Here is a 144,179-nt window from a genome sequence, read left to right as displayed (position 1 = left end):
ATGGAAATGGTCAGAGAGCTGTATATCCTATACAGATACACAACTGACACACGCGTCTGAAGCACGGGTAACTATCCAGTCCAGAGTGTGTCCACCTCTGTGGCTTGCCTCTGACGCAAGTTGTACACAGTTGTGGACTTCAAGAAGATTAAGTATTTGTTTAGTGTCATGGTTATCCTTGTCAAAATGGAAATTGAAGTCGCCTACAATGATAAGAGCTACTTCGTCAACTTATCCAGTCTGTGCCGAGACGGTGCCGAGCAGTAATTGCTGCCAATGGTGGCCAAACAAAGAACTGACTTTGACGTCATCTTGTGGACTCAAGTAAACAGAAACACAACAGTAAAGGCTTTGTCTATAGACATTTGAATTTTCACCTTTTTACCATTGGGATTACATGAAATAATTGCTCTTAAACTAATGCAAGAAATTCTTCTAAAATGGATTGTGCGTTTCTTTTTGAAGAGTATATTTCTCGGTCGCTGTTTCATGTAAAGACCTCTTCTATAGTTGATAAACAGGGTAAAAAGTATATTCCTTTCTCATATTGTACTAGTTCTATACAAAATATATGCCTTGTGGAGAAATGGGGGTTTTATTCATCATTATAACTGTTAGAGCTAAAAATAACTCGTATTATGTAAATTTATGACTACTATCAGACTAAAAACATCTGGTGACTTACAGCATAAGAGAAATATATTCCGTAACCAAATATGCATGGTATTTGATATTAAAACCATTGATTTGTTCCGAGTTTTTGCAACTTTTTCAGTTCCCGGTTAAATTTTGGCGGCCATCTTGGATTTTGAGCTAAAATTAGCTTTCGCATCAATATTCCAATTGGAACCAAACATTTTTTTAATCTCCTTTAACATATAAACACAAAAGAATATATGATTTGCTTTCATCAAAAAACTTTCACGGAATCCCATAAGCTCCTTGACTATGTATGTTAGTGTGTGTGTGTGTTTGTGTGTGTGTGTGTGTGTGCGTGCGGGCGTGCGGGCGTGCGCGTGCGCGCGAGAGAGAAGGTGTGGCATGGGGTAGGCCTAGGGTGGGGTGGTGGCAGTGGGTCGGTGTTGGAGTACTGATAAGTCTTTCTGACCAGTAGGTAACTTCGTTTATACTTTTTGTAATGGAAATTACATAACAGTTTAAATAACTGACCTTAGGTACACTTCTTATATATGCTATACTAGGAGACACTGCTAATTACAATAAAACACAGACAGACATGAACCGGTAGGTCCCTAATTTTAGTGTTCACTCGTATGAGTTATCCGACTGATCATAACTGAACAAATTTCATTATCTATACTTTCATAAAATAGTATTACAATGTATTAATGATTCCCGGTGTAAATTACTGTTGTAAATCTGTGAACATGCACATACTTGGTATGACCTCTTTTTTATTCGGAATACAGGTATTATCCCATACGGACGTTTTCTCAAATTTCTGTTACCCGACGGAATATACTGTAGACCTATTTTGTTTCCATCTCTTGGGCAGACTATAGAAAATTGTAGTGATTGCAATTAGTTCATAACTCAGCAGTTTTGATAATTATTGAAAGCTTACTACCTGACAGCATTTATGTTGCTCATGCGTTTTTCTTTTTGCTTTTGCTTTTCGCTGTCTAATTTGTTTTACATTATATAATTATGTTAATCATTTTGGTATATCAGTATCATGGAATATAATGTGTACTTACTAATCTATCAAAGTACCGAAACGTATTATATGTATGCTTTACTGTTGTTGGGTGAAACTGTTAAAAGTACCTTCGTACAGAACTTCTGGGAAATAGAAACTGAAAATTACTAGATAAATGGAAAACTAAATTGGATAAAGATCGCAAACAATCATTATTTTTATTCCTCTTTTAAATTATCAGTGTGCATCAAATTATCAAGTACTAACATAAAAACTGAAGGACATATGGTGACAAAACTGGGTTCAATCTTGAATGTATAATAAATGTACCAATGTATATTCTTTAACAGTATGAAGGAATGATGGGGTACGCTCGTGGTTAAAGCGTTCGCCTGTCAGGTCAAAAACCGGTGTTTGATTCCCGACATAGGCAAATAAAGACTGAAAATAAACTATTTTGATAAAAGGCAAAGATCCTAATTTCAATTGAAAAAAAGAGACGAAGTAATTTGGAATATTGACTGACTAACAACATCTATATTGGGGCTACAGGTGCAGGAAACATCTTCAATCACATTCCACAAATATCAGATAAAGGTTTAAATGACAAGCATATGTATTGGTAACTTGCCAAGCTCTGTCCTCTCCAAATGCAGTATAACCAGAGTGCTGTGGTCACTACCTCAGGTGGCCAAATTCAGTTATCCCAGTACTTTACAGTATTTTCTTACAGACATATATATGGACAATTAACTTTTACGGGTATGGAAAGAGTGGGGGGAAACACGTGCAAAGTATTAGTCAGCTGAGATTATCCTTCAAAAACATCATATGTACAACAATCACTTATCATTATGTGCAACCAAAGCATTACAAAAAGGCCATATATCCAGACAGCATAACATCACCTTTGGCCGGAGTTCCAAATAATTTGACACCGAAAGCCTGTTAGTTAACGCAAAGGAAATAACCCTTGTGTTTTAAAATGATGCCTTAATCACAGTCACAATGAAGTGTAGGTTGCCATGCATTTTCTAGTTTGTCTCACAGTCCCTGAACCACATTATTTTCCCTTACTTTGGGGGTCGGTTTACAAAATACACAACTGTCATGGCTGGCCGGACTGAATCTCGTGTCTCCTTTTCATTTAAATGGGTTTGTTTGTTACTATCAAAATCATATATATTCAGACACTAAGCTTTAGTCTATGTATTTTCCAATATGATTGAAATACTAATATTTACCAAATATAATTCTAAAGGAGCCTTTCTTCAAGCAGTGGCTTAACGCCATAAAGGCTAGACTTACTTAGGTGATAGACTTCATATAAAGCATTATATATATTTCACAAACACCACTTGCGAATTAAGCGTTGGCAGATGTAAATTTTACTGGAGATGTTGGTCCCGCCAGCTGTGTGTGTTTGGTATGGCACGCTATAACCCGAACCTTGCAGTGAGTTTTCCTAGAGACAGAAGGGGGAAAAATATCGTTCTGTGACTGTGATACAGACTGAGACAAGATATGGAAAACCAAACATTTGAACAACGAACCATTGTTTGGGTATTCAAATAGCTTAACCTAGATTTCGATATCCTCCGAACATACATTTGGTGGAAAATATACATTTATCCCGAGACAAGGACGAATATTTATATATAATTTAAAAAATGTAACAGCACTAGTATCCATTGTGTCTTTTGTCTTCTACCCGTCAGAACTAGATTAACAACTAGTCTCTGATATGAACATATTTTACAGAAAAAAGTTTATAGTAAACAAAAATTATAATATAATGAAAAGGAGCCGTGAGACATTCTCCTGAAGCTGTGGAAATCTAGACTTGCCTTATTTTGTAGACTTGCTTGGGCTTGGATATATTTGCTTCAGGATCTGTATGACGGACGACGTCCCAACATACGCTCAATCACATGTGTCTCCAGGTCACGGAGTATCAGTGGTTAGAGGCCCGTATTGCAATTCTCGTGCGTTTGCCAGGCGCGTAGCAAGCCAAGTTTTAGTGTAAGCCCTATGGGCTGCAAAGCCTTATATTTAGGTGGTATTGTCAAATCATATCACCTGAATATATATTCCACATCTGATAAGGATGAGTTTTAACGTGTTTTGTTAATTGTATCTGAACATACTATAAGACATATTCTACTTCTAAAAATGCTACTCAAAGAAAGTTTTCCTCATCGTTAAAATTTAGGGGGGATACGAACGGAAGTCTTACCTCCATGGAAATTGAAATGTTATTTCCTCATATACAAATATGTTTGGACATAGTTTACACATGTCTGCTGCATTGATACAATACCATACATCGAGAATTTGGTGTTTTTTTCTAAAATAAATGATAAACAAATAGAAAAGAAACAACTGCATTTCAGTGATGTTTCACATATAATCATGACTGTAACAAAACATCCTCATACATGTCGATGGAAAAACAATAATCACTGAAAGTTATGACATGAAGAATAACCTGTTTACTGTACATGGTAATGCTTTAATCAAAGAATACTGTAGTCAATATGATTCATAGAGGGATTTCCACTTTTTAAATGGAACGTGTTTGTAGGTATCTTTGGCAAGAATTAGAAGAAAAAATATTTTTTAGCAAAGATCATGTGTAAGCTCGAGCTGTATTTTTATAATGGTAGCTACGCCCCTGTTTGCATGTGTTGTTGACGCGGCATGGACGCCTTGTAACATCACTATTTGATTATGATTCACAAACACATGCCCAAGATATGGTCGGAATCGTGCCACGGATTAGCACGTATTTATCATGAAAACAGGTTTTGATGTAGCTGGCTTGAAACTCGCTTTTAGGTTCGATCACAATACATTTCGTTTTACAGCTTCTCTTTTCTTAACATGCTCACGTCAAAACTGATTTAAATTCTAATCGCAGATTACAGAATAACACAATAAACAGTATGCCAAATTATCGTTACCATGGCAACCCGGTGATATTTCACCTTATGTAAGAGAGTAATGCAGATGATACTGTCGGCCGTAAATTTGCTTCATCGCTATCAATAGAAACTGGGTATCTATACAATTATATTTGTGATCAAAGGCCATATGATAAATTATATGGTCTCTGGTGTGATGGAGGAGAACTTGCCTCGCTAGTTTTCTCGATAATCTAAACACATGTATGTAGCGTGAAACCGGCAGATTCCTTTAGAAGAAAGTGTTTGCACTACCTGTAACAACGATGTCCCGTGTCTATAAAAGGGATATAATGTGGGGATGAATGACATGTACTTTTATCTTTGCCCGTTTATGATGATACATACTGCGATCTTTCACAATAATCCCTCTGGCTATCAGATTGAAGTACGTTTTAAACATAACCCGTATTTCTGTTATTGTATTTATAAAGTTCTTCGAACGTTCCCCATATACGTCCGTCAGATACATCGCGCACTACTCTTTTCTCTTTGGATCTTCTCAAAAGACTGTTACAAGTTCGAAGAATCCTGGTCAAAGTAGAAAAGTCTTAAGACTGTTCCCTACAATTCTGTAACTTACACATTGTACCCTAAATGAGTAGAGCTTCCGTTCGGGGGAATATCAGAAGGACAACGATACAGTTATTTCCAATGTTGTAGAAAGCACTCTACTTACTTAGGAAAACACTGAGATATTGTATTCATGTCGGAATGATATTTTCAGCCCCTGTCACATCTGAATTTGAACATGCGAGGTCTGCGTCTGTGTCAGACTAAAGGCCTACAAGATGTTTAGCAACACTGGGGTGTAATAGCCATAGACCTTCTCCAAACAAGGGAATATATATCTTGTGAGAATGACTTCTCCGACAGGGATATTTACAGCAATCACAATTACTTACGTGATATTTACTCGCAATCTGAGTTATGGATCGTCAATTTAAACAAGACAATATAGACGACTAAGGCACGGAGATCCAACATGCCTATGATATACTCAGAGAACGCACCCGCCTGTGCTATCCGGTCATAATCGCTACACGATAAAAAACAATTTTTCCTTTCATGTCTCACAGAATATATAATTTGATATGGCATTGTTTGCTATCGTATGCTTTTGCGTTAGTGAAACAAATGTGGACAAGTTTAAAGTTTATGTATTGAGTTATTACAGCAAAGGCTGAGCGAATAACATTTTTCAGGCACTGTGAAGGTCACATGCTGTGCAATAATATTCCAATTATGTACTGTCAAAAGAACGTTACAGTAGTGATGCGCGAGCTGAACAGACTTAAGAAATTACGAGTTGGTACGTGTGGTGTATTTGGCTGTGATCCAAGAGACACAAAGTGCTTTTCTATTGGGACAGCTAGGGACACTTGCGAGGACAAAGGGGCATCGCCCTTTGTTCACCACTGAACCTTTTAATCCCTCGAAACATGCACCTCACAAGATTTGCCAACACCACAAACAAGGCGTAACTGATACTGGTAGCAAGAACGGCTGCAACTTAATAAGGCGTGTTAGCTTGCGTATAGTCTGTCTCACAGTCCCTGAACCACATTATTTTCCCTACTGCCAAGCCCTCTCTGCAGTGCTAAAGCCCTAAATAAAGCAAGTCTGAATCTCTGGTCTCACTAGGGCTCCTTTTCAATATAAATGGGCTTGATTGTTACTATCAGAATTATATATATTCAGAGACTTAGCCTTAGTCTAGCTTGCGTAATACTGCTTTCTTTGTCAGGCCCTTTTGGTGATAAGAATAATGAGGTCATGAGAACGTTGATTTCAAACGTACCAAAATGTGTGAAAATGAAATTACATGAACCGAGTAATTCACATGATGTAAACATATGATCATCTTGCTTGAGCACAGGTAACATGAAGGTGTATGAACCGTTCATATACATACCCATGAAATCTGGTATGATACATACATATCTAGGGTGTGTAAATATTTGCAAATTTGAAAATTTACATGTGTTTCCCCACCTAAGTAAATTCACATGTTTCCAACCAGAGTAAACTTAGAACGAAATCGGAAATTGCAGCACTCATTGAAATTCAAGGGAATGCATCGGAAATACTGTATGATCATGCATTTACCGGGCTATCTGTTTTGCAATTCATGTTTGGAAATCCCTGACAATCCGGTCAGGGCATACATGAACGAGGTGCTTGTGCATACGAAAATGTACGATGAGCATATGTTTCAAAGGTATAGATTCATATGAAATATATGCCCGAAGTTAAGAAATATCTGAAAACATACGTAAATCCGGTCATGGCATGTATTTCCTACTGTATCTACGTTTATTTCAACGGTTTACTATCCGGCTTTTGGTCCTGTGAAAAGCGGCGTAAAGACTCACTCACTCACTCTGTTCACGGACTCAGCATGCACTTGATGAAGGAGCAAGAATTAGCTCTGAAACGTCATTAAAGAATAAAAAGTTGTTATCCATAAAAACATGTGACGCATTCGTTTTATTGGTAGTTGTGTCCCTTCGGTCGACCAGGATACGGTCACATTGGTTCTAATCCCAGAGTATGATAACGTCGGGGTATATATGATCAGAAATTATTGAGAATTTTAGGAATATGTTTAACTGGTTTTCTAGTATAAACAACCTTGACCAGCTATCAAGTGCTTGGTTTCATTCAAGAGAGACAACTCCGTTAATCCTTTTTCATCCACCCACCCCAGGGCTTTGTGTACATGCATCCACCCACCCTAGGGCTTTGTGTACATGCATCCACCCGACCCAGGGCTTTGTGTACATGCATCCACCCACCCCAGGGCTTTGTGTACATGCATCCACCCACCCTAGGGCTTTGTGTACATGCATCCACCCACCCCAGGGCTCTGTCTACATGCATCCACCCACCCCAGGGCTCTGTGTACATGCATCCACCCACCCTAGGGCTTTCTGTACATGCATCCACCCACCCTCGGGCTTTCTGTACATGCATCCACCCACCCCAGGGCTTTGTGTACAAGCATCCACCCACCTGGGCTCCTGTGTATGCATCCACCCACCCACCACATCCACCCACCCCTAGGGCTCTGTGTACATGCATCCACCCACCCCAGGGCTTTGTGTACATGCATCCACCCACCCCCAGGGCTTTGTGTACATGCATCCACCCACCCTAGGCTTTGTGTACATGCATCCACCCACCCCAGGGCTTTGTGTACATGCATCCACCCACCCTCAGGATTTCTGTACATGCATCCACCCACCCCAGGGGCTTTGTGTACCCCACCCACCCCAGGGCTTTGTGTACATGCATCCGCCCACCCCAGGGCTTTCTGTACATGCATCCACCCACCCCAGGGCTTGTGTGTACATGCATCCACCCACCCCAGGGCTTTGTGTACATGCATCCACCCACCCTAGGGCTTTGTGTACATGCATCCACCCACCCCAGGTCTTTGTGTACATGCATCCACCCACCCTAGGGCTTTGTGTACATGCATCCACCCACCCTAGGGCTTTGTGTACATGCATCCACCCACCCCAGGGCTTTGTGTACATGCATCCACCCACCCTCGGGCTTTGTGTACATGCATCCACCCACCCTGTGTACATGCATCCACCCACCCTAGGGCTTTGTGTACATGCATCCACCCACCCCAGGGCTTTGTGTACATGCATCCACCCACCCCAGGGCTCTGTGTACATGCATCCACCCACCCTAGAGCTTTGTGTACATACATCCACACACCCTAGGGCTTTGTGTACATACATCCACACACCCTAGGGCTCAAAGGATCACACCTCTCTTGCTGCACTGCCGTGTTCATATTGTTTAAGGGTCGGTGGGGTGGCCTAGTGGTTAAGGCGTTCGCTCGTCACGCCGAAGACCCGGGTTCGATTCCCCAAATGGACACAATGTGTGGAAGTCCATTTCTGGTGTCCCCCGCCGTGATGTTGCTGGAATATTGCTAAAAGCGGCGTAAAACTAAACTCACTCACTCACTCATATTGTTTAACATATGGTATATTCACATCGGATCTGGATTCATAAGCCATTGGGAATATTTGTCAGGCAAAGTGGTGCTTCCAATAATAATCCTGTAATACATTCATAAACTGATCAACAAATTCAAGACGACAAATACACAGATGTAGGGAGTATTAATTGTTGTGTTATTTTACAATTTAACAGCCTCATATGCGGTTTTGAGTATATGAACAGGGATTTATTGTTCATTTTCTTTAAATTCTAATGTACATAACTGTACATCCACATTAATGGTTTGGTTTTATAATTCCCAGCCAAAATGAAGTTTTGCAGGAATTTAGAATGGTGGTCCGTCCGTAATGTTTCGTTCCGTATACACATCATGCATATGATACAGGTATACACAATAGTGTTCCGAAATACGTATAGATATTGCCGCAAAATATGTTTCTGTTTTCCGTTACACGTTGTTACAGGAACAGACCTCAGAGGTGGTTGTGTGTTTGTGTGTGTGCATGCGTGTGCGTGTGTATTGTTTCTGCTGCACAGAAGCGTAGTTATCAATAGAGGGAGTGCAGTCAAGCAAAATATATCTGAAGATATATATTACAAGTAGCTTGCCGTACACTACTACACGATTCACAGAGACGGCCGTGCTGTGACAAGGGTGCATTTGGAAAAAGGCATAATTGGTATAATGCAGACAGACAATGATTATTACAGTCTCACTTGTGTACATACAGTTAATTGATACATAGATAAATATAAAAATTACACAACCAATCACTTAGTGATTTATGAGAGACCAAAATCTAGTAAATACATAGATATTTATAAAAATATGAATATATATACATATATAAACGCATATAATGCTGCTAACAGTATCAACATGTTAGTCCCAGTGCATATCCGGAGTTCCAGGTCTCTAAGCACGTCATTTAGAAATTATCAATTAAACTGTTAATTATTATATCATTGTATATTTAATTAAGTAAAGAACACTGCAAACATGTACTTTTTCAAACAAGAAGAAATTGGTGTTATATTTCTGTATACAGCTGGTGAGATAATAGACTAACGCTTAGTCTCTGAACATATAAACTTTTGATTGTAAAGAAAAAAACCATTTACATTGAAAAGGAGCCCCAGTGAGACAGCGCTTTAGAATTGCAGGGAGGGCGAGGCTGTAGGGAAAATAATATAGTTCAGGGACTGTGAGACTGACGAGTGAGGTAAGGGCGGGACGCGTTATCTCTCTATTGACTTTGACGCCCATGGTCTCCAGACCTGAACTCAATAACTTTAGTTTCTGTATGGCAGTTGCGGATCACGTGTTCACTGCTTCTGTCCTCTCAGTCCCATTATAAATTCGGCTAGCCTGGACTAAGCCAATCAAAAACTGTTTTCGCCAGTAAAATTCCCCTGCGACCGAATTTCGCAATTATTCAAACAGGAAGAAGTTTGAACACAAGTTTGAACTTTTGTGTGCTAGTACGTTAGACGTCAATGCAGGTACTTGAATCAATGTCTCTACATGCCAAAACATACATATATTGTTGACAGTGTATTTACATGACGCAATGCTGCATGGTTGAAATAAATATTCCATCGAGCAGAAAATAATAGGTCACACATAGCAATCTACTTAACAAGGAAAGGATCTTTACACGTGAAATGAAAGGCGATGGCAGCCTGATGATTAATGTATGACGGCCTATCAATACTTTGTTGAGATCGAAAATCATACCGTTGTTTTCTTGCAGGAATTGTTACAGCAAAAAAAAAGTACAATTCCCCGTATCTAGGTGTTGACTATACCCACAGTCTTATATAAATGTTGATCTTGCCACAAGATAAATTCTTGCAAAACAACTTGTAACTGTTAATTGTGCGGGTTATCCTTAAAGGTAATCTAAACATTGGTAGCAAAATATTTACGTCGTTTTAATAGTCTTTCTTTTGTCCATCAGTATATTTCGTCAAACATTGCTAGTATTGAATTTGTGGATGGACAGTATTTACAGAATTAAGAACACATGTCGACAAGAGGTGTTGTGATGTATTGATTGTAGAGTCGACTGGAACAGACACATATCGAGGGTTTTGTATTGGCTAACGTGAAAACTATTTCAGAACTATACACTTTGGGGAATATGTGGGAAAACATTTTTTTCAAAGTTCCTTCACTAAACTTTGTACATATGTAGAAAATGTTCGAGAAAATTGGTAGTTCTCGAACGGTTGTTACAAGTCGTCCAAAGAACATCTTGTTTGGGGCACATGCAGCCCCGTAGTAATGAGCATTATGGAGAAAGTTCTTGAAAGGCATGTAGAAGTTGGACGAGCATGAATGCATGACACATTTTATGGATAACAACATCTTTATATTCTTTATACGACGTTTCAGAGGTAATTCTTGTTCCTTGTACATTAATCCCATCTAATTGGCTTCGTAAATAATGTGTTATCTTTGTACATTCTCCCACCTTGCGTTGTGTAAACATGGTTTGTCAATATATAGTCACTCTGTTCACAGGGCGGTGGGTAACCTAGTAGTTAAAGCGTTCGCTCGTCACGCCGAAGTCCCGGGTTCGATTCCAAGCATGCATGGGTACAATGTGTGAAGCCCATTTCTGGTGTCCCCCGCCTTGATATTGCTGGAATGTTGCTAAAAGCGGCGTAAAGACTCATTCACTCACTCTGTTCACGGACTCAGCATGCACTTGATGTGGAGCAAGAATTAGCTCTGAAACGTCATTTAAAGAATAAAAGAAGTTGTTATCCATAAAAACATGTGACGCATTCGTTTTATTGGTAGTTGTGTCCCTTCGGTCAACCAGGATTCGGTCACATTGGTTCGAATCCCAGAGTATGATAACGTCGGGGTATATAGTATGACCAGAAATTATTGAGAATTTTAGGAATATGTTTAATTGGATTTCTAGTATAAACAACCTTGACCAGCTATCAAGTGCTTGGTTTCATTCAAGAGAGACAACTCCGTTAATCCTTTTTCATTAGTTTGTGAAGAGTTATCCCCCTTTGTTTACTTGCTAGCAGACGACATCTCAGTGATCCTCAGTATGGATGATTTAGAGAAGGGGAAGTTGATTTTAGAGTATTATAACAAGGACATCAGATCAGCTAAAGTGATTTCAAGTAGAACAGGCATCCATTTGTCCACTGTTTATCGTGTTTTGAAAAATATTGCAAATGGATATGGCATTGAGCACCAGGGAGGCGCAGGTAGGCCAAGAAAATTGACTGTCGGTGACAGGAGGCGGCTTGGTATTCTTGTTTCTAAAAACAAACGAAGGAGTTTAGGAAACTTAAGGCTGGATATGATTGATAGAGGAACTGTGGCTGTCTGTAATGAGACAATTAGAACTGAGCTGCATGCAATGGGTTGGCAGAAAAGTCGAGGAATTCCATCACCGATCATTAAACCTGAACAAAAGGAGCAAAGGTTGAACTGGTGCTTACAGCATAGAAATTTTAACTGGGACAATGTGATTTTCTCAGATGAAAGTTCTGTTTGGCTGTTTCTAATACACTGAAATTCTGGACCAAACAAATTGAAAAACCTTTGTATCAGCGCCCAAAGTACAGTTCGAAATTTAACGTGTGGGGTGGCATATCTGTGTTAGGGGCAACGCCCCTCTGTGTATTTGAAGGGAATATGAACAGTGAGCGGTACACAGATATTCTCGAGGGGCATTTACGTCCATCTGCTCACGTGTTCTATGGAAATGTTTGGATTTTCCAGCAGGACAACGACCCAAAACATCGTTCAAAGCATTCACAGGCCTGGTTTCGGACCCAAAATATGACATTATTAGATTGGCCAAGCTATAGCCCTGACCTAAATCCAATAGAAAATGTTTGGGGACTTATGAAGGAAAGTGTCAATAAGACAAATCTGACATATATTTCTGAAATGAAAGAAGAGGTGGTCCGATATTGGGACAGCATGGACCACGACTTTCTAACTTCTTTGATGAGTAGTATGCCCCGCCGCATTGAAGCCTGTATTGCTGTCCATGGTGACTTGACAAAATACTAACTGTTCACCTGTCTTTGAATCTGGAGTTATGTTCTGCTAATATTCACATTTAATACGTGAGTATATAATCCCAATTATAACGTGTGTTGCATGTCAAAACTTTAACGTCAAGAATACACTTGTACCCTTTCAAAGTACACTCTTAGAAAAAGTAGGGGATCCTGAAATTTCAATTTGGATAGGAAGTATATGCGTTAACAAACTTTCCAAGGACAGACATCTTATGAACGTACCACCATTTCCCTATATCACCGCCCCTAAACACAACGCATGGGATGCAGGTGCACAACGCAGCAGCCCCATACACGTGCATGGGGTGTATGGGGTCGATAGATCACTGTTGACAATAAATTTTGACAATCATTTTGCATCACACAGTTGTTAGTGTTTGTTCCTATCCGTCTTTTTGGTTTGAAAATGAAAATCGTACACATGCAAATTTCACGTCAGACACCAATCATCATAATAACATTTTTACAATCGTAAATTAAAAATAAAGGTCCCTTACTTTCTTTAAGAGTATGTAACTGGGTTTCGTTGAAAGCTTTTCTCGAATAAATATTGCTTCATGTTTTATGAATATACAATGACTGATTTCCCAGAAATCTTATTCAAATAGAACGGTATTGTTAACGTTTTGTAGATGGTGGCAAACAGAGACTGACTTTCAATAGCGCCAACGGTGCATAACTAACGCCCTAAATAGACACACAGACCACCTATAGAAACACAGCTGGAAAATAACAGCGCCTGCACTCGTTCGACTTGGTTGACGGTATTTACAATACCCTTTGAAATAAGTCCCATTGATCAACACTGTTATAGGTGTGCTCACTCGTAGAGGGTAAATTTCCATACAAAATGACCACTACAACGACGTCCGTTTATTAAACGACTACTTTTCACGAATCGAATAATTAAACCTACTCAAGGATTTAAATACGTGTCCATTAGACCAGATTTTGTTTGTTGTTTAATATATTCCAGCTATATGGCGGCGGTGTGTAAACAGTCGATTCTGGATAATCCAGTGATCAAAGTCATGAGCATCAATCAACGTAAATGGGATACGACATGTGTCACCCGAAGCAGCGAGTCTGACCACCAAGCATGGGTGGTGAAGACCAATTCTAACCGGTCTACCCGGGTCCAACTCTGAAAACCCACATTTGGAACTGATATAAAGAAACAATATATAATATAAGTTTATTCCACAACGATCAAGGCTTTTACAGAGACAGATCTTCACGGATTAATTAAATGAGAATGTTATGTCCAGTTATGATGAACACTCTGTACGTATACGCGTACGGTCAAGGTCACGGTCACGGTCACGGTCATTGTCACGGGAAGTTTTAAGGTATGGTTGGCCAAGTTGTCTGTGGCGCCGCAATTGGTCGAGCAGTATGCTGTCGAAACCTTTAATCCCCCTGATTATGTTTCGAGTGACAGAGAATTGATTTACGTCGCTTTCAGCATACTTCCAGCTGTTTACCCATGGGAATCGAACCGGATCTTCGGCGTGACGAGCGAACACTTTAACCACTAAACTACCCTACCGTCCCGATTATGTGTCGAGGTCGATCCTAACTATGGATTTATGGACCAAATTGATCGGAAGGTTAGGTTCAGTGTCTTAGTTGTTTGTGCGTCATCGCACCCCGGCGGGGAGTGAGTATAGTTTTAGCAATATTCCAGCAATATCACTGCGGGGGACACCAGAAATGGGCTTCACACATTGTGCCCATGTGGGGAATCGAACCCGGGTCTTCGGCGTGACGAGCCAACGCTTTAACCACTAGGCTACCCCACTGCTCCTTACCCCGAAGTCGTGGCCTCGATATCGATCACTAGTTTTCCTAGTTCAGACGCGATATTTTCTGACTGATGTCATATCGCTTGAGTACCGAACTAAAGTGAGTGAGTGAGTTTAGTTTGACGCCGCTTTTAGCAATATTGCAGGAATATCACGGCGGGGGACACCAGAAATGGGCTTCACACAGTGTGCCCCAGTGGGGTATCGAAGCCGGGTCTTCGGCGTGACGAGCGAACGCTTTAACCACTGGGCTACCCCACCGCCCACCGCGTTAAAAAACAACCAAACACTGTTTGCAGTGTGTAGGGTACTTGTTTTTTGTTTGTTGATTTTTAACGCCTCACTCAACAATATTCCAGCCATATGGCGGCGGTCTGAAAATAATCGAGTCCTGAGCAGACAATCCTGTGATCAAAAGCATGAGCATCGAACTACGCAACTGGGATACGATGACATGTGTCATTGTAATGCTTGTGTCTTAGTGAAACCAGGAACATGAGCTAAAATACTTTAACATTTTTGGAGAATCTTACCCCAGGCTTTCTTCTGTGTGTGATTATGTTTACAATTTACTGTCAGACTCGTACAAGAAAGAGCTCTAATTTTCTGTTTCATAATTTTTACATTTACAGAATTTTTACAGAATTTGGTTCAGTTAAGCTTCTGCTATATTTTTTAGCACACCTTTGATGAAACCCATGGTTCTTGTAACCATCATCGTTGGGATTGAGCATAATTTCCACACTTCGCCAAAATAATAGACCAGTTATTTTGTTGTTTAATATGCGATATCCTGGTTTCTCCTGAAAACACAATATAATACATCTGTGACGAAATATCTATTGTCATGCATTTGTAATAATTTCTGAAATGAAATCTCACACAAATTATACTAAACTGGGGGCATGGTGGACGAGCTGTCTAAGGCGCAAGGCTAGTGATCCAGCGAGCTTAAGGTGCTGGGATCGAACCTACCTGTGACCGGGTGTAAAAACCTGGGAGTCAACTTTGTCTTTCAGTGTTGTCACAACCCCTAGTGTACAGTACACAACCCTGTGCACTTAAAAGAACCCACGAATCAGTTGGTATATGACCAGATGGTGGCCACATGATGGCCACAGGAATACGTGCAAACACCTAGTTGCGCGTACAGCAACGTGCAGTAAATGGTGACAAAGTACTGTGACTATGTGTCCCAGTCCACCCAGCTGTAAATGGGTACCTCGTAAGGATGGGAAAGCCGCAATAACTCGGTGCGCCTAGAGGCTGTACTAGTTTTATACTCCCCTGGCAGTTGAGATTGATAATACGATGTGCAGTTGAGACTGACATCCAATGATCGAGGGGAAAAATACCAACACCTTGAGCATGTACTATTTTCCTGTATATGTGCGCTATATAAATATCCTATAATAAACAATTTTCTTGAAATTCTTAATGACGTTGAATGAATACGCCTAATAAAACAAATATTATAACTAATGCTGAGGATTGAATTTCAAGGACATTGTTAAAGACAATCTGCAATGCCATTTACAGAACAGCTTTAGATTGTGATCGCGCACGTGTGCACGTGTGCACGTTGCTGTCTTGCAGGATATCCTTGAACACAAAAACGAGTTGATTTTCCATTTGGACAAAGCAGTGATAGTGCAATAAACATTTATGGGATTTCTATTTGTGCGAACAGTCTTTTGTTGGCTTAACTCAAATGTATAGGTATAATCACCAAGTCATCAATATTGTGTAATGGGACCCGTTAACTATAAGGTTCAATCCTGGTTCAAACTCAAGCAAAATTGCGTAAGAAAATATTTCGGGGAATTTTTACTTGTGCAATCAGGTCTTTGATTGGTTTAGCTCACATCATTTGCCATCGTTGCCGACATCCATTAATCTTTAGCTCACCTTGCCATCCGTCGTCGTCGTAAATTAATCTTTAGCTCACCTAACAAACACATACTATTGACCATAACAGAGACTTATTTAATCCTAATCCTAATGCCAGTATTCTAAGGGATCTACAACCTTTCCGTTTTATGCGATAATTTTATCTTTAGCTTGATTTCATCACGAATTTCCGACTACACTGAAAACAGAAAATACTCTTTCCTCAATTAGGCAATTTATTTCAATATGTTTTAGAATTCGATAATGTCTAATCTGTCACGAGGCTCATCGTTTATCGTGATACTTTATTTTTTGTAATTACCTAAATCTGACTTTTGCATTTTTGGCCTTACTCTCAAATTCTTCAACATGCATTTCCTGGACCTGAAACTTGACAATGTATCCCAAATGACATTTAAACCCTTGCACTCTTGATTTTTGCTCAGAATGTAATAAAATTTGGTATATGTCTAGCTAGTAGTGGAATCGCCCGTATCACGTTTATATTATATCATATATAATTTAGTTTGCTGTTTTATATTTTCTAGGTTTCATTTGTCCTTGCACTGGTCCTGTGCTTCTGCGCATTTGGCTATTCAACTCCCGTAGTGAAGAAAGTAAGTAATCGTTGGCTTTTGTTTTGGTTGATTTTTTTTGTTGTTCTTTTTTTTTTGTAATGGTGTGTTGTAATCTTCGCTGTTGTTGGTTTTGTAATGTGTTTTAGTGAGTGTGTTTTGTTTGTGTTTTGTACAGGTAGTATTGATGTTTGATGAAGGTTCTTAGTTAGCCAAGTGGTAAATCTGTTCGCTTGTCAAACTGAAGGCCTGGGTTAGATCCATGATGACTGTAAGGGGTGTAAAACTCAGTCCAGTCAGTTTGATTCGGTTATTTCTAGGAGATGCTTTTTAACTGGAACATCGTTCGACATTAAACAACTAAATTCAAAAGTCATGTTGCATCGCTAAGTTGAAAGTGACAATCAGGGCCAGATATAAACATTGCGAATACACTGTCAGTGGGACACCATGATTTGCCAATACTGTTTCTCAACACAAAACGTTTGTTATCAACATATGTCCAAAATATAAATGTATACTAATAATTTGGTATTAAAACCAAAACCATTTGGCCAAACTATTCACATATCCACAAAAAATTATTTGCGCAGCTAAGAGGGTTTACAATTAAACTATGAAGCTTCATTTGAGAAGCACCTCTGTTATTGTGTGATGGCAATAACTGATATAGTTTCTCATTGGTAGGGAGTACATGAAATATCTTGCAATGTATAAATGATGTCTTCAATTAATCTGTAACAGTCAGAATTGAAGACATGTTCAATACAATTTTAGATGCCTCTAATTCAATTCAAGATATCTCCAAAGCAATTGAAGATGTCAGTAATGTCGAAATAAATGTGAAAATGACCTGCCGAACGAGTTGACTAAATGGATCAGGTGGTCAGCGGAATACTGTTGTGGCTTTAGTATAACATCTTAAATCAGTTGGTGACTGGCCTGTCTTGCGTCATTCTCATCACTGTTTTCTTGTGAACTATGTGGTCAGTGTGAGAAGATGGACAATGGTGCCCTGGTGGAGGAGGACTGTGAGGATGGGACAGGTGTGTCGTCAGTAGCTGGGGAGGCCGACAACGTCTTCGTCGGTGTTGACGTAAAGGTAACCTGTTTGTTTATCAGCATTTCTAGACCAGGATAGCATGTCTTACACGGTTAAACTCCTCATAACTAAGCTTTACTGATTTTTCACAATATTGTATTACAGTCGGTGTTAGAATGAAAATATATTTCGTTATATATTTTATATCGATATTATGTTAATATAATAAGTTAACACGATGAACAGAATTAGAAATTATATTATTTTAATTTGCTCGAAATAAATATTTAACTAATAAATGCAGTTTCTCAGATTTCTTATATTCAATGAGTTCATATTTACGCCAAATGGTTACAAATGAAGGCTGAATTTGGTGGTATGAATATTATTTGTTGGGCCAATTACCAGTTCCATGGGAAGTTTTTAGCTGTCGGTAGCCTATTTGTATCAATATTAAACATAGCTTTAAACTGATTTCAAGCTGTTTCCAACATTTTCCACAGGGCCGCCGTGTGTTTAAGGTGGCGGGTAACGAAACCTGCTTCATTGTCTCAGATCCAGCCCCGCTGCCAGCCGATGTGAGTACAGTTTAATGTAATAGCAGTTTCAGTGATCCAAAATTCAATTTTCGGCTTGATGTATTTTAAGTGGACTTGAATCTTGTTGGCATTAAATGGACCTTGGCTTTCAGAACATGCTCACCCTATTCGCGAACACCTGTTGTCATCACTGATTTGCAGTGATCAATTCCAATGATCTTCAAAGTTATTTTCCCCTTCACCCCAACCGGAATTGATTCTGATCATTGTAAAGACTGGGTATTCTTTTGCACTGCCGTTCTATATTTAATAGTGATGTAACTGCATTGAGGCTGATTTGACAACCGTACCTTAGTGCTGTTGTTTTACTGCTCAGGTGACAGAGGCCACAATGGACCAAACAAAGACTCCGGTACTGGTGACTGACCAAGCTGTGTTGGACAGTGTGAGAGAATGGTGCACAGGCGACGTCTATGTCCTCGTGGCTGACGACACTGCTGTCACTGGAGGTATTAATACTGAATGAATGAATGATTATGTTTCGGTCTTTGTCAGTGTTTGTATATCTGTGTCTGTGTCTGTGAGTCTCTCTGTGTGTATAGTTTTTTGTAAAGATATTATTATTGTTTAATAAAGTCTAGTGGATAAGTCATGATTAAACCGTTCGCTTGTCGACCTGAAGGCCTAGGTAGATCCACAACAGTGGTGCAATGAGTGAAGCTGCTTCTTGTTGGTTGCTACAAGCCCTAAATCTTCCCTCGCCATACTATTTTATCATACCTTGTGATTCACTCTTACACCACCTTTGGTGGTCCTATGGAGAATAGAAGAATCTGAATCTGTTAACCCTGTGTACGGAGGCACGCTATTCTAGACAAGTGGTTAAACATTCTCTGTTCTTTCTGTTTCAGACAGACACAAGCGAGCCATCTGCTACAGAGTAGTGTGCAGATACTACATCTACTACGGGCGTCTGTATCGTCACTGCAGAATTTATCTGTTCAGATGTTAGAACACACGGACACAACGTGTATCCTGAAAACATCAACATACAAAATGTATTTTCAAAACATTGAGTAACTGAAAAATCCTCACACGAGTTCGCTCGTTCGTTCGCTCTTTCGACGAGTATCGTCACTGCGTATTGTTTCTGTTAGCTGTTAGATCACACAGGCGCAACACGTACCCTGAAAAACAGCAGCATGTAAAATGTATATACTATCACATGTAAAATCCTCACAGGTGTTCGCTCTTATGGTTCCAGGGTGTCTGAATTTGTCCCGTTATGACTATTCTTTATTTTTTGAATTAAGTCTTTAAATTAACACTGACATCTCTGTAAATTTCTTGTCTATTGTGGAATAAAGTTGTTGCTTTTAGAGATCAAAATATTTATTGTTTTTGTTAGCAATTCCAAATGTAGGCTGGAGTTGGACCCGTGAAGTCCGGTTAGAATTGATCTTCAGTAACTCATGCTTGTCGTAAGAGGCGATTAACAGGATTGGGTGGGCAGACTTACTTAGTTGACATGTGTCATCGTATCCCAGCTGCGTAGATCGATGCTCAGGCTACTGTTCAAGAAATGAGCGCCGGGTCTCCAACAAGCGCAGGGTCTTTAATCAGCGCCGGGTGTAAAGCCACTCTTCAAGAAATGAGCGCCGGGTCTCCAACAAGCGCAGGGTCTCTTTTGAGTGCCGGGGGTAAAGCAAAAGTTCACAAAATGAGTGCCGGGTCTCCAACAAGCACAGGGTCTGTTTTAAGGGCCGGGGGTAAAGCAACTGACCAAGAAATGAGCGCCGGGTCTCCAACAAGCGCAAGGTCTCTAATCAGGGCCGGGGGTAAAGCCACTGTTCAAGAAATGAACGCCGGGTCTCCAACAAGCGCAGGGTCTCTAATCAGGGCCAGGGGTAAAGCAACTGTTCAAGAAATGAGCGCCGGGTCTCCAACAAGCGCAGGGTCTCTAATCAGGCCATGGATAAAGCAACTGTTCAAGAAATGAGCGCCGGGTCTCCAACAAGCGCAAGGTCTCTAATCAGGTGCAGGGGTAAAGCAACTGTTCAAGAAATGAGCGCCGGGTCTCCAACAAGCGCAGGATCTCTAATCAGGGCAGGGGGTAAAGCAACTGTTCAAAAAATGAGTGCCGGGTCTCCATCAAGCGCAGGGTCCCTTTAAGGGCAGGTGGTAAAAGCACCTGTTCAAGAAATGAGCGCCGGGTCTCCAACAAGCAGCAGGGTCTCTTTTAAGGGCCGGGGATAAAGCAACTGTTCAAGAAATGAGCGCCGGGTCTCCAACAAGCGCAGGATCTCTAATCAGGGCCGGGGTAAAGCAACTGTTCAAAAATGAGTGCCGGGTCTCCAGCAAGCGCAGGTCCCTTTTCAAGGGCAGGTGGTAAAAGCAACTGTTCAAGAAATGAGCGCCGGGTCTCCAACAAGAGCAGGGTCTCTTTTAAGGGCCGGGGGTAAAGCAACTGTTCAAGAAATGAACGCCGGGTCTCCAACAAGCGTAGGGTCTATAATTAGGGCCAGGGGTAAAGCAACTGTTCAGGAAATGAGCGCAGGGTCTCCAACAAGCGCAGGGTCTCTTTTAAGGGCCGGGGGTAAAGCAACTGTTCAAGAAATGAGCGCCGGGACTCCAACAAGCGCAGGGTCTCTAATCAGGTCCAGGGGTAAAGCAACTGTTCAAGAAATGAGCGCCGGGTCTCCAACAAGCGCAGGGTCTCAAATCAGGGCCAGGGGTAAAGCAACTGACCAAGAAATGAGCGCCGGGTCTCCAACAAGCGCAGGGTCTCTAATCAGGGCCGGGTGTAAAGCAACTGTTCAAGAAATGAGCGCCGGGTCTCCAGCAAGCGCAGGGTCTCTTTTAAGGGCCAGGGGTAAAGCAACTGTTCAAGAAATGAGCGCCGGGTCTCCAACAAGCGCAAGGTCTCTAATCAGGGCCGGGGGTAAAGCAACTGTTCAAGAAATGAGCGCCGGGTCTCCAACAAGCGCAGGATCTCTAATCAGGGCCTGGGGTAAAGCAACTGTTCAAAAAATGAGCGCCGGGTCTCCAACAAGCGCAGGATCTCTAATTAGGGCCGGGAGTAAAGCAACTGTTCAAGAAATGAACGCCGGGTCTCCAACAAGCGCAGGGTCTCTTTTAAAGGTCAGGGGTACAGCAACTGTTCAAGAAATGAGCGCCGGGTCTCCAACAAGCGCAGGGTCTCTTTTAAGGGCCAGGGGTAAAGCAACTGTTCGAGAAATGAGCGTCGGGTCTCCAACAAGCGCAAGGTCTCTAATCAGGGCCAGGGGTAAAGCAACTGTTCAAGAAATGAGCGCAGGGTCTCCAACAAGCGCAAGGTCTCTAATCAGGGCCGGGGGTAAAGCCACTGTTCAAGAAATGAGCGCCGGGTCTCCAACAAGCGCAGGGTCTCTAATCAGGGCCAGGGGTAAAGCAACTGTTCAAGAAATGAGCGCCGGGTCTCCAACAAGCGCAGGGTCTCTAATCAGGGCCAGGGGTAAAGCAACTGTTCAAGAAATGAGCGCCGGGTCTCCAACAAGCGCAGGGTCTCTTTTAAGGGCCGTGTGTAAAGCAACTGTTCAAGAAATGAGCGCCGGGTCTCCAACAAGCGCAAGGTCTCTAATCAGGGCCGGGGTAAAGCAACTGTTCAAGAAATGAGCGCCGGGTCTCCAACAAGCGCAGTATCTCTAATCAGGGCCATGGTTAAAGCAACTGTTCAAGAAATGAGCGCCGGGTCTCCAACAAGCGCAGGGTCTCTAATCAGGGCCGGGGATAAAGCAACTGTTCAAGAAATGAGCGCCGGGTCTCCAACAAGCGCAGGGTCTCTTTTAAGGTACGCGGGTAAAGCAACTGTTCAAGAAATGAGCGCCAGGGTCTCCAACAAGTGCAAGGCCTCTAATAAGGGCCAGGGGTAAAGCAACTGTTCAAGAAATGAGCGCCGGGTCTCCAACAAGCGCAGGATCGCTAATCAGGGCCATGGGTAAAGCAACTGTTCAAGAAATGAACGCCGGGTCTCCAACAAGCGCAGGGTCTCTTTTAAGGGCCGGGGGTAAAGCAACTGTTCAAGAAATGAGCGCCGGGTCTCCAACAAGCGCAGGGTCTCTTTTAGGGCCGGGGTAAAGCAACTGTTCAAGAAATGAGCGCCGGGTCTCCAACAAGCGCAGGGTCTCTATTTAGCGTCGGGTCTCCACTAAGCGCAGGGTCCCTAATCACCACCGAGTGTGCCACTTATTCGCAATGGCGTTTGCAAATGAAATACCAATAGAGAATCTATATTTATTTCCGTTGAAAATTTAAGCGGCGGCCTCCAATACGCTCCGGTACTTATTAGAGGAAAAACGGTAAACCAAATCAGTTATATGTAACATAACTATGTTGTATTTGAGATTACTCTTTCTCAATAAAGAACAGATTCAAGTACGTATCAGGTCGAGTCTCATCCGGGATTCGTACCCTCACTCTAAGTCAGGCATCTAATCGCCACCACAGCCATCCTCAACCCAACAAAAGCTCTAGAATATTTATTTCTGTAACATCTAAAATGTTACGTGTGCCATTTTCAAAATAATTGGGTTTCGTTGAAGAGTATCGCGAATATATACTTCCTTTCAAAAGTTTAGACTCACTTAAAACGCTCACTATATGTTATGTACATATATATTGTTAAATCGAAGATTGATTTCTCCACTAAGTTGGGGGAACCAACTGCAAACCTTATGCTGATGAATTGCTCGAGGATCAGGCATCGAATTGCTGAAAAGCATGTACAAATATCGTGCATGTGAACAACTGCGTTTTAGTGTAAAGTTTTGTTAATAATTCGCAAATTGCCTGAAGTAAGTGGCTCTATTTACACTAGTGACTCTAAACTTTTGAAAGGAAGTATATATTGCTTCAATTTCTTATGAATGTACAATGACTGATTTTTAAGAAATCCTTTTCAAATAGAACTTTATTCTGAACGTGATTCAGTTGGTGACACAAAGAGACTGTCAATAGCACCAACGATGCATAACTAACGCCCTGAGTAGACACACAAACCACCTGTACAAAAACAGCTGGAAAATAACAGTGTCAGCACTCGTTGGACTTGTTTGAAGGATATTTACAATACCCTATGAAATAAGTCCCACTGATCAACACTGTTATAGGTATGCCCACTTGTTTCCATACAAAATGACCACAACGAGGACCTCTGTTTATTAAACGACCACTTTTCAGGAGTCGAATATTGAATCTTACACAAGAAATTTCCTTAAACCGAAAATATATGTCCATTAAATGAGAGTTCGTTTGTTGTTGAACGCCGCACTCAGCAATATTCCAGCTATATGTAAATGATAATGACGTTGGCCACAATCCAGTGATCAACATACTGAACTTCGATCAACGCAGTTGAGCTGCCATGGCATGTGTCAACCAATTCAACGAGCCTGACCATCGAATGCCATAGTCGCCTCTTACGACAAGCATGGGTTGCTGACGAACAGCTTTTAACCCGTTTCTCGACAGGTCATAGAATGAAAATGTCAAGTGACATGTCCAGTAATGATGAGTTCACTGTGTGCAGCGTATGGATTCCCCAGTCACGGGTACGGTCACCATTACGGCCACGGTCAGTGTTGGGTACGGTTGACCCAGTGGTCCGAACCGCTATGAGTCCTGCAGTAGGGCTAGGACGGGTAACCAGAGATACCCGGGAGGGGTGGGTAATGAGTTGGACCCGGAAGCCCGTCTCAATACCCGGACCCGTTATGCTCATGTGAATAATAGTAAATGTAATATGTTATTCTTTCATGATTAATAGGTTGTATTGTCTTTGAAGATTTAGCCATAATTTACAGTCACTTTTTTAATATAATTCATGTACATGGTTAAGATATTGAAAAACTAGAAATTTTAGCCTCCGAGCTGAAGAATATATTGCCATTTGTTGTAAATTTGATGTCAGGAATTAACATAACGGGTATCCGTGTAGGGTAGGGTAATAGGGGGTGGGGTACCCGGGTAGAAAAGGTGGATCCGTCCCAGCCCTACAGTGCAGACTTACATTCCTCAGGCGTGACAGCATGTTATATAATGTATCTCTAAATTACTATTTTATACATATTATAACTTGCCAGACTGCTGATTTATTTCGGCCATTCGTTGAGTAGAATTGCATACTCAATTACTTTTCAAGGATCATCTGACCAAGTCCTCCACAATACTCCACACGCTTATTTCACTTTACTTATAAACCGTGATATACAAGGAATAATGTTTACAGCTACATTAAAACAATTCACTCATAGTACACAATATTCTAATAGTAAAAACCCATACACCTAACATTTGGGACAAAGGAATCCCGTGAGGGTATGTATGTTTTCATTACGGTAGTGTTGTGCGTGTAGATACATGTTTTGTCTATGCTTCTGTGTGGTCCATAATTATAGGCCCTAATGTAACTGGAATAATGTTCACAGTTGCGTTGGAAGCAACTCACTCATGGTACACCATATTCCAATAGTGAAATCTCATACATAAACATTAGAAATGAGTGAGTTAAGTGAAATAATATGTTCAGTCACATCGGCATTATTTCAGCCATATCGTGACTAAATCAAAATATGGATTTATAGTAATTGAAAATAAATTTTAAAAACCTGTCAGCGATACATTAGGAATGAAGGAATGCCGTTATGGTTTGTATGTTTTCATGACGGTGCTGTTGGGCTTATAGATACACGTTTTGTCTGTACCTTTGTGTGTTCCTTAATTACAAACCCTTACATAATTATAAGCCATAATATAACTGAAACCAGCTCACTCATAGTACAACATATTCCAGTATATACATACACGCTAAACATCAGGAATACAAATATTCCGTTAGGGTACATGTGTATGTATGTTCAATGGCTATGTTGTAGTGCTTGTAGATACATGTTTTGTCTATACCTTTGTGTGTTCCTTAATTATAAGCCCTAATATAACTGGAATATTGTTCACAGTTGCAATGAAACCAACTCACTATCCAAACTACACTATATTCTGATCTTACACTAAACATGACGAATAAAGGAATCCCGTTATTGTTTGTATGTTTTCATGACGGTAATGTAATGCTGATAGATACACATGTTTTAACTATATGTGTTTAAACCTTTATATATAAAACGTTAGATACGTTTAACTGCAGTTTAATGCAAAACTGTGAAACACGGCGGAAGATTTCCCAATATGACTCTTTAGCAAAATGTGTTTGACAGGCAGTTAGCCTAGTCCACAAATATAGTCACTATATATAGTGGATTGTTGACAAATATGTATGACAGAGACAAACGCTGAACCCGGAAGCAAAAAAACAGATACCGGTGGGTGCCTTCAGTGTCTTTTTACCCGGGGTAGTTTTCCACTGTACGCTTAACATGAAACAACAATATGTACATACTCTTTGACCTAAATCTTGTATTGCTGGCTTTTCCTAGAACCCATCTCTTTTAAGCAGAAAGCGTATATTTTTAAACCCGTTTTATGTCTTGTTCACCGAGTGGACTCTGGGTGCGTTTATGATGAAAAGATTAAAAAAACAAACCACTCCGCTTAAAGTAGAATGTTGAAATATTGAGTGTGAGATAGTTGTACTTCATTTTGATATAACGTATGAAGCGTTCAGATGAAATGTTTTCTATTTTTTTGTGTGGCATATTTCGTCATATCATCATGAATTGTATTTTTCAATAAACACTTATCAACACCATTTCATACACTTAGCGTTAATTATCCCGTGGTAAGGTTACACTCGACGAAGTTATTTTGCGTGCGTACGTGCATGCTTACGTGCGTGCGTGCATGCGTATAGTTTGTGTATGTGTGTGAGAGAGAGAGCGTGAAAGTGTGTGTGTGTTTGTATGTGTGCGTGTGCTGGTGTACTTGTATGTGTGCTTGTGTACTTGTGTGTGTGCTTGTGTATTTGTTTTCGTGCTTGAGTACGCGTGCGTATGTGTACAAGTACCTGTGTACGCGTGTGTGTGTGCGCGTGCGCGTGCGCGTGTCATTACACTGACGTCATTCAGATCACATATGTCACAGATGTGTTTATTTTGTAGAAACCTGTGAAAGTGCATATAACGAGTATAGTCTGACCATAAAACGAATTCACATTTGTCATAACTACATGTATAACTCACAACCGTTTTGTTCGGTTAGGTGCACATTTAACTTTCGGAATAATAGTTTTAAAATTTTAAATCAGAAAGTTGAGACCGTTGTGCTGTGTTTTTCATCTTACCTATATCAAACACCATATTGTAACCCATCAAAGCTGTAGAGGATTGCAAGTTTTTTTCTATACATTTCAGATTTCATTATGCCGATTTCGCAATTTGAATACATTACTCAAAATCGCGCTTCGATGTGTGTGCACGTCAATGTCTCCTTACTTTGCTTGACATTCTCCTTATTTATGTGTGTATGTGTGTGTGTGTGAGAGAGAGAGTGATAATGACTAACGTCATATTGCAGGGGCGGTGGGGTAGCCTAGTGGTTAAAGCGTCCACTCGTCACGCCGAAGGCCTGGGTTCGATTCCCCACATGGGTACAATGTGTTGAGCCCATTTCTGGTGTCCCTCGCCGTGATATTGCTGGAATATTGCTAAAAGCGGCGCAAAACTATACTCACTCACTCATATTGCAGGAGTACTGTGTAAGACAGTAATTTAACTCAAAAGTATTTTTTCACGAAATATTTAAGTTTAGTCGAAACTTTTTACTTACAACGTCCCCTTACTTTGCTTCATATTCTCCTTATTATTTCCAGTGTATAAATTGTGATGGAGCGTAAGGAGGGTGTATGACTGACTGTTCGTGCACCCGTGTGTGTGAGAGAGTGAGTGAGGGTGAGATATATAATGACGGACGCCATACTGAAGGAGTACTGTGCAAGACAGTACATTTAACTCTGTTCTCAAAAGCATTTTACTCGAGGTATTTAAGGCTAAATCGAAACTTGTAATAAAGGAAGGATCATATTCTTGTCGGGATTCGAACCCGTCAACATCAGATTCCAACACACCGTTGGAGCTTAACGCTGTGTCGTGTCTATACTTTCTCTAGCAGACAAAAGTTCCAATTTTCTGATTTCATAAACTTTTGAATGTTAAGGGTTAAATAAAAAATACCAGAATTCGGTTAAAAAACTTCTGCGACAATGTATTTTGAAGTATCCCTTTAATGAACACTATGCTTTCATTAACTTCACAGTTGGTATTGGACACCATTTCCACGTTTCATCAATGAAATAAACATGCCAAATAAAACAAATATTAAAACTAAATGCTGAGGATTGAGTTTCAAGGACATTGTTAAAAAAATCTGCAATATCATTTAAAATGATCAGCTTTAGATTATAATGGCATTTCACTACCTTGCTTGGAGAACTCCGTGTAGAACAAATATGGTGATTTTCCATTTCAACAAAGAAGTGTTAGTGCAAAATATTTTAGGGGATTTTCTACATGTGCAAATAGTTTTTGATTGGCTTAACTAAGGCTCCCCGAATGTATATGAATATTCAACAAGTTATCAACACTGCGATATGTGACACACATTCGTCAACAAAGCCGTGGCAACCTTCAATCCTGTTTCAAGCTCAAGAAGAATTGCGTAAGAAAAAAGTTCGGGGAATTTTTACTTGTGCAATCAGAGTGTTTGATTGGTTTAGCTCCGACTCACCAAATGTATAAAATGTGGCTTAAATCTTGACTGAGGACAGAATCAACGGAAGCGTGATCCTGAACTGACATAAAGAAACCGAAGTTGTCAACTCAGCATCTGAAATCTGAAGACCATGGGCGTCAAAGTAAGTAACATTTTGAATTGCATTTTTTGTGTTGGGATTAAACTTTCTTTTTACTCGGGTGACTTATGTCGTCGCAGGTCACAAGTCATCTTCAGTAGTTGTCAACGCCCAGTAATCTTTAGCTCACCTTGCCATCGTCGTCGTTAATTATTCTTTATCTCACCTAGGAAACACCTAGTTATAAGTATAACTGATGCATAATGACTATTTAATCCAAATGTAAAGAATTACTTGTTCCAAGGGATCTACAACATTTCCGTTTTATACGATAATTTTATCTTTAGCTTGATTTCATCAGGGATCTCCGACTACACTGAAAACAGAAAATACTCTTTCCTTGATTAGGCAATCTATTTTCAGTCTGTTATAGAATACCATACTGTCTAATCTGCCATGAGGCTCAGCACACATGTTCAGTTTATCGTAATATTGTATTTTTCTAAATTTTTACCTAAATTTGACTTTTGCATTTCTAGCCATAGTCTCAAATTCTTTCAATATGCATTTCCTGGAACTGAAACATCCCAATACAATTTACGACAGATTGCATACTAATTTTTGTTCAGAATGTAATTAAATGTGGTATACGAGGGTCGTTCAAAAGGTAGTCGGCCTTACCTAGAAAATGATACAAATTCAGCTGTTTTTATGTTTTAATTTTCTACGTATTATCTGTCAATCTCAAGCAAATTGGTTTTGCTATGTTCCAGCCGCAAGATCCCAATTTTGTTTTACTTTTTATCTTGGTACCCCCCAAAACGCAAAAATCTGCAATGAATGCATCACAAACTTCAAGAAACAAAATATGCAAGACACATTTTGTGTGTTTGAGATAGGTATAAAACCGCTAGAATCAAATTTAGATATTAAAGTGCATAAACAAGCAATCTGAAACTGCAATCGCTTGTTAAAGTGACTCTCCCCTTCATGTTTACTGAAAGAGCTTGTTTTGGAGACACTACCCAGCCCCGTTCAGAGTAGGTAATCATAAGGACATAACTTATTCTAATGTTTTCACTTATTCATACACGATGTCAAGGATTCAAACTAAATACTGAATGGTCACACACGTGTCAGCTCACAATATATTGTAAACAGTGCCAGCTTGAATATCTGGACACAATGTTTTTGACAGATTAAAAAGGGGACGGCCTTAAAAAAACAGCCCCTGTCTAAATATAAATCAGGCAATCCTAATCTTTGAATGTTGAATATGACGGGAAGTCATCCAATACTATACTGAATATATTTTATAAAATATTATCTGAGGGCATACCATTATCCAACAGGTACCAAATGACAGCTCGTTTTTCATTTTCTGTATTTTCTTTTTGAAATATTATACCCACATGGGTTGTGATAACTAATTTCTCCTTAACCACATTACCCGCATATGTGAAATTTTGGATATGGCTTTGCTAATGATTCCTTCAAAATCTACTGGAAGCTTTTCAAACATTAGACATCGAGAATACAGTTAGGCCGACTACTTTTTGAACGACCCTCGCATGTCTAGCTGGTAGTAGAATCACTTGTGTCCCATTTCGTCTTTGAGCAGCTGAGCTGAGCTGGATATCGGCGCTATACAAATGTTAGTATGTATTTATATTATATTGTTTTTACTTTAATTGGCTGTTTTATATTTTCCAGGTAACATTTGTTCTTGCACTGGTCCTGTGCTTCTGCGCATTTGGCTATTCAACCCCTCTAGTGAAGAAAGTAAGTAACCGTTGGCTTTTGTTTTGGATCCTTTTCGTTATAGTGGGTTGTTTTTGTGTCGTGTTTTAGTGTTTAGTTTTTGTACAGATACTATAGTACTGTCGGAAATAGAAAAACACTGTTTTTAGGCTGTTACTCTGTATCCCTAAAATTTACACAATTGCAAATAGCATATGTCGAAATAACCCACATCGGCCTAACTGGGCGTTCAGTGGGATGCGTAATACGATATCCAGAAAAGGATGTTTACTCGTAAAATCGGGCAAAACTTAGAAAAAAACTGAATAGCTGCTGAATACAATAGGTCAGACTATAGATGGCAATTAGGTCGCTCAGCCAGGTATGACGACGGACCGTCGACCCACCTGGCATGAAATGCACGTGCTGCCTACAGGCACAAGGTGTCATCTCAAAGATATGTTGTGCTTTTGCATGTGTGTTGACTATGCTTCATCTGTTGATTAACATCTAACGTGTCTTTCTTTCATATAGTTTCATATAGTTTATGTTGAGATATATAAAAGAGTATGATACCCGAAAACCATAGAAACGCATCGTAGTATATAGGTGGCATGACCACCCGAAGATCGACAGTACTGGATATTATTTGTAAATTGTTATGACGTGCCGTGTACCTCCCCAGTATAATTGCCCTAAAGGATTATCTTATCTTAGCTGATATCTCTATCCCCAAGCCCGACCCCATGTTTTGCTTTTGAGACGACCCCTCCTATCTGTTTCTTTTCATAGTGACAGTGAGACTGCATGGTAGCTACATCCTTAATAGTTTCGGCATAATATTGTTCGGTGTTAAACAACGAAATGAAAAAAATAAGTCATATTTCATCACTATTTTAGCAATAAGAAACATGTCCAGACGTAAACATTTCGAATGCATTGTCACGATTTGGATCACATGTTAAATCTTTATTTTGTTTTCAAATTTTGTTAAATGCACCCCATTGACATGGGTTTGCCAAATGCTGTGTAAACATATACGAATATACGTTCAGCATTAAACAACTAAATTCAAAACTAAGTCATGTTTCAAGTTAAAAGTGACTCAACATGCTGTTTCTCAACAAAAATGTTTCTCAACAACATGGATAAATATTTGTCCAAAATATAAATATATACTAATAAGTTGGCATTAATTTGAACAAAACTATTTTAGAGAACTGACAAAATGACATGAGTTCAACTTTGTTTCCAATTTTCACGTTGACCAGGAAATAGTATTCTCATATGGGACATCAGGGGTGTGATCACATGCTTCAATATATTTAAGTTTTCTTGGTGAGTAAGTTCTTTCAAATATAGTTTAACACGAACAATTGGCATGAGTTTACCTATGCTGTATATTTTATAAAAGTTTCTAAATATCATGAATAAATATTTGATATTAATATGTAGGTATATACTAAACATCTGATATTAATTGGAAGAAAAGTATGTTTAACTACTGACAAAAAGATGATATTTTTCGTAATGACCCTTTGGTGTAATGAAATCATTCATTCGAGACAAGTTAGGTGTAGTTTGTTTACATGCCCCGAGGCCAAAAGCACTTGCATATACACTAAAAATGATTTGCGCATTTAAGAGGGCTTTACAATTAAATTGGTTAGCTTCTTTTGAGAAGAAACTTTGTTGTTGTTTGACGGCAATAACTGGTATAGTTTCTCTTAAACCGTGGCATTATTATACCATGTTAAACCAGTTGACGTTGGTAACTGGCCTGTCTAGCGTCATTCTCATCAGTGTTTTCTTGTGAATTATGTGGTCAGTGTGAGAAGATGGACAATGGTGCCATGGTGGAGGAGGACTGTGAGGATGGGACAGGTGTGTCGTCAGTAGCTGGGGAGGCCGACAACGTCTTCGTCGGTGTTGACGTAAAGGTAACTTGTTTATTTATCAGCATTTACTCGATCAGGATGTCTTACACGGTTAAGCTCCTCATAATTGAGGTTTACGGATCTTTCAAAATATTGCTTTACGGTTGGTGGTAGAATGGAAATATAGTTCATTTTATATCGATATTTTTTTTAGATAACCGATTAACAGATTTAGCATTTATTGTTATTGTAAAAATAAATATTTAGAATTTTTTTTCGTTCGATACAACAGTTTCTCAGTTTTCTTATATTCAATGATTCTATTTGAACAAGTGCCCAAATATGCACAAAATTAAAGCCCAAAAGCCCAAAATGAAGGCTGAATTGGGTGGTATGAAAATCTTTGTTGGCCTTATCACCAGTCTCATGGGAAGGTTTTGGCGAGTGTTAGCCATATTTGTATCAATGGAACGGATACAAATTTAAATATTTGTTATTTTCGATATAAATGTAAATTTGCTGTAAGGGTAATAAAGTAATAGAACATGGATTAAACACGTCCTTACACTAGTTTCATGTTTTTGTCCAACAATGTCCACAGGGCCGCCGTGTGTTTAAGATTGCGGGTAACGATACCTGCTTCATTGACTCAGATCCAGCCCCGCTGCCAGCCGATGTGAGTACAGTTTAATGTATATTTGGCGAGTTTATTTTTGTCCTCAGAGATCGAAAACACATTTTAGTGTCAATCAATCAATCAATCTTTATTGTCTTTGTAGTGGAGGCCATAGGCCCAGGCCCAAGTTAATTTACAAAATATACAAAAGGAAATATGATATTATTGGCAAAGAAGTGAATCTCTAAGTTTCATTGCATTGTGTATATAAAGAGCTAGGTTATTTACAATATATGGATTGCCAGTTGACATGAGCATATTAAACTTATGAATAGTGGGATTCGAATATAAATTATGTGGTAAATACAAACATCTCAGATTTTGATAACATTCACATACCAAAATAAAAAGAAATTCATTTTCAATAAAGTTATCATTACATACAAAACATAATCTATTTGATCTGGGTTGATTAATATGTCGACCGGTTTCAATTTGGAGGCGGTAACGTATCAGCAGTTTCAGTGGTTTTCGGCTTAATGTATTTCAAGTGGACCTGAACCTTTCAGATCTTGTTTGCGCTAGATGGACCTTAGCTTTCGGGACATGCTTTCCCTTTTTGTGAACACCTGGTGTCATCACTGATTTTTAGTGATCCATGCATATTATTTTCACAGCTATTTTTCACTTTACACTAAAGGGAATATGTTTCTGAGGATAGTCAAGACTGGGTATTCTTTTGCAGTGACGTTCTATATATAATAGTCATGTAGCTACATTGAGGCTGACTTGACAACCCGCCACATAGCTGGAACATTGCTGAGTGCTGCGTTAAACTGAACTCACTCACTGATTTGACAACCGTACCTTAGTGCTGTTGTTTTACTGCTCAGGTGACAGAGGCCACAATGGACCAAACAAAGACTCTGGTACTGGTGACTGACCAAGCTGTGTTGGACAGTGTGAGAGAATGGTGCACAGGCGACGTCCATGTCCTCGTGGCTGACGACACTGCTGTCAGTGGAGGTATATAAGAACAATTCATTATTCTTTATAGCGCCTAGTATCCATCCTTCTGTCTGGTTGCTCGCTGGAAGCTGATTATCATAATCCCGGATAACCCAAGCTGCCGGTGAGGCGCTGGTAGGTTAATAGTCACATGACTTATCCCACCTAGTGAACAGAGGCAATTTTGAACAAAATCACTTGCCTAAGGTGAGACCACATGTATCACATGTGCTTCGTTGTGGGGCAGAACTGATGTCCTAGAAACTCTCAGTATTCAAGCTGCCAAACACAGTCACCCATCCAAGGACTCTCCGCTCCCAACGTTCCTTAATTCACTTGATTTGTGACCTGAGCTCTATGCACAGGACCACACAGCACTCACATTAATGAGTGAGTGAGTTGTGCTTTTAACTGTAAGCAATATTCTAGATATATCAAGGCGGGAGACACGAGAAATGGATTTCCTCATGTTATGTATGCATGCATGCATGCATGCATGTATGCATGTATGCATGTATGTATGTATGTATGTATGTGTGTGTATGTATGTATGTATGTATGTATGTATGTATGTATGTATGTATGTATGTATGTATGTATGTATGTATGTATGTATGTATGTATGTATGTATGTATGTATGTATGTATGTATGTATGTATGTATGTATAATGTATGTATGGATGTATGGATGGATCTATGCATGCGTCTGTGTTTGTCTGTCTGTCTGTTTGCTTCTGTGTCTGTGTGTATGTTTTTTGTAAAGGAAGTATTATTGTTTGATAAAGACTAGTGGGTAAGTCATGTGTTCGCTTGAAGGCCTGTGAAGATCCATCACAGTGGTGCATTGAGTAAAGCTTCGTGACTGTGATGCTTAATATGTGTTTTTTGTATGTGTTGGTATGACTGTGGTTGTGGGTGTATGTATTTGTATGTGTAAGTATGAGTGGTGAATGTGAAAACGTGTATCTCTGTGTGAGCGCTTCTGTGTTTTCCACTGATACTATGTGTGTGCGCGCGTGTGTGTGTGTGTGCGTGTGTGATGTTTTATTTCAAGTGTATAATTCTATGTAATTTATTTTATTCATTTTATCTATCTCACGTATTTTAATGCTCTTTAAGTCTCTTATGGTCTTCTGGCGGCTTGTGCATGCTCTATAAATCTATGTATATATTTGTAACTACAAGATGAGACTAAAAAACAAACAAAACAACAACAACAACTACAACTACAACAAAAACTACAACTACAACTACTACTACTACTACTACTACTACTACTACTACTACTACTACACCCTGTGTACTGAGGCACGCTATTCTAGACAAGCAGTCAAACACTCTGTGTTCTTTCTGTTTCAGACAGACGCAAGCGAGCCACCTGCTACAGAATTCGCTGCATATACTTCATCTACAGGGGACGTCTGTATCGTCACTGCAGATATTATCTGTTCAGATGTTAGAACACACGGACACAACGTGTATCCTGAAAACATCAACATACAAAATGTATTTTCAAAACATTGAGTAACTGAAAAATCCTCACACGAGTTCGCTCGTATTATTCCAATATTTTGGGTGTGTCTGACTTTGTGCCGTTATCGCTATTCTTTGTATGTGTCGATTTGAATCTGCAAATTAACACTGACACCTCTGTAATATTTTTATCTATTGTGGAATAAAGTTGTTGTTTGTATGGATCAAAATATATATTGGTGTTTGGTATCAGTTCCAAATGTGGGCTTTCAGAGTTGGAATAGCACCTTAGCTACCTGAGCTGGTCTTACGCTCACGGTGTCATGGTTCATTGCGCGTACCCACGACACGGGGCGTGCCGAAAATAGCTCGATTGTCATGGCCGAGAGGGGACATCGCTTTATCGCTTTTAAATAGTTCACGATTAAGGTATAATACGAGACGAGGAAGCGATAAAGTGATAATAAGAGAGGAAAATTGCACATCGCTTTCTCGCGTCCGTAACTGAAGGTGATAAAGCGAAATCCTAGATTAGATTAGACACCATATTAGATCAGTCTTAGATTACAGTCTGTTATGGAATCCTAGAAGTGACATTTGGCGATGACGCATTGTCTACCTTTCGTTGAATACAAATATTATTCGAAACGCGACAATGCAACACAACAACTATACAACAAATGGCCCACGTGTGGCGTTGTCGAGCTTTGGTAAATTTTGACACTTTTGGTGATGACGACAACGTCCCTTCTGTGGTTCTATTGTCTGTATATAGTTGAATATTGATATTTGAGACTTTAAACAACACGCAGACAGTAGGTAAGACAAATACACTTGAGATAATGAACTTCGTTGTCCCAGTGTTCCTGAAATATGTTCAAAATGTGAATGAAGGTGTCACGGGACATGGGGTGTTTTTTCTTTAAATTCAGTCAAGTTGCCCTCAAGCAAACACCTACCGGCACAACCGACGATGCTCATTATGGCAGTCACCAGACTATCGGGTCCAGACTCGATTATTTACAAACTAGAACAGCGGCGTTAAACCACAAACAGACCATCATTTCGGAAAATTACTATATACTAGACGTATAAATATAATTTACATAAAGACTTGGTTAATAGTTCCCACACAGGCACTCAGATTAATTATACAACCATTTAAGCCGGTCATGTTTTACGAAACAAGTATACAGAGCAAGCATACACGAATATTGACACATGTAATAGATGTTTTTCTTTAAGAAGACATATTTTCAGTATGGAGGGTACAGTCATGCAAGTCGTGACATCCAAACTGATAAAATTATTAGCAACTATGACATTATTCTAAGCTGTGACAATACGTGTGCGGCAGTACATAATCGGCTTTTAAAGCATATAGATAACAAATCAACAGACCAATCTGGAGAGTTTGGGTTCATTCTGATGTTGTTGGGACCTACGTGTTGGACACAGCCTCAAAATGATGACTTCATTTGAAAGGCAGGGACTTTGCTTTTGATTTGACACAAAATATCAAACCATCGAAACACGTGTGTTGTTAATTTCAGTATTGGTCACCACCAGGCAGGGGTGGTAAGTTTCTTAGGCACAGCAAATCAATGGAGATTGAAGCATATCCAGACACAGACAAAATGATAATAAAACAAATATACAACTTAATAGTCATGATAGATTATTTTTAGAAACCTTTCTTATGAAAGTAAAAGAACGTCCACGCCATCCTGTTCTTATCCTGAGAATAAAAACATTAGTAGAACCGTTGAGCAAGAAACTAAGAAACAAGAAACCGTGAAAACAACGTTAGAAAAGATGTTCAAAATATGTACGAAACTATGTTTGCTGAACTATCGAAATACAAGATTGAACTAGAACAAACTAAAGAAGAATCCTAGGAATGCGTATACTCCTCACAAAAAATTAAGCATCAAGTATTTTCAGTGTAATATCTTTATCAAGGTCGATAGCGATTTTTGCCGACATGTTACTGAAAGGTAAATATTCAAAGAATACATAACCACTAGTGACTGTCAAATTGATTTTTCTGATAACATTGACAACATCACCCGAACACAACCACCCTCAGAAACAACATGCAAAATGTGTGGCATGAAAGTGCTCCACTCTTCACACATGCACCCTGATCGGTGTAAACCTACCTGTAATCATTCCCCTGGTACAACAAGCGGGTCCTAACTTCATTTTTATGGATGATAATGTCCGAGAAAGAGTTGTTAACGATGTTGTTTAGATCAACATCACACATATGGACTGGCCTGCAATGCCACTTGATCTTAATCCCATTGAACATGCTTGGGACATTATTGGAAGTCGTGTTTACGGTCTCCATGTTCACCCCCAGACTCTTGATGATCTTGAGCAGGCGTTACAGACAGAACTGCAGAACATTCCACAACAGCAACTTTAAAGGCTCATTTGGTCAATGCCAAGACGTGTTGAAGCTTGCATCTGTGTTCGTGGTGGTCATACGCGTTACTGAACACTTTTTTACTGTCTAAAACTGACTTGAACCTTAATGTTAACATTTTTCTCCATCAATACAGCACATTTTCACGGGTACATGCTTTTGATGATTTGTAAATCTAATATTGCTCAATACCATTTCTTTTCATTTTGTTAATCGTGTGTACATATGTTTCACCTTTCAATTGCATCATTCCATGATTTGCAATTTCAATAAATAAACATGTAATGAGACTAATAATTTGTGTTGCTTAACCCTTTTTGTGAGGAGTATATTACACATAGAATGCTCTAGTATGAGGAAGGTCATAAACGACTAAATATTTCTATGCCATAGAAAATAGAAAGCAAATAAAGTCCCAAAAATATCACAACTAATAATGAAGGTGGTGATAAAATGCTGAACTATTTTACAAGATCATCCATCAGCGAAGAGGTAATTATATAGATGATGTAGAAACAACCACCATAAATATCCATTTATGGGGAAAATTTGAAAAAAAAGTATATAAGGAAACTGCAGTTACTGTAAAAATATGAAATATAAGACAACCCCTTGTACGGCTGGATATCCAGTTGATTTAACTTCATTATTTTTTTATAAAAAGCTAAAACAAATGTATGTAAAGATTTATGAAAGATGTCTCCAAAAGAATGAAGTATCTCCTTCTCTAAAAAGAGGTGTTATTACTTACATACTCAAATTAAATAGAAACCGAACATCATTAACATGGAAACGAAGTACTTAATTAAATGCCCTATGCAAGATTATCTGTAAATACATAGATTAGAATCAAATAGATTCAAAGGAAAAGGGACCCTAGACACCCTCATAAATAAAAAAATCACAATGGATGTTTCCACAGAAGAACCAATAGTGAAAATACAAGGTTATTCTGTGACATAATGTTTATAACTCCGAAGGATTATTATATTACTTATTCTGATTCTTTCCAAAAGAGTGAGTGTTGGTTTTAAACCGCTTCCAGCAATACTACAGCAATATCACGGCGGGGGACACTAGAAATGGGCTTCACACATTGTACCCATGTAGGGAATCGAACCCGGGCCTTCGGCATGACGAGCGAATGCTTTAACCGCTAGGCTACCCCACCGCCTCCTATCCAAAAGAGTTTTCTGAATCGAGTTCTACTAAAATTTGCCTTTAGTCTTGTGCTATAATGGTAATCTCATTGACTTAATTAAAACATACTATTTGTTTCCTGCTGTATTTACGTATAGTTCTCTGGTGTCAAATACGGCTTTTGTCCTGTGTGAAAGTGAACAATATTTTACCATTAACACCATCAGAGCTCAAATAAGCCATAACTTACTACTGTTTCCTGAATGAAAGGATTTTTAAAATCCACAAATGTCGTATAAAGTGGGCATTTTCACTTGCTGTTAGGACACATTGTATGTAAATGTGTTAATTCGTCAAGTGTCAGGTTCAGTAGTTGAATAACCCTATCTGAAGTCGTCTTGAGTTGGGTGTGTGGTTAGTTCTTGTGTATTTATATTTTGCGTTTAGTGTGGTCATGCATTGTATTCTGTGAGTAAATTAAAGTGAAATATATGCCAGTTGTGACAGTCTCACATGTATTTTTACAGAGAAAGATGGGGTATCTCTAATCTCATATGGAAAATAATAAAAGGGTATGCCGCTTCTCCAATCACCGCCTTCTGAATGGGGGCGACCAACGGGATCGGATGGTCAGGCTCGTTGACACGTCATCGTATCCCAAATGCGTAGATCGAGGCTCATGATGTTGATCACTGGATTGTCTGGTCCAGACTCGATTATTTACAGACCGCCGCCACATACCGTATATAAGCCGACCCCATAGATCAGCCGATCCCCAAACTTGACCCTCAAAATCAGTGTCAAAATTGTATGTTTCATACATAAGACGACCCCCCCGCGATGGGGTCCCAATCGCGACAAACACAGACCACAGACAACTGGCGGTTACCAATAATTATAACTTTGGTCCACAATCAAAGAATTCATAATCATATCAGGCATCGAAATGAAGTGCAGTTGACAGAAAATGGATAATATATTTTGTTTCGCTAAATATCATACATATTGTAGCTAGAAGAAAACATGTCAACAAACTGGCTTGCTTATTACCACCTTGTTTTCCATGGACTGCTAGTTTACAGTAACATCGGTAAAAATGTGTGAATTTAAATGGCTTGCTTATTTTACCCCATTCCATGTGCGTATAACTTCCGCTTACCACGTTCATGAGGGTCCGTATAACCTTAGTGTTGATTATATATATTTTACATAAAAACTGTAATTAAAATTACACAATGCTAGGTTATATTTCTTTGGGTTAAATAATAGTACTCTGTATTATATTTTACTGATGACTGCGTCAGATTTCATCGTTCTATTATTGTACATGTTTGAACTTGCTCGCCGGGAAACGTGTGCACAGCTTATTGCTATTTCCGGCTCAAATACACACGATAAATCTTATTCTTAATTAATGTATAGTGCAAAAACTGTCATTAATTAGCTGGAATATTGCTGAGTGCGGCGTTGAACAACAAACCTAAGAAACAAGATTACCGAATGGCATCTCGACCTTCTCGATCCGTGAAGATCTGGATTAGAACAACCCATGCTTGTCTCACTCCGTGAAATTTCCGCTAGAATTGGTATTCAGCAACCCATGCTTGATGAATGAGGCGACTAACTGAATCGGGTTGCCATGTTCGCTGAATTGGTTGATACAAGTCAATGTGTCCCAATTGCGTGGATCCATGTTCATGATGTCAATCACGTGGTTGTCTGGCCTAGACTCGATTATTTACAGACTGCCGCTATGTAGTTGGAACATTGCTAAACAATAAACAAACAACTATTTTTTCTAAGCGTAGATATATTTGCTTGATAATCGTCCAAAGGAATACAAGTAACTGCCGTATTTTTTGCTTGAAAACTTTATTCACTCAAGAAAAGAAAACATGTGCCTTCTTGTACAAAACACTGTTGTTGAGGAAAGAGTACAACCACAAACGTTGTTATTAATCTTCATGCATATTATGACACTCTCAGTACAAATATTAACAATCTCCATGTGCGTTATGACACCCTCGGTGCAAATATTAAAAATCTCCACGTGCAGTATGACACCCTTGGTGCAAATATTAACAATCTCCACGTGCAGTATGACACCTTTGGTGCAAATATTAACAATCTCCATGTTGCGTTATGACACCTTTGGTGCAAATATTTGCCCAGGTTATATTCCCCACATGCAAATGAAGCCATCCCTACTGTCCCCCGCTGTGATATTGCTGAAATATTGCTGGAAGCGGCGTAAACCTAACTCACTCACTCCTAGATAACCACCCTTTGTAAAGTTATCATTAATGACAATTAATTGAAAGCTGGGATTCTGATGAAGGGATTCAGCGAGCCGATACCTCGCACATCGCGCTCCATGGTCTATTACAGTGGTTATTATGCAGTGTCCAGTGGGTAGGTTTGTAGATTACACCACACTTCTCTGAGTTACTGTTCGGTTCCGTTGGATCCCAGGGAAGGTACTGTGCTTCGGTGCCATCTTCCCATCGCCATGCACCAGATCTATGGATTAAACCAACCCATATCCCGACAGCCGCTGCAAAAACATGGCAACCTATGTAAAACACGACATTTTATACTTTTTCATAACAATATTGCTATCCATAACTCGCATCTCTTTTCTATTTCAATCGGTCCACGTTGGTGTTTTTGATTGTCTTTGCAGGTCACGCAAAATTAATTTTTTATAGGGTTTATTGTTAAGTTTCAATCCTAATCAGCCTTACCAAATCAGACCTTTTCTATGAACACTTCATAAAACGTCACGTCAGACGAATTCTAATTAGACAATCAGCGTCGAGGCTTATAAATTCTCTATACGAATTAGGTAAGCGTTCAGACAAGCTTATCTGGGTTATTTTTTTCAAAAATAATTCATATATACTCTCCCAAAAAAGAAACGCATCATAAAAATAGCAATTTCATGCAGCAATGAATTAAAACGTGATTCATTTTACAAAAGGTTTTGCTCTGTTTATGAGTCCTATGGTGTTTATGTTTTGAAACATCACAACAAAACGCACCATCCGTGAACTACCCGTATTTAACAGCATATGATTTTCAATTTCGGCGTGTAGCGTCACAGAATACACAATTCACATGCAATGCACGTGAAAGTTGGGGATCAGATAGTCTCAATGATGGGTATAAAAGGTTGACCGCTGTCTGTCGATTATTCACTGTATTTGGAATATTGTTGACGAACGCAAAATGCCACGTGTCTAAGTGAAGCCAACCGTCATATCGCCATTGGTTTGCTTGAAGCTGACCAATCTCAACGTGCCCGACGCATGAATGTTCACCAAAGCACCATTTCACGGCTCTGAAAGAGATATCGCCGGCAGAATGCGGTAGCAGATGCCCCTCGTAGTGGGCGACCTCGAGCGACCACTGCGGCGCAGGATCGCTACATCCGGGTACATCACCTGCGTCATCGAACAGCTATGGCGACCAGTACAAATACCCGGATTGAGGAGGCTTTCTGCACAGACCGTCAGGAACAGGTTGAGAGAGGCTGGTTTATGTGCCAGAAGACCTTATTTTGGCCCTGTGCTTCGACAACAACATCGTCGACATCGAGTTCAATGGTGCACCAACGTTCAGGCCTGGAACCTACCGAATTGGTGTAGAATCTGGTTCAGTGATGAATCACGATTTCTATTGGAAAGACGCGATGGAACAATGCGGGTGTACAGATGTCGACGTGAACGTTTCGCCGACGCTTGCGTTCCCCAGGTGGACAGATTCGGCCGGGGAAGTGTTATGATGTGGGGAGCGATCACCTGCCATAGGAGAAGTGAATTGGTGATGATCCAGGGCAACCTGACAGCTCAACGGTACTGTGACGAAATCCTACGCCCACATCTCCTTCCAATCATTGCTCGCCAGAGGGAGTTGGTTCAACAGGACAATGCCAGGCCCCACACAGCACGTCACACTAGAGACTTCCTCAAGAACCACAACATCAATGTGCTGCCCTGGCCCTCAAGATCACCGGACTTAAACCCGATCGAATATCTGTGGGATGCCCTGGATAGACGGGTGCGAGGCCGTAACCCTCAGCCCCAGACACTTCAGCAACTCGCACAGGCACTACAGGCAGAGTGGGCTGCGATTGGGCAACACGAGATTCTGAGACTTATTCGTTCGATGCCGAGGCGATGCCGTGGAGTTCTGGATGCCTACGGTGGTCACACGAGGTATTGACATCAGCGCCACCACACGTCTCCATGTGACACTCAAACTGACATTCCTCGAGTTGGTGCCAAAGACGGATAAGTCTGCATTCCCAGTGTGCAATTTCGCTATATTTCATTGACTTATAAAGCCTACAAGATGTTTCAAAATAAACATAAAAATACAGTTGAAATTCCTATATGCGTTTCTTTTAGGAGAATATATATATATATATATATATTATTTGCATTTGGAACTATATATATATATATATATATATATATATATTCCAAATGCAAATAATTAAATCGCGCCATTAAATTGTGTTTATATCTTGTCCTTTCTGCGAGTCATCTCACTGGGAGTAACTTTGCATACTGTGGCGGTTTGCCATTGCTTAGTTACAAAATATGCCGAATCGAAGTAGTACAAATATGAAAATGATTGTTTAAAGATGATTGCTAATAAGGTCAACAAACACGCAGTCATTATCATCGGACTCGTACAATCGTCTTTAGGGGACATTTTGAATGAATATTGAAGGGCTTTATTTTCATTTGGCTCTTCTTGTTTTAAATACATATATAGTTACATATTAACTTGTTGTAAGAGTCAGTAGTGTAAGGCAACTTACATCTTCATCGCTTTGTGTGATTGGTTTGTGTTTCTTACACCAGCTGTATGCAGCGATTAATGTTTACAGTAGTTGAATATCATGATTTCAGTTGAACAATTGACTAGACTTTGCAAGTGTTTCTGACGGAAGGCACCAGTGAGACAGGATATCCGCGAGAACCTAGTATCACCCCTATTCAATAGTGATTCACGAACACATGGTCATGATATCGTCGGAATCTTACAAAAGCTTTTAGTAGATATTTCTTATGAATACTGAAAGGGTTTTGCCGCATTTATTTCAACATAAATTGGTTGTGATAGGCACTGGCATATTGCACTGTGTAGTGACTGATCAGGAAATTTTAATCCTTAATAAACACAAATCCTTTCGGGCAAGTGCAAGTACATGTAACATGTATTTTTATGTCACAATCTAAAAAGAAGACACAAAAGTTATATCAGAGCTGATTTGGTCAATGCATACCGGAGACATTTCCTTTAAAGTTGGATCGGAGCGAGAATCATACCTGACATTATACCAACACTGCTATTGACACGGTTGTGTCGAGTTATCGGTTGTTCAGATATATATTCGAAAGGCCAAAAGTGCATACAGATGCAAGCACATAATTGCCCAGATACGATTGTTTGAAAATATGTTGACCTAACATGCAGGATGCATCACTGTATATAGCAACATACATATTGAAATGTTTAGCAGAGCCGTATGATAGAGATGTGATAGGTAGATGAAATACTGAGGCACAGAAAGAGTGAGCGAGTGAGTTTAGTTTTACGCCAATTTTAGCAATATTCCAGCAATATCACGGCGGGGGACACCAGAAATGGACTTCGCACATAGTATCCATATAAGAAATCGAACCCGGGTCTTCAGTGTGACGAGCGAACGCTTTAACCACTAGGCTACCCCACCGCCCCTTACAGAAAGAGAAAATGGTAGAATGCAATAAACAACCGGTTATATCGAACTTGGATGGACAACTAAATGTACTTGCAATTGGTTATAACCGTACTTCGTTACAAGAATGTCAACTAAAACATACAAAAGTGGGAGGGACCGAAATAGTTCGTTAACTTATATTCGTTATAACCGTCAGTTCGTTACAATCATTTCAACTGAACCATACAAAAAGTATTCGTTATAACCGACGGCTCGTTATTAACGTAGTTTAAAGAAGATAGAATACTGAAGGTGAATTTGGTGTATCAGCCAAAATTATACCATAAACTAGAAACATGCGTTATACTTACACGTGTTTTTCTGGGTAAGATATGCGATTATTTCATCATACTTTTCTTTAGTTTTGAATGTAATCATTCTGAATGTGTTGCTGTTGAAAGATTCGCCTCTGCAAACTGTCTTTGTGGGTTGCCAATGTCGTGTAAGAGTAAACACCTTCACACACACTGACTCCGATGTAAGATGAGAAGCACCAGGGGGACATGGTTCTAAAACAGACAAACGTTTTATATAATGCTAAATACATTTCACCATTAACACTGAAACCAATGGACCAAACAAAGACTCCAGTACTGATGACTGACAAAGCAGTGTTGGACAGTGTGAAACAATGGTGCACAGGCGACGTCTATGTCCTCGTGGTTGACGACAATGCTGTCAGTGGGAGGTATATATGTTACAGAGAATGCGTGAAACCAGGGATTTCACGATATGTCTGAAAGAATCAGTGATTTCGTGAAATCACTGTGACCCCCCAGGGATTTCATGTATTCCCTAAACTTTCAAGGCATTTCATGAAACTCCTGTCAGCCTACATTGAAATAGAGAACACCAAATTTATTATGCGAGTACAGAGTTTATGCTGATAAAATTCATTGTTGGGGCAAGATGTTATCACACTGGCTATTACACTTCAGTCCCGCTTTAAAACAGTTACGTACGCAGGAATGTGAAAGGCAGAAATAGCTGTGGTGTAGCCTCTGATAGTAGAAGCGGCGAGACCGGCTTCTTATCGAGATTTTAAAAAATCCAAAACAGTGACTAGATCTGTAGAAAGGGATCAAAATAAGTTGGTTTCCGGAACACTGAAACTGAGAAGAAACGACATGGAAACCACCATTTCCAGTTTCCTATAGTTTGATTGTGGTTTCGCTGAAAACTGAAACTGAATTTTGCACCATTTCCGGTTGGTTTCCAGTGCGATTCATTACCCACTCCTCCAAGCAGGATCCAGCTGGTTTCCATGTTTTCGTTTATTGTAGGTTTTAACCTGGTTTCCATGTCTTAGGTTATTGTAGGTTTCAACCTGGTTTTCATGTTTTAGTTTGTTGTAGGTTTCAACCTAGTTTCCAATTTATAACCTAGTTTCCATTAAAACTGAAACTACATTTTATCCATGTCGGGACTTTACCCACTGCATTCAGTTTAGACTGCATTCAGTTCCACGCCCAGATAGATACATGTATTTAAACTATTGTCTTTGGACCATCTACCTTACATTTTGTAATTATGATAACGATTGCCCATATTGTCTCTAAATCCCAGCAATCATTTGTTATTTCCTATGTGTTGAGTCCTATTGTGGAATGTACACTCAATATAAATATATATATCATTACCGGTATAACTGTGTATTCTTGTGTATTTATTATCGTCACATACATGTTGTGACAGTTCACCCATAAATGTGATGTGGGGTATGTAACATACCTAATGAATTACACACAGGTGCGTCTAGATTTATGACCTGAGATTCACTTTGTTTGTAATTGCTCTTTATGACCTGTAGGGTTATGTGCGGCATGAATACACACAGGTGTGTCACATTCTGTTATTTGCCAATCAGTCAGATAACAGCTCCACTTTGAGTTCTTTGTGTGTGTATTGGTCTGGTCAGATATCGTGAGCTGGTTACAACAATTGGTTGCACTTCAATTAAAGATTAAGAAATAAATCAACAACTTTCATAATATTAATATTTCATTAAGAATCAATTCATAAAACACACGACAATAAATATATATACAAACTAAGTTTCAGGAATGGAAACCAACAAGAGACACATGACCATAGCTTCGTGTTGGTTTCCATTACCGGAATTATAAGTTTACAGTATCCATTATGGATTCTATTAGGAAACTAGGTTACCCAGTTTCAATGAATGGATACTAACTGGATGCCAGGATGGTCAACTACATGCCAAATGCATGCAAATTTGAAGTTACTTAGTTCAAAACAGTGCACAGGAAACCAACATGAAACTACATATTCTGGTTTTATGTTGGTTTCCTTTTTAATGAAACTTCAATTGCAAATTCCAGGAATGGAAACCAACAAGAAACCTATAACCTTAGTTTCTTGTTGGTTTCCATTTACAGAAATGCAAAAATCAAAGAATCTAAAATGGAATCTAGTTGGAAACTCAGTTACTCAGTTTCAGTGAATGGAAACCATCTGGATTCCCCAATTACCCACTATACGGATGGTTTTCAGGTTTCAGAAAACCAAGTCATTAGTACAAGTATCCCTTTCCCACTCACCAGCGCGCATAAAAGGCCCATCTATCCTGGAGCACAAGTTGCGGAGCTGGTTTGGTGGCAAGCTGCGACGGTTTATACCCGGACTGTCGACAACAACAAATAATCCTTCCAAATTACTTGTCGACAGTCCGGGGAAAGGGGAGATGATGTTTTACATGAGTGACTTCACGCCCAGTGTTCTCGAAATTAACAAACCAATTAAAACTGAGACCGATATATATAGAAGACAATATATTTAGTTAGTTAGTATAACAACATGTATGTATCATATGTCACACAATATAACATATTTGTATATATATTTCATAGATCTCACACAATATAGTTTGTGTCTGTGTATTATAGAAATAAGTGATTTCTACATGTGTATAAGCAATAAATATATAAAAGATGAGTCCAGATATTTCTTCTAATCTGTAATGTTCAGCCAGGATGAAGCAACTCTGACACATGGTCTGTGTGTGTTTCGTCGCTGTGTGTATATTTCATAAGGCAGTGCAAGAAGAAGGTTGGCAAGAAGGTCGGCCTTCAAGGACCGAATCCTAGCGGGATCTCTGCTTTCCTTGGATCTACTGAATTTTAACTTCAGTCTTTTTGCAGCATTCGCACAACCTCAAACACATTCGGATGTGTCTTTATGGCATACTTGTTGATTTTGTTGTGCCAACCTTCCAAATTATTGTTAGTTCTGTGTCCATTACGCATAACGTAATATAATAGTTTGTTTGCAAACTTAATTCTCTTTCAAATTGTTAAAAAGACATTCTCTATAATTAACGTAATTCATTTAAATGTACTCATGAAACGACAGGACTTTAGGAATCAGGGGTATCGATGGGAACGCCCACAGAACCCTGTCGGTACCGATCCGGTATCCGGGAGCAAAACACCAGTGTCTGGTTCGTCACCCCAGAAGCAAACAGATCCACATGGAACTACCCGTATAACCAGAAGATAATCCCGATTATCTCCCGATTGAGTAACCACTCGTGTGGGGCTAGTATGATATACGGCGTGAGAGCGCGTCCATCTGTTGTCCATCTCTAGAGGTACCACACGGTAATGGAATTAGCAAGCAATTCTTCACACATTATGAATAGGTAAGGCGATAAAGGGTCTCCCTGTCGACATCCCCGACCCAGACTGAAAACATTGGAAATATGTCCCGAGTTTATTATAGCACTATGACTATTTTGAGTAAAATGTCGAACCCATTCTCTAACGGACGGTTTCGATAAATTCCCATTCTAAAGAGTCAAATGCCTTTTCAAAATCAACCGTTACTATAAGTCCGGAGAGTCTATGAACTTCACAGTGAGAAAAACGTTGATTCATGTGAATAAGAGGAAGAATACCGCTATTTGTTCACTAGATAAGAGTAGAAAGGAGCGCATGAAGCATGACCTTGACATCCCGACTCAAGATAGTAATTAGCCTAGAGTGTCATTAGTAAATTGTCAAAGTTTTCAACTCCTAAGAACTGAGGGATGAAATGACACTCAACAGTACATTGTCAAAGTTTCTAGCTACAAACATTAATTTCATACATTCACTGATATAATAACAGGGAATGTGTGTAATGGAACACCATGAAAATCAGTAATTTCATGAAATCCCTTGAAATTTTAGGGAATACATGAAATTCCTGGGAAGAATGAAAGAGAGAGAGAGAGAGAGAGAGAGAGAGAGAGAGAGAGAGTGTGTGAGAGTGTCGAGAGAGAGATATTTCATAAGGCAACGTGTCGACGACGTTGAATTGCATCTCACCGTGTCTGTTAAAAAGTTCATATCATTGTGTTTTCAAAATAGTTAGTTTGTTAGGAAATGTATTACCCTCAGGTGTAAGTAGTTGTCGCTTTTTCTAGATGCTTATGTACTCGGATATGGTCTGGAATCGTCCAAGACAGCACAGTTACGCATCGTATAAAATATTTTACTACTATATAAAAATCAGTTATCGCGAGAGTATAAATCCAGGGCGGGTAATCTAATATTGCGCGAGCGTAGATCCAGAACGGGAAATCAGTTATCGCGAGAGTATAAATCCAGGGCGGGTAATCTAATATTGCGTGAGCGTAAATGCAGGACGGGTAATCAGTTATCGCGAGAGTATAAATCCAGGGCAGGTAATCTAATATTGCGCGAGCTTAAATCCAGGACGGGAAATCAGTTATCGCGAGAGTATAAATCCAGGGCAGGTAATCTAATATTGCGCGAGCGTAAATCCAGGACGAGAAATCAGTTATCGCGAGAACGATGAGAAGGGATGCAGGGATTAGTGTAGGATTACTGAAATACTAGGAATGATGATGAATGGGCGAGTGCTGCTTGTCCTCTGTAATATGACTAACGTTTTTGCTATTACCACTGCCATTATATTTTTAACTCCTATTTAACTTTGAACGTCCATCCTATTGTGTCCTGTCATTGTAAACACACACAATTTATATTGGTTTGAAAATCTTGTTAATTTTACAATAAAACGTCCCAAATTAATTCAGGAAACCCATTGTCCAAAAACGTTCCAAGCTGTGGACAGTTGACGACAAAAGATTTTACAACAATCATTTTTCATGGATATATATTCAGTTTGAAACAATGGAGAATGTTTTAAATTTTAACTATATCGCTCATAGACAAGCAGTGGTCCATGGGCGAGAATACTCTACATTTCTCAAAACCCATTTTTGTAATACACAAGCTGCCTTTCACAAAAGTAGTCAATATGTAATATGTCATATTTTGGATAGCACATTCTCGGTAAAGTAAAGATTCAAGTTATGTTGGTCGGAGTTGGAAAAGGTGTTTTATCCAAGTTTGACCTTTCTGGGTGATATTTTTCTCATAGAGTGATAATCAATGAATTCTATGGTTAACGGGTGATATGTTTTCTCAAACATCAAACATCAAAGATTTATAGTTGGCCAGGCCTATCTATTGCTGCGAGTTAAAACTGGAGTGAGGCAGGTTCTATATAGCCATTTCAGCAATGTTGCTCCAGAGACACACGAAGTAGCGTTCAGGGACATACTGACTGGGTATTTTCAAACTCTCTGAAGTCGGGTCAGATCATTCACTCCGATACGAGAACCCTCAGCGGATTTAAGATTGAATGGCACCTCTACATTTAGTCGGTTAAAATCTGAGCAAACTTTGGATTCCCCCAATCTTGAGCCACTCAGTTGTCAGTTATCTTGTACTCTCTCCGGTTTGTCTTGCCAGATTGGATTGGATTTAGTGCCGTGATAGTGTTGGAATACTATTTATTGCGGCGTAAAAATACATGCTTAATATTTCAAATGACACCGTACCTGGTGTTGTTGTAGGCATAGCTGAAGTAGAGGTGTCAGTTGTAGGTAATGGTGTTGAAGTTGTTCCGGTTGTTGACGACGCTGTCGGGGATTCTGAAATAACCGCCTCGAGTCTTGTAGATATGGATATTGGAACTGCAGTAGTTGCTGTCGACGTTGGTGGGGTTTCTGGTGTAACTGCCTCAAGTCTTGTAGATATGGATGTTGGAACTGCAGTAGTTGCTGTCGATGTTGGTGGGGTTTCTGGTGTAACTGCCTCAAGTCTTGTAGATATGGATTTTGGAACTCTGGAAGTTAATGTCGATGGTGGTGAGGTTTCTGATGTGATCGCCTTTGGCGCCAAAGGCGTTGATGTAGTACCTGCAGTAGATGAGGATGTCGTTGGCGTTGCTGATGAAGCAGCCGTTGTTCCGGGTGTGGACGAAGAGGGACGTAAAGTCGTAATATCCAGTGTAGCTACTGATGAAGCAGGGGATGTTGTCGTTGGATTTGACATTGAAACAGTCACTGTTGTGGATGGCACTGTTCCTTGTAAGGAATCTGGATTGGTGAAGAAGGTACAGAGATTAAAAAAGTAGGTCTTTAATTTATTTCTGCTGTAATCACCCAATAATACACACCAAGTGAAACACACTCAAATATACCCAAACGAATGTCACTGTGATATTTTCTTTGTATATTCTTTACATAAAAAATATTACTTTTATAACTGTGATTTGAAAAAAAAGAACTATACTCATTGTCGTATCCTCTGATAGAATGCTTATTTTGGAAATAAGACCCCATTCACTTTGTATAAATTTAAACACAAAACAAAATGTAAATTTCTACAAAATTCAACAATGAATTCTCTCGAATATTTTTGGTTGTTTTGTTATGTTATAATTAAAGTTGATATGCCAAATATTTGCTGGCCGCATCAAAGAGATACAGAAAATATTCTTTTGTTGTATCTTTGAAACATTTTGATAAAAAGGTATCTGGATAAGTGATTTTTTAAGGAAATTTCTGATGTGGTTCAGAACAAGACACTCAATAATTGGATTCGGATTGAAGTTACCCTGATCTGTCATTGCAAAATGTTCATAGGTATAGTCTCACAGTTTATATGATCAATAACGTTTGTTTTCAGGTAATGAGACATTAAAATGAACACATTTTGATCTTTTGTGCAAGGTGCGCACTAACCAGAATAAATATACTCTCCCAAAAAAGAAACGCATCATGAAAATAGCAATTTCATGTAGCAATGAATGAAAACGTGATTCATTTTACAAAAGGTTTTGCTCTGCTTATGACTCTTATGGTGTTTATGTTTATAAACATCACAACAAAACGCACCATCCGTAAAATACCCGTATTTAAAAGCATGATTTTCAATTTCGGCGTGTAGTGTCACAAAATACACAATTCACATGCAATGCACGTGAAAGTTGGGGATCAGATAGTCTCAATGATGGGTATAAAAGGTTGATCGCTGTCTGTCGATTATTCACTGTATTTGGAATATTGTTGACGAACGCAAAATGCCACGTCTAAGTGAAGCCAACCGTCATATCGCCATTGGTTTGCTTGAATCTGGCCAGTCTCAACGTGCAATTGCCCGACGCATGAATGTTCACCAAAGCACAATTTCACGGCTCTGGGAGAAATATCGCCGGCAGAATGCGGTAGCAGATTCCCCTCGTAGTGGGCGACCTCAAGCGACCACTGCGGCGCAGGATCGCTACATCCGGGTACATCACCTGCGTCATCGAACAGCTACGGCGACCAGTACCGCTCGACAAATACCTGGATTGAGGAGGCTTTCTGCACAGACCGTCAGGAACAGGTTGAGAGAGGCTGGTTTACGTGCCAGAAGACCTTATTTTGGCCATGTGCTTCGAGTGCAACATCGTCGACATCGAGTTCAATGGTGCACCAATGTTCAGGCCCGGAACCTACCGAATTGGCGTAGAATCTGGTTCAGTGATGAATCACGATTTCTATTGGAACGACGCGATTGAAGAATGCGGGTGTACAGACGTCGACGTGAACGTTTCGTCGACGCTTGCGTTACCCAGGTGGACAGATTCGGCCGGGACAGTGTTATGATGTGGGGAGCGATCACCTGCCGTAGGGGAAGTGATTTGGTGATGGTACAGGGCAACCTGACAGCTCAACGGTACTGTGATGAAATCCTACGCCCACACCTCCTTCCAATCATTGATCGCCAGAGGTAGTTGGTTCAACAGGACAATGCCAGGCCCCACACAGCACGTCACACTAGAGACTTCCTCCAGAACCACAACATTAATGTGCTCCCCTGGCCCTCAAGATACCGGACTTAAACCCGATCGAACATCTGTGGGATGCCCTGGACAGACGGGTGCGACGCCGTAACCCTCAGCCCCAGACGCTTCAGCAACTCGCACAGGCACTACAGGCAGAGTGGGCTGCGATTGGGCAACACGAGATTCTGAGACTTATTCGTTCGATGCCGAGGCGATGCCGTGCAGTTTTGGATGCCCACGGTGGTCACACGAGGTATTGACTTCAGCGCCACCACAAGTCTCCATGTGACACTCAAACTGACTTTCCTCGAGTTGGATAAGTCTGCATTCCCAGTGTGCCATTTCGCTATATTTCATTGACTCACAAAGCCTACAAGATGTTTCAAAATAAACATAAAAATACAGTTGAAATTCCCATATGCGTTTCTTTTTTGGGAGAGTATATAATTATAGTGAATCTTTAAATCGAATTACAGGTTCATCGGATTCTGACATGAACAAGGGGCACAACTCTGACAGCGACTACTTAGCTCACGGGTAACGCGTGTCCTTAGTGGAATTGGCCCCCACTCACCCTGACCTAAACAATGACATTTAGAAATGTAAGTGACGAAAACCTTTCCACTAATCATAAAATCTCTGTTGAGTTCGTTGTTAGAATCCGATGTGAATTAATCATTACTAAATATTCATGGTGCCAGGTTTTCGTGGCTGAATCGAACAATCCAATCGATGATCAAGATCGATATTCACACTGATCTTAGGTCCAGTGTCTTCTGGTACTGTGGCGTATATCAACCCACTCACCCTCGTGTGTCATGGACAAATACGTTTCAGATGTGATTTGACTGCATGAAAACGTTTAACGTGATTAACACAGTTGGTGAAATACCAACTAAAGACAACGGGGCAAATTCTAAGTCGTTTCACGGCTGGTGACAAATATTGGCCATAATGCGTGTAGTTATAAACATGGTGTTCTGTTCGTGCAGGAACGAGCAATGAGTGAGTTAGTGAGCATTGTTTTACGTCGCTTATAGCAATATTCCAGCAATATCACACCCGGTCTTCGGCGTGAAGAGCGAACGCTTTATCAACTTGGCCCCAACGAGCAAGGGCATTTGTGTGAAGAGACAAAATGTGACGCAAATCATGATAAGTTCTTCAAAGCACCATGCCTTCAGGGTCTCTTTATCAACGAAAGTCTGCATTTATTAATAATATTGACTAAAGAATTAATCAATTAATAAATAAAAAACATGTAAACATAAACACATTCTTCATTTAGAAAATGGTAGTTTACAATGGTGGCCGTACCGTCGAAGAAAGTTTGGTCGACATGGTGAGGTTTTATAGAACCTCAACTACGTAGGTTTTTTTACTCTCCCTCAGAATTCACCGCGGTAGATCCATATATTTGAGCATTTAGCAAACATTAAAAACGACGCCGACGGCTAAAAAAATGGGTCCAGCTCCTATTGGGAGTATCGGGAGAGTACCAGTGTGGGTATCGGGAGCACTATGTGTTTGCATGGTGTAGAGCTGGTGATCTTAAGCCTGATTTGTACAGTAAGGTCTCCATTAGACTGTAAAGGCAAGGGGGCGGTGGGATAGCCTAGTGGTTAAAGCTTTCGCTTGTCGCGCTGAAGGTCCGGGTTCGATCGGTTCTATTCCCAACATGGGTACAAAGTGAGAAGCACATTTTTGGGGTCCCTGTCGTGATATTGCTGGAATATTGCTAAAAGGAAAAAAATCAAACCCAAATCACTTACTCAATGTAAAGGCAAGGTTGGCCCCAGCGTCTGCAGACTGACGGTGCAAGTCGCTTTAAGCGATATGTGATTGTATAATGGAAACAAAATAATTGGGAGAACAATATACAGGGATAGTGAAGAGTGACAGTAGATGCCATGACCGCCAACGATCTTGTAGTTCGACGGGGATAAAATGTCCAACAGACATTGACTCGACGAGACATACTGCTTATAAGTCTCATGATGCCCTACTCCTCTTGCAGCGTCTGGCCAAGTTCTTCCAACATGTCTATGACATTTACTTTGACGCCAAACGATTTTGACGGACGATTATAGTAAAGTGGGAATTTCAAAGCTGACGGTTCTTTTAGTGTGCGTAATATCGCCACGATTTGTCAAAGATCGTTTCACTGGACGAGGCATAAGCTTATAAGTCTCAAAATGGTGGTTTGAAGGCGTCTCTGACACACCTTGCTCTGCCTAACCTAGTTCAATGTGGTCGGCGGCGTGTGACGTTCACGCACACGTCTCCCCTCATGTCACATGTTCTGTGTTAGACAGTCCTTGGCTCACTGTTGGCAAAACGTTCTCTGGATGCTTTCATGTTGGAGGTGAATATTGACGATTCTTGCATGATGAGCAAGAGCGTTGTCCTTCTGAAAGACCCATACCTGCCAATAAAGAGTGCCAGTATGTTGTCTCAATACTCCTGGCCAGTGGCCCCTCCTTGCACAGTGAGGAGTGACAGTCACAATGATATCACCCCAAACTATAACTGAGTTATTTTCGGGTAACTCAGGTCACACAGTGTGACACGCACCCATCTCTTCATCACGAAATGGATTTTGTAAAATGTAAAGTAACAAAATTTGAAATTCAAATGGAACTCTAAATTATTCATTGTAAACCAAAAGGGGATACTAAATCTAAAGACGTATATTTCAAGATCACCAAGAAAAAACCCCGAAGAATAAATTTTACATTTGCAGTTGTGGGTTGAATAAGTGTACATTGTGCCTTGACGTAAGAGCTATCCAAATTGAAGACACATCGATTATCTTTGTATCGGAAGTGACGTCTTTATCTATGTTAAGGGTAGCTCAGCAGGGATTTCCCTTGGCCAAGACTGTCATATACTGATATTTTTCATGCATCGTGTCCTTCCAATTGGGTTAATGATTAAGAGGTTAAGATGACGGCCTGGGTTTTTACCATAATTTAATGGGGGCTTAGTGGTTAAAGCGTTTGCTCGTCACGGCAAAGGCCTGGACCAATTTCTGGTTTTCGGGAATTTCTTCAAGTGCTGGAATATTGCTAAATGCGACATAAACCATATTCACTCATAACTGAATGGAGATATAATGCCCATGTGAACCGAGGATGATTTACCTGTGGAAATACAAAGGGATGTCCTGGCCTCAGTTACCGGGATACAGGTTTCATCATCGGCACATTCCCGGCAGATGCTTCGTGCTGCAGCAGCCTGAAAAGGGGAAGAGAAAGATTTATGCATATCATTCAGGACTTTTGCTTTGTAAGACTAGTCTGAGAAAAAGCCATCTTGGGTATACAATCCAATTTGGGGACAATGTGCACTTGGGGTTAAAGTCCACTTTGGGAATAAAGTCTACTTAACAAATACTGCATTTCTTTTCTAAGATGCCAAATTTAATGCTTTCTAAGGATAATTACGATTAATTTAAGGCACTAAACAAACGACGGTGTCGGTGACCTAAATTAAGAATCCTCGCACAGGGCTAACTGGCGTGCTGTTTTTTTATGTGTCTGCCCCCCTATGTTAAAGGTCACATGCAACGTAAAACACAACTTTGCAGATTCTGATACCTTTCGGTATGGACTTACCAAAACAAATCATCAAAAATGCAAATTCAACTTATAAAGTTGAAAAATAACGCGATGAAAAAAACCGCGCGAAATCGGAGTTCAAACGATTCACTAATTTCCCCGACTTTTCGGGGGGAAAACTGGTTTCAGCAGCTGGGCTGCGCTCATAGCACGTGCTCAGTGAAATAGGTTCGCGCAACTTGGAAGCGGGCTGTCCGGTGAATACTCGGTGAGGTCTACTCCCATTTGTGAGAACTCCCATTTGTGAGACTCCCAGTTGTGAGACAGTGGAGTAGGTATTTTAGCAAAGAAAACACACCTTACTCCCCTATCTGATAGAATGGATTAACCCCAGCTAATTATGGATTAGCTATTTAACTGAATCTTGTGGAGGTAACTTACTGAAACTCTAAAAGATAAAGTAATTAACCTACTCAGAAAAATGGCTTTAAAAAATAAACACTTGGTGTAGGTAACTTCGTGATCATTTGAAAGAGAAATAAATTTACCTACTCAGATTTACGTGTTTGAAAAATCTAGCAATAACTGTTGTAACAATAATTAATCCAAATGTATTCATTTACCTTTGACTGCTCTTTCCGATCACCATTATAGCAGGCCTTCAACAAGTAGAATATATCACCAGTTCACGATAATCTTTTTCGGTATTTCAGTATCTATTGAAAACAATAAATGCTCTTCAACGAACAATGTCTTCAGTGTTTATTAACTCATTAATGAACTATGCCTCCTGCGGGTACTCATCAGCAACAGGGCTGTTCCCACTTTCATCGTAGGGATGGGGAAGCACCACCTGTGTGCACTGAACCATTAATTAATGTGTCTCACAACTGGGAGTTCTCACAAATGGGAGGACACCCTCGGTGAAGGCTTTGGTGTGAGCTATTTTCCTAATGTTTTGTTGATATCTCACAGGCGCGAGCTTTTTATATGTTATGACAGTAAATAAACTGTTTATATAATTTCATTTGTCTATTTCACCACACGTTCTTCTTACCGAGTCACTTTCTCAGTGCGATACTTAAAAGCAATCTCATTATTTAGCGCTGACAGAATTTCTAACTGTGATATAGATATGTCGTTGTCACAGACAAAACTCAATGTCTTGTTTTATTGACACCTGTGTGTATGCCTGCCTGTCTGCTAATGACAATATTCAATACACAACTGCGATCACTGACCACATGCAATTTGAACTTAACACCAATCAGGCTATACACCATAAACAAAACGCATTGATTTATGGCCCGAGTTCGGTCTCTGTCACATTATGTAATTACACAGACAGGCAGGTGTGATACTTGAATACATGACATGTTATGATGTCTGTTGATTGCAAAATGTTATACACAAAAAATGAGCATGTATTTACAAAACCCAACATATCTATATATACACACACTATGAGCCGTGAGGGCATCGGCAAATGAACAAGCCGTTACACTTGAGTGCACACCCACCCGCTCTGACTGGGTTCGGTATCCCGGCTGCTTCGTTTCTTGGGAAGTAAACCCAAGTACACAATATTGCACTTTTGATTTGCGATTGTACGCTTATAATTTTGTTTATATGTTTTTTCATAACCAGCAATGTATATTATATGTCATGAATAAGTGATAATTGTGTTTTAATTATGTTTGATTTTTTGGTTGCATGTGACCTTTAAGACGAACGTTACCAGAAAAAACCCAAATGATAACAGTTTGATGACGGTTTACGTTCGGATTAAATATCTTCCCTGAATTATTTTAATTACATCTGTCATTAACGTAAACCATATGGGGCAATATGAACGTCGCATTTCTACTACAAACGTAAGTTTAGATCAGTACATCCAGATGAAGCTGAGTAGTCAAGCGACATTCTACGATTGCATTGTGGGAATGTAAACATTGCGAACGTTACCGCGTCGCTGAAAACTTGTGAGTTCAATTGACACATTTTAACCGTCGTAAAACATAAACGTAATGTTTCCACCAGTGTTAGCTGCGTGAAGCAACTGCAACGTTGTTGATGCAACGGAGTAGTTTACTGTAGGAGGCCGTACGAGGCGATGACAACTGACATGCATCGTGACGTCGCTTACATTGTGACGTAATGTAAAATGGTTCGATTACGAGGGGGCACACTAGAATGGCGCAGTGACGGGATAACGTCATTCAATTGTTACGTTTTTTCGATTGTTCTAACCGCTAGGCATCTTAGAATTGGGGATAAAGTCCACTTGGCATAACGTGCACTCGGAGGTAAAGTCCACTCAGGTATAAAGTCATCTGAGATATGAAGTCCATTTGGGGATAAGGTCCACATGGAAGCAAATTCCACTTAGAGATAAGATCCACTGGGAGATAAAGTCAAACTGTAGATGAAGTCCACCTATAGATTATTCGGTGGTCTCTTGTTGGTTTGGCGGAGATCTTTATAAACTTGTGATCACTATGTGATTTATAGTACGTGAGTAAAGTACTAGCACAACTAGCACAACTAGCACAACAAGCACAGCTCGGTTCGGCACGAACATCGGATGTAAAACAACATACAGCGGATCCTGCCTTTCATCCGCCCATGAGTTGACTAGTTTAGTTTTACGCCGTATGGGCAATGCAACCAATGACATATTTGGGATTACACATGAGTTAAAGTACAAGTTCTAGTAGTATTTTGGGGAACCAGTGACGATCCAGGTTAAAATGGGTCTTAAGCAATCCATGCTTGTCGTAGGAGGCAACTAACGGGATTGGGTGGTCAGGCTCGCTGACTTGGTTGACAAATGTCATTGTATCCAAACTGCGTAGATCGATGCTTATGCTGTTGATCACTGGATTGTCTGATCCAGGCTCCATTGTTTACAACCATATAACCAGAACAATGCTAAGCACGCGTTAAACAACAAACAAAATAAACAAAACTTTTCGGCTGAGTCCCATCTGGGATTTTACCCCACTGTCGGAATGAGGCATCATATCACAAGGGCGGTGGGGTAGCCTTCAAGTTGAAAAGCGTTGGCTCGTCAAATCCATGGGCACAATGTGTGAACCATTTCGGATGGCTGGAATATTGCTAAAAGCGGCGTAAATCCAAACTCAGTCAGTCAGTCAGTTTCACAAGCACAAAACCATTCTATAGACCTTTTTATACCCCTCTGACAAGTTTAAGTTGTCAATGTCTACATGGACGAAAGCAATGAAATAAGGATGACGTTTGGAAAGGGGATAGGAAAGTAGTAAGAGTTGGAACTTTACCAAGAATATTTATCCGTAATATATTATTTGTAACATTTGACCACTTTCTATAAGGCATTGCGTTTGCGGCTTGGGGTACATTCCATCAGCTGCAAATTTTATGTGGCATGGTGCATGTTGGACTGTAACAGTCACAACCTATTTGTAGGTTTTATCCAAAAAAACATTTATTTAAAAATTGCCAGTGTCAACCGGTAAAATGCCTTAAATATATAACACCAGCGCCATAGCCATCGACTTGCGCTTTCGACTATCTTCAGAAGCAGATTCAGTAGTGCGTGACTGTGGAAACATCAGTGGGTTGTTACTTAAGCAAATTTTTCAAGAATGTTAATAATTCATGTTGTTCAGAATCATTTGGACTAGAAAGTATCAACTTTTATGCATGAAGTAGTTGTGGGAATCTTTGACATTATATAGATTACACTTAATGGGGTGACGGTTATTGCCTTGAGTGATCTCCCATCTATTTAGCTTTCACAGCCCATGGTCAAGGCATCATTACATCGCACCAGAAGCGTCCGGATTTAAATTTAAGACTGACGGACTGACTGAGTTTAGTTTTACGCCGCTTTTAGCAATATTCCAGCAATATCACGGCGGGGGACACCAGAAATGGGCTTAACACATTGTGCCCATTTGGGGAATCGAACCCGGGTCTTCGGCGTGACGAGCCAACGCTTTAACCACTAGGCTACCCCACCGCCCCTTTAATTTAAGAAGTACAATTGGCATTGTTCAAGGAAAAAACATTTCAGCGTTTTCATTTATTTATGTCAGGTTTCTTAAAATGTCAATGAAAGGGTTGTCACTTTAGTGCATTTAACAACACTTTGGTGCATTTAACAACACTTTGGTATATTTGATCGTACGATTACATACGTCTCAGGACGTACAAGGTAGCACCATTCGGTGTACATTACATCCACCCATACCCGCATCAACAACCTACATCAAGTGTTGTAAAACCTTAAATGTTTGTTTTTCAACAACCGCAAAATGATGGTTAATAAGAATGTGTATGTTTAAAGCTGTTCATAAACCCTCAATTTTGTAAAAATTATATGCAGAGTCAAACACCGTTATGTCGATGATGAACATATCTACGTACATACTTCGAGTCATTCGAAGTTTGACACAACAGCAAAATGATGATTAATAAGAATTACGCAGGGACTAGATATTTACTTCCAGACAACTGTGCGTTCGACACATCGAAGTTGTTTGACTGATGAAAAGGATGAATTACCATCTGCGAAAAGAATGCTTTTCAAACACAAATCACGTCAGTTGTATCCAACTAACAAGATTCATATTGATGAGAGTGAACCTGTCTGGGGATTTGTCATTCCATGTATGTAAATACCTCGCACGCGTATTTCACCTACATAGTTAGTTCACAATGAATAATTTATAGTTGTTTAGTGATTAACTTGCCAACGTATCCTTACACTCACGAAAATCAATTCGTGTGTTTGGGTTTGTAATAAATTAACTGACAAAAACACTCAGTTAGTCAGTGAATAAAAGGCTGTACAGTAACTTATAGATAAGTAAAAAATAAATACCTGTATATTCTTCGAAAAGAGGATGAACTAATGAAATATAAATGTAAATTGTAACTTTTAAAAGCAAAGATAAGCGTTGACGAGAAACACCCAGTGCAAGAATGTTTAAGTGGTCTATGACGTCAGTGATTGACACTGGGGAAATTGTCTCGTGTCATGTTTTCAGAAGAGATAGCGCCACTGAAATCCAGTAACAACTTTATCGTCATGAATACATGACATGTTTTTTTTATAAATAACAACTTCATTTTATTCTTTATACGACGTTTCAGAGCTAATTCTTGCTCCTTCATCCTCCTCCTATCGTCAGTTTAATCAGTAAATGAGATTATCTGTAGGTATAAATGCCGACGTTTTTTTTAAAGATTTGGGTGTATTCAGTCTGCTTTAGTAAACAAATTTGACAAATCAGCTGTCCAAGTAATCAAACAGCGATTTATCGGTTAATCCTTTAAACGATGTTTTACAACCTCAGCTCTTCATTTCTCCGCGCATTCGCGTGTATATTACATAATACATCAATTTTATTGTATTTTATTATGTTTTATGGTCGCAAATGTTATAAGCATATTTCAACTAGTTCAAACAAGTCATTATTTTATTTAATATATTTATCATTTTATGTATCTATATTACAGAACCGTTATCGTACCTCTCTGAAATTATGTATATTTTACAGTTTTACAACGTGTCTCTTTGGCCTATTGAGGCCCTGCATTATTATAGGCTACATAATAAATTTTACCTTGTATTTTTTTTTTTTTTTGAATCGATTCTGTGTTTATTACAGGAATAACTGATGTTGAATTGCTCGTGATAACTTTTGTTTAAAAACCAAACGTTAACTGACATTCAAGCTGTTAGTGAAGTGTTGGTGTCAGTTGTGTACCTCACGCACTCACTGGCCAAATATACTATTTTCTATACAACTGATCTTGATATTTCGGGCAGCATGCTGGTAGTGATCTTCCTCAGTCCCCCGCGAAGGTGTAGATCCTCGTTTGGGTGAGTTCCCGCCCCGGGGTCTTAGAACTAAGGCCGAGTTCAAACTCCCAGACGGCATTCGATACTCCAGGAGTTCCGGCAGTGAGAACGCTGTTAAAAATGTCAACCATGTCCCAGAGTTGCTGCCCTTCTCTAAAAACGCTGAGGGTGTTCCGCAACTCTCCATTAATAACATACGGAACAGTCTGGAAAAGCCAACCAGACAACCGGACACTGTGGTCAAGCAGAATAAGCTCCCGAATCTGGACGGGCTGACCATGGAGAAGATCAAACAAAAGTACGGACCCCCCGGGAACAAGCCCCAGGCCAAAGCGAGGAATCCACCCCAGGGAACTGACGAACACCATGTCTCCCCGGATCTTCAGAGGCCCCCGGTCGGGAAGAGGATGGCAAAGGATGACCATTAAGTGACTATTCAAAAGGGTAAACAAACATACCCGCAACAAATCCTAACGTCGAAGTGGCAACATGGGTTGTACATACACCAGAGGGTGCTGCAAACAATGCATTTCGACTTTAACAAGACTTTTAAACAAGGGAATGGATACAGTGTAATTTAGTTAGTCAACAACAACAATAACAACAGCAACAACAACAATAACAAAGACAACAATGCGCCTAGCACTATGTGAACATTTTACGGATCCAAACCAGACGTAGGCGTGATAAGCGAACGATTTAACAACAAGGCCATCCTACCATTACGATAATATATTGTTGTTATATTGGTCAGATTGACTCTGTATACTTTTCGTTATTTGCTTTCAGGTGATAGAACACCACCACCGCCACCAACAACGACCCCGACAACAACCAACTACAGCGTAGGATGTGGCAATTACAACAGAGAAGATATCAACGTGTTTCCTTTATAAGTGTTTCTTATTCCTTGGTGACGATGTATTTTCAACCAACTAACCAAAATACTTCAGTGACTTGAACGAAAACTGTGTTTCTTGACAGTTTGAACCTGTTTTATACGGACTTTCCTTGAAGATGTTGTTCCATAACCCCAAGGCATCTACAACTAAGTCCCATCCCCTGCTTATTTCATATATGTCGACCTCCCCTGTATCTTTTGAAAAAATATCTCATTAAAAGTGCCAGTGGTTCCAACGATGCTTGATGACAAGCTACAAGATACCTGCACGTTTCGCCAAAAAGTTGCAAGTACTAAGTCACAGCATTGTTTAAATGAAGCCAAAGAAAAAATCTGAAGGAATGGGAAGAACAGTTACCAAATATCTTCCGATGATCAGTTCTGGAATATCTCAAACCGTATCCAAGATATAAGAAATACTGCTTAGTTAGGATAATTAATTCAGTTTCACTTTGCCATGTTTTTGAGCATCTTAGGTATAGGTAGTCAATATGTCTATTTTTTGCATTATTATAATTATTTCAAAAAGTACATGTCACATCTTTTCAATCATAAAATCTTTCATACTTTGAATAGCATTCTAGACATTCATTTTCAAATCCAAATTCCACCTCAAAATATATTGGACCACAAATACAGATATATCACAAGGTAGCACTGACTGGGTATAACTACATTAAACAAAATATACCAAAGACATTGCACTGTGAAGAAACGTACAGCGACCAAAGAGGCTATAAACCCTTCTTATGCATGAATTGGTGCCAACAGAAGATGAGATGGGGTTATGTTTGTTTTTCACCAGTTACACATTCAGTTTACATATATGGTTACTTCTTAGAAAATATCCTAGAGAAAAGATTCTGTTGGCACATATATTTTTAACACTGGTTGTACAGCTCTACGTACAGCCATCGAAGCCCCATGGAGAGCTGGAATACAGTCCCTTAGATTTAGAAAGATATACTGTCATGGTTGTAATTTTAGGGTGACACGTAATTCATTCATTCATTCATTCATTCATTCAATCGTTCATTCAAACTTGAATGTATAAGTAATTAACCCCAGAAACGCCAAGTGGGAACCATTGTCAACTTTATGGTTTACAACTTCTCTATATTATGAGAAGGGCGTTTCGATACAGATTCTTGTACTGTTGTAAAGCAGGAATGATCTGTATCGAAACGTCGCTCTCACGAAATAAAGAAGTTGTAATCCATAAAGTCTGTTTATATTGTACTTCCCAACTTCTAAAATGCCAAAGAAGTTATCACTATTTATGCCTGTAAGAAAACGGGCAAGTGGATGACGACAAATAAACCTGTAAAGGTCTGTACCATCCAACATAAAAAAAGAGTTGTAATTTTTGCATTGTACGCAATTAAGTTAACTGAATGGTCGCTGCTGTTTTCAGAATATGCATGGAACATCAATGTTATGTGCACGTATTTGCTGCATTATAAAGGAGAGTGAGTGAGTTTAGTTTTACGCCGCACTCAGCAATATTCCAGCTATATGGCGGTGGTATGTAACTAGTATACTAAAGTAACAGATGGTATATACACATTTACCTAAATGGTTTGTTATCATTAAGACAATTTATCAAAAAGGGATTTATTTACGGCTTACAATAATGCGTATTTTAACACGACAGGTCAACAGACCTATTTATCAAAGAAATAGGATCCAAAACAATCTCAGTCATCGTATAACTCACGGATCAGAAATAGAAACATTATATAATCAGACTATAACACAGCGATATTTCTTAATAACGGTATTTGATGGGATTCCACCTCACGTTTTACCTGGTTGTTTCGGATAAGAAGTCAATTAACAAGCACCTTTTGGTACACCTATCAGTGTTCAGAAAGGCGTGTAAAAATGTATATTATGTTGTCATTATAGACGGTAAAACAGACTGTTGTCAACTCCGTTGCATCAGCCAGTCTTACGGCAGGTAACAAGCACTAGGTGACAGTGTTAGACTGTCGGGTAATCTGTCTCACAGTCCCTGAACCACATTATTGTCCCTACTGCCAAGCCCTCCCTGCAATTTTAAAGCCCTAAATGATGCAGATCTAGATTTCCTCAGGTTCTGAATCTCCCATCTCACTGGGGCTGCTTTCCAATTGTTACAATCAAAATTATATATATTCAGAGCCTATAGGCGTTAGTCTAGACTGTCGGGAAGTCAAAAATCGGTGCCCCTTTAATCCTCTCAATGCTGCATAATGACATCCCCAAATAAAACTTGCAATAATTATTCAACAAGTCGGATTCACGTGTCATTTGAATTATGTATGGAATGCATTAATTCTCAGCTTTCTAAATATATAATCTTCAATTAGTTTATATACTTTAAAACGAAACGCCCGCGAATTAAAAATTTGTTCGCCAAATTCTACGCACACAGCCACAAATAACGGCCATTGTTAACTTCGTGCACATCACGTCGAGTGGTGCCCAGTCTAATATTTTCTTCATAATGAAATATTTTTTTCCTAATTTGATCAATACTTTTGTTCTTTGGTGAAGAGAAAACACTGAAGTTTCATATTTTCGAAAAAATAGTAACTTTCGGTTTAATTAGTTATAAACAAAAACAATCTCAATGTTACATCACCGATTGTATGAAATAGGAACGATCATGGCAACGGCGGTAAACAAACAACTCCACATGCATCGTGATACCGAAAAAATTGTGCCATCCTTTTGATAGATCCAAATTATTTTCGCTGGAATTAATTACATGGTCTGATTCGGTGTCTGTTATTGTCTTTGTAAAACAATTATCATATTTATCGAGTTTATAATGATTTTTGTTTGACAAGCCTTCCGACACCCATTGTTGACAGCCGTGGGTGACGCGTAAGGGCGTGGCCAAACTCGCGGGTTTTTTAGGTGACAAGACACGAAGGATGTTAGAAAATACCCGTTCATAATCAGAATCTGAACTCATATAGATTCTAAGAAAACGATTCAATACCTAAATAATACAGATTATGAAAAATAATCACAATATTTGTAATTGTACCCACCCTTGATGAAACCGGAACCACTGACGGCATGGCACCCATGGAGGTAAAATATACACACGCGTTGGAAAACGACCATTGATACATTTTCTAAATTGATTCAAATTTCAGTAAAATCCAAAATTTATAGTAGAATTAACTTATTAAACACCTTCAATGGGTTATTGTTAGCTATTATCAACTGTAGTTGTCATTTCTTTCTTTTGTTGTATATTTTTCGCCTCAATATTGCCGTCGGTGCGTAGATCTTTATTTTTACAAATTCAAAGTCTTGCTGTCGATAATTTTCAAATAATGACTTGTTCTTACACTGGGAGATATTATGAAATGTCAGTATGTCATCATAATATATACATAATATTGATATGTGTCTATCGTCACATGAAGGACAATTCTGATGATCGAAGATGTAATTCTTTTACCTTTCACAGTTACGGATGAAACCAGATCTAGTGTAAAACTGTGATATACTGTAAATGGATTTCTTAAAAATTGGAATGACGGGATAAAAAATAGTCGTCGTCTACAGGTGTGAATGCATTTCACTCAAAATCGGTATTTATTTTAGACATTAAAACAGCTAAACAGCACACCTTTTGTTCTCCAAGTAGGAGCGAAATTGAAATAATTCTGTTGCTTCAAAAAGCAGAGCTTTAAGTTTTAATTCTACCCACTAGTTTTTCACACTGTTTGACGTGTGTCCATTTAAAAAAGAAGAAGACAAAACTGGTCAAGTGACCCAGTGCATGGCTCGATTTAGCATTTAGAATTTGCACTGGTGCAATCTAAAACTGCAAAATGTAACCTCATATTTATACCTACTTGCACACTGTGAATGTTCATATTTTGCTGTTGAAAACCAGACTTCATCTGGGAAACAGACTGATGACCCAAACTGGCTTGGAGCACTGATTACACCGACAGTGATTGAAAGAATTACCCTTGTTTTCATGTCATGAAATTTTATGAAGTAATATAAAATTGTCATATCAGATCCAGAATAATTTTGTTGTAATGAAGCTGTGAATCAGCAATATCAAAGCCAAAAGTAATAGATAATTATATATTGAGCTGGAGGTGCAACCTGTTTTTGTCTGAGGCTTCAAGGTAATCGTGTAGGGTGGCACCAGGGGCATATAGGTTTCCTTTCCTAAAATCGAGCCCTGCAATAATGATTTTGTTGTTGTCCAGTTTGGAGCTAATTCATTGAGAATTTAATTTGGATTTGTTATTGCCATATATAGATATAGATATAGATATAGATATAGATATAGATAGATATAGATATATATAGATAGATAGATAGATAGATAGATATATGTGGCAACGAAAATATCAAATACATACAGACCCTAAATGAAAGAGTGCTCAGGTTTTGGCATTTTTTAATTCAAAGAAGACTGTTCTTGACATTTTTTTGTTTTATGATGGCAGAGGCAATTTTACATAGTATAGTAATAGGAGTATATCACTATGAGACACTTCAGCAAACAGCAACAATCCTTGAAAGTTCAGTAGACTAATTTCATATCATGTCATTGCTCCAAAACTCAGAAAAAGATACTAAGGTAAGATCATTTCTATTTACGTTAATTATAGCAGAATATGAGGCCTGTTGACTTTTTAATCAGGGACTATATAATTTAATACATGTATGTGGTCTCTGTTTTCATCAAATGATAACATTTTCTGATAAATATACTGTTACCGCAACAGCATAAATGACACCAGTTAGTTGTGATTGAAAATATTTCACAAAACAAAGACGTACTGTTGAAAACAAAAATAGTTCATCACCCATCTGTATTTCAGGTATATTTTAGCAAGATATTGTATAGAAACAAAATACACAAAATAATATGAAATATCTATCCATATATTTTATGGTATAGTTGTATTAAAAGATTATGTAAAATTGTTAGTTTTCCACATCACTGAAAGACAGTAATTGAAAATTGATTACTTACACTTTGCTAATGCATTGATAGATCCTTAGTGTCTTTACCCATGACCATTTGGGAGAGAAAAATACTAATCATAATATTAATATTTAACATATAAAAATATATGAAAATGTTTAAAGTTGTAACCAGCTGTGAAACATTAAGCATTACAAACATATCATCAGTATTCACCAAGCATTTTACTTCATGGCATATATTCATATATGTAATTCAAATAGTTCTGAAGTTAGACTATAACCTTGGCATACACGTAATATGAACACACAATTTATTAAATCATCCCTAATTTCACGTTAAATATAATGGATACTATAGTTTAGTATATAATATAATACATATGCATCATGCATCATATTTTGTCACAATAAGAAGAGCATGAATGTTATTTTGAACACAAATTGTGTCTCACGCCCATTTCCGCGCACCTGTTGTTGAGGCCGATGTTTGTAAACGTTGTTGCGTAGAACAAAGTGAAAAAACAAACAAACTAGCATCAACATGCCTCACAATTATATGTTTCTTATGTGCATATTCAGTGTAGAATAAAGTGGTGGTCCTAATATCAACAAATGTTCAAATAAAAGATACTGAGAAACTTGCATGTGGAGTGTTGATCGACTACTGTTTCCGGGTCACGGGAGTATACACGGTCAAACTGGTTTCGTGATATGCCAATTATATAGTCAAAAACACAATGTTTTTTTTCCTATGATCTATGATTAATCATTCTAAATAGTGATTTGTGTTAAATTTGGGTTTGCCAGACGAAATATCTCCAAATTTACTGTTTGTATTCAATAACGAAAGATTTTTACCAGACAACCCTTGTCTGTGACATCACATCCGGTGACCTTTGCACTTACCAGAAAACAAGTTAGATTTCGCGATCTAAATTTTCGTTTCCCTCTGGTCCTATTAAACTGAAAATGATACTTGAAACACTTGTAGAATGGGAAATGCTTCAACTTTCGCCAGGGCTTATACATGTAAGTCCTGAAAGCTTTGTTCTTATCAAAATAGAAATATTTTATGTACGGGTTGGACGAAGCGCGCCATGTTTGTTTTTCTTACGTGTAACACGGTATAACGCTGGTTTTCTGTGGGCTTGTGTCGAAAATAATGGACCATTACACTTGAAATCAGGATTCGTGAATATTCATAAATCACGTATCTTATTCTGCAATTTTCATGACATAACACATTGTATAAACGTAATAATGCCATTTGAATAAAATATGTGATGACATTGAAAATACGATTTGTTTACGGCGAACGTTTTCGATTATTTTTTTTAGAAATGTTTTTTTAATGTGTCGTCGCGCTGATAATTGCCTATAAAAATATACGCATTTGAAGTCAAATAATTATTAGATATCGGAAATACGAATATTGAAATCGGTTTGCACTAATTTAACGATTTATTCAGGTTCCTTATATGAAACGCATTCCACTGTCAGTCAAGTAATTCAGGTAAATTCGGGATAATTAAGATTATTTATGTTTGCCTTGTCATTAACTTCTTTCTGTATGTTTGAAGTTATCAGGATATTTTTGGATAATAATGTTCATTTTTCTATCTAGTATTAATGTGCGAAATATCTTTTTAGTTGTCCCCTATTTAATGACACACCGACTGTTTGAAATCACCCACCCTCTTTACAACGTCTTATGCTGAAATTAATTCAGCAAGCTAAGGGTTAAGTAACTGCACCTACTGACCTGACTGTCTTTGATTGTGGAAATCGCGTTCTAGGTACACGCTTTGTCTTTTGAAGCATAGCTTAACAATCATGGGAAAACGTCTATTTGCAAGTTCATATAGAGGTGCATTTCAAAAAGACAGGAACAATGCAATTTCTTTAAAAAATAAATATTTACGGACAACATGTTTATATATTTGTATTTATTTATCTACAATGTATTTTGACCTAACTGCATTCCATTTTGAGTTTCATTAGAATCATTCACATAAAGAGTAATGACATAGCTAGCCGGTAACCCTCCATTACCCCTACATGCCACTACCCCTACAGCTTATAACAACATAGTTTACGGTCTGTTGCACTGTTAATCAACTGCCTGTTACCTATTCCACACAATGGACTAATCCGTGTTTTGACGAGTCCTGTTAAACTCCGATATATGTCCATAAAACAAATATTTACATTAATATGGATAATTATTGGCAACTTCTTGATTCCAAGCCTGTTGATTATTGGCGAAATATTCGTAGTTTTTCTGTGCAGTTCGCAAAAAAAACAACCGCGATAGCAAACCTTTTGGGAGGATTATTAACGAAGTATTCGCAACTTCCCCGAGGTCCAGTCGCATGTTCAATGCAGAATTTTATTAAAAAAGCCTTTAATGCAGCATATTTTTACATTACTCCGACAAATGCCATATTTGTGTACTTCCCTGCTGCCCCGTTAAGATCCGGGTTAGATTTGGTCTTCCAGAACCCATTTTTGTCGTATAAGACGACTGACGGGATCGGGCGGTCAGGCTCGCTGACTTGGTTGACACACGTCATCGTATCCCAATTGCGTAGATCGATGCTCATGATTTTGATAACGGGATTGTCTGGTCCTGACTCGATTATTTACAGACCGCAGCCATATAGTTTGAATATTACTGAGTGCGGCGTTAAACAACAAACAAAGAAAACTTCCCTGCTCAACACTAAAAAATCTAAAAATCTAATCTAGAAATATCCTTACCACCGAGTATAAGTCCTGGGCACCTGGAGTCACACGTTCCGTTGAATGTTTGACCAAACATGTACGTTCTTGGTAACTGTACACCGCCAGTCTACAGCTTTTTAACTGCCTACACAAATTGTCACATTGGAATCTGTTTGAAACCCTTGTTGCAACTTGGTTCCATCCCTCCAGAAGCCTGCCGCCTTGATTCGCAGTGCTGAAAGTCCATAACAAAACCGAAAGAAAGCCAGAGCTCTGAAACCTAACCATTCTGGTTCAGTCGCGTCGGAACTCACGCCTGGCAATCTCGTAGAGGAGACTGCTGTATTGATCTGAAGCAAGTATTTAATCAATGCTAAAATATTTATAGCAGATTGTATTGGTACTTTAGAGCTTATGTCATCTTCATCAACCAATAGGGGCGGTGGGGTAGCCTAGTGGTTAAAGCGTTCGCTCGTCACGCGGAAGACCTGGGTTCGATTCCGAACATGGGTACAATGTGTGAAGCCCATTTCTGGTGTCCCCCGCCGTTATATTGCTGGAATATTGCTAAAATGTGGCGAAAAACCACTCACTCACTCACTCACTCACTCACTCACTCATCAAACAATAGTCGACTTTGAATATATAATCGATCTTTTAAACGTACAACTACAACTTATAACGTTCCCGGTGGCTATAATCGCAATAACAATAACAGTGGATTGGATGCATAATACATCTGGAGTGAGTGAGTTTAGTTTTACGCCGCTTTTAGCAACATTCCAGCAATATCACGGCGGGGGACACCAGAAATGTCATAGAACCCCACGCCCCAAGGTCATGCTGTTAGCACAAACAACTTAATGTACATTATAACCCCGGATAACCCAGGCTGTCTGTGAGGCGATAGAAGGTTAATAGTCAGGCATATGACTTATCCCATCGAGTACCCATTCACTGCTGGGTGAACAGAGGCAGTTTTGAACAAATTCGTTTACCTAAGGTGACCACATGTGTCATGTGTGCCTGACAGAAGTCCTAGTAACTTTCAGGGCCCGGTTGTTCAATACTCGGTTATCTTAACCGCCGGTTAACCGCCGGTTATCTTAACGCATATTTAACGTTCGGATACCTAACGGCCGTTAAGGATTAACCGGCCGTTAGGTATCCGAACGTTAAATGCGTTGTTCAAAACATGGTTAGCCATGCCGTTAGCTAACGTCACTGTCAAAGTTAACAGCGTGGTTAACGTCACTTAGCTTCCATATATCCCATAATTCCGTTTTCTGTTTTCTTCCGGTTTACCAAAAATGGAAACGGAAAATGTCGCCTGCACCCCAAGGACAAAGAGAAGTCGAAATATCTCTGCTGACGAAGAGAATTTAATCCATTCAATGGTTGAGGCCAACTCTATAGTTTATCATGGGCATGCGAAAGTAGCGCTACGAACGTTTTGTATTGGAACACAAGGTTCCAGCCGTTTGCATAATATATATTTTAGACATATGATCCCAGCTCTGTGTGGGACTTACTTCAATTCCGACAACAGAAAAGACATTTTAATTGAAAAACTATAGCACAGCCATAGATAAAATATGATGAATCCATGAAAATAATATTAATATTAGAAGCATGTTGTCCGTGGATAAACAAATGTATAAATATTACAAACAGGAGTTACGCTTAGACGGCTACAGTCTTAATGAATCTTTGCATTCCCACAACACCTATCGCTCACTTTTCACGCCTTAACTTGTCATGACTGTATGGCCAAGTCATTGAGATGCTATCAATATCATTTATTAATTATTTGCCAAGTCTGTCAAAAATTGTAATGCATGAACAAACATTGCCAAATCTTTTAACATCAAACAATATAGATGTTTTGAAAATAATACCATTAGCTTTTATCTGAAATATGCATTCAATGCCAATAGAAACTTAATATGTTACTAGCACCACGTGCAAGTAGATCACACTGTAATTGTACTTGAGGCCTTTGTGCCAACACTGCTGAATAAAACCGATCTATTATCCGACCTTACTGTATAATGAATAATACAGTATACTGTTACATGAATAATACTGTACAATATCGTCATTATCTGAACGCCTTCATAGACGCATATTCCGGAAAGATGTCTTGAAAAACATGAAGCTGCGTCTAATTTATAGATGAACATAATTTCCTCGATACTCATCAATCAGGTGAACCTCCATTTAGTTCAGTTCACAAGTGACTACAGAAAATGCATAGATAGTTCTTTTCAATGTCTTCAAGGACGGAAAACATGTATTATATTTCATAAGTGTATTATAGAACGCTGCAACGATTCGGCAGCGAAATACTGTTGTGCCATTGTATTCCTTATATGAACCTATCAGTGTATAACATTAGCATTCAGATATTGTTATAACATAAGTTAAAAATTCCAAATATTATCGTGTAATATGACAAGAGATAGTGTTGTGTTCGCTGTGACAAAAAGGTTTCCATATTCAAATATAACATTTCATCAAAGTGACTACGAAGTAGGCCTGCATATCATTCACAACAGAAATAGATACATAATAATGTTTTGTTTATTTTCCTACACATCAGTTGCGAGAGCAATGTTTATGCTAATAAAGTTTTCGTCAATTTATATAGCATTTTAAAAAGATGATTTGCTTCAATTAAAACATTCGAAGAATGAAAAAGAATTAGGCCTATTGCTGAAATGATTAGTAAAAATATATTTAAAATCCATCTGTGGGAAGGGATGCCAGACGGACATATCAAAACAAAATCGGATAATTTCTTGGAGTATAGACTTTCAAACTTTGAATAGGGAAGACAATAGCTTGTCTTTTTCATTTTTGACGTAACACACATTTACATCATTGAGTGAGTGAGTGAGTTTAGTTTTACGCCGCACTCAGCCATATTCCAGCTTTATGGTGGCGGTCTGTAAATAATCGAGTCTGGACCAGACAATCCAGTGATCAACAACATGAGTATCGGTGTGCGCAATTGGGAACCGATGACATGTGTCAACCAAGTCAGCGAGTCTGACCACCCGATCCCGTTAGTCGCCTCTTACGACAAGCATGGGTTACTGAAGATCAATATTCTAACCGGAAATTCACTGGGTTTTACATCATTGGTATTGTCAGATTAATGGAGCATAGTTTTAATGAGTGTAATTTATCTGTGCATGAGCAGTGAGTAGTTAAGTTACAGTAGCAGCAGGAACAAAACGTTCGTTGTTATAACGAGGAATGTAAATAATGGTGTTACTCTCTATATTGGTTAAACAGACGTAACTTAAATAGCTTGAAGTCAGTTTTAATGTCTTATTACCACCTTTTGAAGTTTACTATAATAATCTCTGTCAAATCGTAATTGAATATTCATAAAGTTGACCCGAATGTATTTCTTACATTTCCGGGTACTCGATTCCGATTCGGGTAAGTACATGCGGGTACTCGATTCCATTTTTTCCTACTCGTCCCAGCCCTAGTGAATTCCTCATACATTTTAGAATCTAATTACAACTGGTCTTTGTCACCAATACCAAGTGTCCAGATAAACTTAAACGAAAGATATTGGGGGTGGAAACAAATGCTGTGCTCGAAAAACAACACCTGTTTGAAATGTAAACAAAGAAAATTTCAGACTTTACACTGTGTAGCATTTTCTCAAATTTTCAGACACCCATTTGCATGGAAAGAACATAGTAGCAAGAAATAGGAAATTAAAAATAGATACAATACAGGAATGTGATGTGTTTAGACGAAACTGTCAAGTTTCTGTGCTGCGTGACGCCATGACTGACGCAAAATCACGCAGACTGACGTAAAATCACGCAGAACGACAACGGAATTAATCGGCATATCTGGCTTCTTCTCTTTCTTAAAGTAGGAGTGTATTTGGCAATTTCTCTGAGGTGAAGGTCGGTAGAATAAGAGTATACACAATCACCATATCCCGCCCATTACACTTTCAGTATCATAATGTAATCGTTCGGATATTTTTTCATGAAACTAATTTGATTATCTACATTTAGCCTTGTTCAATATCATATACGTGGGTATAGGGTGTACGTGTTTTATTCTTTAACAGTGTTTGTTTGAATAATATTTACAGAAGAAATTCACACATTTAGTGTAGTAAAGCAAATATAAACCTTTACACAAGTGTTAAAAGATGAACGTAGGCATCATGTACTTGTACAACATGTATTTTAGTTCCTATGATGTGCATAGTTACAGTTTCGTATGTAACTCTTCGTCAGAATAATTTCCAATATCGAAGTCCAGTCCACGATACACCCTATCCTTTCTTTGCTGAACTGGCATCATGAAAGCAGTGTTAGCCATGAACGCATTTGCGAGTTAACCACACTGTTAAAACGTTAGCGGCGGTCCTTGGGTGTGTTAACTTAACGTCACGTTAACAACCTGTTAAAAGTTAACAGAGTTTTGAACAACAAGATAACCCTCTGTAATTAGGTAACAGTCGGTTAGATGTACTTAATGGCTGGTTAAAAGATAACCGAGTTTTGAACAACCGGGCCCAGCCGTCAAGCTGCCAAACATGTTCACCCATCCAAGAACTGTCCGCGGCCAAAGTGATTAACTTCAGCTGATTTACGACCTGGGCTCTATGCACAAGACCACACAATATCATAATAATGCATTGTCACAATGTCACATACTTGTGTTCCTGAGATCAAGGTGTCATTGAATAGTAATAAGGTAATGCCAGGAAACGTGGTAAATTGTACTGTTTACGCAACTAATAATGATACATATATAACTCGCTTAAAGAAAACCTGGAGCTCAAAGCTAAATACTCGAAACAAGGTCAACGCCACCAATACTTTTGCTGTGCCAGTCCTTTCCTATTCCTTTGGAGTAGTTGATTGGATCTTCACCGCCTGACCAGAAGTATCATGTCTGATAACAGAGCCCACCACCCTCGTTCCTCTCTTATATCGTTTATATATGCCAATCAATTCTGGAGGTCAGGGTTTGATTAATGTGGAGGCACTTCATGATAGAATTTTATTGTGTACTTTTGCACATATTTATTTATCGGATGACCCCCTGGTGATGCATGTCAAGACTCATGATGAAAGCAAGGAATTCAACAGCTATTTTAAGCATGCCAAGGTTGTTGGACACAATCTGAAATTTGAGGCTGATTTTGTTGATGGCGATGTACTGCTGGACGGTACAGCGATGGGAGTAAACCAGATTCAGTCCTTCACCAAGACTGCCCAGAGTCGGTCATTTGTGGAGAGGATTTCTGAGAGACCATTGCATCGTGTATACATGCAGTGTATGGAGCAGAATAGCAATCCAATCGACTCCTTTGCCTGGATGAAGTCGGCTGCTCTTAAATGTGAAACTGAGGGGACAGGACCAGTCACTTCCCATTCGCAATCGCCTAAATGTGATTCTTAAAGAAAATGTTTGCATGAAATGTCGATTATGCAATGAATTTACAGAAACTGTCCAACACCTTGTCAGCAGATGCCCTTCCTTGGCACAAACAGCATATCTTAAACGACATGATGGCATGGCACGCTGCTTCTACTATCGTCTTCGCCATGCCTGTGGCTTTGACTCCGAGGTCCATCTATGGTACGACCCTGAACAAGGGCGAGAATGTTTAATTTCGCTCAGAATTCACGTTTTGTGGGGTTGTAAATGAATGTTTATAAGTATCATGACACAACATTTAACTCATTGTGGCTTAATTCGGCTAATGTAGAGCGATATTAAGATATCTCTCCCATGGTTGAAGAAACATTTGGCCCATGGACGAGAATTTCTACTTTTGCTGAAAATTCATGTTTTTTTCAGGTGTGGAGGTTGTAAATGAATGAAAGCGTGTTTCTAAACATTTGAGTCCACAATGGGCGAAACCGTCTGACGCACTTGCGAGCAAAACTTGTTTCACAAATTTGTGGCTTGCGAAAAACATCTATCTATGTGAGTCTATAACTATCATAACACTTGACAAAATTCTTTCTTGGTTTTATGGTAACCGATTCGAATTGCCTCATATTATACTTACGATCAAATTTCATGGAAAAATATAAATCATTGAGGATGAACGTGATTTATTAATGAAACAAGTGTCAGGAACATATACACATATATTGGAGATCACTTTATGTCTGAGGGCATTTGACATGTTGCCAAACGTCTAAATAAAATGGTGTGTATGTGGAAGCCAGTCTGAGTCAACTTAGGCTCAGTATTATACGTTACACTGCTATACTGAGTCTAACAAATCCCAGTAGAAGGTCGCGTCAGCTAACCTTTTGAGTTTTCGTTTGTTGAGAGATCAGTGTCAGCGACAGGGGATGAGAAAATCCCAAAACCATTTTGTAAGTCCGGCCGAACCCTAAAATAGTAGCCTTTGTCTGATTGGTTAAATCCGATCGGTCGTCTCGCGTTTGATTGGACGGTCATAGGTCGCTCAAAGGTTAGCTGACGCGACCTTCTACTAAGGTTCGTTAGACTCAGTGTATAGCAGTGTAACGAATAATACTGAGCCTTAGTTTACTCAGACTGGCTTCCATATACACACCATTTTATTTAGACGTTTTGGAACATGTTGATGGTATATTTTCATTTGGCCTTTTTTGTATTTTCACAACTGAAATCCTTTAATTTCAATCTTCAAATTTCAAACAGAAAACAATATCACCGTCTGAGTCACGGGCGATTATAATATCATATATGAAGAAAAAACGTATTTTCTACGCAGATGAAATTATCTTCTGCGTACATGAGGGTATCATATATGAAGATGAAAGTATCATCTGCGAAGATGTTGGAACTATTTAGGCTATGGCACTAATACCCTTCCATACATACCTTAGTAAATCTATTTACACACTAATTATAAATACCTTTGAGCAGAATCAATATTACAAATAAAATGATATGCAGACTCAATCGTCTTGAAATATATCATTTACATAAATATATTATTTACATAAATAACTTGGAAACAACGAGTTCAAAGGCACCTACAAAATCTATATACACAGTATTTTCACAAATGGCGCGGAAGCATGTACAAACAAAATTACGCAACAGACCTTTAGCACAAAGCGACCCATATGAAGCTTTGAGCGAGTGAGTGAGTTGAGTTTTACGCCGCACTTAGCAATATTCCAGCTATATGGCGGCATGAAGGTTTGAGGGCTTTTTTTGTGGGGATATTTTAGAAAACATCTATTGTGTCCTCCTCTTCCTTTGGACAGACACCTGAAATATTCAAAATCAAAATCACTTTTGACATCTGTCAGGAAGAAATTGAACAAGAAACACAGAACATCATGAATATAAGTCGGAAGCAATATGTCGAATTTGTCTTTAGGATCCGAAATTGGAGCAAGGGCTGTTTCACTTAAACATTAGACCCTGGTGGAACTGTTCAGAATTCTAAGAGTGAGTTTAGTTTTACGCCGCAGTCAGCAATATTCCAGCTATATGGCGGCGGCTAGAATTCTAAGAAGAAACATGTCTGTTTTGTTGAGGCTGGGAATATGCCGAATATGCATCTATTCCCTGTATCTCAACTGAACAAATGAATCGAATCATTTTCACATCATGCTTGTTCACATAAAGCTCATTTGTTCAGTAGGGTTTCAGTGAATGGAGGAAGGATGAAAGCCCATCACATGAACTTAATCTCAACATGAGTCACAAAAAATGCATGTTAATACAGGAATTAAGTTATGAGTCTAGATTATGTTAAAAGTGAAAAGATACAGTGCATATATTATACATAAAAGTATGTATTCACGAACCTGGAACTTCCAGGATATGTTTCGTTGACTTTCCTGAAGTGTTGCACACAAATATTCAGGTAATCTCTTTTCTTCTGTTGCAGCAGCATTGTAGTCCTCAAAGTCCTTGAATTCTACTTCAGGATGAACTGTTGTGGACAGTGACTGTAAGTATCGTTCCCAGTCATCTATTTCAGAAGGCTTAAAGCGAGCTGATTGTTTCCATTTTGGAAGATCTCTGTTCATGCCTCTTCTAAAAACATCGATGGTAGTACAGAGTGGCCTTACAACAGACAGATGTACGGGTTCATACCTGTCAGGTTCATTGGTATATCCCTGTATATTTCATTAGGTAGAGGCCAGTCTTTGTAGGCCAATGTAAGCTGGCTGCCTTTTATGTAGATCTAGAAAACATGGGGGATGGAATGTCCTTGTAATGCATCGCATCATGAAAACATGGCTCTGAAATCCAAGACCGGAGTAATTTTGAATGGGAGTTCTCAGGCCGATAGGCAGATTTCAAAACCTCGAACAATTTGCCAACAGTTGGAGCGGACTTGTGGTGGAGGGCCTGGGAAAACTTTGAAAACATCTGGTCTATATCTTCATGCGTATGACCCACCATGAGGAAGTTCAGTTTACCTAAAAGGAATAATGATTCATCTTAACGATGACAGAATTTCTGAAATGCATTATCCGTCAGCTGAGCTTCATTGAAGACTGTCTGACTGACTGACTGAGTTTGGTTTTACGCCGCTTTTAGCAATATTCCAGCAACATCACGGCGGGGGACACCAGAAATGGGCTTCACACATTGTACCCATGTGGGGATTCGAACCCGGGTCTTCGGCGTGAGGAGCCAACGCTTTAACCATTAGGCTACCCCACCGCCCCTTCATTGAAGACATTACATGTTACTTTACTGCAATTAATATAACGCCTTACCTTCTTGATCATTTTAGCTTTACGAGATATTCGAGGAAATAGAGCATTGTGGCGTTCTTGTTATCCTTAGGGCTGTTGTCCCCTTGTAGGTACAACACTTCTGGAAGCCCTCCTTTACTCTATGAAAAAAACGTGTCATTGAATTTTACATCGGTTGAGTGATAACAGAACGTACTACAATGAGGCCATGCTATCAAATATGGATGCCGTGGCTTGCTTAATCATGAATGAGTATTTAAGAATTATTAACTATGAGTTGGACACAAGGTCTGCATTGAATTCGAAATGAGTGTAGGTATTCAATTCATCACCCTTCGTTGATTGCTCGATTTGTTCGTTTCAATTATGGACAGATAGGGGTGTAATGTCTCGAATGATGTAAAGAATGATCAGAATGGTTTACTTTTGATTGATGACAGATTTATTTTCATTGATGAATACAAGTGTACATCTGTATCTTTCTTGGCTAATATATACCAAACATGATATATTTGATATATTTTCCTCACCTGTGCTGTCCTTTGGAGAACTGTAAGAAGGACTGTGCAGGTAACGTTACAGTCTCCAGGCAGTGCAGAGTTCCACACATAGGCATAGGACTTGTCATTACCATGATCCAGAACGCCTGTCACATGATGCTTGATTCGGGTTAGAACAACATCAGTAAGAGGGTGAAACATGGATTTGTAGATAGTATTAATTTTTTCTTTCATACTTTATTCATATTTTGGAATAACTTTACAGAGAGATATAATTATGTAGTATTAATTTCAGAAGTAAAATGAACCGAAGTTACCGTTTAAAGCATCAACAGAATAGCTTCTTCATATAAATATGAATAATGAATACGTGTTGATTTGCTAAATTGAATATAGTAAACAGAACGCTCATAAACGTTTTGTATATGCTTCAACCTAATAACATCCATTCTGAATTGGAAAGTACATAGAATTTAAAAAACGTAATTCACATCAAGTATCAATCTTCCTTCTATGAACAATCGAAATCTCGGTAAACATAAATAATATGCCTATGTATTTTACTAATCTGAAGCGTCATAAAACTTGTTGATTCTTACATACGTTGACATCTACTGTTAGGATCGTTTGATAGTGCCTATGTGCCTACATAAACTGACGTCCAAAAAACCCTTTACAACAGATTGAAATCGACCTGGAGGAAAAACTACAGAAGATAGACGCATGAAAGAAATTTATTGAAAAGATCACAATGTCAACGTAAAGAACACTGGAAATGACAATCATACACCGTCTAATAATGTTGTCACAGCAACTCATATTGAGGTGGGGGGTCAAAATCGAATGTTCAAAAACTGCACAGGAACGAGAGCACACGGAAAATCCCCCAAGTTCTAAAACACGGACCATAACTAACGTGTGTGGCCTCCCCGTGCCTCAATACACGCAAGAACCCTCCGACGCACAGAAAAAGTTAGTCGTCTGATGACGTCACGTGGTATACGTTGCCATTCTTCTTGAAGGGCCTGGATGAGCTCTTGTCTGTTGGCTGATGGTTGTGGTCGCTGTCGAACACGCCGATCCATGGCATCCCAGAGGTGTTCAATCGGTGACATGTCTGGGGAACGTGCCGCCCACGGCAAAACGTTGACGTTGTTTGCTGCCAAGAAGTTCTGGACGATTCGGTCTACATGGGGCCTGGCGTTATCATGCTGGTAAAGGACACCACGTGGCTGCTGTTGGAGAAATGGAAGGGCAGTTGGGCGAAGAATCTGGTCAATGTACCGCTGAGCTGTCAAGTTTCCGTTTACGATGACCAATGTCGTCCTCTCTTGTCCCCAAATCCCGCCGCAAACCATAACACCACCTCCAGCATACGGAACGACCTCTTGAACACAACAAGCTGCCGTTCGTTCACCCCTTGCACAATACACACGTTGTCGACCATCAGCCCTGTATAAGAAGAATCGACTCTCGTCAGTGAAGACGACTCTCTGCCAGTTAGGTCGCTGCCATAGTCGTACATTTCGGGCCCATCTCAATCTTCGACGACGTGTTTTTCAATTTTCGGTGACCATATTCTGCATACAACATTGTTGCGTTTGGGCTATGTATTTCACATTAAATTTGTTTCACCTGGTGTTTTTTCAGTTTTCCATTTTTTTAGGTTTGACAGTTGTAAAGTTTTTTTGGGACGTCAGTTTAGTGTGTTTTGACAAACAACACATTAACATTAACAACAGCATGCAATCGAATAACAACTGGTACATAATCGGGAGAGGCCAGTTGGGGACTGTTTACAACAAATGGGACTGGTGGTGAAGCCAATAAACAAGGGGGAATAAGTTGTAACAACAAGCAGATAGGGTGCTTTGATAGGGTATATGGCTTGAATAGTTCTTCATATGCCGGTGGTATGTAGTATCCTGGGTCTTTATTGATCAAAGATTTATGACGGCGGATTTCGATGGCTTCATAAAGTTTCTTTTTGTGAAGTCCTGGTTCTTGGTGGAGAGGATTTCGCATTTGTCAAATTTGATTTGATGGGTAGGGACTTTCTGTTGGTGATCTAAAACGGCTTATTTGCTGTCTGCTTTGTCAGTTGAGATTTTATGCTATTTTAAACGGGGATAGGATCATAATTAAAACTCGCGAAAACACCCCGTTAAGACAAACTACAAAAAATAGCATTTCCTTGAAGACCCATGTTACGTTTGGGGGTATTGTGGGGGTACATACGGCATTACGACGGCATCATTTATATGAAGAACTCCATGTTGTATTCTTCAAGGAACTTTGGTATGAAAACATATATTGAGCTTCCCAAACCAATGCATGAAGGACATGGCAGGTTCGCGAGGTTACTTTCTCTTGCTTTTAAACATATCGATTCATGAAATGATTTACAGCGAATTGCCGAATGGGCAGAAAATGGCAAGTATCTTTTAATCCCAATAAGACAGAGTCAATATGCTTTACTCGTAAATTGCAACCAACTCCAATGCCGAACCTAACCATGAATTGTAATGTCATGAATTCCGTACAAGGCCATAAACATTTAGGTCTTATACTTCAGCATGATTGCTCATGGAATGAACACATTAACGACTGTGCTGAAAAAAGTTGCACCAATGGTGAATTGTCTAAGAAGTCTCAAATATCGTTTAAACCGAAAAAGATTAGAAACCATGTACAAACAGTTCATATTACCAGTTTTTTATTATAGCAGTCATATATGGGATAATTGTACTATCCAAGCAGATATACTTGAAAAGCTCAATCTTGATGCTCTAAGAACCGTGTGTGGTGCTGTTCGTGGTACCAGCCATCATAAAATATACAAAGAAACTAACTGTCACCCGTTGTGTCGTAGAAGGTACCTTCATAAAATGACAATGTTTTACAAAATGGTTTATAACACTACGCCAAGTTACCTTAGTAACCTTGTTCCGCCTAGAGTATCAGATATCGTTGGTTATAATCTGCGCGGTGTTTCAAATCTTCAGACTATAAACTGTAAATCTGTAAATTATGCGAGGTCCTTTCTTCCAGATACTGTTAAATTATGGATTTCATTACCAGCTGAACATCGAGATTCAAAAATGTACTTTTAAATGATTCTAATATCTACAGTCATTGTTACTTAAATTTCTGTAGCAGACTTTATCAAATCATACATTCTCGTCTCCGACTTGAATGTAGTGACCTTAATGCGCACAAATATGAAAGATTTATATCTCCAACATTATCTTCCTCTTGTGGCCACAACTATGAAGATTCTGATCATTATTTCTTTACAACGATATACGTCAAATTATGTATTTTTATACTAAAGATTTGACCTAAAATCAATTTTGTTTGGAAACCAAAGCTGTTCCTTGATAGTAAACAAAGAACTTTTAATTTCAGTGCACTTGTTTATAAATTTAACAGGCAGATTTGATCCAAAACAATTTCTTCATATGACATATACTGTTTAACAATGATTGGCGTTATTTCTCGTTTTTGCAACATTTATATATCATTCACATTGTACATTCATCATGACATGTGTACTCTTCCTTCCATTGTATCCCGGAGCGGTATTCATATAAGCTTATGCTTGTTTACCAATCCGGTTCCTTTCTTTAGAAATAAATATGTTTAAATCAAATGAAATCGGATTGGTGAACAAGCATTATAATATATAAATATATACACACTTGACATCAAATACAAATACAACTATTCCCTAAGTAGTCATAATTAGAGAGTTAGTTCTGTGTTTCTAACAAGCCATTGTACAAATATATATCAATGGAGGAGGTGCTGGAAGCCACTAGACTGAATATGAGGATTAGTCTAAGTTCAGTTTGTGTGACTAGGGTGATTTGTTACCTACATACCAATAGCTATTATTTACAGATCATCAATTAACATACTGTTCAGTTGTTGTTGGATCATCATGGATCCATCACTACCAACAACACCAGGACAGTTATAGGAAATGTGAACAACGACATCAAAACTTTACTCACCTATTCAAGAAAGTCGTATTTGAAGTGATAAAGTTGGTATATAATATTGTTCTAGAAACTGTATAAGAGCATGTGATAAGCATATAAAATCGTGTTCTTCTATTAAAATTGACAATTTTTATCTGTGGGGTAAGCCATCCTGCTATGTTCACAGCCATGAAACACCATCCACTTTTCTAATGTTATGATATTAAGAAACTTTGTCAACCGTAAAGAGGTGACATTTCATCCTGGATTAATTAATTATGGTTATATATAAACATTATCTCCTTCACAAGTAACCAATTTATCAAAAACAGGCAAATGATCATAAAGAGTCGTTCATCTCTCAGCCTCACTTATGTAATAAATTGAAGGCATTTATATTATATCATTGGAGAACTCCAAAATGATTAAATGTACATATTGGATCAAATGACACCCAATACCATTCTCATAATTATAAAGATTGAGTAACCCAATTGGTCATCATGAGGCGCCTCCCAATTACAGCCCAACAATCTTTATTAACATTGAGCATTGACACTCTTAGACCATAGTTTATCACAAATGCCATTTGCCTTAGAGATCTGATCAATATGGTAAAAAAGGAGAATTTGTGTTGTGGTTTTTATAATAATCTATGACAAGATTGTTTTGTCTATATATCACGAAAATGCTGTCTGATGTTCCCTTCTCCATCATCCCCCACACAAGAAGTGCGTTTTTGTTGTTTTGTCCTCACTAACTCGAAACGCTTACTTTGAGGTTATGGTATCATAAACACGCTACTTATAAAGAGATCTCTACTTGTGTACTTTACTGTTATGGATCATGCATATTTCTCCACTGATTTACCCTACTGTAGTAGTACATATGATCACCGTGACATGAGAATGTGAATATAATCTAATGTACTTCTACCTTGAAAATAGAAAATGATAAGACTAAAACAAATCTCACAATACCCATTTCCCACATTCAACTCAAATACATGTATAATTTACTAAATCTTAGTGGTAGGATTCAATAATAAATATCGTCACCTCTAGTCCAACATTAACCTCTACTTTATGACAAATATTTTTGTCAATTACCGAAATTAACGTAATGCATACTTACGTTTGAAAAGGTTAGTTCTCACTATTTCAAACTTCAATTAACTATTTTCATAACTCAGCGAGCAGCCCCAACCCTCCTGTCTTGTTAGCAGTTGGTTGTCTATTTCAGCACGGGCTATATTAATATATCACAAATGTTGTCCAGATCTATCCTCTACGAGTTTGTTACCTTTCAAACCCATGTTGTGTGTTACCTTTACCTTTCTTTTTGTCCTTGTACATATCGATTTGAGTAATTTGTCAAACGTGAATCAAATTTCAAGATGTAAAACATGTTACCATTTTAGTTTGTGTTGCATTCAAGTATAATAATGCATGTATATCTGTTCTGCCCACCACTACATTGTCTTTTCGAAGAACGCATAAAGATGACGGTTGACATAGTACAGTACAGGCAGGCAGTGGGACAGTTTGCAGACAAAGCGCACATAAAAGATTTGATAAATTTTACGGCTCTGACATACCTCTCGAGATTTCTTTGTCTATATAATCCTGCAGTGAGTATCTTTATTTCAATCCCTTTATTGTGCCGTGGGGACGCATCCCCACCGGGACCTTTATTCATGCGGATCTGAAAATAATCCATCTGAATGTTTGAAAGAAAAAGTAGACACATAGAAATTGAGTTGGGCACCAATGATGTAATATGTCTGACCGAAACATGGATACATTCGGAGATAGATAACAAAGAAATCAATATTCCTGGTTTTCAAGCGCCATTTCGTTAAGATAGAGAAAGCCGAGGCGGTGGGGTTGTAGTGTTTGTTAAAGATAATATGTGTGCAATGCAAATGGATGATTTGTATATAACTAGGCTCGAGGCAATATGGATAAAACTTATAAATTTAAAAACAAACATATCCAATAGATAAATTCTATAGAGCAGACAGAAGTGAACTATAATGGGATCTTATTGACAACAGCTTTGCAAATGCCGTGGATTTAAATATGTATATTATCATTGTAGGAGATTTTAATTTAGATCTATTGAGCGAAAATTAACAAAAACCTAATTACTTAGAAGCTGCATACTGACTCAAGCAACTAGTGTCTGAACCCAGGCGGATCACTTCTCATTATCGTACATTGATTGATTTCATATTTGTCACATGTTTTAATAAAGTACGGAATTCGGGAGTGCTGGGTTCGATATGTAGTGACCACTGTCCGGTGCATGTTAACATTGAATCAGATATACAGAAAGAAACTTGCTACAAGCGGAAAATTTATGCTATTCTCGAGCGAATATAGAAAGCATGAAACAAAACATAACTGCCATTGGTAATAAGCTAACGGAAACTGAAAGAAAAATCGACCTGATAGCATCCCAACTAACCGAAGATTTTCTCCATGTTTGTGACGCGAACATACCAAACAAAACCGTGATGATTAGGCCAAGAAACCCGTTATGGATGAATAATGAAATACGCTCACTTATTAGAAAGCGTAATAGGCAACAGTGAACTAACCGTCCGCTAGAATGACAAAAATTCAGATTCGTTAGAAATAAAGTAATATCGTCTGTACGTAAAGCTAAAAAGCAGCACACAAGCAAAATCGATATCACAATAAGTGAATCAACAAAAACTTTGTGGGAACTAGTTAAGAATTATTGCATAATAGATCGGCAAAAAAATGTGTCATACAATTAATGATGATGATGTTCTATACGATGATTTGAACGATAATACAGAATTTATGAATAGCTATTTCATCAATCAATCTAAAGTTATAGAACCTGATGACGACACACACCCCTCACCCCACTCCACCCCAACCCCCCTCTTCTTCTTGCGCGTTGTAATAGTCGTTTGTCTGATATAATATTGGAGATTGGGGGAGTTAAGGATATATTGTTATCTGCAGATACTTGTAAAGGAACAGGGCCGGATAAGATCGGAATTATAAATGTGTGCCAATCCACTAGCTTCGATCCTAACTATATTATTTAATTTGTCATTAGTATTGTCCAAGTTCCCCACCTTCTGGAAGGAAGCGTAGGCAATTCCTATCCATAACACAGGCAATATATACGATTGTTCTAATTATAGACCGGTAGCACTAACAAGTTGTATTGCTAAAGTATTTGATAAATGTATCTTTAGATATGTATATAATTTTCTGAGAGATAATAACCTACTATCAAATCTCCAATCTGGTTTTACAACTAATCAGCTAACCTGTGTATATGATTTCATAGCTAAAGCACTAGATGATGGAAAAGAAGTAAGAGCGGTATTTTGCGATGTTAGCAAAGCGTTTGATAAAGTTTGGCATAAAGGAATCCTGCATAAATTAAAATCCTATGGAATTCAAGGTAACCTACTAACGTGGTTTGAAAGTTATTTGAATGGTAGAACCCAGCGAGTTGTACCTACACATCAAATCCTAGACCAGTATTAGCAGGCGTCCCCCAAGGATCAGTCTTAGGACCTCTTATGTTCATAATATATTTTAATGGTGTTGTAGATGATATTGATAGTAATATTAGACTATAATATGCCATAATTGATGACACTGACATAGCTGCAGACTGTTTAAATAGAGACCTATTAAGAATTTCAAATTGGGCCAAAGAATGGAAGGTTTCATTCAATCCTAACAAAACGAATCAATACAGTTTAGTAGAAAACTAAACAGAAGCATCAAACTAGATCTTACAATGAACGGTGTGATAAATCAAGCACAAGCATACGCATAAGATAAGCACAAGCATTTACGCTTGACCCTTCAAAATAACTGTTACTGGGATATTCACATAAACTCTATGATAAAGAAAGTTAGTCCATTGATTCACTGCTTAAGAAGTTTGAAATATCGTCTACCGTGTAAATGTTTAGAAAGTATCTATAAATCTTTCACCTTACCTATTTTTTATTATTGCGGCCACATTTAGGACAACTGTACTCAGGGACAGTTCATTTTACTACAAAAATTGAATCTAGACGCATTGCGATCAATAAGTGGTGCAGTTCGAGGAACAAGCCACAACATGATCCATGAAGAAACTAACCAAAAGCCGTTGAAGGAACGTAGACATATTTCTAAGCTGACAACATTTTATAAAATGAAGAAAATCTCTCGCCTCAATATCTCTGTAACCTCTTTCCTACAATTCCTAATACTAATGATAACCTCAGGGGAAATTTATCAGCGCGATCAGTTAAATGTAGAACGACGACATATGCCAGATCATTTCTACCTGATACAATAAAACTATGGAATTCCCTAAGTTCTGAAATCCAAAATATTGATACCTTAATATCCCGATTCAAAAACTCGATATGCAGACCTAATTACAAAACTATTATCTTTTACCTAAACTATGGATCAAGAAAATGCCAAATTATCCATTCTCGCCTCCGTTGTAGTGATTTGAATGCCGACAGGTTTGACAGATACATCATCGACATCCCCTCGTGCTCATGTGGACATCTAGTCGAAAATGCTGTGCATTATTTTTTCACATGCAATTAATACAAGGAATTAAGACAAAAATCATATGTCTATGTAAACGGGTCTAGTATCAACACAGTACTATGGGGATGCGCATCCCTCACTAGCAATGATCTACACAAATGATTAAAATCTATTCATGATTACATAATAAGATCTGATCGATTTGATGTTTCATAAATACTTTGATATTGACTGCCAAACAAACGAATCGATATTCATGCATTAACCTTATCTTGATTGCTGATAAATAAGAATTGTAGCATTGTGTCATCTGTTTCTGTATTTACTTGTACATGTATTTGTTTATGGGAGCGGCCTTCAAATAAGCTCCTCGGAGCTTGTTGGCCAATCCACTCATATCTTCATGAATAAATATGTTTAAACCAAATATAAATCAATCATGAAAAGGTTGTTGAGTTAATTCAATTATTTTCCTGAGAAAATTTGAAACACAAGGAGTAAGTTGTTTATTTCCCTTCAAAATGATATCTATGTAATAGCCGGTTGTGTAAAAATACATGTTAAGTCTTATCTTTGTATAGTTACTGCAAGTAAGAAAATAGTGTAGGGCGTTTTCACTCTGATATCGACAAGAGCAACATGGACTGTCTGGTAAATGGCTGTTATACTTCGTTTAGGTGAACAATTTGACAAAAACGAGTACCATAATTAAGTTCCAAATAAATCTTCATTTCGGTTTTTGTAATTAAGTTTTTAAATTCTGTGAGACTACATGATTCTTTGGGATTTGGTAGGGCATTCCATAAATTTATTGTGTCCGGTAAGAAGGATTTGGCATAAGAGGCAGTTCGACTGTATATTCCTTGTATTTCATAAATATCAGGTCACAAAGATATTTTGGGAATTGGTTATTGTACGTCTTACTTTCTATTAAAGTGGGTCTCTTTAATGCAACTATCGCCATCATATGGTGGCGGAAATAAAAGATATCACGCCTAATTTACCTTGGATTGTCTGGGGAATGCTGGAAGGCTTGACTTTTGCTAATCCATGTTGTCAATTATGATTGAGGAATATTTTTCAGCTGATTCAGGACACAAGTAATATGTTAAGGCAAGGCGGATTCAATCTGACTAAATGGACGAGTGACAGTGCTGAAGTTGTGAAGTCAGTTCCGGAAGCTGATCGCTCAAAGGAAATGAAACTGTTGTGATGTGAAGCATGAGATGACGTCAGAATGGGCCCTTAGGGTATATTGGATGACAGAGAATGATACCTTAGGCTTCACTACCTTGAAAAAGAGTGTACCGTTTACCAGAGGAGGCATTCTCTCACTGTGCAGCTCTGTCTATGATCCCCTTGGTATCACATCACCATTCACCCTTATTCCGAAGAGCATTCTACAAGAGCTCTGTAGACTTGGCATAGCTTCGGATGACAAATTCGATAAAAGTCACAGTGAAAAATGGAAGAATTGGATAGCAGAGTTTGACATTTTACCACTGCTTCAGATTCCGAGGTGCTACAAGCCAAAAGGGATGAGACAAGTTGCATCATGTCAGCTCCACAACTTTTCTGATGCTAGTGAGATGGGTTGCAGCCGCTACAATGGTGAGAGTTAGCGCTATGTTGGAGAGAGAACTTGACTGCAACATAGATGAAGTGTATTTCTGGACAGATAGTTCATCCGTGCTGAAATACATACAGAATGAGACATGTCGGTTCTACACGTAGGTGGCAAATAGGATCAGAGAAGCATCTACTGTCAAGCAATAGAGATATGTTGCAACCACCAAGAACCCAGTGGACAATGCTTTTGAGAGGTTTAGCCACGAAAACATTGCTGCGGACACCGCAGTGGATACAAGATCCTGACTATACATGGAAATCTGAGAAAGACTGGCCAGAGCAACCAATTTATTTAAAATGATTAAATATATGTAATAAATGCATAGTTTTCGTCAACTTCGATATTGTATTCTTCATATAATATCATATAGTAATATTTCTGAGCAAAAGTAATATTCCCGTATAGACAACACTGTAATACCAATTATTTGCATGTTATTAATGCGTTTATAAAGAATTATAAAACATATAATAAAATGTTAGTATAATATGTTTATTGGCTGTAAATGCATAGATTTCGTCAACTGGGATATTATAATCCTCTTATAGAAGTTATTAGGAAATCACATGTCTTTCTTTCAGTTATAACTTTTAACTTTCTTCTGTATGGCGGGATGGTCCATGAATACGGTTCACCTTCCCCACTACCTCTGTCATCATGCTGACACCTCTGTCGTTTTTGTCTATTGTGGAAACAGTTGTTGTTTGTTTGTCAAAATATACATTGGTGTTTGGTATCAGTTCCAAATGTGGGCTTTCAGAGTTGGAATAGCACTTTAGCTACCTGTGCTGGTCTTACGTTTACGGTGTCATGGTTCATTACGCGTACCCACGACACGGGGCGTGCCGAAAATAGCTCGATTGTGATGGCCGAGAGGGGACATCGCTTTATCGCTTTTAAATAGTCCACGATTCAGCTATAATACGAAACGAGGAAGCGATTATAAGTTACAATGTGTCCGCGAGTTTGATATGGATATTTATCATGTGTTTCGTTCTCGTTTGACATTTAACACATTATACATCTCCATATCAAACTCGCGGACACATGGTAACGAATTTTTTCTCGACGAGCACCCTCACTAGATGCTTTAGAAACGGTTCTAGACTGAAATGAAGGATTTATACAAATTAAGAAAAACGGGAGATGAAACGGCGATTTCTTATATGCGTTTGTACGGTCACGTGACTTCGTGCAGACATTCTACCTGAGAAACTCTACCGTCAAACGTTCGAAATCCACATTGTCATTTCATTGTCAAACATTTTAATAACACAGAACAGCGTAAGCAATTGCAGCTCTGTTAACATGAAACTTTTATCAACTTGGGTATCCAGGTTAGACCTGTCAGCATAACTAGCCTCGTAGAGTGAGTGAGTGAGTTTAGTTTTACGCCGAACTCAATACGCAATATTCCAGCTATGGCGGTCTGTAAATAATCGAGTCTGGATCAGACAATCCAGTGATCAACAGCATGAGCATCGATCTGCGCAATTGGGAACCGATGACATGTGTCAACCAAGTCATCCTCGTAGATGACACTCGCATTAGACAAAGCGAGAGGTTACTGTAGACGTGTAGATGTTCTACGTCAAGTCAACACCTGGACAATGTCTACTTGTTCTGGTGAATGTGGAGATTGTTTACGGTACACAGGTACAGAAGTGACATTTGTGGCCGTGAAGCTACAGCATTTGTGTCGCTGAATTCCATGCTGACCCGAAGTGACACCTCGACAACAGTGTGCCCAAATGGCACCGATAGAGTACACTGTGGGTAGATTGTAATTCTTGCTTAGTGATGGCATGAATTTCTCGATAGTATTGGCTCCAATGGGAACGCTGCAATACCGCGTCGTCGTCTCGATCTAGCGTTTGTTTACAAACAAGGGAGATAACTCTTGACGGTATGTTGTTGCCAGGGACGCGCCTGGTCCAGTTTAACATAGAAAAATGTACCTACGGCACGTGATCGGTTTTGACCAATGGGTAGCCGACATTGGAGTGCAAGTCGAGATAAAAAGTGCTAATACAAGACGAAAATTGTAGATTGCTTTCTCGCGTCCGTAATTGAAGGTGATAAATGAAATCCTACTTCGGACACCACATTAGATCAGTCTTAGAAAGCAGTCTGTTATGGAAACCGAGAAGGGACATTTTCGCGAGGTCGCATTGTCTTCCTTTCGTTGAATACTAAATATTATTCAAAACGCGACAATGCAACTTGGCTACAATACAACAAATGGTCCATGTGTCGCGTTGTCGACACTTTCTGCTTGTTTCTATAAGGACGACAACGTTCCATAGTCTGTCTATAGTTGAATATTGATGTGTGCGACTTTAAACAAGAAACAGACAATAGGCAAGAAAGATACACTATAAATACTAAACTTCGCTGTACCAGTGTTCCGTCAATATTAACCTGATAAAGAAGTAATTAGGACCTACTCCGAAACGTCGTGTTCCTCAAAATAAAGTGGTTCACATCCATAAAAACTCTCTTCCTTAAATATGTTCATTTTTAATCTGAATAAAAGTGTAACGGGACATGGGGTGTTTTTTATTTAAATTCAGGCAAGTTGCCCTCACACAAACACCTACGGGCACAACCAACGATGCTCATTATGGCAGTCACCAGACTATCGGGTCCAGACTCGATTATTTACAAACTAGAACAGCAACGTTATACCACAAACAGACCATCATTTTGGAAACTTACTATTTTTACAGATATATACGTATAAATATAATTTACATAAAGACTTGGTTAATAGATCCCACACAGGCACTCAGATTAATTATACAACTGGTCATGTTTTACAAAACAAATATACAGAGCAAGAATACACGAATATTGACACATGTAATAATTGTTATTACTCTTTAAGAAGAAATATTGTCAGTATAGAGGGTACAGTCACGCAAGTGGTGACATCAAAAATGATAACATTATTTACTATGACGTTATTGTACGCTGTGACAAAAAGTGTGTGACAGTACATTACACGGCATGTGTATCGACTTTAAAACCATCTAGATAACAAATCAACATATCACTCTAGACCATGAGAGCTTGGGTTCATTCTGATGTTGTTGGGACCTACGTGATGGACACAACCACAAAATGATAACTTCATTTGAAAGGCAGGGGTTTGCATTTGATTTGAGACAAAATACCAAACCACTGAAAAAAACGACTGTGTTGTTAATTTCAGTATTGGTCATCACCAGGCAGGCGTGTATTGTTTCTTATGCACGGCCATTTAATGGAGACTGTTGAAGTATATGCAGACACAGACAAAAGTGACAATGAAAAAAATACACAAATATAAAACTTAAAATTCATGATACTTTATTTTTAGAAACATTTCTTATAAAGGTACAAGAAAGTCCACACCATCCTGTTTTAATCCTAAAAATAAAAACATTAGTAGAACCATTGAACAAACTGTGAAAACACCATAAGAAAAGATGTTCAAAATACGTACGAAACTATGTTTGCTGAGCTACCAAAATACAAGATTGAACTAGAGCAAACTAAAGAAGAATCCTCGGAATACATATTAGACACAGCATGCTCTTGTTTGAAAAAGATCATAAACAACTAACTATTTCTATCCCATAGACAATAGAAAGCAAATAGAATGCTAAAAATATGACAAATAATAATGAGTGTGGTGATAAAATACTGAACTATTTTACAACATCTTGATTCATCAGCAGCACAGTACAAAGAGGAAATTATTTAGACGATGTAGAAACACCTACCATAAATATCCATTTCAGGGAAAAACTCACAGTTTCTGTGAAATATGAAAAATACGACGATCCCTTTTACAGTTCGATATCCAGTTGATTTATTTTAATTTGGGGGTGAATGAACTAAAACCTTGTATGTACAGATTCATGAAAGATGTTTCCAAAAGAATGAAGTATCTCTAACTCTGAAAAGAGGTGTTATTATTTGCATATCAAGATATAAAGACTTAACAGCATCAAAATGGAGACATACATTTCAAATAGATTCAAAGGAAGGGGACCCAAGACACCCTCATAAATACAAATCACTATGGGTGTTTCAACAGAAGAACCATTAGTGGAAATACAAGGTTATTCTGTGACATACTGTTTATAACTCCGAAGGATTAATATATTACTTATTCTGATTTTTTTCCAAAAGAGTTTTTGAACCGAGGTTTGCTAAAATTTGCCTTTGGTCTTAATCTAATTGACTTATATAAATATGAATGAGAATGTAGAGAGTGTCATACTGTATTGCTATAATGAATAAGTTTATTGTTCTTGTAGCTGAAACCCTAGGGTATACGAATAAGAAAAAATAATGATATTAAAGAAATTGCTATAGACAATAAAGATGGTACTGATGACAGTGTATATTGATTCAGTTATTACTTTTTATGAACTATCGGGATAAAAGGTAAGACAAAAGCAATTTGGATTGGCTCAGGAAAAACACTAGAGGTTTCATATGTCAATTAAAAAAAATTAAAAACTTATTGAGAAAGAGATAAATTTGGGGTTCTTGGAATCAAATGAAAGATTCTGTTCATGTACGTACTTGCCCAAAGTAATAACTGATAGTAGGGATACAGGGAACATGAACTTCAGATAGTGTTGTACTCTGATATAGTATTGACCATAAATTATACAAATTAAGCCCATACAGCAGTATGTAATATTTCCGCCACATTTTGACTGCACTTGCAGTGACAAGGACAGGCGTTTTTGAAACTCATTATGTGACACATAATGAATATGGGATATATCTCGCTACGTCCATATTTATAATGTTTGCACTGTCACAGGTTTCATATGTCAAGATTTGAAAACCTATTGAGAAAGAGATAAATTTGAGGTTCTTGGAATCAAATGAAAGATTCTGTTCATGTACGTACTTGCCCAACGTAATAACTGATAGTAGGGATACAGGGAACATGTACCTTTCCCTCATATCATCAGCTAAACATATACACTCACTTGGAAAGGTAGTATGTAAAATACAATCATTTCCATTTAGAGCGAGGAAAGCAAAGACTAAAACTATAATTTTTGTCATAATAATAAAGAATTAAATCATATACAAGTATAAGTTAACAACATGAACTTCAGATAGAATTGTACTCTGATACAGTGTTGACAATAAATTATACAAATTAAGTTCATACAGCAGTATATAATATTTCTTTCATATTTTGTCTGCACTTGCAGTGACAATAACAGGCGTTTTTGAAACTCATTATGTAACACATAATGAATATGGGATATATTTCGCTATGTCCATATTTATAATGTTTGCACTGTCAACTGATCAACATGTATCTATTATCAGAGACCATACAATTTCTATTATATAGTCTCTGCTATTATATTAAATAACTGCTTTATTGTATGGAATGTTGAAAAGCTAATATAATGCTTTACTATAACACGTGTGTAAGCATTTTCGTCCTTTACCATTGTATTTGTCATGTGCTTGTGTGATCCCTTATTCATAATCATATTGTTCAATTATCCAGGGGGTTGTGGAAACAGAGAAAGGAATCTGTAAAATGTGTTAATGCTTTCGTAACTTCCTCCAGATAAGCTGCGGATTTGCTTAAAATCCGCAAACTACGCGTTTTAAAACAAACATAAAGCCGGGTTTCCGCGAGCGCATAGTGCGTGATGCGTAGAGCGTAGTGCGTAATGCGTAACAAAACTTTATACTAAAATAGCAATAGCCGTGACTTTGCTTACGCTCAAAAAGTGTCCGAATACGCATCACGCAACTATACGGACGGCGGAAGTAGGGTTTCCCAAGGGGTTGACCCAATGTCACGTGGCTTTCATTGCACACACAGTTTGCAAAATGCCAAGGAATTCGGTACCCGAGATACTTCCCGGACTTCCGTTTTGAATCTGCGTTAATTGGAGGGTTGGCATTGTAGACAGGAATTGTGATCAGTACGTTCTCCGGGAAAAGAAACACTTGATTTAACGCATCACATAGCTTTTATACACGTACATATGGAATTGGACACTACACACACTTACGCACTGCGCATCACGCAATTACGCAGATAATACGTACACATGAAACCCTAGCTTAAGTCATTTAACGTTTTAGTTACTTGCGCACAAAAAACTGATTATATGTGATTATATTGTTTCAAAATGACCAGATAAAAGCTTTCAAAATTCCCAAATGATTTACAAATGTTTTTTCCACCAGAGGATTTACTCAAATTTCCAACCCTAGTAAACTTTGAACAACTTATTACCTTTGAATGGAATGTATTGGAAATACTCAATGATCAAGTGTCTTCTGAGGTATCAACGTTAAATTCATGCTTGGAAATGTCTACAATCCGGTCATAGCATACATGAAAAAGCTGCTTGTGCATACGTCAACATATGATCAGCATATGTTTCAAAGGAGCAGCTTCATATGAAATAAGAGCCAAAAGTTAAGAACTATGTGGAAACGCACGCAAATCCGGTCATAGCATGTATTTCCTACTGTATTCACGTTCATTTCTCTGGAGTTTTTGGTCCAGTGTATGTTTCCGCTCACCAAAATTTAACTTTGTAAATACTTCTGAATGAAACCAAGCAATATTTTACCATTAAGACCATCAGAGCTAAAATGAGCCATTACTTAAGGCTATTAACTAAATTAAAAGATTTCTTAATACCCACAAAAACATAAAGTGGGCATTTCCACTTGCTTTCAGGACACATTGTATGTAAATGTGTTCATTCATTAAGTTTTAGGTTCAGTAGTTGTATAACCCTATCTGAAGTCGTCTTGTGTTGGGTGTGTGGATATTTTTTGTGCATTTATATTTCAGTATGCTAATGTATTGTATTCTGTGTGTAAAACAGAACGAATTATATGCCAGTTGTGACAAGTATTGTTACAGAGAAAGATGCGGTAGCTCTAATCTCGTATGAAAAACAATAGAAGGGTTATCCGCTTCGCCAATCACCGCTTACCGAATGGAGGCGACATATGGGATCGGGTGGTCAGACACGCTGACTTATAATTAGTTGACACATGTCATCGTACCCCAACTGATTGATGCTCATGATGTTGACCACTGGATTGTCTGGTCCAGATTCGATTATTTACAGACCGCCGCCATATAGTTGGAATACTGCCTTAAACAACAAACCAACCAAACAAGGTTACCGAATGGCCATCTGTCGCCACACAATTAGAATATTGCTAAGCGTTAAACAACAAACAACTATTGTTTTTCTAAGCGTAGATATATTTGCCTGATAATCGTCCAAAGGAATAGGAGTACTTGCCGTAATTTTGTTTGAAAACTTTATTCACAAACGAAATTACAAAGGAAACATGTGCCTTCTTGTACAAAACACTGTTCTTGAGGTAAGAGGAAGTCCCCAATAGTTGTTACCTTCCAGTTCAAATTTAGAAGAATTGGTTTACGAATCTGCGCCCGTTTTAATACGAATTCACCGTAAACTATGTCTACGAACTCACGCCTCCCTCAGTGCAAATATTTTATTGTCCACATGCATTATGACACCCCCGGTGCAAATATTAACAATCTCTATGTGCATTATGACACCCTCGGTGCAAATATTAACAATCTCAATGTGCATTATGACACCCTCGGTGCAAATATTAACAATCTCCACATGCATTATGACACTCTCAGTACAAACATTAACAATCTCCATGTGCCTTATGACACCCTCAGAGCAAATATTAACAATCTCCATATGCATTATGACACTCTCAGTGCAAATGTTAAAGCTTAGATGCAACCAACAAAATAAACATAATTAAAACACAATTATCACTTATTCGTGACATATGATATACAATTGCTTATTATGAAAAAACAAATAAACAAAATTATAATCGCAAATCAAAAGTGCAATATTTTGTACTTGGGTTTACTACCCTCGAAACGAAGCACCCGGGATACCGAACCCAGTCAGAGAGGGTTGGCGTGCACTTAAGTGTAACGAAGCCTTTCATTGGCTGGTTGATTTGCCGATACGCTCAGGGTCTTTGTGTGTGTATGAGAATTTGGGTTTTCTAAGTACATGCTAATTTTTGTGTATAACATTTTGCAATCAACAGACATCATAACATGTTATATGTACAAGTATCACACCTGCCTGTCTGTGTAATTACATAATGTGACGGAGAGCGAACTGAGGTGTTCGAGCCATAAATCAGTGCGTTTTGTTTATGGTCTATAGCCTGCTAGGTGTTGAGTTCAAATTGCATGTGGTCAGTGATTAAAATTGTGTATTGCATATTGCCATTAGCAGACAGGCAGACAGACGCATAGGTGTCAATAAAACAGACATAGAGTTTTGTCTGTGACAGAGGCATATCCCATAATATCACAGTTAGAAATTCTAACAATGCTAAATAATGACGTTGCTGTTAAGTATTAAGTACTGAGAAATTGACTCGGTAAAAAGAACGTGTGGTGAAATAGTCAAATGTAATTATATAAACAGTTAAATCGGTAATCTACTGGCATAACATATAAAAAGCTCGGCCCTGTGAAATATCAACAAAACATTAGGAAAATAGCTCACATCAAAGCTTACTCCAAGTACTCACCGCCAGCGAACGATTTCCGTCTTGAAATGTCGAGCGCTTCACTGGTTGACACGTAGCTGAGTAGATCTAAATCCTTAACAAGGTTCTTCTATGTAACGAGTAGATTATTTACTATTTGTTGTTTGTGTACACAACCAAGATTAGACTCCTGCTCCCGACCTTATAATCCGGGCATCCCGGTTCAAGCAGCGCGAACCTATTCACTGCGCATGCGCTATGTGAAAAGCTGTGGAAACGACTTTTCACCCAAGGTGGGTTTTTTTAGTGAATCGTTTGAACTCGGATTTCTGGGGATTTTGCGTTATTTTTCAGCTTTATAAGTTGACTTTTCATTTTTGATAATTTGTTACTGTAAGTCCATACTGAAAGGTATCAGAATCTCAGTGCAAACATTAACGCTCTCCATGTGCAGTATGACACTCTCAGTACAAATATTAACAATCTCCGCGTCCATTATGACACTCTCAGTGCAAATATTAACAATCTCCATGTGCAGTATGTCACTCTCAGTGCAAATATTAACAATCTCTATCTGCTTTATGACACCCTCGGTGCAATTACTTACAATCTCCATGTTCAGTATGACACTCTCAGTGCAAATGTTAACAATCTCCGCGTCCATTATGACACTGTCAGTGCAAATTTTAACAATCTCTATCTGCATTATGACACTCTCAGTGCAAATATTAAACAATCTCCATGTGCATTATGACACTGTCAGTGCAAATATTAACAATCTCCATGTGCATTATGACACTGTCAGTGAAATATTAACAATCTCCATGTGCATTATGACACTGTCAGTGTAAATATTAACAATCTCCATGTGCAGTATGTCATTCTCAGTGCAAATATTAACAATCCCTATCTGCATTATGACACCCTCGGTGAAAATACTAACAATCTTCATGTTCAGTATGACGCTCTCAGTGCAAGTGTTAACAATCTCCGCGTCCATTATGACACTGTCAGTGCAAATATTAACAATCTCTATCTGCATTATGACACTCTCAGTGCAAATAATAACAATCTCCATGTGCATTGTGACACTGTCAGTGCAAATATTCACAATCTCTATCTGCATTATGACACTCTCAGTGCAAATATTAACAATCTCCATGTGCATTGTGACACTGTCAGTGCAAATATTAACAATCCCTATCTGCATTATGACACCCTCGGTGCAAATACTAACAATCTCCATGTTCAGTATGACGCTCTCAGTGCAAGTGTTAACAAACTCCGCGTCCATTATGACACTGTCAGTGCAAATATTAACAATCTCTATCTGCATTATGATACTCTCAGTGCAAATATTAAACAATCTCCATGTGCATTATGACACTGTCAGTGCAAATATTAACAATCTCCATGTGCATTATGACACTGTCAGTGAAATATTAACAATCTCCATGTGCATTATGACACTGTCAGTGCAAATATTAACAATCTCCATGTGCAGTATGTCATTCTCAGTGCAAATATTAACAATCCCTATCTGCATTTAGACACCCTCGGTGCAAATACTAACAATCTTCATGTTCAGTATGACGGTCTCAGTGCAAGTGTTAACAATCTCCGCGTCCATTATGACACTGTCAGTGCAAATAATAACAATCTCTATCTGCATTATGACACTCTCAGTGCAAATATTAACAATCTCCATGTGCGTTATATTATGACACTGTCAGTGCAAATACTAACAGTCTCAGTGTGCATTATGACACTGTCAGTGCAAATACTAACATTCTTCATGTGGATTATGACACCCTCAGTACAAATATTAACAATCCCTATCTGCATTTAGACACCCTCGGTGCAAATACTAACAATCTTCATGTTCAGTATGACGCTCTCAGTGCAAGTGTTAACAATCTCCGCGTCCATTATGACACTGTCAGTGCAAATATTAACAATCTCTATCTGCATTATGACACTGTCAGTGCAAATATTAACAATCTCCATGTGCATTATATTATGACACTGTCAGTGCAAATACTAACAGTCTCAGTGTGCATTATGACACTGTCAGTGCAAATACTAACATTCTTCATGTGGATTATGACACCCTCAGTACAAATATTAACAATCTTCTTGTGCATTATGAGTGACTCTTTCAGTGCAAATATTAAGTAAAAGTAAGTGAGTAAACTTTTTGTTCCATTTATTAGTAAATAAACTTTTCTTCCAGTTATTTATCGCAAACGAATGATGATATGTGCAATGTCGATCTATAAAACACAGAACTATGAAACACATTATGGTTCTGACTATGTTTGTTCCTCCCAGGAACTGACAAACTACTGATGATATCACGAGCAGTCATTCATGACGTTTGCGTTTATCAACCCGGCACAGTTACAAATGCAAAATGTTTTCATATGTGGTAAATATTCCCTTACTGATGCGTTTTACTGACAGTTGATATCATCAAGACATTAGTGTCTTGAAGTCTTTGGTCGACATTTAGAAGTTGGAAGAATATGAACACAAGGCATGTTTTAGTGTAAAGTGTCTTGTATTCATAAAGTGTCAGGTGAATTAAAATAATACTTTCATGCAAACCATCGTTGACAGAACCAAGGAAGAATTTTTCGATACGAAACAAAACAAACAAAACATATACAAGCTGGAAAAATATAATAACGTTACAAATAATATATTACAATGCATGTGTATTGTGTCAAACATCATTCTCTGGATACAGAATACCAGGGATCAGGGAAAATGGGGATACGCCAGGTGTAGATATTTGAATACGTGATGGTTGATTCAGTAAGAGAATATTTCGGACATTTCAGAAGGAAATTCATGAAAGTATGATAAGTCGTCTCAGGTCATGGGACTTATACTGGTCTTGTGTGTGCACTATATGTTCCCCTGACACCTGTGTCCAAGGAGGTTTAACAATAAACGAAAATTCCATATCTACACTACTGTATATAAATACAAACAGATAACCTTCATCAAATAGTCCAGGGGCGATGGGTTAGCCTAGTGGTAAAGCGTTCGCACGTCACCACTCCGAAGAAGCAGGTTCGATTCCCCACATGGGTACACTGAGTAAAGCCATTCCTGGTGTCCCCCGCTGTGATATTTCTGAAATATTGTTGGAAGCGGCGTAAACCTAACCCACTCACCCCTAGATAACCACCCTTTGTAAAGTTATCATCAATGACAATTAATTGAAAGCTGGGATTCTGATGAAGGGATTCAGCGAGCCGATACCTCGCACATCGCGCTCCATAGTGTATTACAGTGGTTATTATGCAGTGTCCAGTGGGTAGGTTTGTAGATTACACCACACTTCTCTGAGTTACTGTTCGGTTCCGTTGGATCCCAGGGGAAGGTACTGTGCGTCGGTGCCATTTTCCCATCGCCATGCACCAGATCTATGGGTTAAACCAACCCATATCCCGACAGCCGCTGCAAAAACACAAATATGGTGACCAACATCAGTCATGGAAAACACGACATTTTATACGTTTTATAACACTATTGCTATCCATAATTCCCATCTAATTTCTATTTTAGTCGTTCCACGTTGTGTTTTTTATTGTCACTTTAGGTTACGCAAAACGAATTTGTTTTATAGGATTTATTGTTAAGTTTCAATCCTAATCAGCCTTACCAAATCAGACCTTTTCTCTTAACACTTTATGAAACGTCACGTCAGACGAATTATAATTGAGCGTCGAGGCTCATAAGTTCTCTATACGAATTAGGTAAGCGTTCAGACAAGCTTATCTGGGTTATTATTCGCGCAAACGATTCACATAGCTCCAAATGCAAATAATTAAAGCCGCGACATTAAATTGTTTTTTATATTTTGTCCTTTCTGCGAGTCATCTTACTGGGAGTAATTTGGCATTCTGTGGCGGTGTACCTTTGTTTACATCAAAAATGCCGAATTGAAGTAGTACAAATATGAAACCGATTGTTTAAAGATAATTGCTAATAGGGTCAACAAGCACGCAGTCATGATATAATCGGACTCGTACAATCATCTTTAGGATACATTTTGAATAAATATTGAAATGTTTTGGGGTTTTTTCCATTCGGCTCTTCTTGTTTTTAATGGCTACATATGAACTTGTAAGAGTCATTAGTGAAAGGCAACTTACATCTTCATCGCTTTGTGTGATTGGTTTGTGTTTAGTACACCAGCAGTATGCAGCGATTAATGTTTACAGTAGTTGAATATGATGACTTCAGATGAACATTTGACTTGCGTTTGCAAGTGTTTATGATGCACGAGTGAGACAAGTTATCCGCGAGCACCTTGTATCACCCCTATTTAATAGTGATTCACGAACACATGGTCATGATATCGTCGGAAGCTATTTCTTATGAATACTGAAAGGGTTTTGTCGCATTTATTTCAACATGAACTGGTTGTGATAGGCACAGGAAAGTTTAATCCCTAATAATACCCAGTTCTTCATTTATTTAAACACAAATCATTTCGGTCAAGTGCAAGAACATGTAACATCTATTTTTATCATCTAATCGAAAACAGAAGACACAAAAGTTACATCAGAGCTGATTTGGTCAATGCATACAGGAGACATTTCCTTAAAAATTGGATCGAACTTAGAATCATTACTGACATCAGTGTTTACAATACTTTGATTTGCCAGTTGGCCATCAGGGCTTGCTGCCGCCTACAGGCTTTAAAATCTACAGGCCTTGAATGAAATCTGCAGGCCCAATCTGCAAGTCAAACCAATAAAAACAAAATAGACTACACTGCACACAGTTTCACACTGTTTCTACAAAATCAATTAGCGAAGCCTATGGTGCAGAGAGATGTTTTGATTTGTTAAAGACTGGTGTTGACTTTCCTATGCGCAAAGCGCTGAAATACCAGGAAGCGAAACTGTAGGTTATCGTAACATGATGGATCGTGGATGATTTCCCGAACGTTAATAACGAAAAGAAATATGGGAAAGATTAAAGTTGAAAGAAAACCCAGATAATTTACTGAAGGCCACAAGGGCCTGCAAATATTTGAAACTGCAGGCCCGATACAATAAGAACCGGCGTTGGGCCTCCAGGCCGGCGATTATTTCGAACGCTGACTGACATTATACCTACACAGTTTTTGACAGTGGCTGCAGGAGTTGTATACTCCCCAGGCAGTTGAGATGTGCCGTTGGGACTGACATCCAATGATCGAGGGGGAAAATACTAGCGCCTTGAGCAAGCACTAGTTGCCTGGATACGTGCGCTATATAAATACCGTATAATGATAATAAAAATATGTTTACCTAACATGCAGATGCATCACTGTATCGACACCATACGCTTTCAGTTTTTGAGCAGAGCCGTATGATAGACGTGTGATAGATAGATAAAATCACTCTGTACTGAGACACAGAAACACAAAATGGTAGAATACAGTAAACAATGGTTCTAACACACTCGCGTGGACAACTAATTTTACTTCGATATAACCGTACTTCGATATAAGCATTTCAACTAAACATACAAACAGTGGGAGGGACCGAATAGTTTGTTATAATCGTTATAACCGTACTTCGATATAAGCATTTCAACTAAAACATACAAACAGTGGGAGGGACCGAAATAGTTCGTTATAATCGTTATAGCCGTACATCGGTATATGTATTTTAACTAAAACATACAAACAGTGGGAGGGACCGAAATAGTTCGTTATAGTCGTTATAGCCGTACATCGGTATAAGCATTTCAACTAAAACATACAAACAGTGGGAGGGACCGGAATAGTTTGTTATAATCGTTATAGCCGTACATCGGTATAAGCATTTCAACTAAAACATGCAAAAAGTGTTCGAGACCGAAATAGTTCGTTATAATCGTTATAGCCGTACATCGGTATAAGCATTTCAACTAAAACATGCAAAAAGTATTAGAGACCGAAATAGTTCGGTAATATTCGTATAACCGTCAGTTCGTTGGTTTAAACATATTTTTATTCCTAGAGAATCTGGTGTGGTAAACAAGCAGAACTCTGCTTATATCAATACTTCACCAGTACATATATCATTTAAACAAAATACACAAGAACTGGATACACAAGAACTCGGTTCGTTATTAACGTAGTTTAAAGAAGCTAGAATACTGAAGGTGAATTTGGTGTATCAGCCAAAATTATACCATAAACTAGAAATATGCGTTATACTTACACGTGTTTTTCTGGGTAAGATACGCGACTATTTTATCATACTTTTCTTTAGTTTTGAATGTAATCATTCTGAATGTGTTGCTATTGAAAGATTCGCTTCTGCAAACTGCTTCTGTTGAAGTCCATTGACGAGTACCATTAAACATCCTCACACACACTGACTCCGGTGTAAGATGAGCAGCACCAGGAGGACATGGTTCTAAAACAGACAAACGTTTTATATAATGCGAAATACATTTCACGATTAAACACTGAAAAAATGGACCAAACAAAGACTCTGGTACTGGTAGCTGACCAAGGAGTGTTGGACAGTGTGAAACAATGGTGCACAGGCGAGGTCTATGTCTTGGGTTGGGTTGAGTTGGGTTTCACTCACTTTTAGCAATATTCCTGGAATATGACGGCGGGGGACACCAGAAATGGAATTCCACATTGTACCCATGTAGGGAGTCGAACCCGTGCCTTTGGCGTGACGAGCGAAGCTTTAACGGGTACTTCCCTGAATGCCGGCAGGTATTGTCTAAAGTAAGCAAAGCAATGAAGCGTGCTAATCCTTAGACAATGGGGGATTATGGGGGACATCTCCTAATCTTACTGAGCGAAATTCAGAAATTCCTGAAGTGAGCGAGAGTTCAAATCGGACAATTGTAGTCTTGTCTTGAGTGAACGAAAGTTTACTATTTGATTGCAGGGTGATATAATGGATTAAACTTTAAACAACTCACTTAAAACAACTCCTGTTGGGTATACATGTATATAAGATCATCATACATTAGATCACCATGTCACAATGGCTAATGTTCAAGCTAATGTGCTGTTTATTGCGAACAGACGAGGTGGTCGAAATTTAGTCAAATGTAGACGACAAAATAGCATCCATTGGATATGCTCAACACCAGACTGTATAGTATGACCAGAAATTATTGAGAATTTTAGGAGTATGTATAATTGGATTTCTAGCATAAACAACCTTGACCAGCTATCAAGTGCTTGGTTTCATTCAAGAGAGACAACTCCGTTAATCCTTTTCATTAGTTTGTGAAGAGCTACCCCCTTTGTTTACTTGCTAGCAGACGAATTTTCAGTGATCCTCAGTAGGGATGATTTAGAGAAGAGGAAGTTGATTTTATAACACGGACATCAGATCAGCTTAAGTGATTTCAAGTAGAACAGGCATCCCTTTCTCCACTGTTTATCGTGTTTTGAAAAATATTGCAAATGGATATGGCATTGAGCACTAGGGAGGCGCGGGTAGGCCCAGAAAATTGACTGTCGGTGACAGGAGGCAGCTTGGTATTCTTGTTTCTAAAAACGAACAAAGGAGTTTAGAAAACGTAAGGCTGGATATGATTGATAGAGGAACTGTGTCTGTCTGTAAGGAGACCATTAGAACTGAGCTGCTTGCAATGGGTTGGCAGAAATGTCGAGGAATTCCATCACCGATCATGAAACCTGAACAAAAGGAGCGAAGGTTGAACTGGTGCTTACAGCATAGAAATTTTAACTGGGACAATGTGATTTTTCAGATGAAAGTTCTGTGTGGCTGTTTCCTAATACACTGAAATTCTGGACCAAACAAACTGTGTATGTGAAGGGAATATGAACAGTGAGCGGTACACAGATATTCTCGAGGGACATTTACTTCCATCTGCTCACGTGTTCCATGGAAGTTTTTTGGATTTTCCAGCAGGACAACGACCCAAAACATCGCTCAAAGCATTCACAGGCCTGGTTTCGGACCCAAAATATGACATTATTAGATTGGCCAAGCTACAGCCCTGACCTAAATCCAATAGAAAATGTTTTGGGGACTTATGAAGGAAAGTGTCAATAAGAAAAATCTGACAAATATTGCTGAAATGAAAGAAGGGGTGGTCCAATATTGGGACAGCATGGACCACGACTTTCTAACTTCTTTGATCAGTAGTATGCCCCGCCGCATTGAAGCCTGCATTGCTGCCCATGGTGACTTGACAAAATACTAACTGTTCACCTGTCTTTGAATCTGGAGTTATGTTCTGCTAATATTAACATTTAATAATGTTTTTCAGGAAGATGGAAAATGGCACAAACATATTGATTATCTTGTCCGTAAAGTGAGCCCACTAATTAATTGCTTGCGTAGTCTAAAATACAGGTTAAATCGTAGAACGCTTGAAATTATGTACAAATCTTTTATCTTACCCATATTTGACTACTGCGATAACATTTGGGATAATTGTAACAAAGAACAAGTAAAAATGCTAGAAAACCTACACTTGGATGCTCTTCGAACAATATGTGGAGCAGTACGAGGAACTAGTCAGGGAAACGGGTTATTGCTCATTGTCTGACAGACGACATTATCATAAATTATATATTACAAAATGGTCAATGCTCTGACTCCTAAATACCTATCTTTATGGGTCCCACCTAGTATCTCCAGCATAACAGGATACAACCTTCGTAACTCCAACGATTTTCAGACAAATGCAGGGCGCTTATCCCAGTATAACCGATCTTTCCTGCCTTCTGTTGTTAAAGCATGGAATGCACTTGATATTAATATCAGAAATGTAGATTCCCTATCTAGGTTTAAACAATTGATTTCCACAGACATTCAGATTTCTTCAATTTTATATACATTGCTAGTTATGGCCAGCGACAATACCAAGTGATCCTATCCAGAATTAGGCTAGGTTGTAGTGATTTAAAAGCAGATGGTTAGAGAAGACTCTCCATGTACCACCCCTTGTAAATTGTACATGGATATTTGATACGACCCCCATAGTTAAAACAACAACGGATTAGTTCAGCAACCGTAACATGCCGGCATTCCGGGAGTAAACAGCTTTAACCACGTATGTGTGTGAGAGTGAGCGTTAAAGCGTGTGTTTGTGTCCGAGTGTGTGTATGTTATAAGGCAGTGCATTTCATTGTAAGAAGGCTTTGAAATTACATTGTTTCTATTGAAATTCTGTAGTAGAGGTTAATGTCGTTGTGCTTTAACAATAGTTATTTGTTAGAAAATGTATTACCTTCAGCTAGGTGTCAGTAGTTGTCGCTTTTACTGGATGCTTTTGGACTCGGGCATGACCTAGAATCTTCCAAGACAGTAGAGCCACGCATCGTATGAAATATGTTACGACTTTATAAAAAAGCTATCATTTATATCTCTAGAACCAGCATTCAGTAAAGCCACATTAATCCCTTTGTCCATTCTAGTTGTTCCTGCTGTCATAACATAACCGTCCTTGATTACTATTAACATTTTACCGACCAATCAAACATCGCCTGAACGGAACGGGTAAGGGAGGTAACTTTTATCAAGAAACCAAAACCAATGCTCCTTTAAGTGGACGTGCGGAAATCGTTTTATCAAACATGGTTTTAGAGCTTTCTTTTGCGCGCTAGTCAGTTTTGAATATTTCATTTCTTGCATCGAGGATTGGTAATTTGATATCGCGATAACGTAAATCCAGAACGTGTAATCTGATATCACGAGAGCCTAAATCAAGGGCGGGTAATCTGTTATGGGAAGGGATGCAGGATTGGTGTAGGATTACTGAAATACTAGCCCCGGGGACACAGAGAATGATGCTGAATGGACAAATGTATCCCTCTAGCATCCGTCACCTAACATCAAACCCAGCGCTCGTATGAAAATCGATGTTTCCACCCTCGATATCCACCCCAGGCCTATTTTGGAAGCTTGTCTTCTGTAATATGACTAACTTTTTTACTACTACCATTCCCATTGTATTTCATACTCCTGTTGAACTTTGAACGTCCACCCTATTGTGTCCTGTCGCCATAAAAACTTCGCAGTAATTGATATAGGTTTAAAATAAAACGTCACAAATTAATTTTGAAAACCATTGTCCAAAAAAACGTTCCAAGCTGTGGACAGTTGACGACAAAAGATTTTACGCAATCATTTTTCATGGATATATATTTAGTATGAAACAATGGAGAAAGTTTTGAATTTAAACTATGTCGCACATAGGCGAGCGGTCGTCCAAGGTCGAGAATACTATTCATTTCTCAAAACCCATGTTTTGTTAACACAAGCTGCCTTTCAGAAAGTAGTCAATATGTAATATATGTGCTCGGCAAAGTAAAGATTCAAGTAATGGTGGTAGAAGTTGACAAAGGGTCTTTTATCCAAGTTTGACCTTTCTGAGTGAGTTTTGTTCTCTTAGAGTGATACATCAATGAATTTGAAGGTAAAGGATGATTGGTGATACATGTGGTCTCACCTTAGGGAGAAAATTGGGTGAGCAAAGTTATGTGCCTCATGTGACTACTAACCTTCTACCGCTTCTAGGTTATCCGGGATAATAATAATCAGATTCTGATTACAGCGTCCAGTGAACAACTAGTCAGATGGATACTAGGCGCTATATAAATGAATTATTATTACTATTATTATGTTTTACAGATTACAAATTGTATGCAGCAAAGAGGGTTCGGGTGATCCTGGAACAGTCAGGCTGGCTCATCATCAGCTCAGGGCCCTTGCCCCCTCTACACGCAGCCCAGTGGGACTTCTCCCAGGAAACGCTGCCTAGTCGAACCCACCAAGAACTTTCCGGATTATATTTACTAGACTCCCGAACACTGCAGCCTTCTGCATTGCCCAGAGTGTCAAAAGGGCTGTGCTCCCTGTGGAGAACCCGGGCATTCTCCTGATCTGCGCCAAGACGTCAGGAGGTACCAAACCAAGGGCACCGAGAATAATGGGGAGTCTGACGACAGTGTACTTGGGATGCAAGCGAGACATATCAAAGGCGAGGTCCGCATATTTAGCATGCTTTTCCTGAATCTTGCCAATCACATTGCTGTCAAAAGGGACAGAAAATTCAATAACATAAATATATTCATTGCCTTTATCAAAAAGGACAAGATTAGGTTTGTTGGGAGGAATTCTTCTGAGTCGGTGTATAGGCCTGTTCCAAAGAAGTTTAAAGCTGTCATTTTCCATGACGCCCTGGACATATTCAGGGTCATACCATGGATGGACCTCGGAGTCAAAACCACAGGCATGGCGAAGACCGTAGTAGAAACAACGAGCCATGCCATCACGTCGTTAAAGATCTAGATATGCTGTTTGTGCCAAGGAAGGGCATCCACTGACAAGGTATTGGACAGTCTCTGTAAATTCATTGCATAATCGACATTTCATGCTAACATTTTCTTTTAGAATTACATTTAGGCGATTGCGAGTGGGAAGTGACTGGTCCTGAGCAGCAAAAAGAAAGCCCTCTGGTTCACATTTAAGACCAGTCGAGTTCATCCAGGCGAAGGAGTCAGTGTGATTGCTATTTTGTTCCATACACTGCATATATACACGATGCAGTGGTTTCTCAGAAAGCTTCTCCACAAAAGACCGACTCTGGGCATACTTGGTGAAGGACTTCACCTGGTTTACTCCCATCGCTGAACCGTCCAGCAGTACATCGCCATCAACAAAATCAACCTGAAATTTCAGATTCTGTCCAACAACCTTGGCACGCTTAAAATAGCTGTGGAATTCCTTGCTTTCATTGCGAGTCTTGACATGTATCACCATAGGAGCATCCGATAAATAAATATGTGCAAAAGTACACAATAAATTTCTATCATGAAGAGCCTCCACATTAATCAAACCCCGACCTCCAGAATTGAATGGCATATATAAATGATTAGGAGAGGAAAGAGGGTGGTGGGCTCTGTTATCAGACATAATCCTTCTGGTCAGGCGATCAAGACTCTGGATGGCTTGTTTGGTCCAATCAACAACTCCAAAGGAATAGGAAAGGACTGCCACAACAAAAGTATTGGTGGCTTTGACCTTGTTTCGAGCATTTAGTCCTGAGCTCCAGATTTTGTTTAAGCGAGATTTGTACTCGGCCCGAAGTTTTTCTTGAATCTGTGCATTCTGGATTATTATTATTAATATAAATGGGCTTGTTTGTTACTATCAGAATTATATATATTCAGAGACTTAGCCTTAGTCTAGCTTGCGTAATACTGCTTTCTTTGTCAGGCCCTTTTGGTGATAAGAATAATGAGGTCATGAGAACGTTGATTTCAAACGTACCAAAATGTGTGAAAATGAAATTACATGAACCGAGTAATTCACATGATGTAAACATATGATCATCTTGCTTGAGCACAGGTAACATGAAGGTGTATGAACCATTCATATACATACCCATGAAATCTGGTATGATACATACATATCTAAGGTGTGTAAGTATTTGCAAATTTGAAAATTTACATGTGTTTCCCCACCAAAGTAAATTCACATGTTTCCAACCAGAGTAAACTTAGAACGAAATCGGAAATTGCAGCACTCATTGAAATTCAAGGGAATGCATCGGAAATACTGTATGATCATGCATTTACCGGGCTATCTGTTTTGCAATTCATGTTTGGAAATCCCTGACAATCCGGTCAGGGCATACATGAACGAGGTGCTTGTGCATACGAAAATGTACGATGAGCATATGTTTCAAAGGTATAGATTCATATGAAATATATGCCCGAAGTTAAGAAATATCTGAAAACATACGTAAATCCGGTCATGGCATGTATTTCCTACTGTATCTACGTTTATTTCAACGGTTTACTATCCGGCTTTTGGTCCTGTGAGAAGCGGCGTAAAGACTCACTCACTCACTCACTCTGTTCACGGACTCAGCATGCACTTGATGAAGGAGCAAGAATTAGCTCTAAAACGTCATTAAAGAATAAAAAGTTGTTATCCATAAAAACGTGTGACGCATTCGTTTTATTGGTAGTTGTGTCCCTTCGGTCGACCAGGATACGGTCACATTGGTTCTAATCCCAGCGTATGATAACGTCGGGGTATATATGATCAGAAATTATTGAGAATTTTAGGAATATGTTTAACTGGTTTTCTAGTATAAACAACCTTGACCAGCTATCAAGTGCTTGGTTTCATTCAAGAGAGACAACTCCGTTAATCCTTTTTCATCCACCCACCCTAGGGCTTTATGTACATGCATCCACCCATCCCAGGGCTTTGTTTACATGCATCCACCCACCCTAGGGCTTTGTGTACATGCATCCACCCACCCTAGGGCTTTGTGTACATGCATCCACCCACCCCAGGGCTTTGTGTACATGCATCCACCCACCCCAGGGCTTTGTGTACATGCATCCACCCACCCTAGGGCTTTGTATACATGCATCCACCCACACCAGGGCTTTGTGTACATGCATCCACCCACCCTAGGGCTTTATGTACATGCATCTACCCACCCCAGGGCCTTGTGTACATGCATCCACCCACCCCAGGGCTTTGTGTACATGCATCCACCCACCCCGGGCTTTGTGTACATGCATCCATCCACCCTAGGGCTTTGTGTACATGCATCAACCCATCCTCGGGCTCTCTGTACATGCATCCACCCACCCTAGGGCTTTGTGTACATTCATCCACCCACCCTCGGGCTTTGTGTACATGCATCCACCCACCCCAGGGCTTTGTGTACATGCATTCACCCACCCTAGAGCTTTGTGTACATACATCCACACACCCTAGGGCTCAAAGGATCACACCTCTCTTCCTGCACTGCCGTGTTCATATTGTTTAAGGGTCGGTGGGGTGGCCTTGTGGTTAAGGCGTTCGCTCGTCACGCCGAAGACCCGGGTTCGATTCCCCAAATGGGCACAATGTGTGGAAGTCCATTTCTGGTGTCCCCCGCCGTGATGTTGCTGGAATATTGCTAAAAGCGGCGTAAAACTAAACTCACTCACTCACTCATATTGTTTAACATATGGTATTTTCACATCGGATCTGGATTCATAAGCCATTGGGAATATTTGTCAGGCAAAGTGGTGCTTCCAATAATAATCCTGTAATACATTCATAAACTGACCAACAAATTCAAGACGACAAATACACAGATGTAGGGAGTATTAATTGTTGTGTTATTTTACAATTTAACAGCCTCATATGCGGTTTTGAGTATATGAACAGGGATCTATTGTTCATTTTCTTTAAATTCTAATGTACATAACTGTACATCCACATTAATGGTTTGGTTTTATAATTCCCAGCCAAAATGAAGTTTTGCAGGAATTTAGAACGGTGATCCGTCCGTAATGTTTCGTTCCGTATACACATCATGCATATGATACAGGTATACACAATAGTGTTCCGAAATACGTATAGATATTGCCGCAAAATATGTTTCTGTTTTCCGTTACACGTTGTTACAGGAACAGACCTCAGAGGTGGTTGTGTGTTTGTGTGTGTGCATGCGTGTGCGTGTGTATTGTTTCTGCTGCACAGAAGCGTAGTTATCAATAGAGGGAGTGCAGTCATGCAAAATATATCTGAAGATATATATTACAAGTAGCTTGCCGTACACTACTACACGATTCACAGAAACGGCCGTGCTGTGACAAGGGTGCATTTGGAAAAAGGCATAATTGGTATAATGCAGACAGACAATGATTATTACAGTCTCACTTGTGTACATACAGTTAATTGATACATAGATAAATATAAAAATTACACAACCAATCACTTAGTGATTTATGAGAGACCAAAATCTAGTAAATACATAGATATTTATAAAAATATGAATATATATACATATATAAACGCATATAATGCTGCTAACAGTATCAACATGTTAGTCCCAGTGCATATCCGGAGTTACAGGTCTCTAAGCACGTCATTTAGAAATTATCAATTAAACTGTTAATTATTATATTATTGTATATTTAATTAAGTAAAGAACACTGCAAACATGTTCTTTTTCAAACAAGAAGAAATTGGTGTGATATTTCTGTATACAGCTGGTGAGATAATAGACTAACGCTTAGTCTCTGAACATATAAACTTTTGATTGTAAAGAAAGAAACCCATTTAAATTGAAAAGGAGCCCCAGTGAGACAGCGCTTTAGAATTGCAGGGAGGGCGAGGCTGTAGGGAAAATAATATAGTTCAGGGACTGTGAGACTGACGAGTGAGGTAAGGGCGGGACGCGTTATCTCTCTATTGACTTTGACGCCCATGGTCTCCAGACCTGAACTCAATAACTTTAGTTTCTGTATGGCAGTTGCGGATCACGTGTTCACTGCTTCTGTCCTCTCAGTCCCATTATAAATTCTGGTAGCCTGGACTAAGCCAATCAAAAACTGTTTTCGCCAGTAAAATTCCCCTGCGACCGAATTTCGCAATTATTCAAACAGGAAGAAGTTTGAACACAAGGCCTTTGTGTGTTAGTACGTTAGACGTCTATGCAGGAACTGGAATCAATGTCTCTACATGCCAAAACATACATACATAGCTGACTGTGTATTTACATGACGGAATGCTGCATGGTTTAAATAAATATTCCATCGAGCAGAAAATAATAGGTCACACATAGCAATCTACTTAACAAGGAAAGGATCTTTACACGTGAAATGAAAGGCGATGGCAGCCTGATGATTAATGTATGACGGCCTATCAATACTTTGTTGAGATCGAAAATCATACCGTTGTTTTCCTGCAGGAATTGTTACAGCCAAAAAAAGTACAATTCCACGTATCTAGGTGTTGACTATACCCACAGTCTTATATAAATGTTGACCTTGCCACAAGATAAATTCTTGCAAAACAACTTGTAACTGTTAATTGTGCGGGTTATCCTTAAAGGTAATCTAAACATTGGTAGCAAAATATTTACGTTGTTTTAATAGTCTTAAAACACTAGGTGTGTACTTTCTTTTGTACATCAGTATATTTCGTCAAGCATTGGATAACGACATCTTTATATCTTTATACGACGTTTCAGAGGTAATTCTTGTTCCTTGTACATTAATCCCATCTAATTGGCTTCGTAAATAATGTGTTATCTTTGTACATTCTCCCACCTTGCGTTGTGTAAACATGGTTTGTCAATATATAGTCACTCTGTTCACAGGGCGGTGGGTAACCTAGTAGTTAAAGCGTTCGCTCGTCACGCCGAAGTACCGGGTTCGATTCCAAGCATGCATGGGTACAATGTGTGAAGCCCATTTCTGGTGTCCCCCGCCTTGATATTGCTGGAATGTTGCTAAAAGCGGCGTAAAGACTCACTCACTCACTCTGTTCACGGACTCAGCATGCACTTGATGAAGGAGCAAGAATTAGCTCTGAAACGTCATTTAAAGAATGAAAAGAAGTTGTTATCCATAAAAAACATGTGACGCATTCGTTTTATTGGTAGTTGTGTCCCTTCGGTCAACCAGGATTCGGTCACATTGGTTCGAATCCCAGAGTATGATAACGTCGGGGTATATAGTATGACCAGAAACTATTGAGAATTTTAGGAATATGTTTAATTGGATTTCTAGTATAAACAACCTTGACCAGCTATCAAGTGCTTGGTTTCATTCAAGAGAGACAACTCCGTTAATCCTTTTTCATTAGTTTGTGAAGAGTTATCCCCCTTTGTTTACTTGCTAGCAGACGACATTTTCAGTGATCCTCAGTATGGATGATTTAGAGAAGGGGAAGTTGATTTTAGAGTATTATAACAAGGACATCAGATCAGCCAAAGTGATTTCAAGTAGAACAGGCATCCCTTTTTCCACTGTTTATCGTGTTTTGAAAAATATTGCAAATGGATATGGCATTGAGCACCAGGGAGGCGCAGGTAGGCCCAGAAAATTGACTGTCGGTGACAGGAGGCGGCTTGGTATTCTTGTTTCTAAAAAGCAAACGAAGGAGTTAAGGAAACTTAAGGCTGGATATGATTGATAGAGGAACTGTGGCTGTCTGTAATGAGACAATTAGAACTGAGCTGCATGCAATGGGTTGGCAGCAAAGTCGAGGAATTCCATCACCGATCATTAAACCTGAACAAAAGGAGCAAAGGTTGAACTGGTGCTTACATCATAGAAATTTTAACTGGGACAATGTGATTTTCTCAGATGAAAGTTCTGTTTGACTGTTTCCTAATACACTGAAATTCTGGACCAAACAAATTGAAAAACCTTTGTATCAGCGCCCAAAGTACAGTTCGAAATTTAACGTGTGGGGTGGCATATCTGTGTTAGGGGCAACGCCCCTCTGTGTATTTGAAGGGAATATGAACAGTGAGCGGTACACAGATATTCTCGAGGGGCATTTACGTCCATCTGCTCACGTGTTCAGGACAACGACCCAAAACATCGTTCAAAGCATTCACAGGCCTGGTTTCGGACCCAAAATATGACATTATTAGATTGGCCAAGCTATAGCCCTGACCTAAATCCAATAGAAAATGTTTGGGGACTTATGAAGGAAAGTGTCAATAAGAAAAATCTGACATATATTGCTGAAATGAAAGAAGAGGTGGTCCGATATTGGGACAGCATGGACCACGACTTTCTAACTTCTTTGATCAGTAGTATGCCCCGCCGCATTGAAGCCTGTTTTGCTGTCCATGGTGACTTGACAAAATACTAACTGTTCACCTGTCTTTGAATCTGGAGTTATGTTCTGCTAATATTCACATTTAATACGTGAGTAATGAGTGAATATATTTTTTTTATAATCCCAATTATAACGTGTGTTGCATGTCAAAACTTTAACGTCAAGAATACACTTGTACCCTTTCAAAGTACACTCTTAGAAAAAGTAGGGGATCCTGAAATTTCAATTTGGATAGGAAGTATAGGCGTTAACAAACTTTCCAAGGACAGACATCTTATGAACGTACCACCATTTCCCTATATCACCGCCCCTAAACACAACGCATGGGATGCAGGTGCACAACGCAGCAGCCCCATACATGGGGTGTATGGGGTCGATAGATCACTGTTGACAATAAATTTTGACAATCATTTTGCATCACACAGTTGTTAGTGTTTGTTCCTATCCGTCTTTTTGGTTTGAAAATGAAAATCGTACACATGCAAATTTCACGTCAGACACCAATCATCATAATAACATTTTTACAATCGTAAATTAAAAATAAAGGTCCCTTACTTTCTTTAAGAGTATGTAACTGGGTTTCGTTGAAAGCTATTCTCGAATAAATATTGCTTCATGTTTTATGAATATACAATGACTGATTTCCAAGAAATCTTATTCAAATAGAACGGTATTGTTAACGTTTTGTAGATGGTGGCAAACAGAGACTGACTTTCAATAGCGCTAACGGTGCATAACTAACGCCCTAAATAGACACACAGACCACCTATAGAAACACAGCTGGAAAATAACAGCGCCTGCACTCGTTCGACTTGGTTGACGGTATTTACAATACCCTTTGAAATAAGTCCCATTGATCAACACTGTTATAGGTGTGCTCACTCGTAGAGGGTAAATTTCCATACAAAATAACCACTACAACGACGTCCGTTTATTAAACGACTACTTTTCACGAATCGAATAATTAAACCTACTCAAGGATTTAAATACGTGTCCATTAGACCAGATTTTGTTTGTTGTTTAATATATTCCAGCTATATGGCGGCGGTGTGTAAATAGTCGATTCTGGATAATCCAGTGATCAAAGTCATGAGCATCAATCAACGTAAATGGGATACGACATGTGTCACCCGAAGCAGCGAGTCTGACCACCAAGCATGGGTGGTGAAGACCAATTCTAACCGGTCTACCCTGGTCCAACTCTGAAAACCCACATTTGGAACTGATATAAAGAAACAATATATAATATAAGTTTATTCCACAACGATCAAGGCTTTTACAGAGACAGATCTTCACGGATTAATTAAATGAGAATGTTATGTCCAGTTATGATGAACACTCTGTACGTATACGCTTACGGTCAAGGTCACGGTCACGGTCACGGTCATTGTCACGCGAAGTTTTAAGGTATGGTTGGCCAAGTTGTCTGCGGCGCCGCAATTGGTGGAGCAGTATGCTGTCGAACCCTCTAATCCCCCTGATTATGTTTCGAGTGACAGAGAATTGATTTACGTCGCTTTCAGCATACTTCCAGCTGTTTACCCATGGGAATCGAACCGGATCATCGGCGTGACGAGCGAACACTTTAACCACTAAACTACCCTACCGTCCCGATTATGTGTCGAAGTAGATCCTGTGGATTTATGGACCAAATTGATCGGGAGGTTAGGTTCAGTGTCTTAGTTGTTTCTGCGTCATCGCACCCTGGCGGGGAGTGAGTATAGTTTTAGCAATATTCCAGCAATATCACTGCGAGGGACACCAGGAATGGGCTTCACACATTGTGCCCATGTGGGGAATCGAACCCGGGTCTTTGGCGTGACGAGCCAACGCTTTAACCACTAGGCTACCCCACCGCTCCTTATCCCGAAGTCGTGGCCTCGATATCGATCACTAGTTTTACCTAGTACAGACGCGATATTTTCTGACTGATGTCATATCGCTGGAGTAACGCGCTAAAGTGAGTGAGTGAGTTTAGTTTTACGCCGCTTTTAGCAATATTGCAGGAATATCACGGCGGGGGACACCAGAAATAGGCTTCACACATTGTGCCCATGTGGGGTATCGAACCCGAGTCTTCGGCGTGACGAACGAACGCTTTAACCACTAGGCTACCCCACCGCCCACCGCATTAAAAACAATCCAACACTGTTTGCAGTGTGTAGGGTACTTGTTTTTTGTTTGTTGATTTTTAACGCCTCACTCAACAATATTCCAGCCATATGGCGGCGGTCTGAAAATAATCGAGTCCTGAGCAGACAATCCTGTGATCAAAAGCATGAGCATCGAACTACGCAACTGGGATACGATGACATGTGTCATTGTAATGCTTGTGTCTTAGTGAAACCAGGAACATGAGCTAAAATACTTTAACATTTCTGGAGAGTCTTACCCCAGGCTTTCTTCTGTGTGTGATTATGTTTACAATGTACTGTCAGACTCTTACAAGAAAGAGCTCCAATTTTCTGTTTCATAATTTTTAAATGTTAAGGGTTAGATAAAATTACCAGAATTTTGGTTCAGTTATGCTTCTGCTATATTTATTAGCGCACCTTTGATGAACCCCATGGTTCTGATAACCATCATCGTTGGGATTGAGCATAATTTCCACACTTCGCCAAAATAATAGACCAGTTATTTTGTTGTTTACTATGCGATATCCTGGTTTCTCCTGAAAACACAACATAATACATCTGTGACGAAATATCTAGTGTCCGTCATGCATTTGTAATAATTTCTGAAATGAAATCTCACACGAATTATACTAAACTGGGGGCGTGGTGGACGAGCTGTCTAAGGCGCCAGGCTAGTTATCAAGCGAGCTTAAGGTGCTGGGATCGAGCCCACCTGTGACCGGGTGTAAAAATCCTGGGAGTCAACTTTGTATGCAGACTCTTTTAGTTTTGTCACAACCCCTAGTGTACAGTACACAACCCTGTGCACGTAAAAGAACCCACGAATCAGTTGGTATATGACCAGATGGTGGCCACATGATGGCCACAGGAATACGTACAAACACCTATTTGCGGGTACAGGAACGTGCAGTAAATGTGGACAAAGTACTGTGACTATGTGTCCCAGTCCACCCAGCTGTAAATGGGTACTTCGTAAGGATGGGAAAGCCGCAATAACTCTGTGCGCCTAGAGGCTGTACTAGTTTTATACTCCCCCTGGGAGTTGAGATTGATAATACGATGTGCAGTTGAGACTGACATCCAATGATCGAGGGGAAAAATACCAGCACCTTGAGCATGTACTATTTTCCTGTATATGTGCGCTATATAAATATCCTATAATAAACAATTTTCTTGAAATTCTTAATGACGTTGAATGAATACGCCTAATAAAACAAATATTATAACTAATGCTGAGGATTGAATTTCAAGGACATTGTTAAAGACAATCTGCAATGCCATTTACAGAACAGCTTTAGATTGTGATCGCGCACGTGTGCACGTGTGCACGTTGCTGTCTTGCAGGATATCCTTGAACACAAAAACGAGTTGATTTTCCATTTGGACAAAGCAGTGATAGTGCAATAAACATTTATGGGATTTCTATTTGTGCGAACAGTCTTTTGTTGGCTTAACTCAAATGTATAGGTATAATCACCAAGTCATCAATATTGTGTAATGGGACCCGTTAACTATAAGGTTCAATCCTGGTTCAAACTCAAGCAAAATTGCGTAAGAAAATATTTCGGGGAATTTTTACTTGTGCAATCAGGTCTTTGATTGGTTTAGCTCACATCATTTGCCATCGTTGCCGACATCCATTAATCTTTAGCTCACCTTGCCATCCGTCGTCGTCGTAAATTAATCTTTAGCTCACCTAACAAACACATACTATTGACCATAACAGAGACTTATTTAATCCTAATGTCAAGAAATACTATTCTAAGGGATCTACAACCTTTCCGTTTTATGCGATAATTTTATCTTTAGCTTGATTTCATCACGAATTTCCGACTACACTGAAAACAGAAAATACTCTTTCCTCAATTAGGCAATTTATTTCAATATGTTTTAGAATTCGATAATGTCTAATCTGTCACGAGGCTCATCGTTTATCGTGATACTTTATTTTTTGTAATTACCTAAATCTGACTTTTGCATTTTTGGCCTTACTCTCAAATTCTTCAACATGCATTTCCTGGACCTGAAACTTGACAATGTATCCCAAATGACATTTAAACCCTTGCACCCTTGATTTTTGCTCAGAATGTAATAAAATTTGGTATATGTCTAGCTAGTAGTGGAATCGCCCGTATCACGTTTATATTATATCATATATAATTTAGTTTGCTGTTTTATATTTTCTAGGTTTCATTTGTCCTTGCACTGGTCCTGTGCTTCTGCGCATTTGGCTATTCAACTCCCGTAGTGAAGAAAGTAAGTAATCGTTGGCTTTTGTTTTGGTTGATTTTTTTTTTTGTTGTTCTTTTTTTTTTGTAATGGTGTGTTGTAATCTTCGCTGTTGTTGGTTTTGTAATGTGTTTTAGTGAGTGTGTTTTGTTTGTGTTTTGTACAGGTAGTATTGATGTTTGATGAAGGTTCTTAGTTAGCCAAGTGGTAAATCTGTTCGCTTGTCAAACTGAAGGCCTGGGTTAGATCCATGATGACTGTAAGGGGTGTAAAACTCAGTCCAGTCAGTTTGATTCGGTTATTTCTAGGAGATGCTTTTTAACTGGAACATCGTTCGGCATTAAACAACTAAATTCAAAAGTCATGTTGCATCGCTAAGTTGAAAGTGACAATCAGGGCCAGATATAAACATTGCGAATACACTGTCAGTGGGACACCATGATTTGCCAATACTGTTTCTCAACACAAAACGTTTGTTATCAACATATGTCCAAAATATAAATGTATACTAATAATTTGGTATTAAAACCAAAACCATTTGGCCAAACTATTCACATATCCACAAAAAAATTATTTGCGCAGCTAAGAGGGTTTTACAATTAAACTATGAAGCTTCATTTGAGAAGAACCTCTGTTATTGTGTGATGGCAATAACTGATATAGTTTCTCATTGGTAGGGAGTACATGAAATATCTTGCAATGTATAAATGATGTCTTCAATTAATCTGTAACAGTCAGAATTGAAGACATGTTCAATACAATTTTAGATGCCTCTAATTCAATTCAAGATATCTCCAAAGCAATTGAAGATGTCAGTAATGTCGAAATAAATGTGAAAATGACCTGCCGAACGAGTTGACTAAATGGATCAGGTGGTCAGCGGAATACTGTTGTGGCTTTAGTATAACATCTTAAATCAGTTGGTGACTGGCCTGTCTTGCGTCATTCTCATCACTGTTTTCTTGTGAACTATGTGGTCAGTGTGAGAAGATGGACAATGGTGCCCTGGTGGAGGAGGACTGTGAGGATGGGACAGGTGTGTCGTCAGTAGCTGGGGAGGCCGACAACGTCTTCGTCGGTGTTGACGTAAAGGTAACCTGTTTGTTTATCAGCATTTCTATACCAGGATAGCATGTCTTACACGGTTAAACTCCTCATAACTAAGCTTTACTGATTTTTCACAATATTGTATTACAGTCGGTGTTAGAATGAAAATATATTTCGTTATATATTTTATATCGATATTATGTTAATATAATAAGTTAACACGATGAACAGAATTAGAAATTATATCATTTTAATTTGCTCGAAATAAATATTTAACTAATAAATGCAGTTTCTCAGATTTCTTATATTCAATGAGTTCATATTTACGCCAAATGGTTACAAATGAAGGCTGAATTTGGTGGTATGAATATTATTTGTTGGGCCAATTACCAGTTCCATGGGAAGTTTTTAGCTGTCGGTAGCCTATTTGTATCAATATTAAACATAGCTTTAAACTGATTTCAAGCTGTTTCCAACATTTTCCACAGGGCCGCCGTGTGTTTAAGGTGGCGGGTAACGAAACCTGCTTCATTGTCTCAGATCCAGCCCCGCTGCCAGCCGATGTGAGTACAGTTTAGTGTAATAGCAGTTTCAGTGATCCAAAATTCAATTTTCGGCTTGATGTGGACTTGAATCTTGTTGGCGCTAAATGGACCTTGGCTTTCAGAACATGCTCACCCTATTCGCGAACACCTGTTGTCATCACTGATTTGCAGTGATCAATTCCAATGATCTTCAAAGTTATTTTCCCCTTCACCCCAACCGGAATTGATTCTGATCATTGTAAAGACTGGGTATTCTTTTGCACTGCCGTTCTATATTTAATAGTGATGTAACTGCATTGAGGCTGATTTGACAACCGTACCTTAGTGCTGTTGTTTTACTGCTCAGGTGACAGAGGCCACAATGGACCAAACAAAGACTCCGGTACTGGTGACTGACCAAGCTGTGTTGGACAGTGTGAGAGAATGGTGCACAGGCGACGTCTATGTCCTCGTGGCTGACGACACTGCTGTCACTGGAGGTATTAATACTGAATGAATGAATGATTATGTTTCGGTCTTTGTCAGTGTTTGTATATCTGTGTCTGTGTCTGTGAGTCTCTCTGTGTGTATAGTTTTTTGTAAAGATATTATTATTGTTTAATAAAGTCTAGTTGATAAGTCATGATTAAACCGTTCGCTTGTCGACCTGAAGGCCTAGGTAGATCCACAACAGTGGTGCAATGAGTGAAGCTGCTTCTTGTTGGTTGCTACAAGCCCTAAATCTTCCCTCGCCATACTATTTTATCATACCTTGTGATTCACTCTTACACCACCTTTGGTGGTCCTATGGAGAATAGAAGAATCTGAATCTGTTAACCCTGTGTACGGAGGCACGCTATTCTAGACAAGTGGTTAAACATTCTCTGTTCTTTCTGTTTCAGACAGACACAAGCGAGCCATCTGCTACAGAGTAGTGTGCAGATACTACATCTACTACGGGCGTCTGTATCGTCACTGCAGAATTTATCTGTTCAGATGTTAGAACACACGGACACAACGTGTATCCTGAAAACATCAACATACAAAATGTATTTTCAAAACATTGAGTAACTGAAAAATCCTCACACGAGTTCGCTCGTTCGTTCGCTCTTTCGACGAGTATCGTCACTGCGTATTGTTTCTGTTAGCTGTTAGATCACACAGGCGCAACACGTACCCTGAAAAACAGCAGCATGTAAAATGTATATACTATCACATGTAAAATCCTCACAGGTGTTCGCTCTTATGGTTCCAGGGTGTCTGAATTTGTCCCGTTATGACTATTCTTTATTTTTTTTTTAATTAAGTCTTTAAATTAACACTGACATCTCTGTAAATTTCTTGTCTATTGTGGAATAAAGTTGTTGCTTTTAGAGATCAAAATATTTATTGTTTTTTGTTAGCAATTCCAAATGTAGGCTGGAGTTGGACCCGTGAAGTCCGGTTAGAATTGATCTTCAGTAACTCATGCTTGTCGTAAGAGGCGATTAACAGGATTGGGTGGGCAGACTTACTTAGTTGACATGTGTCATCGTATCCCAGCTGCGTAGATCGATGCTCAGGCTACTGTTCAAGAAATGAGCGCCGGGTCTCCAACAAGCGCAGGGTCTTTAATCAGCGCCGGGTGTAAAGCCACTCTTCCAGAAATGAGCGCCGGGTCTCCAACAAGCGCAGGGTCTCTTTTGAGTGCCGGGGGTAAAGCAAAAGTTCACAAAATGAGTGCCGGGTCTCCAACAAGCGCAGGGTCTCTTTTAAAGGGCCGGGGTAAAGCAACTGACCAAGAAATGAGCGCCGGGTCTCCAACAAGCGCAGGGTCTCTAATCAGGGTCAGGGGTAAAGCAACTGTTCAAGAAATGAGCGCCGGGTCTGCAACAAGCGCAAGGTCTCTAATCTGGGCCGGGGGTAAAGCCACTGTTCAAGAAATGAACGCCGGGTCTCCAACAAGCGCAGGGTCTCTAATCAGGGCCAGGGTAAAGCAACTGTTCAAGAAATGAGCGTCGGGCCTCCAACAAGCGCAGGGTCTCTAATCAGGCCATGGATAAAGCAACTGTTCAAGAAATGAGCGCCGGGTCTCCAACAAGCGCAGGTCTCTAATCAGGGCCAGGGGTAAAGCAACTGTTCAAGAAATGAGCGCCGGGTCTCCAACAAGCGCAGGATCTCTAATCAGGGCCGGGGTAAAGCAACTGTTCAAGAAATGAGCGCCGGGTCTCCATCAAGCGCAGGGTCCCTTTAAGGGCAGGTGGTAAAGCCCCTGTTCAAGAAATGAGCGCAGGGTCTCCAACAAGAGCAGGGTCTCTTTTAGGGCCGGGGATAAAGCAACTGTTCAAGAAATGAGCGCCGGGTCTCCAACAAGCGCAGGATCTCTAATCAGGGCCGGGGGTAAAGCAACTGTTCAAAAAATGAGTGCCGGGTCTCCAGCAAGCGCAGGGTCCCTTTTAAGGGCAGGTGGTAAAGCACCTGTTCAAGAAATGAGCGCCGGGTCTCCAACAAGAGCAGGGTCTCTTTTAAGGGCCGGGGGTAAAGCAACTGTTCAAGAAATGAGCGCCTTGTCTCCAACAAGCGTAGGGTCTATAATTAGGGCCAGGGGTAAAGCAACTGTTCAAGAAATGAGCGCCGGGTCTCCAACAAGCGCAGGGTCTCTTTTAAGGGCCGGGGTAAAGCAACTGTTCACAAAATGAGCGCCGGGACTCCAACAAGCGCAGGGTCTCAAATCAGGGTCAGGGGTAAAGCAACTGACCAAGAAATGAGCGCCGGGTCTCCAACAAGCGCAGGGTCTCTAATCAGGGCCGGGTGTAAAGCCACTCTTCAAGAAATGAGCGCCGGGTCTCCAACAAGCGCAGGGTCTCTTTTAAGGGCCGGGGGTAAAGCAACTGACTAAGAAATGAGCGCCGGGTCTCCAACAAGCGCAGGGTCTGTTTTAAGGGCCAGGGGTTAAGCAACTGTTCAAGAAATGAGCGCCGGGTCTCCAACAAGCGCAGGGTCTCTTTTAAGGGCCGGGGGTAAAGCAACTGTTCAAGAAATGAGCGCCGGGTCTCCAACAAGCGCAGGGTCTCTTTGAGTGCCGGGGTAAAGCAAAAGTTCACAAAATGAGCGCCGGGTCTCCAACAAGCGCAGGGTCTCTAATCAGGGCCGGGGGTAAAGCAACTGTTCAAGAAATGAGCGCCGGGTCTCCAGCAAGCGCAGGGTCTCTTTTAAGGGCCAGGGGTAAAGCAACTGTTCAAGAAATGAGCGCCGGGTCTCCAACAAGCGCAAGGTCTCTAATCAGGGCCGGGGGTAAAGCAACTGTTCAAGAAATGAGCGCCGGGTCTCCAACAAGCGCAGGATCTCTAATCAGGGCCTGGGGTAAAGCAACTGTTCAAAAATGAGCGCCGGGTCTCCAACAAGCGCAGGGTCTCTTTAAAGGTCAGGGGTACAGCAACTGTTCAAGAAATGAGCGCCGGGTCTCCAACAAGCGCAGGGTCTCTTTTAAGGGCCAGGGGTAAAGCAACTGTTCAAGAAATGAGCGCCGGGTCTCCAACAAGCGCAAGGTCTCTAATCAGGTCCAGGGGTAAAGCAACTGTCCAAGAAATGAGCGCCGGGTCTCCAACAAGCGCAAGATCTCTAATCAGGGCCGGGGATAAAGAAACTGTTAAAAAAATGAGTGCCGGGTCTCCAGCAAGCGCAGGGTCTCTTTTAAGGGCCGGGGGTAAAGCAACTGTTCAAGAAATGAGCGCCGGGTCTCCAACAAGAGCAGGGTCTCTTTTAAGGGCCGGGGTAAAGCAACTGTTCAAGAAATGAGCGCCGGGTCTCCAACAAGCGCAGGGTCTCTTTTAAGGGCCGTGTGTAAAGCAACTGTTCAAGAAATGAGCGCCGGGTCTCCAACAAGCGCAAGGTCTCTAATCAGGGCCGGGGGTAAAGCAACTGTTCAAGAAATGAGCGCCGGGTCTCCAACAAGCGCAGTATCTCTAATCAGGGCCATGGGTAAAGCAACTGTTCAAGAAATGAACGCCGGGTCTCCAACAAGCGCAGGGTCTCTAATCAGGGCCGGGGATAAAGCAACTGTTCAAGAAATGAGCGCCGGGTCTCCAACAAGCGCAGTGTCTCTTTTAAGGTACGCGGGTAAAGCAACTGTTCAAGAAATGAGCGCAGGGTCTCCAACAAGTGCAAGGCCTCTAATAAGGGCCAGGGGTAAAGCAACTGTTCAAGAAATGAGCGCCGGGTCTCCAACAAGCGCAGGATCGCTAATCAGGGCCATGGGTAAAGCAACTGTTCAAGAAATGAACGCCGGGTCTCCAACAAGCGCAGGGTCTCTTTTAAGGGCCGGGGGTAAAGCAACTGTTCAAGAAATGAGCGCCGGGTCTCCAACAAGCGCAGGGTCTCTTTCAAGGGCCGGGGGTAAAGCAACTGTTCAAGAAATGAGCGCCGGGTCTCCAACAAGCGCAGGGTCTCTATTTAGCGTCGGGTCTCCACTAAGCGCAGGGTCTCTAATCACCACCGAGTGTGCCACTTATTCGCAATGGCGTTTGCAAATGAAATACCAATAGAGAATCTATATTTATTTCCGTTGAAAATTTAAGCGGCGGCCTCCAATACGCTCCGGTACTTATTAGAGGAAAAACGGTAAACCAAATCAGTTATATGTAACATAACTATGTTGTATTTGAGATTACTCTTTCTCAATAAAGACAAGATTCAAGTACGTATCAGGTCGAGTCTCATCCGGGATTCGTACCCTCACTCTAAGTCAGGCATCTAATCGCCACCACAGCCATCCTCAACCCAACAAAAGCTCTAGAATATTTATTTCTGTAACATCTAAAATGTTACGTGTGCCATTTTCAAAATAATTGGGTTTCGTTGAAGAGTATCGCGAATATATACTTCCTTTCAAAAGTTTAGACTCACTTAAAACGCTCACTATATGTTATGTACATATATATTGTTAAATCGAAGATTGATTTCTCCACTAACTTGGGGGAACCAACTGCAAACCTTATGCTGATGAATTGCTCGAGGATCAGGCATCGAATTGCTGAAAAGCATGTACAAATATCGTGCATGTGAACAACTGCGTTTAAGTGTAAAGTTTTGTTAATAATTCGCAAATTGCCTGAAGTAAGTGGCTCTATTTACACTAGTGACTCTAAACTTTTGAAAGGAAGTATATATTGCTTCAAGTCTTATGAATGTACAATGACTGATTTTTAAGAAATCCTTTTCAAATAGAACTTTATTCTGAACGTGATTCAGTTGGTGACACAAAGAGACTGTCAATAGCACCAACGATGCATAACTAACGCCCTGAGTAGACACACAAACCACCTGTACAAAAACAGCTGGAAAATAACAGTGTCAGCACTCGTTGGACTTGTTTGAAAGATATTTACAATACCCTATGAAATAAGTCCCACTGATCAACACTGTTATATGTATGCCCACTTGTTTCCATACAAAATGACCACAACGAGGACCTCTGTTTATTGAACGACCACTTTTCAGGAGTCGAATATTGAATCTTACACAAGAAATTTCCTTAATCCGAAAATATATGTCCATTAAATGAGAGTTCGTTTGTTGTTGAACGCCGCACTCAGCAATATTCCAGCTATATGTAAATGATAATGACGTTGGCCACAATCCAGTGATCAACATACTGAACATCGATCAACACAGTTGAGCTGCCATGGCATGTGTCAACCAATTCAACGAGCCTGACCATCGAATGCCATAGTCGCCTCTTACGACAAGCATGGGTTGCTGAAGAACAGCTTTTAACCCGTTTCTCGACAGGTCATAGAATGAAAATGTCAAGTGACATGTCCAGTAATGATGGGTTCACTGTGTGCAGCGTATGGATTCCCCAGTCACGGGTACGGTCACCATGACGGCCACGGTCAGTGTTGGGTACGGTTGACCCAGTGGTCCGAACCGCTATGAGTCGTGCAGTAGGGCTGGGACGGGTAACCCGAGATACCCGGGAGGGGTGGGTAATGAGTTGGACCCGGAAACCCGTCTCAATACCCGGACCCGTTATGCTCATGTGAATAATAGTAAATGTAATATGTTATTCTTTCATGATTAATAGGTTGTATTGTCTTTGAAGATTTAGCCATAATTTACAGTCACTTTTTAATATAATTCATGTACATGGTTAAGATATTGAAAAACTAGAAATTTTAGCCTCCGAGCTGAAGAATATATTGCCATTTGTTGTAAATTTGATGTCAGGAATTAACATAACGGGTATCCGTGTAGGGTAGGGTAATAGCGGGTGGGGTACCCGGGTAGAAAATGTGGATCCGTCCCAGCCCTACAGTGAAGACTTACATTCCTCAGGCGTGACAGCATGTTATATAATGTATCTCTAAATTACTATTTTATACATATTATAACTTGCCAGACTGCTGATTTATTTCAGCCATTCGTTGAGTAGAATTGCATACTCAATTACTTTTCAAGGATCATCTGACCAAGTCCTCCACAATACTCCACACGCTTATTTCACTTTAGTTATAAGTCGTGATATACAAGGAATAATGTTTACAGCTACATTAAAACAATTCACTCATAGTACACAATATTCTAATAGTAAAAACCCATACACTAACATTTGGGACAAAGGAATCCCGTGAGGGTAGGTATGTTTTCATTACGGTAGTGTTGTGCGTGTAGATACATGTTTTGTCTATGCTTCTGTGTGGTCCATAATTATAGGCCCTAATGTAACTGGAATAATGTTCACACTTCGTTGCGTTGGAAGCAACTCACTCATGGTACACCATATTCCAATAGTGAAATCTCATACAGAAACATTAGAAATGAGTGAGTTAAGTGAAATAATATGTTAAGTCACATCGGCATTATTTCAGCCATATCGTGACTAAATCAAATTATGGATTTATAGTTATTGAAAGTAAATTTTAAAAACCTGTCAGCGATACATTAGGAATGAAGGAATGCCGTTATGGTTTGTATGTTTTCATGACGGTGCTGTTGGGCTTATAGATACACGTTTTGTCTGTACCTTTGTGTGTTCCTTAATTACAAACCCTTACATAATTATAAGCCATAATATAACTGAAACCAGCTCACTCATAGTACAACATATTCCAGTATATACATACACGCTAAACATCAGGAATACAAATATTCCGTTAGGGTACATGTGTATGTATGTTTAATGGCTATGTTGTAGTGCTTGTAGATACATGTTTTGTCTGTACCTTTGTGTGTTCCTTAATTACAAATCCTAACATAATTCTAAGCCCTAATATAACTGTTCACAGTTGCGTTGAAACCAGCTCACTCATAGTACAACATATTCCAGTATATACATACACGCTAAACATCAGGAATACAAATATTCCGTTAGGGTACATGTGTATGTATGTTCAATGGCTATGTTGTAGTGCTTGCAGATACATGTTTTGTCTATACCTTTGTGTGTTCCTTAATTATAAGCCCTAATATAACTGGAATATTGTTCACAGTTGCAATGAAACCAACTCACTATCCAAACTACACCATACTCTGATCTTACACTAAACATGACGAATAAAGGAATCCCGTTATTGTTTGTATGTTTTCATGACGGTAATGTTATGCTGATAGATACACATGTTTTAACTATATGTGTTTAAACCTTTATATATAAAACGTTAGATACGTTTAACTGCAGTTTAATGCAAAACTGTGAAACACGGCGGAAGATTTCCCAATATGACTCTTTAGCAAAATGTGTTTGACAGGCAGTTAGCCTAGTCCACACATATAGTCACTATATATAGTGGGTTGTTGACAAATATGTATGACAGAGACAAACGCTGAACCCGGATGCAAAAAAACAGATACCGGAGTGCATTCAGTGTCTTTTTACCCGGGGTAGTTTTCCACTGTACGCTTAACATGAAACAACAATATGTACATACTCTTTGACCTCAATCTTGTATTGCTGGCTTTTCCTAGAACCCATCTCTTTTAAGCAGAAAGCGTATATTTTTAAACCCGTTTTATGTCTTGCTCACCGAGTGGACTCTGGGGGCGTTTATGATGAAAAGATTTAAAAAACAAACCACTCCGCTTAAAGTAGAATGTTGAAATATTGAGTGTGAGATAGTTGTACTTCATTTTGATATAACGTATGAAGCGTTCAGATGAAATGTTTTCTATTTTTTTGTGTGGCATATTTCGTCATATCATCATGAATTGTATTTTTCAATAAACACTTATCAACACCATTTCATACACTTAGCGTTAATTATCCCGTGGCAAGTTACACTCGACGAAGTTATTTTGCGTGCGTACGTGCATGCTTACGTGCGTGCGTGCGTGCGTGCATGCGTATAGTTTGTGTATGTGTGTGAGAGAGAGAGCGTGAAAGTGTGTGTGTTTGTATGTGTGCGTGTGCTTGTGTACTTGTGTGTGTGCTTGTGTACTTGTGTGTGTGCTTGTGTACTTGTGTGTGTGTGCTTGAGTACGCGTTCGTATGTGTACAAGTACCTGTGTACGCGTGTGTGTGCGCGCGTGCGCGTGCGCGTGTCATTACACTGACGTCATTCAGATCACATATGTCACAGATGTGTGTATTTTGTAGAAGCCTGTGAAGGTTCATATAACGAGTATAGTCTGACCATAAAACGAATTCATATTTGTCATAACTACATGTATAACTCACAACCGGTTTGTTCGGTTAGGTGCACATTAAACTTTCGGAATAATAGTTTTAAAATTTTAAATCAGAAAGTGGAGACCGTTGTGCTGTGTCTTTCATCTTACCTATATCAAACACCATATTGTAACCCATCAAAGCTGTAGAGGATTGCAAGTTTTTTTCTATACATTTCAGATTTCATGTATTTGCAATTTGAATACATAACTCAAAATCGCGCTTCGATGTGTGTGCACATCAATGTCTCCTTACTTTGCTTGACATTCTCCTTATTTATGTGTGTATGTGTGTGTGTGTGTGAGAGAGAGAGAGAGAGTGATAATGACTAACGTCATATTGCAGGGGCGGTGGGGTAGCTTAGTGGTTAAAGCGTCCACTCGTCACGCCGAAGGCCTGGGTTCGATTCCCCACATGGGTACAATGTGTTAATCCCATTTCTGGTGTCCCTCGCCGTGATATTGCTGGAATATTGCTAAAAGCGGCGCAAAACTATACTCACTCACTCATATTTGAGGAGTACTGTGTAAGACAGTAATTTAACTCCGTTCTCAAAAGTATTTTACACGAAATATTTAAGTTTAGTCGAAACTTTTTACTTACAACGTCTCCTTACTTTGCTTCATATTCTCCTTATTATTTCCAGTAGGGACTCAGTGTATAAATTGTGATGGAGCGTAAGGAGCGTGTATTACTGACTGTACGTGCACCCGTGTGTGTGAGAGAGTGAGTGAGGGTGAGATATATAATGACGGACGCCATACTGAAGGAGTACTGTGCAAGACAGTACATTTAACTCTGTTCTCAAAAGCATTTTACTCGAAGTATTTAAGGCTAAATCGAAACTTGTAATAAAGGAAGGATCATATTCATGTCGGGATTCGAACCCATCAACATCAGATTCTAACACACCATTGGAGCTCAACGCTGTGTCGTGTCTATACTTTCTCTAGCAGACAAAAGTTCCAATTTTCTGATTTCATAAACTTTTGAATGTTAAGGGTTAAATAAAAAATACCCGAATTCGGTTAAAAAAAACTTCTGCGACAATGTATTTTGAAGTATCCCTTTAATGAACACTATGCTTTCATTAACTTCACAGTTGGTATTGGACACCATTTCCACGTTTCATCAATGAAATAAACATGCCAAATAAAACAAATATTAAAACTAAATGCTGAGGATTGAGTTTCAAGGACATTGTTAAAAAAATCTGCAATATCATTTAAAATGATCAGCTTTAGATTATAATGGCATTTCACTACCTTGCTTGGAGAACTCCGTGTAGAACAAATATGGTGATTTTCCATTTCAACAAAGAAGTGTTAGTGCAAAATATTTTTAGGGGATTTTCTACTTGTGCAAATAGTTTTTGATTGGCTTAACTAAGGCTCCCCGAATGTATATGAATATTCAACAAGTTATCAACAATGCGTTATGTGACACACATTCGTCAACAAAGCCGTGGCAACGTTCAATCCTGTTTCAAGCTCAAGAACAATTGCGCAAGAAAACAGTTCGGGGAATTTTTACTTGTGCAATCAGAGTTTTTGATTGGTTTAGCTCCGACTCACCGAATGTATAAAATGTGGCTTAAATCTTGACTGAGGACAGAATCAACGGAAGCGTGATCCTGAACTGACATAAAGAAACCGAAGTTGTCAACTCAGCATCTGAAATCTGAAGACCATGGGCGTCAAAGTAAGTAACATTTTGAATTGCATTTTTTGTGTTGGGATTAAACTTTCTTTTTACTCGGGTGACTTATGTCGTCGCAGGTCACAAGTCATCTTCAGTAGTTGTCAACGCCCAGTAATCTTTAGCTCACCTTGCCATCGTCGTCGTTAATTATTCTTTATCTCACTTAGGAAACACCTAGTTATAAGTATAACTGATGCATAATGACTATTTAATCCAAATGTAAAGAATTACTTGTTCCAAGGGATCTACAACATTTCCGTTTTATACGATAATTTTATCTTTTGCTTGATTTCATCACGGATCTCCGACTACACTGAAAACAGAAACTACTCTTTCCTTGATTAGGCAATTTATTTCAGTCTGTTATAGAATTCCATACTGTCTAATCTGCCATGAGGCTCAGCACACATGTTCAGTTTATCGTAATATTGTATTTTTCGTAAGTACCTAAATTTGACTTTTGCATTTCGAGCCATAGTCTCAAATTCTTTCAATATGCATTTCCTGGAACTGAAACATCCCAATACAATTTACGACAGATTGCGTACTAATTTTCGTTCAGAATGTAATTAAATGTGGTATACGAGGGTCGTTCAAAAGGTAGTCGGCCTTACCTAGAAAATGATACAAATTCAGCTGTTTTTATGTTTTAATTTTCTGTCAATCTCAAGCAAATTGGTTTTGCTATGTTCCAGCCGCAAGATCCCAATTTTGTTTTACTTTTTATCTTGGTACCCCCCAAAACGCAAAAATCTGCAATAAATGCATCACAAACTTCAGGAAACAAAATATGCAAGACACATTTTGTGTGTTTGAGATAGGTAGAAAACCGCTAGAATCAAATTTAGATATTAAAGTGCATAAAGAAGCAATCTGAAACTGCAATCGCTTGTTAAAGTGACTCCCCCCTTCATGTTTACTGAAAGAGCTTGTTTTGGAGACACTACCCACCCCCGTTCAGAGTAGGTAATCATAAGGACATAACTTATTCTAATGTTTTCACTTATTCATACACGATGTCAAGGATTCAAACTAAATACTGAATGGTCACACAAGTGTCAGCTCTCAATATATTGTAAACAGGGCCAGCTTGAATATCTGGACACAATGTTTTTGACAGAATAAAAAGGGGACGGCCTTAAAAAAACAGCCCCTGTCTAAATATAAATCAGGCAATCCTAATCTTTGAATGTTGAATATGACGGGAAGTCATTCAATACTATACTGAATATATTTTATAAAATATTATCTGAGGGCATACCATTATCCAACAGGTACCAAATGACAGCTCGTTTTTCATTTTCTGTATTTTCTTTTTGAAATATTATACCCAAATGGGTTGTGATGACTAATATCTCCTTAACCACATTACCCGCATATGTGAAATTTTGGATATGGCTTTGCTAATGATTCCTTCAAAATCTACTGGAAGCTTTTCAAACATTAGACATCGAGAATACAGTTAGGCCGACTACTTTTTGAACGACCCTCGCATGTCTAGCTTGTAGTGGAATCACTTGTGTCCCATTTCGCCTTTGAGCAGCTGAGCTGAGCTGGATATCGGCGCTATACAAATGTTAGTATGTATTTACATTATATTGTTTTTACTTTAATTGGCTGTTTTCCAGGTAACATTTGTTCTTGCACTGGTCCTGTGCTTCTGCGCATTTGGCTATTCAACTCCCCTAGTGACGAAAGTAAGTAACCGTTGGCTTTTGTTTTGGATCCTTTTCGTTATAGTGTGTTGTTGTTTTTGTGTCGTGTTTTAGTGTTTAGTTTTTGTACAGATACTATAGTACTGTCGGAAATAGAAAAAAACTGTTTTTAGGCTGTTACTCTGTATCCCTAAAATTTACACAATTGCAAATAGCATATGTCGAAATAACCCACATCGGCCTAACTGGGCGTTCAGTGGGATGCGTAATACGATATCCAGAAAAGCATGTTTACTCGTAAAATCGTGCAAAACTAAGAAAAAAACTGAATAGCGGCTGAAAACAATAGGTCGGACTATAGATGGCAATTAGATCGCTCAGCCAGGTATGACGACGGACCGTCGACCCACCTGGCATGAAATGCACGTGCTGCCTACAGGCACAAGGGGTCATCTCAAAGATATTTTGTGCTTTTGCATGTATGTTGACGATGTCTCATCTTTTGATTAACATCTAACGTGTCTTTCTTTCATATAGTTTCATATAGTTTATGTTGAGATATGTAAAAGAGTATGATACCCGAAAAACCATAGAAACGCATCGTAGTATATAGGTGGGATGACCACCCGAAGATCGACAGGACTGGATATTATTTGTAAATTGTTATGACGTGCCGTGTACCTCCCCAGTATAATTGCCCTAAAGGATTATCTTATCTTAGCTGATATCTCTATCCCCAAGCCCGACCCCATGTTTTGCTTTTGAGACGACCCCTCCTATCTGTTTCTTTTCATAGTGACAGTGAGACTGCATGGTAGCTACATCCTTAATAGTTTCGGCATAATATTGTTCGGCGTTAAACAACGAAATGAAAAAATAGGTCATATTTCATCACTAATTTAGCAGTAAGAAACATGTCCAGACGTAAACATTTCGAATGCATTGTCACGATTTGGATCACATGTTAAATCTTTATTTTGTTTTCAATTTTGCTAAATGCACCCCATTGACATGGGTTTGCCAATGCTGTGTAAACATATACGAATATACGTTCAGCATTAAACAACTAAATTCAAAACTAAGTCATGTTTCAAGCTAAAAGTGACTATCAGGTCCAGATGTAAACATTGCGAATACATAGTCAGTGGGACACCATGATTTGCCATTGCTGTTTCTCAACAACATGGATAAATATTTGTCCAAAATATAAATATATACTAATAAGTTGGCATTAATTTGAACAAAACTATTTTAGAGAACTGACAAAATGACATGAGTTCAACTTTGTTTCCAATTTTCACGTTGACCAGGAAATAGTATTCTCATATGGGACATCAGGGGTGTGATCACATGCTTCAATATATTTAAGTTTTCTTGGTGAGTAAGTTCTTTCAAATATAGTTTAACACGAACAATTGGCATGAGTTTACCTATGCTGTCTATTTTATAAAAGTTTCTAAATATCATGAATAAATATTTGATATTAATATGTAGGTATATACTAAACATCTGATATTAATTGGAAGAAAAGTATGTTTAACTACTGACAAAAGATGATTTTTTTCGTAATGACCCTTTGGTGTAATGAAATCATTCATTCGAGACAAGATTGGTGTAGTTTGTTTTACATGCCCCGAGGCCAAAAGCACTTGCATATACACTAAAATGATTTGCGCATTTAAGAGGGCTTTACAATTAAATTGGTTAGCTTCTTTGAGAAGAAACTTTGTTGTTGTTTGACGGCAATAACTGGTATAGTTTCTCTTAAACCGTGGCATTATCATACCATGTTAAACCAGTTGACGTTGGTAACTGGCCTGTCTAGCGTCATTCTCCTCATTGTTTTCTTGTGAACTATGTGGTCAGTGTGAGAAGATGGACAATGGTGCCCTGGTGGAGGAGGACTGTGAGAATGGGACAGGTGTGTCGTCAGTACCTGGGGAGGCCGACAACGTCTTCGTCGGTGTTGACGAAAAGGTAACATGTTTGTATATCAGCATTTACTCGATCAGGATGTCTTACACGGTTAAGCTCCTCATAATTGAGGTTTACGGATCTTTCACAATATTGTTTTACGGTTGGTGGTAGAATGGAAATATAGTTCATTATATATCGATATTATTTTTAGATAATCGATTAACATATTTAGCATTTGTTGTTATTGTAAAAATAAATGTTTAAATTTTATTTTTCGTTCGATACAACAGTTTCTCAGTTTTCTTATATTCAATGATTCTATTTGAACAAGTGCCCAAATATGCACAAAATTAAAGCCCAAAAGCCCAAAATGAAGGCTGAATTTGGTGGTATGAAAATCTTTGTTGGCCTTATCACCAGTCTCCTGGGAAGGTTTTGGCGAGTGTTAGCCATATTTGTATCAATGGAACGGATACAAATTTAAATATTTGTTATTTTCGATATAAATGTAAATTTGCTGTAAGGGTAATAAAGTAATAGAACATGGATTGAACACGTCCTTACACTAGTTTCATGTTTTTGTCCAACTATTTCCACAGGGCCGCCGTGTGTTTAAGATTGCGGGTAACGATACCTGCTTCATTGACGAAGATCCAGCCCCGCTGCCAGCCGAAGTGAGTACAGTTTAATGTATCTTTGGCGAGTTTAGTTTTGTCCGCAGAGATCGAAAACACATTTGAGTGTTTTTCGATAAGTATCAATCAATCAATCTTTATTGTCTTTTTAGTGGAGGCCATAGGCCCAGGTTACACTTCAGGATTACATATGAGCGGTACATATGTGCATATATAGTTCAGAAGACAATAAGTTAATTAACAAAATAGACAAAAGGAAATATGATATTATTGGCATAGAAGTGAATCTCTAAGTTTCATTGCATTGTGTATATAAATAGCTAAGTTATTTACAATATATGGATTGCCAGTTGTCATGACCATACTTATGAATAGTGGGATTCGAATAGAAATTGTGTGGTAAATACAAACATCTCAGATTTTCATAACATTTACATACCAAAATAAAATGAAATTCATTTTCAATAAAGTTAACTTTACATACAAAACATAATCTATTTGGTCTGGGTTGATTAATATATCGACCTGTTTCAATTTGGAGGCGGTAATGTATCAGAAGTTTCAGTGGTCCGAAATTCAATTTTTGGCTTAATGTATTTCAAGTGGACCTGAACCTTTCAGATCTTGTTGGCGCTAGATGGACCTTAGCTTTCGGGACATGCGTTCCCTTTTTGTGAACACCTGATGTCATCACTGATTTTTAGTGATCCATGCATATAATTTTCACAGGTATTTTTCACTTTACACTAAAGGGAATTTGTTTCTGAGGATAGTCAAGATTGGGTATTCTTTTGCAGTGACGTTCTATATATAATAGTCATGTAACTACATTGAGGCTGACTTGACAACCCGCCATATAGCTGGAACATTGCTGAGTGCTGCGTTAAACTAAACTCACTCACTGAATTGACAATCCTACCTTAGTGTTGTTGTTTTACTGCTCAGGTGACTGAGGCCACAATAGACCAAACAAAGACTCCGGTACTGGTGACTGACCAAGCTGTGTTGGACAGTGTGAAACAATGGTGCACAGGCGACGTCTATGTCCTCGTGGCTGACGACACTGCTGTCAGTGGAGGTATATAAGAACAATTCATTATTCTTTATAGCGCCTAGTATCCATCCTTCTGTCTGGTTGCTCGCTGGAAGCTGATTATCATAATCCCGGATAACCCAAGCTGCCGGTGAGGCGCTGGTAGGTTAATAGTCACATGACTTATCCCACCTAGTGAACAGAGGCAATTTTGAACAAAATCACTTGCCTAAGGTGAGACCACATGTATCACATGTGCTTCGTTGTGGGGCAGGACTGATGGCCTAGAAACTCTCAGTATTCAAGCTGCCAAACACGGTCACCCATCCGAGGTCTCTCCGCTCCCAACGTTCCTTAACTTCAACTGATTTGTGGCCTGAGCTCTATGCACAGGACCGCACAGGACCACACAGCACTCACATGAATGAGTGAGTGAGTTGTGCTTTTAACTGTAAGCAATATTCTAGATATATCAAGGCGGGAGACACGAGAAATGGATTTCCTCATGGTATGTATGTATGTATGTATGTATGTATGTATGTATGTATGTATGTATGTATGTATGTATGTATGTATGTATGTATGTATGGATGGATGGATGGATGGATGATGGATGGATGGATGGATGGATGGATGGATGGATGGATGGATGGATGGATGGATGGATGGATGGATGGATGGATGGATGGATGGATGGATGGATTGATGGATGGATGTATGCATGCATGCATGTATGTAGGGATGTATGGATGTATGGATGGATGGATTGATCTATGCATGCGTCTGTGTTTGTCTGTCTGTGTCTGCATCTGTGTCTGTGTGTAGGTTTTTTGTAAAGGAAGTATTATTGTTTGATAAAGACTGGTGGGTAAGTCATGTGTGTTCGCTTGAAGGCCTGTGAAGATCCATCACAGTGGTGCATTGAGTAAAGCTTCGTGACTGTGATGCTTAATATGTGTTTTTTGTATGTGTTGGTATGACTGTGGTTGTGGGTGTATGTATTTGTATGTGTAAGTATGAGTGGTGAATGTGAAAACGTGTATCTCTGTGTGAGCGCTTCTGTGTTTACCACTGATACTATGTGTGTGTGTGCGCGCGCGCGTGTGTGTGTGCGTGTGTGTGTGATGTTTTATTTCAAGTGTATAATTCTATGTAATTTATTTTAATCATTTTATCTATCTCACGTATTTTAATGCTCTTTAAGTCTCTTATGGTCTTCTGGCGGCTTGTGCATGCTCTATAAAACTATGTATATATTTGTAACTACAAGATGAGACTAAAACAAACAAACAACAACAACAACTACAACTACAACTACTGCTACTACTACTACTACTACTACTACTACTACTACTACTACTACTACTACTACTACTACTACTACTACTACTACTACTACTACACCCTGTGTACTGAGGCACGCTATTCTAGACAAGCAGTCAAACACTCTGTGTTCTTTCTGTTTCAGACAGGCGCAAGCGAGCCACCTGCTACAGAATTCGCTGCAGATACTTCATCTACAGGGGACGTCTGTATCGTCACTGCAGAATTTATCTGTTCAGATGTTAGAACACACGGACACAACGTGTATCCTGAAAACATCAACATACAAAATGTATTTTCAAAACATTGAGTAACTGAAAAATCCTCACACGAGTTCGCTCTTATTATTCCAATATTTTTGGTGTGTCTGACTTTGTGCCGTTATCGCTATTCTTTGTATGTGTCGATTTGAATCTGCAAATTAACACTGACACCTCTGTAATATTTTTGTCCATTGTGGAATAAAGTTGTTGTTTGTATGGATCAAAATATATATTGGTGTTTGGTATCAGTTCCAAATATGGGCGTTCAGAGTTGGAATAGCACCTTAGCTACCTGTGCTGGTCTTACGCTCGGTGTCATGGTACATTGCGCGTACCCACGACACGGGGCGTGCATAAAATAGCTCGACTGTCATGGCCGAGAGGGGACATCGCTTTATAAATCGGTTTTAAATGGTTCACGATTAAGGTATAATACGAGACGAGGAAGCGATAAAGTGATAATAAGAGAGGAATTTGCACATCGCTTTCTCGCGTCCGTAATTGAAGGTGATAAAGAAAGGTGATTAGACACCACATTAGATCAGTCTTAGATTACAGTCTGTTGTGGAATCCTAGAAGTGACATTTGGCGATGTCGCATTGTCTACCTTTCGTTTAAATGTTAAATATTATTCGAAACGCGACAATGCAACACAGCAACTATACAACAAATGGCCCACGTGTGGCGTTGTCGAGCTTTGGTAAATTTTGACACTTTTTGTGAGGACGACAACGTCCCTTCTGTGGTTCTATTGTCTGTATATAGTTGAATATTGCTATGTGCGACTTTAAACAACACGCAGACAGTAGGTAAGACAAATTCACTTGAGATACTGAACTTCGTTGTACCAGTGTTCCTTAAATATGTTCAAAATGTGAATGAAGGTGTCAAGGGACATGGGGGTGTTTTTTCTTTAAATTCAGGCAAGTTGCCCTCAAGCAAACACCTACCGGCACAACCGACGATGCTCATTATGGCAGTCACCAGACTATCGGGTCCAGAGTCTATTATTTACAAACTAGAACAGCGGCTTTAAACCACAAACAGACCATCATTTCGGAAAATGACTATAAACTAGACGTATAAATATAATTTACATAAAGACTTGGTTAATAGTTCCCTCACAGGCACCCAGATTAATTATACAACTATTTAAGCCGGTCATGTTTTACGAAACAAGTATACAGAGCAAGCATTCACAACTTACTGACACATATGTAATAGATGCTTTTTCTTTAAGAAGACATATTTTCCGTATGGAGCGTACAGTCACGCAAGTCGTGACATCCGAACTGATAAAAGTATTAGCAACTATGACATTATTCTAAGCTGTGACAATACGTGTGCGGCAGTACATTATCGGCTTTTAAACCATATATATAACAAATCAACAGACCAATCTGGAGAGTTTGGGTTCATTCTGATGTTGTTGGGACCTACGTGTTGGACACGGCCTCAAAATGATGACTTCATTTGAAAGGCAGGGACTTTGCTTTTGATTTGACACAAAATATCAAACCATCGAAAACACGTGTGTTGTTAATTTCAGTATTGGTCACCATCAGTCAGGGGTGTTAAGTTTCTTAGGCACAGCAAATCAATGGAGACTGAAGCATATCCAGACACAGACAAAATGATAATAAACAAATACACAAATATACAACTTAATGTTCATGATAGCTTATTGTTAGAAACCTTTCTTATGAAAGTAAAAGAAAGTCCACGCCATCCTGTTCTTATCCTAAGAATAACAGCATTAGTAGAGCTGTTGAGCAAGAAACTAAGAAACAAGAAACCGTGAAAACAACGTTAGAAAAGATGTTCAAAATACGTACGAAACTAGGTTTGCTGAACTATCGAAATACAAGATTGAACTAGAACAAACTATATAGTAAGAAGAATCCTAGGAATGCGTATGCTCCTCACACAAAAATAAGCATCAAGTATTTTCAGTGTAATATCTTTATCAATTTCGATAGCGATTTTTACCGACATGTTACTGAAAGGTAACTATTCAAAGAATATATAACCTTTAGTGACTGTCAAATTGATTTATCTGATAACATTGACAACATCACCCGAACACAACCACCCTCAGAAACAACATGCAAAATGTGTGGCATGAATGTGCTCCACTCTTCACACATGCACCCTGATCGGTGTAAACCTTCCTGCATTCATCCCTTTGGTACAACAAGCGGCTCCTAACTTCATTTTTATGGATGATAATGCCCGTCCATCGATGATAATGCCCGAGAAAGATTTGTTAATGATGTTGTTTAGATCAACAACATCACACATCTGGCCTGCAAGGTAACTTGATCTTAATCCCATTGAACATGCTTGGGACATTATTGGAAGTCGTGTTTACGGTCTCCATGCTCATCCCCAGACTCTTGATGACCTTGAGCAGGTGTTACAGAGAGAATTGCAGAACATTCCACAACAGCAACTGTAAGGCTCATTTGATCAATGCCAAGACGTGTAGAAGCTTGCGTCTGTGTTCGTGGTGGTCATACGCGTTACTGAACACTGCTTCACTGTCTAAATCTGACTTGAACCTTAATGTTAACATTTTGCTCCATCAATGCAGCACATTTTGCACGACTGTTTCACGGGTACATGCTTTCGATGATTTGTAAATCTAATATTGCTCAATACCATTTCTATTCATTTTGTTAATCGTGTGTACATATGTTTCACCTTTCAACTGCATCATTCCATGATTTGCAATTTCAATAAATGAAAATATAATGAGACTAATACATTTTGCGAGGAGTATATTAGACATAGAATGCTCTAGTATGAGGAAGGTCATAAACGACTAAATATTTCTATGCCATAGAAAATAGAAAGCAAATAAAATCACAAAAATATCCCAAATAATAATGAAGGTGGTGATAAAATGCTGAACTATTTTACAAAACCATCCATCATCAACACGGTACGAAGAGGTAATTATATAGATGATGTAGAAACACCCACCATAAATATCCATTTATGGGAAAATTTGAAAAAATGTATAAAAGGAAACTGCAGTTACTGTAAAAATATGAAAAAATAAGACGATCCCTTGTACGGCTGGATATCCAGTTGATTTAATTTCATTATTTTTTTTAAAAACTAAAACTATTGTATGTAAAGAATTATGAAAGATGTCTCCAAAAGAATGAAGTATCTCCAACTCTAAAAGAGGTGTTATTACTTACATACTCAAATCAAATAGAGACCGAACATCATTAAAATGGAAACAGAAGTACTTAATTAAATGCCCTATGCAAGATTATCTGTAAATACATTTCAAATAAATTCAAAGGAAAGGGACCTAGACACCCCTCATAAATAAAAAATCACAATGGATGTTTCCACAGAAGAACCAGTAGTGAAAATACAAGGTTATTTTGTGGCATGCTGTTTATAACTCCGAAGGATTATTATATTACTTATTCTGATTCTTTCCGAAAGAGTGAGTGTTTGGTTTTACACCGCTTCCAGCAATACTACAACAATATTGTAATAGGGTGGACAAAAGAGCATTTATATTAACTTCATGTGTTGCGTTATTTTTTATCAAAATGTATATACACCTGTGTTGTTTTGGGTTCAACAGAGGTTCATTGTGTTCACAATGAGCAGTTGTCGGCAAATAGTGTTTTAAGTGCTTAATGCAGGTCTCTGATTGCTTTGAATCATTCCATTACAGGGTCATAGGGTAATTAGGTTATTCTATCTTTCTGTCAGGTATGTGATTTGTAATGATCACCTGGTTGATTGGGATTGGCTTATTTCAAATCATAGGTCATCAGCCATTTTCACTCACACAGCACTAGGGCTCTCACGAGTACTCGGGTACTCGGGGCCGAGTCGGGTAAAGCAGGACTCGAGTCCAATTCAATGGACTCGAGGACTCACTGAGGAAAGATAACTCTAAACGCCTCACGCAATCAAGATGGATGATCGTGAGAAGAAATCCAATGTCTGGACGCATTTTGATCTTGATGTAGTGGCCAAAAAGACGAAATGCCGTCTTTGTGGTGTTTCCCTTAGTTACGCAGGTAGTACAACAAGTTCCATGCGCAAGCATTTATCCTGTAAGCACCCACAAATAAGCACTGTAGAGAAAACCAGCTCAGCAAACAACGCTGGGGCAGTTTGGTAATTTTGTTAGCAAAGTCACAAGCCTGTTAACAGGAAATGGTATGAAGGTATTACGCAAAAGCAATGCTTATGTGCGTTAAAGATATGCGACCAATAAGCCTTGTTAAAGGGGAGGGTTTCAGGGCTTTCTGTGAAGCTTTGAACCCAAATTACCAGGTCCCATGTGCCGCGACAATTCACAACTACCTCATGAAGTCGTATGAAGATTGCAAGGAGAACATAATATCAGTACTCAAAACAGTACCTGCCGTTGCCCTAACTACGGACATGTGGACAAGCGTAGCCACTCACGGCTATATCACTGTCACTGCCCACTACTTATCAGATTGGAATTTAAAGTCATGCATCCTTGTAACACGACGTGTAGAGGGCAGCACACCGGTGCAAATATTGCCGCAAATCTGAAATCAATTCAGGAGGAATTTGGTATCAATACAGTGTCTGGCATTACAACTGACAATGCTTCAAACATGTCAGTTGCGGCAAAAAACGGCTGGTTATCCCCATGTCCGCTGTTTTGCCCACACACTGCAACTTGCTGTTCATGATGGGCTCAAGGTACCTGGCATTGAAAACATGCTAATGCATGCACGCAAACTTGTGGCCTTCTTTTCAAAGTCGACAATGGCAACACAGTTTCTCGAAAGTCATCAGAAAAACTAGGAAAAACCCCAAAACATGTCATCACCCGATGTTGTGACGCGTTGGAATTCCATCTACTTTCTGCTTGACCGGCTGTCCCTCTTGCATGGTGACATTGTTGCAGTGCTTTTCGATCCCCTTCTCAAGAAACACAAACACATAGACCTAAAGGACAACCACTGGACGTTGGTTGACCCCGGCTTGTCATAGCACTGAAAC

The 144,179-nt window shown here is 39.1% G+C and overlaps 3 protein-coding genes and 1 long non-coding RNA gene across 5 annotated transcripts; 3 read left to right on the top strand and 1 right to left on the bottom strand.

Moving 5' to 3' along the window:
• Positions 1-16,916: 16,916 nt before the first annotated feature.
• Positions 16,917-19,622, top strand: LOC124269709. Its single transcript, XM_046704743.1, has 5 exons — positions 16,917-16,984; positions 17,934-18,044; positions 18,488-18,562; positions 18,900-19,032; positions 19,435-19,622. The coding sequence occupies exons 2-5, from the start codon at positions 17,943-17,945 to the stop codon at positions 19,533-19,535; spliced, it is 411 nt and encodes a 136-aa protein (XP_046560699.1). The 5' UTR covers positions 16,917-16,984; positions 17,934-17,942; the 3' UTR covers positions 19,536-19,622.
• Positions 19,623-28,280: 8,658 nt separating this feature from the next.
• LOC124269706 lies at positions 28,281-123,360 on the top strand. Of its 2 annotated transcripts, XM_046704740.1 has the most exons (7): positions 28,281-28,364; positions 120,377-120,445; positions 121,400-121,510; positions 121,954-122,028; positions 122,357-122,489; positions 122,892-122,955; positions 123,109-123,360. In XM_046704740.1, the coding sequence occupies exons 1-7, from the start codon at positions 28,353-28,355 to the stop codon at positions 123,209-123,211; spliced, it is 567 nt and encodes a 188-aa protein (XP_046560696.1). In that variant the 5' UTR covers positions 28,281-28,352; the 3' UTR covers positions 123,212-123,360. The 2 variants fall into 2 exon arrangements, with proteins under 2 accessions (XP_046560696.1, XP_046560697.1); XM_046704741.1 differs by lacking the exon at positions 123,109-123,360 and having other exon boundaries at positions 122,892-123,083.
• LOC124269710 lies at positions 62,813-63,039 on the bottom strand. The gene is made up of 2 exons (XR_006896584.1): positions 62,952-63,039; positions 62,813-62,866 (listed from the first exon to the last, which is right to left on the bottom strand). It is a non-coding gene; the product is annotated as an uncharacterized LOC124269710 (long non-coding RNA).
• An 8,868-nt stretch (positions 123,361-132,228) lies between the features above and the next one.
• LOC124269708 lies at positions 132,229-139,386 on the top strand. Its single transcript, XM_046704742.1, has 6 exons — positions 132,229-132,334; positions 133,963-134,031; positions 135,856-135,966; positions 136,506-136,580; positions 137,487-137,619; positions 139,043-139,386. Exons 1-6 carry the CDS (start codon positions 132,323-132,325, stop codon positions 139,141-139,143), a joined length of 501 nt encoding a protein of 166 aa, XP_046560698.1. The 5' UTR covers positions 132,229-132,322; the 3' UTR covers positions 139,144-139,386.
• Positions 139,387-144,179: the final 4,793 nt, after the last annotated feature.

The sequence above is a fragment of the Haliotis rubra genome, unplaced genomic scaffold (genome assembly GCF_003918875.1).
Source record: "Haliotis rubra isolate DU_JTF1 unplaced genomic scaffold, ASM391887v1 Scf1469, whole genome shotgun sequence".
Taxonomy (NCBI): domain Eukaryota; kingdom Metazoa; phylum Mollusca; class Gastropoda; order Lepetellida; family Haliotidae; genus Haliotis; species Haliotis rubra.
This window is presented reverse-complemented; position numbering and strand designations above follow the sequence as displayed.

Bases quoted from the DNA above. Each gene is read 5' to 3' on its own strand.
- LOC124269706 (XM_046704740.1), top strand. The intron at 120,446-121,399 runs GTAAGTAATCGT...CTATGTGGTCAG, and splicing joins CAACTCCCGTAGTGAAGAAA to TGTGAGAAGATGGACAATGG. The intron at 122,956-123,108 runs GTATCGTCACTG...CTCTTTCGACGA, and splicing joins TACATCTACTACGGGCGTCT to GTATCGTCACTGCGTATTGT.
- LOC124269708 (XM_046704742.1), top strand. The intron at 134,032-135,855 runs GTAAGTAACCGT...CTATGTGGTCAG, and splicing joins CAACTCCCCTAGTGACGAAA to TGTGAGAAGATGGACAATGG. The intron at 135,967-136,505 runs GTAACATGTTTG...CTATTTCCACAG, and splicing joins TCGTCGGTGTTGACGAAAAG to GGCCGCCGTGTGTTTAAGAT.
- LOC124269709 (XM_046704743.1), top strand. From the start codon at position 17,943: ATGGACAATGGTGCCCTGGTGGAGGAGGACTGTGAGGATGGGACAGGT. The intron at 18,563-18,899 runs GTGAGTACAGTT...TTTACTGCTCAG, and splicing joins CAGCCCCGCTGCCAGCCGAT to GTGACAGAGGCCACAATGGA. The intron at 19,033-19,434 runs GTATTAATACTG...TTTCTGTTTCAG, and splicing joins CGACACTGCTGTCACTGGAG to ACAGACACAAGCGAGCCATC.